At 42.4% G+C, this 144,179-nt stretch overlaps 1 protein-coding gene and 1 pseudogene across 2 annotated transcripts; one reads left to right on the top strand and one right to left on the bottom strand.

The window, feature by feature from the left end:
* Positions 1 to 14,691: 14,691 nt before the first annotated feature.
* On the bottom strand, positions 14,692 to 15,023 carry LOC309823812 (anaphase-promoting complex subunit 16-like; annotated as a pseudogene). The gene has a single exon. The product of its transcript is annotated as an anaphase-promoting complex subunit 16-like (transcript).
* Positions 15,024 to 30,629: 15,606 nt separating this feature from the next.
* On the top strand, positions 30,630 to 129,265 carry GLDC (glycine decarboxylase). Its single transcript, XM_082657590.1, has 25 exons — positions 30,630 to 31,058; positions 31,600 to 31,678; positions 50,377 to 50,512; positions 58,285 to 58,449; positions 63,031 to 63,108; positions 64,100 to 64,247; positions 64,941 to 65,137; positions 66,695 to 66,791; positions 72,334 to 72,439; positions 73,783 to 73,922; positions 74,527 to 74,607; positions 76,936 to 77,033; positions 77,544 to 77,628; positions 77,802 to 77,843; positions 78,823 to 78,965; positions 93,549 to 93,624; positions 99,499 to 99,624; positions 101,050 to 101,199; positions 111,403 to 111,515; positions 112,815 to 112,956; positions 115,360 to 115,471; positions 123,653 to 123,748; positions 126,749 to 126,921; positions 128,490 to 128,570; positions 129,107 to 129,265. Exons 1-25 carry the CDS (start codon positions 30,804 to 30,806, stop codon positions 129,248 to 129,250), a joined length of 3,063 nt encoding a protein of 1,020 aa, XP_082513716.1. The 5' UTR covers positions 30,630 to 30,803; the 3' UTR covers positions 129,251 to 129,265.
* The last annotated feature ends 14,914 nt before the right edge of the window (positions 129,266 to 144,179 follow it).

The raw sequence follows: 144,179 nt of genomic DNA, 5'->3' as shown, positions 1-144,179 counted from the left end.
AAACTATTACCAATGTACCTTAGTTTTTTAAAAAAGCTAACTAAACTGCACGTTTAGCATGTTGTTACTTTAAAAATTATATATATACATGTACATTTGTTTCAAATATGCATTTAAAACTTATGCTATACATAAAAATATTGGGAGGTTAAGTGATTGGACTTCAGAGATTATTGTTACCTTTTAATTTTGTTTCCTCTTCCCCTTTATAAAAAACTTTTCAACATTAAGCACAAGCTTACTAAAGATAGAAGCTTGTTAAAAATAACATTTCCATGATTTCTACAATGCAGATTTCTATGATTCTGTTATTTGGTTTCAGTTCTCATAAAGATATGGAGTACTTTGGGGAAGATTAGTATTTTATTATTTATTGATCATTTTCCCTGTATATCACTGTGAAGCAAGTTGATTTGTTCTTAGTACTTACTGTTTCTAACTTAGATATCTGAAAGTCTTGGTTCAGGTGTTAATGGTACAGTTTATTTCTAGGACATTAACATGCAGAGGGTTTTGTATTTCTTTAGTGCAGTGGTTCTTAAGCAAGGACACTGTAGAAATCTATGAGAATAGTAACCAGAGTTGGTGGCCTGTTGCTGGGATTTCCAAAAGTTTAGCAGGCACTGGGGTACAGATGAAAGGGCATAGAGTTGAAAATTGATAGACGTGGGTACAAAACCTAATTCTTCTCTCAACTAGCTTTGGAAAGGAAAACAAGTGAAACTGTCAGGGCCTCTATTTTCTTACCTTTAAAATGGGGATAGCATGGGCTTCCCTGGTGGCGCAGTGATTGAGAGTCCGCCTGCCGATGCAGGGGACACAGGTTCGTGCCCCGGTCTGGGAAGATCCCACATGCCGCGGAGCGGCTGGGCCGGTGAGCCATGGCCGCTGAGCCTGCGCGTCCGGAGCCTTGCTCCGCAACGGGAGAGGCCACAACAGTGAGAGGCCCGCATACCCAAAAAAAAAAAAAAAATTAAAATGGGAATAGCAGTATTAACTCAGAGGGTTACAGGGAGATCTGAATTAGAGTAACCCTATGTAAAGAGGCTGATGCATGAAAGGTCCTCAAATAAACAGTCTACAACAGAAACCACATGTACCGCAACGACTATTCACAGGGTAACCTAAATCTCTCATTTCTTTGATTTTGGTTGTAATCATATCACTTTGCTATGGGATCATTTCTGTTAGAATTTTAGGAAAATTTCCGGTTTCTCAGTTACTCTCTCATTACTGCCAAAAGCTCTGTTGTACTTTTGGTAACTAAAATTTCCCAAAACCTGGGATCCAATAACAGAACAGTGTTAAAATGGTCTTTGCTGAGAGGGAGGACAGGGTTACCTAGCTAGGACCGCACCTAACTTTTGAAGTGAACACTAGATGGCAGCATTCAAGTGGGATTTTATGCATCAGACCAAATGGGCTACTTTCCCCCTACTTGCCCCCACCCAAAAAAAGGAAAAAAACAAACAAAAAACCCCCACAAGCCCAGTGATCTTCCTGCTTGCCTTAGTTAGGGACAGTATTTGAGAATGTGGTTTGCCAGTAGCTAAACTATAAGAAGTACACTTGGGAGAGGGGAATAATAGTAAAAGGTTATTATAGTATTTACTTGTGCCAGGTGCTGTTCTAAGCACTTTTACTTATGGTAAAACAAAGAGTAAAATTAACAGACAAAACTCTAGCCTGCAAGCCCCTCCCCCCCCATTAAACTTCTTAGAAAAAGTAAACATGAAGTGATTTCCTCTTTCTCATAGTGGATGGGCAGGTAGGTTTTTTTCAATCTCTTCATTCTTTATCACTTTCATTCTTGCTTTCAACAAAATAAGTATTTCTCACAACGTTGTAAATCAGCTGTACTTCAATTTAAAAAAAACTATAGCTTAAAAAAATAAAATTAATTCAAAAAAATCTCAAAACAAGTATTTCTTAAGTATATACTATATTTAAGGTACTAAGTGTGTCAGTTTGTGGCAGAGATAGGAAGGTAAAATAATTCACATAAGATTAAGCCTCTAGCCTTTAAGGGCACTGCAAACTGAAGAGGAAAGAACACTGATACTGTAGAACAAGGTGGAGTGTGCAGCAAAGGAGCTGTGAGTCATTTTATATGGGGATAAGCATAGAGTGAGAAAGAGATTAATATTTATTGACAGCATACTAGATTCCAGGACCCTGCTAGGCACTTTTATATACAGTGTTTCAATTATGAACATTTATTTTCATTTATGTAAGTGGTTGTTAATATTTCCATTTCTGGCTGGGGACATTGAATCTTAAGCACGGTAAGTAACCTGCCCCCAGGGCACAGAGGAAGGGGTAAAATAAGGTATCTTGGATGAATAACACTTGCTGCTCTTTGTTTCAATTTAAAAAGAGAATACAGATGCATTTTTCAGGATATAAAATAATAGATGTACATTACAGGATGATAGAGTTTTGACCGGCCAAGTGGAGGTAAAAGAAGCTCTAGGCACAGAATGGACAAAGACAGAGGAGCCAAAGGATTTGGGGCTGGAATAGCAGATATTCAGTCTGATAATAATGTGTGTAAGCAGTGCTTATTTTATTTTATTATAAATTTATTTATTTACTTTCGGCTGTGTTGGGTCTTTGTTGCTGCATGCGGGCTTTCTCTAGTTGTTGCAGAACGCGGGCTCAATAGTTGTGGTGCACGGGCTTAGTTGCCCTGCAGCATGTGGGATCTTCCCAGACCAAGGCTCGAACCTGAACCCATGTCCCCTGCACTGGCAGGTGGATTCTTAACCACTGCGCCACCAGGGAAGTCCCAACAGTGCCTCTTTTTTTTAATAAGTTTATTTATTTATTTATTGCCTGCATTGGGTCTTCGTTGCCGTGCGCGGGCTTTCTCTAGTTACGGCGAGCGGGGGCTACTCTTCGTTTTGCTGCACGGGCTTCTCATTGTGGTGGCTTCTCTTGTTGCAGAGCACGGGCTCTAGGCGCACAGGCTTCAGTAGTTGTGGCTCGCGGGCTCAGTAGTTGTGGCCTGCGGGCTCTAGAGGTCAGGCTCAGCAGCTGTGGCACATGGGCTTAGTTGCTCCGCGGCATGTGGGATCCTCCGGTACCAGGGCTCGAACCCATGTCCCCTGCACTGGCAGGTGGATTCTTAACCACTGCACCTCCAGGGAAGCCCCAACAGTGCCTCTTCTAAAGGGGAAAAGAATCGAGTTTAGAAATCTGCCCCAGGATGGAAGTTACCTGTGAAGTAGGTCATTTAGGAGAGTCCTCCATTTGACCGAGCACCTCTGCTCTAGTTCAGCCCCTGTTGTATTTTCCCTGTTGCCTTCCACATTTTGATCTTATCCACAGAACTCAGATTGGTGAGGGACATCAAGTTCTGGTCCCCCACACCTGAATAGTTTTGATTTTTTCACTTCAGCACTCACTTTTTCATTCTAAAGCCACCTTTATGCTAAGCACTGGCCTGTAAGATGAATGTGCAGATGCCACTTATATTGGGTCCCTGCCTCAGGTCCTCCCCTCCAAACCCCTGTTAAATTGGCAGATCCTAGAGCATGGCAGGGGACATGTGGGCCACTCCCTTTATATTTTCTTGCACATTCAGAGTGGTTAAAGCACAGACTTCAGTCAGACACACCCACCTTTGATGAAACATGGTAGGAGAAAAGTGAGAATCCCAGCATTAGAACCCGGATTCTGAAGAAGGAAGTGCTCAGGTTGTCAGCAACACTGTGCTGAGGGCTTTCTCAGTCTCTGTGTGCTTCGGGAAATATGGGAGCCCACCCTCAGGCTGCTGAAGCCCCTAAAGGCACCTGGTCTCTGCCTCTGACTTGTCTGGAAGGTCTTCAGCCTTTGACTAATGCCTAACTCCTCCTGACCTTGGGCTTCCCTGACCCTTGAACAGTCTGCTTTCATGCTGGGTTGATTAACACAGAGGAGATAGAGGAAAGTGGGTGGTTAAAAGGAAGCCTGTATGCCCTGAATAAGGGAGTCATGAAGTAATTGGCAGTGAAAATGTTACAGGAGCAGGACCCTGCTGAGGAGTGAATGAAATCAGGCTGCACTGAAGTGGAAATGTTAATTAAAAAGGGAAGATATAATCTGTAGTGTGCAGGCTCCTGGCCATCCTTCAGGTCAGAGGCTAATACTCATGGTGTTTCTGCAGAGGGAAGACATTGGGGGAAGCGACCTTTGGAGACATGAGTTAGTACCTCTTAGGGTCTGCTTATTGCTCTCCAGAGCTGAGGGAGAGAGAATGCAGGCCATGCCCAGTTCTCCCCCAACCCGTCATCTGCCCTTGGGACCCATTTCGTATAACTGGAGTAGAATCCTAACCCTGGGGTGAGGACAGAGTCAGACACTAGGGATCTCCAAGGATTCTCAGCGAGACGTTGAGGAGTCAGAATGCCACAGTGGCATGGCCCACTCTGAAGCCATGTGAGGAGTTGTGGTATAGAAAGAAATATATTTGGTCTTTGTCCTCAGTTCCTGGCACAAAGCTCCTAAAGTCCTTGGAAGTTCAAGAGTGACAGGAGTGTCTTTTAAAAGTTATGCATACCAGAGTTGATGCTGACTTCAGGTGGAGTCCCTAGATAGCCTCAGGATAGGGCTAGTCACCAGAACAAGTGATTAGAGGGCTGAAAATGTCAACCCCACCCGCTGACCTCCGGGAAGGGAAGGCAGAGGGACACTATAGATTAAGCTGTATGAAAATTCTTGAACTACAGTATTTGATGAGCTTCTGTGTTGGTGAACGCACTCATGTGCAGGGAGGATGGTGCACCGCAGTTCGACAGGAACAGAAGCTCTTGTGCTCAGGGCCCTTCTGGACCTCGCCCTACGTACCTTTTCATCTGGGTGTTCATCTGTATCTTTTATAATATCCTTTATAATAAACTGGTAAACATAGGAAGTATTTCTCTTGAGTTCTGTGAGCCTCTCTAGCAAATTAATTGAACTCGAGGAGGTGGTCATGGGAACCTTCAACTTACAGCTGGTCATTCAGAAGCACAGGTGACAACCTGGACTTGCAAAAGGCATCTGAAGTGGGGGCAGTCTTGTAGAACTGAGCCCTTAACCTGTGGGATATGATGCTATCTTCACGTAGATAGTGTCAGACTTGAGTTAAATTGTAGGACGTTCAGTTGGTGTCCCCTGAGAACTGGAGATTTGCTTGATGGTATCGGAAAACACTCCAGGAGTCAATGCCCAAGGCTGAGCTTGTCACAGAGCTTTGGCAATGATTGACCTGGTTTTGGCCCCAAGTCCCTCTCACTTCATTCCCTGCTGTAGGCCTTGACCTACCCCAAACTCTAGAGTAATCCACTAATCTGGTCTCTAAACTGGGGAAATACATAGGAGGTTAGTTTTCTGCTTAGCCTGGGGTGGGGATGGGTGGGAATCCACCTGGACCTTATTTCCTTCAGAAAGGAAACTGTAACTGGGATTTTAGCTGGATTTTAGTAACCGGCACTCTATATCATTCAGTGACCGTGTCGCCCAAATTATCTTAAGTTCTAAGTAGATTTTCTATTCCCCCAGTGTCTCTAGGGCCTCACCGATTCCTTACAGTATTGGAGTTTAACCTCAAATTTAAGCGACTGGACCTTTCTTTGGAGTTACTGCTTGCTAGAACTTCTGCCTACTAATAGCATTAAAAAAAAAAAAAAAAATTTCTTGAGGCCAAGCTCTGGCTGCTGGTGGTGAAAGATCCTCTTCCCACCCCACAGTGGCTATTGCTAAACAGCTGAACCTCTCAGATTCCAATCTCCTGAAGGCTCCACACTCGCATTCTTATGCTTCCCCCTGAACTGTGAACTGACCCATGACCCTTCCCATCTAACAGGCTCTCCAAGTCCCTCCTCAGGAAGCATCACCACCACCACCACCAGCCAATCCCAGTCTGACAAATTAATTAGGGGTTATCATCTCCCCTCTACTCCTTTTTTTTTTTTTTTTTGAGGACTGTATTTGTATGTGCTCCAACTTCTCCAGATGCATGGATGAGCTGTTCATTTTCTGATACAGTGTCTCTATATCCATTGCATTTCCTTTCCAAAATGGGTAGAGGAGGTTCTATGTGCTATTTCAGAGGTCATTTTTTGTAGAGAGAATAGGATTTGAGGGGGTGGGGGGGAAACCCGACCTATGGTTTATTTGCCCTTTTCACAAGCTGGCCACCAAGTGAACTTTGGAATTGACTCTGTGATACCTGTTGGTGTAAAACTCTGACCAGAGAGTGCTGGATTACACCACTGAGGTCAGCACTGGCCAGGAAAACCCATGTAAATGTGTTATCCAGTGCCACAAGGGTCAACGTCAGCCTACTTTTAAAACTTTCTCTGTTCACTGTTTCCTCAAGCCACCATGGGATTTTCCTCCCTTTTATCACCAGACATCTCAAGCAGATGATTGGAATCTGCTGCATCCCTTCCCACATCACTCTCAACTTCAGCCCTGCATAGACAGGCTCTAGACCTGGGGTAATTGCCTCTCAGAGGTCACAGGGCTTTCCTCTGCAAACTCCAGTGAATCTTTTCCTGTTTCTCTTTCCCCTGACCTCCCTGGGGCACCTGGGCACGGTGCCCCCACCTTGTCTGACATTTTCTCCTCTCTGGTCTCCAAGACTCTAGGCCAACCCGTGTCTCCTCCCTCTTTCTCAACACTTTTCCTTGCTTCCTGCAGGGTCTTTGCTTTCTCTCCTCAAATATGGGTGACCCTCAAGGTTTGTTCTGATCACTTTTGTCAAACCCCTTCCCAGAGAGCTTACTTGGACATGACGTATATCCCCCCAACCTGACCTCCCCCTGGAAGTAGGTGGTTCTCAGGCCCAGATCCCTAGACCTGACCTCTGATCTTACATTATTACTGACCTGCTGTGTCCTTTTCCTGAGTACCCCTTCCCCCCAACATCAAACTCACCATTTTGGAGGCAAAGTCAACTTCCTACACCCTGAACTCGCTTTCCTCCTGGACAGCCCCGTTTCCATTATGTCTGCCAACATCCTCTCATTTCCTAGACTCAAAACTTGGGAGTGACCTTTTATTCTTTTTCTCTTGTCCCTTACCTATTCATAGGAAGGCTCTTCATTATATTTTAATAATATCAAGTACTATTTTTGTTTTAAAGTTTTAAAATATTTTCAGGAGTGCATTTTTCCATCATAATTCCCCTACATTAATATTAGGCTTAATTATATATATTTAATTTATTATGGGGTCAATGTCTCCTTTTTAAATGACTGGATTATTAGTATTTAAATATAACCATAGGTACTTCTTTGACTGTAAGAGTGTTCCAACTCACTTCTCCTGGCTTTTCTACAAACACAGAGGCTGGAAAAGCTGAGCCTTCCCAGTATACAGGAGTGGCCACGAGACCGGGTCTGACTAATAAGATTCAAGGAGAAGTCTGCTGACTCATCTATTAGGTAAGGCTTTAAATATATGACGAATCAATTTCTTAATCCAATTCCTATATTTTCTTTTTTTTTAAAGTTTAGATATAATTGACATATAACATATGAATTTTAGGTGTACAACATAATGATTTGGTATATGTATATACTGTGAAATGATCACCACAATAAATTTAGTTAACATCCATCACCACACATATTACAAATTTTTTTTCTTATGATGAGAACTTTTAAGATCTACTTTCTTAGAAATTTTCAAATATACAACACAATATTGTTGACAATCGTCACCATGCCTTACATTACATCCCTAAGACTTATTTGTCTTATAACTGGAAGTTTGTATCTTTTGACCACCTTTACCCATTTCTCCCACTCTCCTACCCCCACCTCTGGCAACCACCAATCTATTCTCTGTATCTATGAGTCCAGTTTTTTTAAGATTCTCCTTATCAGTGAGATCATATGATATTTGTCTTTCTCTGTTTGACTTATTTCACTTAGCATAATGCCCTCAGGGTCTATCCGTGTTGCTGCAAATGGAAGGATTTGCTTCTTTTTTTTATGGCTGAATAATATTCTATTGGATATGTACACCACATTTTCTTTATCCATTCATCTGTTGATGGACACTTAGGTTGTTTCACCTATATTTTCTTTTTTTAAAAATAAATTTATTTATTTTATTTATTTATTTTTGGCTGCATTGGGTCTTCGTTGCTGCGTGCGGGCTTTCTCTAGTTGCCGCAAGCAGGGGCTACTCTTTGTTAGGGCGTGCAGTCTTGTCACTGCGGTGGCTTCTCTTGTTGTGGAGCACAGTCTGTAGGCACGTGGGCTTCAGTAGTTGTGGCTCGTGGGCTCAGTAGTTGTGGCTCATGGGCCCTAGAGCTCTGGCTCGGTAGTTGTGGCGCACGGGCTTAGTTGCTCTGCGGGATGTGGGATCTTCCTGGACCAGGGCTTGAACCCATGTCCCCTGAATTGGCAGGTGGATTCTTAACCACTGTGCCACCAGGGAAGCCCTCACCTATATTTTCTTATTGAAGAAACAGAATAATTTCCCCCAGGGAGTTCTACACTTCAGCCATGTTCTCAGGGTGTTTTACATCCTCGTCTCTCTCTAAGGCCATAGAGACGACCTTACCACCTGCACATCCCCATGGATTCTGTAGGGGGGAAGTGATCAAGCAGAGTCCCACAGGCACAGAAAGCATGTTGGTGGTTACCAAAGTCTGGGGGGAGGTGGGAAGGAGAAGTAACTGCTTCATGGGTATGGATTCTCCTTTTGGAGTGATAAAAATGTTTTGGGTCTAGATGGTAGTGGGGTTTGTACACATTTTGAATGTACTAAATGCACTGAATTGTTCACTTTAAAATGGTTAATTTTATGTTATGTGAACTTTATCTCAATTAAAAAAAAAAAAAGAGTCCTACTAGCAGAAACATCATCCTGCCCTACCTGTTCTTCCCAGGAAGAGGAGGGATGGGGAATGGTGTAGCAGCAGCGTGTAGGTACATGAGTCACAAACTGATGAGAACCAAGAACTCTCCACCCTCTTTGTTGCTCCTCTCCCATGGTTTACTTAGGGGTATTGACTGTGAAATGGACTGGCCTCACATCAGACCCAAGAGACAAGGAAAGAAGTTCGCTGTAACTTAGGAAAAGCATGTCATAGAAAGATTTCCATTATTATAAAGGCAGACATAAAATACAATGAACAGGGTTTCCCTGGTGGCGCAGTGGTTGAGAGTCCGCCTGCCGATGCAGGGGACACGGGTTCGTGCCCCGGTCCGGGAAGATCCCACATGCCGTGGAGTGGCTAGGCCCGTGAGCCATGGCCGCTGAGCCTGCGCGTCCGGAGTCTGTGCTCCACAATGGGAGAGGCCACAATAGTGAGAGGCCCGCGTACGGCAAAAAAAAAAAAAAAAAAAAAAAAAATACAATAAATAAAGTTAGTTACTTGATACAAACATAAAAGTTCATTGTTATATAGCTATTTTTTATTATTAAAAATAAAGTTCCCAAATAATGTTCTGGCTTGTGTAATAATGAGAAAGAGGGATTCAGCAATTCATCCAGAAAAATCACCAATGGACACTTGCAGGACTTCAGGTGAGAGCTGAGTGGATTGTCTGTTTAAAGGAATTCACACTGAGTTGTTAATGAGGCTTGGCATGGCAGTAATTGCTTTTAAAGGAGAAACTCGTTTACAGAGATGTATCTCTAGTTGGTGTATAGTGGGAAGAGATATTTTTGGACAGGGGCCACTGGTGTTCCTCTGTTCTCTGCTTCCCCACCCCACCCTTAGTCAGCCAGGAAACAAAATTCAGGTACTTACCTTGCATCTAAATCCTTTGACAATTCTGCGTCTCTTGGAAAACAAAGCATCACCGGTGTGTGTGTGTGTGTCCCACAGAGCATCACCTGGGAGCCAGACCTTCTTGGCTCTCTTACTGGGAATCTAGAATATATTGAATATATGTCTTAATCCTGTCTTAAGTAAAAGAGCCTGTGGTTTCACAGCATAGCATTAAGCCTATTACCACAACGCCAGCATTTACAGTGCCAACATCTAGACCTTGTTTAGATGAGAAGAAATATGCCACTGTTATTTCAGCTTTTCTGTCCCTTGTGCCCTAATCTAATCCTAAATAATAAGGTCTCTGTACTGCAAAAGGCAGATATTTTGGGGTAGTGAATCCTTGAAGTAATGCAACTAATCCCTGCCAGTTTCCTTTGAAACAAGATATTAGATGCTAAACCCGGGTGTCATTTAGCTCTGGTTGCAGAGCGAATCCTGAACATGATGCAAATACATGATATTTGTAGATGTAAGCATCCTTAGGGCTTGAAGGATGTTTCCTGAATGCTGATCCTGTGCCAAGCTCTGTGCCAGGCATGTTTAAGATGCTGCTCTGCGTTTATTCTGCTTTATGATTTCTATGGATTTGAGAGAAAAAGTATAATGCAGTGGATGAGAGGAGGGAAAGAAACATTTTAAAGCATTTCCCCAGATGCTTCTCTCTAAGCCCCTCAAACCCAAGCAGCGTACTCCTTTTCTGTTTCTACGTGGATGCTCTCAGATTTATCTACCAGGTGACCATGATCTGGGCTCCTGTTCCTGTCTCTCCCTGCCCAGACCGACAAGGGCCCATTTTTGTGGGGATTACACGTCTTTCAAGAAGGTTTCCTTCTCCTAGTCACAAAGTGGTTGTGGACACAGAAGTGCTCAAAAGAGACAAATTTCTTTCTCCCCAGCCCTTTCCCATAGCCCAGTCATACAAAGCACTGCTGAATAAAATCACTTCTGCATTTCTTAGAATATATCACTCGTATTATAGAAATTTGTTTCATCAACTGCTCTACCTGAAATATCTCATTCACTTCTCACTGTAACTGTGTGAGCTGGTACTATTTGCATCTCTGCTTTATAGCTGAAGACTCTGGGGTTTAAATTCATCCCAGGTCACCAAACTAGTGAGCAGTGAAGGCAGGATTTGAATTTGGGCAACAAGACTTCAAAGCTTATGTATTTGACTACTAAACTATGTTGTCTCCATAGTGTAAGTGCTGAATTCCTGTTAATATAGACCCTTCAAGTCTAAGCACTACCATGGAATTTAGTTTGGAAGATACTAAAGGATCATGAAATACTGAGTTTTTTTTGTAAGAAGCATTTTTAGTGAGGGAGGTTTTTGGCACACAGTTTAAAGGGACCTTGCTTTCAGATATATCTGGGTCCAGGTTCTCAAATGATGTGATTTGAACTGGATATTTCTTTTTATTTGTCCATTTCTGTGTGATTAAACCACTTTTGGGGAGGTTGTTATATACATTGAATCTAATCCTATCTGATGTGCAACCCCAATTCTCAGAGCTCTGGGTGGATTCACTTAGCTTAGCTTGATAAGCTAACATGATAATGGAAACTAATGAATGTGGCCAGGGGGATTTACTACTCTTGTTTGCAAGGCCTGTCTCCCATGCCCATACCTGTGGCCCTGGAGTGGAGTCAGCCCATCCAAATACATGGCCTGACGATGTGGGGGAAACGCTTTCCCAAAGAAAACCATTGTGTTCTTACCAGAAGCAGGGAGAGTGGGTCAGGAAGGAACTTCAGCTACTCACTGCAGTAATTAAAGGATCTTTTCTATTTACAAGACTTGACATGCTAGTTTAATGATGAAGCAGCCTCCTCCAATAGAGAGGATCTTGGAGTTAGGACCAGAAGACTTATATTCTAGCCTTGTTTCTACTGAAACAAACTAACAGTCCATTCCTTGACCTCCGTAGCTTCTATATACCAAAGGACTTGAATAAATCATTTATGTAGGGCATCCCTGGTGGCGCAGTGGTTGAGAGTCCGCCTGCCGATGCAGGGAACACGGGTTCGTGCCCCGGTCCGGGAAGATCCCACATGCCGCGGAACGGCTGGGCCCGTGAGCCATGGCCGCTGAGCCAGCGCGTCTGGAGCGTGTGCACCGCAACGGGAGAGGCTACAACAGTGAGAGGCCCGCATACCAAAAAAAAAAAAAAAAAAAAAAATCATTTGTGTATATATCAACTTTTAAAGTTCTATACCATTTTGCCTACTCTTTCCCCCCACCCTCACTATGCTCCAGGCATGTCAGTCTTTTAGCTGCTTATTTATGGCTGTTCTTTCCTGTTTTTAAACCTTTGCCCATGTTGTTCTCTCTGCCTGGAAAATGCCTTTCCCTCTACTTGTCATCTGATTTGATATTCAGATATCACTTTAAATATCACTTCCTCAGCAAAACCTTCCATGAATTCTCTATCGAAATTAGGTTGCCCTTGTTATATCTCTTAGAGCACCTGTTTTTTCTCTTTAGATTAATTACCAGAATTTGTATAATATAATATAATATAATATAATAATTATTTTGAGTGCATACTAGGAGCCAGGCACTAGGCTAATTCTAAGCACTAGGGATACAACAGTGAAAAGGCAATTATTCTTGACCTCATGGAACTTATGGTCTAGTAAGGGAGAAAGTTGGAAAACAAATAAACATATAAGATCACGGCAAGTAAACATATAAATGTGATGAAGAACAGTAAAGCAAGAAGAATATAGAGTGACTTATTTTAGGGCCATTTCAGATTATGTGGCAAGGACAGGTCTCTTCAATGATGTGATATTTAAGCTGAATAAACTCAGGGGAAGAATATTCCAGGCAGAGAGAACAACAAGTGCAGAGCGAGAAAGCTGGAGCTGAAGGATCTGGGGGAGAGATGTGTATCTACAGATAGGAAAATGGCTAAATGAATTATATATTAGAATCTCAAGTAGCTATTAATATTACATATCTATTTACTTTTGTTCATTATTTTAACAGATACAAGGCCTTTTCCCGACCAGAGTATGCATCTCTGTATTCTTTTTTGTGTGTTTTTAGCTGTATTTTTTTTTTAATCTGGAATTTAGTTTGATATGAAGTGAAACTCTACCTTGAGCATTTTTCCAAATTCTTCTTCTTTTTTTATGTATTAAGTTTTTATATATACTAGGATATACCTTGAGATTTTGGTCCATTCATCTGACTGTTGTGTCTTAGGTTAGTGTTTCACTGCTTTTTTTTTTTTTTTTCTACTTTATTATTACAAGTTTCCAAAAAAAAAAGAAAAAGAAAAGAATTATATATATATGAATTATATATATCATTGCCTTGATTCAACAATCATTGCCATATTTTCTTTATGAGACTATCTTTTAAATTTCTTTACCACTTCAAAGTAAGTTGCAGACATCATAATCTCTCTTCCTAAATACTTCATACACACCTCCTAAGAACACTTCCTACACAACCATTATCACACCTAAGATAATTAACAAAAATTCCTTAATGCCATGTAATATCTAGTCTTGCTTTTTTATAGCTAGTGTTTTGAGCCAGTACTGAATCAGAATTCTTGTGTATATCACATTGTTGTAATTTTTAAAGTTCTATCCTCATTATTCTTTATGGTGAAAAAAAAAAAGTCCTAACAATTCTTCTTTTTTTTTTTTCCTGAGGCAAAATTTGCATACAATTTAATAAATGATTCTCCTAACTGTGCAGTGTGGACCCTGTGGTCCCATGAGGAGCAACAAAAGACACCTCTTAGCTTTGCAGGTTTTTCCTTTTCATGGTAAAAAACCTTCTCAGATATTGATGATAAATTCATATACTTCTAAAAAGACAAATATCCCTGAGAGAAAGCAAATCTTCCATTTGCTTGGGAGAAATGGTTTTTAGATTCCCTTCTTATAAAAAGTAATTTGCCCTCTTTCCCCTATCCCAAATCCCTGAGGCTTTGAAAGGATAAAGAAACCAGTTTGCAGCTCTTTCAAAGGATTTATTTGCTACAGAATTGCCTGAGCCCACCAACAAAATGAACTCAGGATTTCTGTGTTTAAAAGGATTTTGCTCACTGCTTTAGTTTTACCAGAACTTCAACATTCAAAAAGCAATTCTTTTTGCCAGAATTTGGCATGCCTACAGGAGGTTAGAAAAAGATAGAATCTATAGAATTAGATGTCTAAAAATAGAAAAAAAATCCCAAACATTAAAAAATTCCTAATTTGGACAGGTCCTGCGTTGAAATCACATTCATCTGCAAAAAGAACGGTTTTAGGTCAGAAATGCTGTATTTTATAACTCCAGATCTTGACCTTGGACTTGACTGGTGAGGTTCTAGGAACTGCATGAATTGACAGGAGGGATGCCATTCCGTTGGCCAATTCTGGCATGTGTCCTGGCTTGTGACGTTTTATAAATCTCTCTTAAACCCAAACCTCCTGGTTCTGTGATGCCAATTGCCTAAATCTGATTCTCAGTACTTTTAAATTTTATTTATTTATTTATTTATTTTTTTGTGGTACGCGGGCCTCTCACTGCTGTGGCCTCTCCCGCTGCGGAGCAACAGGCTCCGGACGCGCAGGCTCAGCGGCCATGGCTCACGGGCGCAGCCGCTACCGCGGCATGTGGGATCTTCCCGGACCGGGGCACGAACCCGTGTCCCCTGCATCGGCAGGCGGACTCTCAACCACTGCGCCACCAGGGAAGCCCTGATTCTCAGTACTTTTTCAAACAAATAAACAAAAAATTTCCCTGTAAGATCACACATTTAAGTATTTGTTGCTTGTGGATAGATACAGAGAAACCAAGTATGGATGTGAATTAACAATCCAGTGATGGAGCTGTGACTCTCTGGATGGCTATGTAAGCTGTAAGAAAAGTTCCTCACTGGACCTGCACTTGCTGTGCCCCAGAGGTGACCATCCAGGCAAGGTCAACCTGAAGAGGGGGTGAACCCCAGCAGCTGCTGGATGGGTTTAAATCGCCACTATCTGCCTCCAGTTCTTCTACCAGAACAGCTAGTTTTTCCATCCGAGCAACTTACTGATCATGTTTCACCTGTTTAAGCGTAGATGCCACTTGATAGCTGAAAACGGATTCACAGAGGAATCTCTCAGAGCCACCTTCTAACATCTCTCCAGCTCCTTTGGGGTAGGTGAAAAGGGCTTTCAGTGGGGGGGCAACGTCTGAGCCACTGAAACCAGATCCAGTGGCAGAACTTCCACTGACCCCACCGGCTGAGGAGGAGGATGAAGAGGCAGCCATTTCCTCTCTAGTAGATTTCTCACTTCACTCTGCGGCTTTGACAAGTTCCTCTACAGCCCCGCCCCCAAGGCCAACCGGAGTGGCTGCGTTTACTGCTGCGAGGGCTGCGGCCTGCTCCCTAACAATTCTTATTTATTATTGCAGATAAAATTTAGACCTATTGGTAAAGTGCCAAAAATTACTATTGGATTTTCATTAGACTTCAGTTAAACCTATATGTTATTTTGTGTAGAAGTGATCATTTTTACTATATTTAGGTTTTCCACACAGGATTGTCTTATGTCTCATTACTTTTTTTTCAATTGAAAAAATTTTTATTGGAGTATAGTTGTATGTCTCATTATTTATTGAAATATTATTCAATGTCTTAGTAAAGTTTTATGTTTTTATAATTTAAATCTTGAATATTTAGTGTTAAGATTATCCCTACTATTTTATCATTTGCTATTATGAATGCAATTTTTTTCTCATTGTATTTTCTAAGTGATCACTGCTAATGTAAAGGAAAAGGTATTGAAACTCTTATTAGATGCCACTTATTAGTTCAAATTACTTTCAACTGATTATTTTGATTTTTATAAGTACTGTAGTAGTTTACAAGTAATGAAATTTGACTCCTCCTATCCAAACCTTAATGAAGTTTCAAGCTTTAATACAAGGGCTGTGGTTTCCAAAATAATATTAAATAAACATGTTGATTGTGGGCTTCCTTGCTTATTTCTAGATTTGTTTGATAATCATTTGTGGTGTTGACTCTTTTGACTGAACTTATATGTTTAATAGGAATGCTCCATATATATCATATTTACACATCATCTAAAGCTGTGTTCAAGGCACAAAAGAGGACTAACTTGAATCAACATTAGATGTTTTCTTCTAGGCATAAGAATGTGGCGGTCTTTACTGAGTTGGGATAGTGACAAATGAAAACTGTATGTTCCTAAGGCACTCATGTCACTTAACTCCATGGTAAAGTTTGGCTACTTTCCTTCTTCTAGATTTCGGCTACTTTCCTTCTTCTAGATTTCTAAATATGTAAGATCTCAACATAAAGTCTCTCAGTCAGGAGCTGTTTGACATCAGGCAGTTCAAATCAACCATGCAGACAGGAATTGGAACCTGTGCAGAAACTATCGGCCACAAGGAATTACTCCCCCAAATCATGGTTGTAACGAAGTTTAGGTATGCTGGCTTAACTTGCAAGAGCGTATCCATCAGTGTTCAAGGAGGAAAACAAATCACTCTGGGCCTTTCAAGCAAAGAATCAAATGTTTACGTTGGGCTTTCCTGGTGGCGCAGTGGTTAAGAATCCGCCTGCCAATGCAGGGGACAGAGGTTCCAGCCCTGGTCTGGGAAGATCCCACATGCCGCAGAGCAACTAAGCCCATGTGCCACAACTACTGAGCCTGCGCTCTAGAGCCCACGAGCCACAACTACTGAGTCCAAGTGCCACAACTGTTGCAGCCCGCACACCTAGAGCCCATGCTCTGCAACAAGAGAAGCCACCGCAGTGAGAAACCTGTGCCCTGCAACGAAGAGTAGCCCCTGCTCGCCACTAGAGAAAGCCTGCATGCAGCAACAAAGACCCAACACAGCCAAAATAAATAAATAAATAAAATAAAATAAAATAGAATTTAAAAGAATCAGGTGTTTATAACACTGAAGAAGAAGAAGGAGACTTACCTGGTGGCACAGTGGTTAAGAATCTGCCTGCCAATGCAGGGGACACGGGTTCAATCCCTGGTTTGGGAAGATCCCACATGCCGCAGAGCAACTAAGCCTGTGCGCCACAACTACTGAAGCCTGCGTACCCTACAGCCTGTGCGCCACAACTGCTGAGTCCATGCAGCTCAACTACTGAAGCTCCCATGCTCTAGGGCCCGCGTGCTGCGACTACTGAAGCCCACGCACCTAGAGCCCGTGCTCTGCAAAGAGAAGCCACCACAGTGAGAAGACCGTGCACTGCAATGAAGAGTAGCACCCGCTCGCCACAACTAGAGAAAGCCCACGCACAGCAATGAAGACCCAATGCAGCCAAAAATAAATAAAATTAAAAATAAAAATTAATTGACTAATATTAAAAAAATAATGAATTGACTAAAGATTTAAAAAAAAAAGGAGAGGAAGTCAGGGGAACCTGCCACTGGCTTCCAGGTTTGCACTGTTGCTCTGGTCCTACAAGTCACTAAGTTGTGGCTGCCACACAGGTCAGGAAATCACAGGAACTAGCCACCAGCTGACATCGCTGCTTTGTTGCAGAGAGGCGAGTGACTAACAGTGGAATGCCTGTGCTCATTACAGCAATCCACATCTGCCTCATCCCACACACCTGCCCACTCCACCAGAGGAAGAAAGACATGGCTTCTACCTCTCTTCTGCCTTACAAATATTGCATGAGTGTATCTTGTGCTGCCTGTAAATGGCATCCTGGATCCTGTAGACAACAGGGTCTGAGAAATACAGTTCCAAGATTCCAGCATTTGTGATATAGAGAAGAGCTTAGAAGGGAGTGAGAATGCATCTTGGATTAAAAAAGAAAAGAAAAGAAAAGGGGCTTCCCTGGTGGCGCAGTGGTTGAGAGTCCGCCTGCCGATGCGGGGGACGCGGGTTCGTGCTGAGGTCCGGGAAGACCCCACATGCTGCGGGGCGGCTGGGCCCGTAAGCCATGGCCGCTGAGCCTGCACGTCCGGAACCTGTGCTTCGCAACGGGAGAGGCCACGGTGGTGAGAGGCCCGCGTACCGCAAAAAAAAAGAAAAAAAAGCAGTCTATCTCTTCGGCTTCTCAGCAGCCATACAGTGCTTTCTATCTATAGTTCAGCAAACAACAACAGCAAAAATTCCTTCTAATTTTATGCAACTACCCCTTATACAAAGAAAAGCATGCCCACCTTTTCTCGGAAGGGGACAACAAAAGTCTCATCAGCCACTATACTATTTCTGAGTGATATTTCTTATTTAGTCATAATCCTCCTTTGATAATCTGTACATACTGGACTAATTTGTAACATTAACTGCCACCAAATTCTTTATATAAAATAATACGGAAAGGGGAAAGGAAAAACATAGGTTGGTAAATAAAGTATATACATAACAAAGCATGGAAAAGCATACATAGGAACTTCACCTTGTTTCTGCAACTGGTCATCAGACTATAACATATTATAACCTCCTTCATCCACTACCTATATCCTGTTCTCTATTTCTGTGACCGTGGCTGGTCACAGTTCTCTACCAGTAGTGAGATGACCAAAATCTCCATTTCTGAAGGGTCTGAGCTCTTACTGGCCCTGTTTCTGTTGGGTTGTTATAGTTTTTTATTATATTTTAGCCACTGGACATGGAAGTACTAAGAGGTGCTTTAGAAAATACCCAGAATTCTGGGATTTCCCTCTTGGCGCAGTGGTTAAGAATCCGCCTGCCAAGGCAGGGGACACGGGTTCGAGCCCTGGTCTGGGAAGATCTCACATGCCACAGAGCAACTAAGCCCATGTACCACAACTACTGAGCCTGTGCTCTAGAGCCCGCAAGCTACAACTACTGAGCCCGCGAGCCACAGCTACTGAAGCCTGCACACCTAGAGCCTGTGCTCTGCAACAAGAGAAGCCACCGCAATGAGAAGCCCTTGCACCGCAATGAAGAGTAGCCCCCACTCACCACAACTAGAGAAAACCCGCGTGCAGCAACAAGGACCCAGCGTAGCCAAAAACAAACAAATAATAAATAAATAAATAAATTAATTAAAAAACCGAAAATACCCAGAATTCTAGATATATTCCTTATTCCTAATGTGAAGCAATAAACATATTTTCCATTTATAATTAGCATCAATTACCCCTTCTTTGCTTGTGGATTCAGTGGCATGAAGAGCCCCAAATGTCCAGGTGGCAGTCTTAACTTCTAGTTCAGTGGGATCATTGTTTTTATTTCTTGGAAAAACATTCCTTTTTTTAGAACTAAGTTATCTAAACCAACAGAGCCAATAACTCTGGAATGAGGATAATCCCATATTGTTAATCCCATATTGTTAAACCCATATTTAATTCTGTGGCCATTTTCAACATGAGCTCATTGAGCAAGCGCTGGAGTGGTTGGGGAATGATCCTGGCTCATATACAGAATCTGTTGTCTTGTCCACTTGATTATTGGAGGCCTTGTCTGCAGTTGGTGCTCTTTGGTGGATGTTTACATGGAATGCTAACATCTTCTCATTCTGTGCTATTCGGAGAGGTAGAACCACATGCATCTCTCCTTATCACTAATCCTCTGGTCTCGTTGTGCAACAAAAACCGTTATCCACAAACCATTAGCCCTTATCCCAGAGTCAGTGATATCTGTTTTTCTAGACATCTCTCTTTCCAAATGAACTGTTTCAAGTTCTGCCCATTTGGAGGATTTCTCTTCCCTGTGGTCCTTCAGGGCAATCCTTAAGTGGGATTATATCATAGTTCTGTAGTAATTTCTTTTGGCTTGTGTCAAATATCATGAAGATATCATGAAATATCATGCTTTAGCCCATCTTCCCCTGGATGATGGAATGGTTACCATTCCACTTGATGAAGGAGTGCTGCTGGGCATTCCCAGCTTTAAATATTGGTGTGTCAGATAACATCCAGTTCATGGTGGGCATAATAGATCATACCCTCAATGATCAGGCATGGCTTTGCTTCAAAGCCTATGGGTCTACTCCATGATTCTCCCATTAGTGCTTACCAGAGTCTCCATATAGCATCGTTATGTGCCACAGACAGACCACCACTGGATTTACTGGGTCATGAGTCCCAAGTATTAGACCAGCGTGTTTTTCCTTTTTCTTTGGCTCCACTCAAAACCGTCAACTTTATGGGTAAATGAGTTGGAGCAGTATAAGAAATGTGGCACATGCTGCCTCCAAAATCCAAAAAGGCCCACTTATCATCGTGCCTCTTTCTTAGTGATAGGGTGTTTAACATGCACAAAATTCTTTCACTTTGAAGTGGGTAGCCCAAGAGGACTAAGACCACTGGAGCCCTAGAAACTTAACTGAGGTAGTGGATTCCTGAATTTTCATGAGGTTTATCTCCCATTTTGTGGCATGTGTCTTCCAATGCATCAAGCAAACTTGCTACATGCTGCTCACCAGGTCCTTCAAACACTGTGTCCTGTGGAAGAGCAAGACAATCACAGTCCTAGTGGAGGGACTTCCCTGGTGATGCAGTGGTTAAGAATCCACCTGCCAACGCAGGGGACATGAGTTTGAGCCCTGGTCTGGGAAGATCCCACATGCAACGGAGCAACTAAGCCCGTGCGCCACAACTACTGAGCCTGCACTCTAGAGCTCTCGAGGTACAACTACGGAAGCCCATGCACCTAGAGCCCGTGCTCTGCAACAAGAGAAGCCATTGCAATGAGAAGCCCGCGCACTGCAATGAAGAGTAGCCCCCCCGAACGCCTCAACTAGAAAAAAGCCCACGCAGGGCAACCAAGACCCAATGCAGCCAAAAATAAATAAATAAAATAAATAAATTTATTTTTTAAAAAAAGTCCTAGCAGATTAGAACATGACACAAAGTTGAGGAGCTGACACAGCCCTGTGGGAAGACAGGCAGGTGTACTGCTTCTGCTGACAGATGAAGTAAAGTGCTTCTGGTGGTCTTTACTAATTGGTATAGGGAAAAAATAGTCTGCCCAGATTAATAGCAGTACACCAGTTGCAAGTGGCTATGTTAATCTGCTCCAGTAATCAGTAAAAGCAGATCCAATTGGAATCCCTACCTGAATACATTTTCATAATCCATTATCAAGCTCTAAAATCATGTCCTGCACAGATCAAGCAGAAGAGTTGAAAGAGATATGAATCAGACTTATGCTCCTGGAAAAAAATGGAGTTAGATGTACTTTTACTTATTTCTCCTCCTAATTATAACTAAAATCCTTGGTTGAAATACTTAAAGCACCTATCATAAGACTCTGAAAGGTTGGGGAAAAGAAGGTGGCCTGGCCAGGCCATTTGGGACTTGAAAACTGGCCCAGCAGTGAGTTTCATGAGATTTATATTTTGCCTCCTGTATATCCAGGCCTCAGTGCAAGGGAATCCTGCTCCCACTAGCCAAAGGAATGGGAAAACAGTGACTCTTCAGGACAAAACCCATACTACTCCAGGTAAACACCATGAAAAAAGCCACATGCATCCCCATTGTCACTATTTCTGGCCAAGCCTGTGGGATGGAGCCCTGTCAACATTGCCCAGCCTGCACCAACACAAGCAGACGCAGCTATCCCCTAACCTGGCGCTACAGAGACTGTGGGGGGGTGCATTCTTGACCATCGCTGCCCTACACTAAGTGAACAGCTGCAAAAAGGCAACGTGCTGCTCCTTCCCAACTAGTGACTGGGTGAGAATTAGACGAGAGAACTGGAAAGCAGGATTCTTTAAATCTGTGTATGAAGTCCTGCACATACCTTTGAGCAGACCATCCACGAGGTTGACCGTAATCAACACAGCAAACTGAACTATGTGTGGACTAGTGCCCAGGTTTCAGTTTGGCTTCTGGATCACACCCAAGTAGGGCAGACCAGAATAGCAATGCAAAGGCTTTGAAAATGAATTAACACTTGAAACATAGGCCACAAATGTGGGCCAGGACATGCATTTTGAACCTAAACAGTTTGACTGCCTTCTAAAATGTAAGACCTAAATAGGAACCAGAGACTCATAATATTCAAAATGTCCTGGATACAATGCAAAATTACTCATCATATCAAGAACAAGGAAAATCCTCAACATGAATGAGAGCTATAAAGAGGAACTAAATGGAAATTTTAGAACTGAAAAATACCAATGAATAAATAAATAATAAATCAATGGCTGGGCTTGACAGCAGAATGGAAAAGACAGAAGAAAGAATCAGTGGAGTTGAAGGTAGAGAAATAACAGTTACCCAGTCTGAACAACAGAGAGAAAACAGGGGGAAAAAAAAAAAAAACATGAGCAGAGCCTCAGGGACATAGGAGACTCTAACAAAAGATCTAACATTCATGTCATTGAAGTCTCAGAAGGAGAAGAGAAAAAGAGGGAAGGGCCACAGAAAGAAATAATGTCAGGAAATTTCCCAAATTTGGCAAAAAATACAAGCCTACATATTTAAGAAGCTTAGTACTATGGACTGAATTGTGCTCCCCATCCCCAAATTCATATGTTGAAGCCCTAACCCCAATATGATTATATTTGGGGAGAGGGCTTTTAGGAGGTAATTAAAGTTAAATGAAGTCATAAGGGTGGGTTCCTAATCCATTAGGATTGGTGGCCTTATAAGAAGAGGAAAAGCTTTCTCTCTTTTTTCTCTCTCTCTTTCTCGTTCTCCTTGTGCACACACCAAAGAAAGTCCAGGTAAGGACACAGCAGGAAGGGATCCATCTGCAATCCAGAAAGAGAGCCTTCACCAGAACTGAATTGGCTGGCACTTTGATCTTGGATTTTCCAGCCTCCAGAAATAAATTTCTGTTGTGTCTACCTCATTCATGGAATTTCAGTGTGGCAGCTCAAGCTGACTAAGACACTGAGAAAACCTCAAATAAGATAAACCTGAAGAAATCCATGCCAAGACACATCATAGTCAAACTTCTGAATACTAAAGACAAAGAAAAGTGCTGAAAGAAGCAAAAGAGAAATGACATTTTACCTATAGGGGGTAAAAGATTTGAATGATATGATTTCTCATCAGAAACCATGGAGGCCAGAAAGAAGTGGCACACATTTTTCAAGTGCTGAAAGAAAAGAACTGTTGACTCAGAATATTATATCTTGTGAAAATATCTTTCAGGAATGAAGGAGAAATCAAGTCATTCTCAGATGAAAGAAAACTGAGAATTAGATGCCAGCCTTTAAAAAAAAAAGACTGAAGGAAGTTCCCTAAACAAAAAGAAAATGATAAAAGAAGCATTCTTGGAACATTAGAAGGGAAGAAGAAACAATGGAAAGAACAAAAATATAGATAATGTCTTCTTGCTATGAATTCCCTCAATTTTTGTCTAAGAAAGTATCCTTCACTTTTTTTTTTTTTTTTTTTTTTTTGGCTGTGTTGCTGAGTGCAGGCTTTCTCTAGTTGTCGAGAGTGGGGGCTACTCTTCATTGTGGTGTGCGGGCTTCTCATTGTGATGGCTTCTCTTGTGCAGAGCATGGGCTCTAGGTGCGTGGGCTTCAGTAGTTGCAGCACGTGGGCTCAGTAGCTGTGGCGCATGGGCTTAGTTGCTCCATGGCATGTGGGATCTTCCCGAACCAGGGCTTGAACCCATGTCCCCTGCATTGGCAGGCAGATACTTAACCACTCACTGTGCCACCAGGGAAGTCCTATCCTTCACATTTTAAAAAAAGTTATTTATTTATTTTGTTTATTTATTTTTGGCTGCACTGGATCTTTGTTGCTGCATGCAGGCTTTCCCTAGTTGGCATCGAGCAGGGGCTACTCTTTGTTGTGGTGCGTGGGCTTCTCATTGTGGTGGCTTCTCTTGTTGCAGAGCACAGGCTCTAGGTGTGTGGGCTTCAGTAGTTGTGGTACATGGGCTTAGTTGCTCCGTGGCATGTGGGAGCTAAGTTCCCTGACCAGGGATTGAACCTGTGTCCCCTGCATTGGCTTTTTTAAAAAAAATTATTTTATTTATTTTTTATACAGCAAGTTCTTATTAGTTATCCATTTTATACATATTAATGTATACATGTCAATCCCAATCTCCCAATTCATCCCACCCCACCCCCACCCCCTGCCACTTTCCCCCCTTGGTGTCCTTACGTTTGTTCTCTACATCTGTGTCTCTATTTCTGCCCTGCAAACTGGTTCATCTGTACCATTTTGGCAGGTGGATTCTTAACCACTGCATCTCCAGGGAAGTCCCTATCCTTCACTTTTTTTAAAAAATAAATTTATTTATTTATTTATTTTTGGCTGTGTTGGGTCTTCGTTTCTGTGCGAGGGCTTTCTCTAGTTGCATTGAGCGGGGGCTACTCTTCATCGCATCGCGGTGCGTGAGCCTCTCACTATCGTGGCCTCTCTTGTTGCGGAGCACAGGCTCCAGACGCACAGGCTCAGTAGTTATGGCTCACGGGCCCATGTGAGCCCGCGGCATGTGGGATCCTCCCAGAGCAGGGCTCGAACCCGTGTCCCCTGCATTGGCAGGCAGACAACCACTGCGCCACCAGGGAAGTCCCTCTATCAGAACTTTTAACATGTTATTTTAACATAGTTACTTGAAATTTCTTGTAGAATCATTCCAACACCTGTATCATATGCATGTTTGGTTCTGATGATTTTTGTCTCTTCAAACTGTTTTTCTTGACTTTTTGCATGCCTTGTAATTTTTGTTGGAAGCCCAATGTGCTGTATTGGGTATTAGGAACTGAGGTAAATAGGGCTTTAATATGAGATCTATGTTAATTTGGCTAGAGCTGGGCTGTGTTTAATATTGCCTGTTTAGTTCTTTTTATTGTAGCCCTGTTTATGTGGTGGTATATTGTGGAGGAAAGGAAGTGTTTCCTAATGTTCTAATTAAATATTAGTGTTTTTGTGGGCCTATGTCTCGGACTATGAACTTCCAAGTGTTTCTCCAGTGATAAAGCTCCCTCACTCCCACCCCTGCCCCATACTTCTTTCCCTGGTTGCAGAGTTCCCAGTCTACTTCCTTGAAGCACTAAACGCTTGTGACTTTTTTTTTTCCCCATTATGTAAGACCAGAAGGCTGGAGGGGGATAGAGTGGAAGGAATTCCCTTCTCCAGCTGGGATAAAGCTCTGGTAAAGTCCTTTCCTTTGCAGAGTACGTCTTTGTCATAAAGAAGACTCTGGGCATATTTCACAGTGATTACTCATTCTCTTCCCCTACCAGTGCTATGAGGAGATATTTCTTGGATCTTCACCCTAACTATGGTACGGCTTCTGGGGGTAAAACCCAAGAAAGTGTGAGAGCCTCACTAAGACTGTAGTTCCCAGGAGTTTTAAATTAGTCTCTTTTAAATTAGTCCACACTCAGCATCCAGCAATTCATCATAATTACCATTATGTGTTCCTACCTGTTTCGGGCTCCAGTGGCTTCTGCTCTAGGTAATCAGATCTTGGCTGTAATTCTTTGTATGAGCCTGTCTCATCAGATTTCAAGGTGGCATTTTACCCTGCAATGTCAGTTTTCATATGTGTGCAAAAGTTATTGATTTTTCATTTGTTTACCTTTTTCTTGTAAGGACAGGAGTGATGACTTCCTTGCTCTTTTTTTTTTTTTTTTTGCGGTACGCGGGCCTCTCACCGATGTGGCCTCTCCCGTTGCAGAGCACAGACTCCGGATGCGCAGGCTCAGCGGCCATGGCTCATGGGCACAGCCGCTCCGCGGCATGTGGGATCCTCCCAGACCAGGGCACGAACCCGTGTCCCCTGCATCGGCAGGCTGACTCTCAGCCACTGCGCCACCAGGGAAGCCCGACTTCCTTGCTCTTTACATAGTGGAACTGAAACCAGAAATCCCAAATCTCCATTTATATTCTAATCTTCATAACACCCCACTGTGATTTGTGGACTAGAATTATTTGGTTTGGATCTGCAGAGTTTAGCATTATCTTAGGACAAGGTTCTAATAATCCACCCAAAGTCTGGATATTTTCTTTCATTGATATATTAGTCAGAGTTCTCTAGAGGAACAGAATCAATAGTATACATACACTCTCTCTTTCTCTCAATGTACACACACACACACACACACACACACCACACTAATATATATATATATATACATATATATATATATATATATATATATATATATATATATATATATATATATATATATATTAGTCTCTCTCTCTCTCTTTCTCTTTGGAATTGGTTCATGAAATTACAGAGGCTGGTGAGTCCAAAATCTGCACTAGCAGGCTTGCAGGCTGGAGGCTTAGAGAAGAGCCAGTGCTGCAGTTCAAGTCCAAAGGCTATTAGGGTACAACTAATGTTGCAGTTCAAGTTCAAAGGCTGTCTACTGCGTAATTCCCCCTTGCTCAGTGGAGATCCATCTTGTGTTCTAGTCAGGGCTTCAACTGATTAGTTTAGGCCCACCCACTTTATGGTGGGCAATCTGCCTTACTCAAAGTCAACTGATTTAAATCTTTAATCCAAAAGCATTCTCACAGAAACATCCAGAATAATGTTTGACCTCATATCTGGGCACTGTGGCCCAGGCAAAATTGATATATAAGATTAACCATCACACTTGGTAAATGACCACAGGTATCTTTGGGAGAGTTTAGGAGGAAGATTTATAGTATATACTTATAGCAGGGCCATAAGATCTTTTCTCAAGGATTCTTTCTTAAGATCCCCATCATCTAAGATGCTCTGGGTCTATGAAACCAGCTAAAGTAAGAGAACTAGTTGAGCAACTGGGTCTCTCCATTTGGGTGACATATCAAAGTTTGGTTCACCAGATTAAGTAAGATTTTCATGGGCTGCTCATTAATTAGTGAACACCAAAGATCCCTGTGGATCAAGCCTGATTACCTCTCTAACTCTGCTGTGCATTATAGCAACCTTACTCACTGTTCCCTGTTTTCTAGTGTTGCCACTGGCCTCTACCACTTTGGAACTCCATCATTACCATTGAAATCAGGGAGCCCATTTCAACAGTGGCATCTTCCACCATCATCTCACACATGCAGACATAAAGTACAGAGCTTTTCAAGAATAATGCTGATCCTCTTGAACCAGTGGATTTCTTTTGGTGAAGATATTGTCCTCTGTGTCTTACTGAGGAATACACTGAAAGGGTTGAAGAGTGTGTTGCACATGATGAATGCAACACTCTTATCTTACCAAGTCTTTGATTTTTTTTCTTTCTTTCTTTCTTTTTTTTTCTTTTTTGGTCAAATGGCTTGTGGGCTCTTAGTTCCCCGACTAGGGATTGAACCTGGGAACCCAGCAGTGAAAGCACGGAGTCCTAACCACTGGACTACCAGGGAATTCCCTCTCACCAAGTCTTTGGATCCTTTCTTCTCTATTAAACCAAGAAAGTTTACTATCTTAACCTAATTTAATGAAGGCCATTATTGAGTCTGATTTCAGTCAACCAACTCAGCAGACCCTTAGAGCCACTCCTGACTTATTGAGTTAATACACTAAATCCAGAATCTCTAGTGCTGCAAACACACCAATCGCTTCAATATTATATTCCTTCTTCCTTGGTTAGAACCCACTCCTACACAGGAATCCTCCAGTGCCAATGTACATTAGCAATGTCTTGCAATTATTTCCCTGTGTAAGCTTCTCCTCTGGTGTCAGACATCTTATTCACTTTCCTAGGGTATGCTGCAATCTGACTCTGGCTGTGGATCTAGAGGTAAAGAAGAATTGGCATACCTTTGCAAGATTAATTCTTTTTTTTGGCTGTGCTGTGTGGCATGCAGGATCTTAGTTCCTCGACCAGGGATCGAACCCATGCCCCCTGCATTGGGAGTGTGGAGTCTTAACCACTGGACCACCAGGGAAGTCCCTGAAAGTTTAATTTTTCAGTGAAGCCATTACAGGCTCTTCAAGCAAGGGATGGCCAGCATCTCAGAGAGGGGAGAAGGGACTGCTTCAAGTGGCAAGGGGAACTCAGTGGGATTTGAGGATTCAAGATAATTAAGGGCTTCCCTGGTGGCACAGTGGTTAAGAATCCGCCTGTCAATGCAGGGGACATGGGTTCGAGCCCTGGTTCGGGAAGATCCCACATGCCGCAGAGCAACTAAGCCCGTGCACCACAACTACTAAGCCTGTGCTCCAGAGCCCGTGTGCCACAACTACTGAAGCCCGCGTGCCTAGAGCCCATGCTCCGCAATAAGAGAAGCCACAACAATGAGAAGCCCACACACCGTAACGAAGAGTAGCCCCTGCTTGCCGCAACTAGAGAAAGCCCGCACCCAGCAAAAAAGACCCAACACAGCCAAAAATAAATAAATTTAAAAAAAAGCTAATTAAATTCAACCCAAACTACGAAGATGTCCCCATTCCAAATCTTAGGGTTTTTTTTTTTTTTTGGTTTTCTTATCATATCTCCCCCTTTTTTTTTTTGTTTTTTACATCTTTATTGGAGTATAATTGCTTTACAATGGTGTGTTAGTTTCTGCTCCATAACAAAGCGAATCAGCCATATATATACACATGTTCCCATATGTCTTCCCTCTTGTGTCTCCCTCCCTCCCACCCTCCCTATCCCACCCCTCCAGGCTTTCACAAAGCACCGAGCTGATCTCCCTGTGCTATGCGGCGGCTTCCCACTAGCTATCTACCTTACGTTTGGTAGGGTTTTAAATTAATCCCAAGCTTTCACATATGAGTCCTAATAAAGCTGTGGATTCAACTTGTATGATAATTTGACAATCAGCTGGATCAAACATTGGGTCTGACTTGTAAATACCTTCTCCCTGCAGCTACAGAAGTTATAGAGCATTGAAGCTCTCTAGTTCTTTGAGCTGTCATTTTATTCGGTAAACTCTCCTGGGCATTCAAAAGCCACTAGCACTCTCTATAGTCCTTGTAGGCATCATTCCCACCAGAAGGGTCTAACTTAGCAACTATTTGGTCTAGCAAAGACCTTTCTTCAATAAGCAATTTATTCCCCACTGATAATTTAAGTAACTCTTTCCATTTCATGCCTAAGACTATCATGATCTCATTCTCCACTAGTGATAATGTTATCACTGTCTTCAAACAGAATTGGGTCAGATAGCTAATCCATTTAAGCTTTAAGATTACTATCTTAAAGCTACTATTGGCCTCAGTTACAATCTTTGTTAAGGTTTATTTAGGAAAACAAACAAAACACTCAAAATATTTCAAGCATAGCTGGATTAAAGTGCCAGGAATAGGTGCATCTAAAACCAGTGGAAGGACTGGAAGAGCAAGAGACAGGGTAGATAGAATACCACCATCTTCAGGTCAACCACTGAAGCTCTAGTCCAGGACAGTGAGAAATTCCTGCTGCCTGCTAGGTTGGAAAGCCACAGGACATTTCCATTGATGGACACAGCTGCCTTGCTGTACCAACATGGATGGCTGGTAAAGAAGCGCTTCATGTCTGCTGCCACCCATGCATCTGTCTGCTGCTGTCAGAGAAATAAGAAAATGGTTTCCACTTTTATTCCATTTTCCAGTTCTCACACAAGAGTATCTTGTTGACAGAAGACTAATAACATTCAGAACTCTGGAGCCAATCTTGGAATTATAGTTCTCTTGCTTCCAGTTCCTGTGATACACAGAAAAAGAATAGTCAGGAATGGGGAATAAATGCACATTTCTCCCCCTCCCCCCATGGCCTCTAGCACTGAGGATATCTCCCAACTTTTATGAAGGCTGTAATTTCAATTCCAAATGGATGAAAAGCTGTTCAGAGACATTCCACCCAGCCATTCTAGCTCACCACTCACCCCCGCCTGCCATACAAACATTTTGCCTACTGCTTTTTTTTTTTTTTTTTTTTGCGGTACGTGGGCCTCTCACTGTTGTGGCCTCTCCCGTTGCGGAGCACAGGCTCCGGACGCGCAGGCTCAGCGGCCATGGCTCACGGGCCCAGCCGCTCCGCGGCATGTGGGATCTTCCCAGACCGGGGCACGAACCTGTGTTCCCTGCATCGGCAGGCGGACTCTCAACCACTGCGCCACCAGGGAAGCCCCCCTACTGCTTTTTATTTTATACTTTCTTGCCTCTCTGCCTAGTCTCTGTGCCTGTCAGCTACAGAACCCAGAGTGTGAAGAAAATGATTGAAGGAGGAAGCTTAGAGGAGGAGAAAGAGGACACCTTCTGTTTTTCCTAGTGTTAGTACACCTAATGGTCTGCTGATTTCTGTCCTTCTCTCTTCCTCATATTAGAATGACAGTGGGAATATTGAAAGTTCATTCTTGATAAAAATCTCAAGAGATAACTAGAGAGATTAGATTTCAAAAATATCCAGGTATAAATAATTTTCCAACTAAAATAACAGTGCAAAATGTATACCTTTGTATCTTTTGCATTTTTATACCACACGCCTGCGGGGGGGCGTGGGTGGGGGGAAGGAGGAGAGAGAGAGAGAGAGAGAGAGAGAGAGCTCAAGGCTAGTGTTATGGCAGTGCTTTCAATGCATAATCTCTTTTTAAATCCCATCCAGCGGTATGAGATGCGGAAACCTAAACTCAGAGATTGGGCAACTCGCTCATGATCCTACAACTATATAATAACTCTCATCTGTGCATATTGGTTTCCATGAGATATGACAGGAAAGATACCCTAAAATTAATGGAGACTATCCAACTCTTTGAGTCTGGCTTCTCTGTTGGAATCCTCTTCCATCTCAGCTGAATTCCCCAGGCACTACGCCCGTGGCCTCTGGCACGGAGCGCATGGAGCGCCCCCGCCCCGCGTCAACCAGAGATGGAGTAGGAGTAATTGAGAATGGAAGGCTCCGGGAGAGGAGCAGAGGGCCTGAGGAGGGGGTAGGGAAAGGGGGCGGGGGGCGGGGTCTACCCCGCCCCCGCCCTTCCGTTCACTCCCATTGGCCGAGCGTTTCCTGGCCGTATCCCACTGCCCACCCCCAGAACGACGCTTAAAGTGTGCGAAGCAGGTGCCTCGAGTGGAGTAACAACTTTGCGCGCGTGTCCGGGCTCAGCGCGGCACCCATTCATTGCTTCTGACCATCCATCCGTCCCTTCGGTCATCCAGCGGGGAGGGGCTCCAGCCACCCGGGGACAGCCGCTACCCAGGGGACCGCGACCAGAAGAGGAGCCGAAAGCGTAGCTGACCCTCGCCGGCCCGACCACCACCATGCAGACGTGCGCCAGGGCCTGGGGACTGCGTCTGGGTTGCAGAGTCGGGGGCGGCCGCCGCCTGGCTGGAGGCGCGGGGCCTCGTTGGGCGCCGTGCGGCCGTGACAGCAGTAGCGGCGGCGGGGATAGTGGCGGGGCTGGGGCCTCGCGCCTCCTCGAGCGCCTCCTGCCCAGACACGACGACTTTGCTAGGAGGCATATCGGCCCCGGGGACAAAGACCAGAGGGAGATGCTACAGGCCCTGGGGCTGGCGGTAAGGACCCCAACCCGGCCCTCAGAGGCCTCACCCTGCGCCGCCCGGGTTCTGCCCGTACGGCCTCCCGGCCCCCGCCAGGAGCTCTGCTTCGCTCCGCGTGGGACCCGCACCCTGGCCCGGGGCCCCTGGTGTGGGAGCGAGCACGCGCGCTCGGTCTGCGTGCCCCAGCCTGCTCCCACCAGGTTACTTTCTCCTCCACCCGCTCTTCGCGCCTCAAAACCGTATATTTTTCAACCTAAGTCGCCCTGCAGATGAGCTCTCACTTTGCAAGAGAAGGACCTTCTGATTTATCCGATTATCTCCGGTTGCTCACTGAAATCCAGCCCGAAGTGGCCGAATCACTACCCCGACTCATTATTAATTTTCTCCAGTGATTTTTGGTTTGTTCAAAGTTGTTCTTTTTAGAAAGAAACCCTAATTAGACAATTTAAATGAAGTTTCCCACAAGGCTTTGTAGATGCAAAATGCAGAGGTGACTTTTAACTGAGAAGCAATTTCCTCTGCCTTTAGTGTTCACGGACTTGCGTTTTAATTTTAGAGCATTGATGAACTGATCGAGAAGACCGTCCCCGCCAGCATCCGCTTGAAAAGACCCTTGAAAATGGATGACCCAGTCTGTAAGTGACCGGGAGATTCCGCTTGCTCTGGCCTATTTGTCTTCTATGGTCTTTGAAAGTCCAGCTGTGGGTTAGGATTGCTCAGGAGGGAGAATGTTTATGAAAATAAATCAGCGTTGGGTACCGCACGGGGCGGAAGAGGGTGGAATAATTCAGTTCTTTATCTCAGCGTGGAGACAGCAAACTTCCCAGGGGAAGGCAGTGCACAAACACGTGTAGAGGACTCCCAACTTTCCAGGCACCTGTCCCAGGCCATGGTTCTCCCATCCTTTGGCTTGAGAGGTGTCATCACTTCTCTGCAGATCAGGATACTCAGAAGGGAAAAGGAATTGCCTACAGTCATGCAAACAGGGGAGTGACAAAAATAGGAAACCCAGACATCTGGCCTCCTACCCCAAGGTTCTTTATACCACAGTAGCTTCAGATTGTTCTCTCTCACATCCAAATTTTACTATTTATACCTACTGAAAGGCAGCAGTACTTTTAAAGCTTGAATGATTTTTATAGAGAAACAGAAATAAGATTCATGCTTGATTAAGAAATCTTAGTTTAACCATAGACTCTCTTAGAATTTTATTATTTTTATTTATTTTTTATTTATTTTTAAAATTCAAACAAAGAGAATTTTATTTTATATTTAAAATATTTTTAATGGTCTGAAGATTATTTGACTTCCATGGGCTGAGCACGAATCCACAAAAAATTAAAGGCAAATAGGCAGAGCTGAAGAGCTTTTTTTTTTTTTTTCTTATCAACAGGAAAGAATTCTCATGGTTTTGAATCATAAAAATGCTATCTCTTACTTCTGGAGTCAAGTGAAGAGAAGACAATTGGTTTATTTTACGTTTTAGAACAGAAAGGATATGTGGAAGGCAAGCTTTATTTTGTTTTAAAGTATAGAACTTGAGGTATGAAGCAGGTCCAGCTCCAGCTGGCTGATGCTGTAACTCAGGGTGTGCTGAGGGCTGCTCCCTTTGTTAGTTTCAAATCTGAACCATTTCCCCTGACAGCAGGGACCTTGTTCATAGAAGAAAATATGCGCTTTTTGTCCAATTGAACTGACTGAGACTTGGGGATAGCTGGAAGCCTTATCTGCTTAAGGTTTAGGAAATCAGAATCCTGATTAATTGAATGTTTACAGTGAAGAGTTATATATTTTTGAAGCAAGCCATCGGTGAATATTTGAATAAGTAAAAGCCCTCCTGAGACTTTCAAAGTCAGGACATGTTAGGTCAGCCCTTTTACCATATACTCTAAAATAAAATGTTCCTGAAGAACATTAGCATCTAGGAACCATGTCAAAGCTATCTAGCCTTTTTTAGTTCAGGTGCTTGTTTCCAGCTGACTAATTTGAACCTTGGGGGATTCCATTTCTCCTCCTCTCCTCTTTAGAAGCAGACTTCTGATAAGTAATTTGCAATTTAAGTGTAAACTTTAAACCCAGCTTCTGTGAGACTTGGGGCCGGTTCCATCTGGTTAGTCTGAGGTGACTCAGAAAATATTGCACAGTCAGGAGTCCCCCGTTGCCCTGAAGTGGGCTGGCTCTCCAGCAAAGCTTGCTACTTGGAAGTGAGCTGGGGGCGGAAATGGGGGGGAGGGGGAGGGGGAGGTGGTCGTGGGCAGCACAGAAGGCATCAGTGTTTTCATCTGAGGTGTGCACACGTCATGGGTAATGAACGTGTTCCACGTGAGGAGAGCAAATTGGTACAGGTAACCTCTAGCAGAAGCATTTTCATTTAACAGTGGAGCAGCATTATCCAAACTTGGTTTCACGTGAATGCTGAATGCCTGTGTTCTACTGTAGTCAGAGGAATTCTAGACCAAATATTTGTTCACTGCATACAGAGAAAACTAATAGGAGCTAGTTAGATGAGTCTTAAATCCCTCATTGCTGAGGAAAAAGAAGATTGTGAGAGCTGTAGCAGCATGGAGATACTTGGGTTAGTGCTTATGCATAACTTTATAATCTCAAATCTTTATGTAGTGCTTACCATGTGCTGGGCACTTTTTAAAGTGTATTTCATGTATTAATTTAATCCTTATTACAACCCGGAGGGGTAACTACCATTCACAACTCTGTTTTAAAGATGAAGAAACCATGGCATACAGAGGGTAAGAATCCTGCTCAAGGTCACCACTGGTAAGCGGTGAAGGCAGAATTCACCCCACACAGACCAGCTGCTGTTCACACTCCAGCCGTCAGTCTACATTGTCTTCGTTGTGTCCTCTGCAAGGGGGTGGGTGTATAAAGTAGAAAACTCCTGTCCTGACTCTTCCAGAGCATCCAGTTTACGGGTATGCACAAGGCCAATCACACTGGAATCACTCTGCCCCTTGCCAGCTGCCCTAGTGGAAATGCAGCGGCAGGCTGAGAGCACAGGTGTGAGAACACTCAGGCCCGCTGCCAGGGCGAGGGAAGGGATGACAAAAGTTCAGGACTAGGGCTGGGTATCGAAGGGTGGGTAGTTATGCTCTGCTGGACAAGGCTGGGGGAGACTGCTGGAGCTAAAGGGACCAGCTTGTACAGGACAGAGTGGCCCGACAGAGTCAGGGAGGTACAGAGGGTCCAGCTGTCCCGCAGGATGCTCCCCCTCCCCTTGGACACTTCAGGAAGTGCCTTGAAAGAATACCTTGATCATTAGTTGGCTTCACAGTAAACCATACTTTAGAGAAACAAGCAAAGATATTCAGTTCAAAACCCTGTCAGATTCATCTAGTCAAGTGAATTCTCCATCCCTCACTGACATACACAAAGAACAAAAAAAAACTAGAAGGATATATGTCAGTGGGAACATTTGTTTCTCTGTATGGTGCCATTACGGATGATTTTAGATTTCTTTTTATTCCTTTGCTTTTTCTAGATTTTCTACAATAACTATGTATTTATTTTGTTATTAATACAAAATTTAAATACTTTATGAACCATGCCAATTGCTTTCGGCTATGATATGCCTCTCTGTATAGTATTTTCAGTGAAGCCATCTCAAGCGAACCAGACTGAACTAGCCTGTAAGTTCACAGAAGCAGGGTTTAAAGTTTACACAAAATTGCACATTGCTTATTGTGAGCATGCTTAGGAAGAGAGAGGAGACACTAAACCCTTTAATGTTCAAGTTATTCAACCAGAATTGACCGGCTGAGCTGTCAGAATGAGACTTTTGATGGTCTTGTGAGAACTTTGTATTCTAAGAGATATCGTTAGAGTGATTTTAATAAATGGTTAATGGAGGGCAGTGAGCAGAGGGAGGAGGTATTGTGTAACGCAGCTGCAGGTGGTGACTGTCACCCAGGTGGGGTTGGACACTCTTCCATTTTTTTTTTAAATTTTTGACAGCATTGGGTCTTCGTTGCTGCGTGCGGGCTTTCTCTAGTTGTGGTGAGTAGAGGCTGCTCTTCGTCGTGGTGCACGAGCTTCTCATGGCGGTGGCTTCTCTTGTTGAAGAGCACGGGCTCGGCGTGCGGACTTCAGCAGTTGCAGCACACGGGCTCAGTAGTTGGGGCACATGGGCCCTAGAACTCATGGGCTTCAGTAGTTGTGGTGTGTGGGCTCAGTAGTTGCAGTGCACAGGCTCAGTAGTTGCAGTGCGCAGGCTCAGTAGTTGTGGCTCGTGGGCTCTAGAGTGCAGGCTCAGTAGTTGTGGCACATGCTGTTAGCTGCTTTGCAACATATAGGATCTTCCCAGACCAGGTATTGAACCCGTGTCCCCTGCATTGGCAGGCAGATTGTTAACCACTGCGCCACCAGGGAAGTCCACGGGCACTCTTCTGAACTGACCCCAAGGACACCTACAGGGCAGTTGTTCCCCCTGGCTGTGGGCGTCAATTATCTTTCAGCTGGATTAAGTCTGTTGTGAGATGCAACCTGTAAACTCTTCAGTCTCTGACAAATCTCTCCTTTGGCCATTCCTAGCTCCTTCAGTTCCCAGCACATATGAATTATTATTTCATCTTTAGGATAATTCCAATGGATTTTCATTATACAACTGTGGAAATAAATAAAGACCAGCCAAATGAGAAAAGCAAAGGCTGTTTATTCTGAACTTGCTCTAGGAGTCAGCCTTCTGCTTTGCAGAGGAGTGGGAAGACCTCATAGTGAAATAAAGGAAAGGCTTCAGGTGTGCCCTGTTGGCCTGGGCAAGCGGTAGGTGGGCCAATTCAAGCAGGGCTTCCTATGTGATTGGTTAGGGCTGCTTGTTTGGCTTTGTCTGGTTGGTCCTAAATTGGAAGCAGGGACCGAGAGTAGGGAAGCTGTCGGTTATTAATCAAGTCCTGGCCCTTCTGGGCCAATTGTTACAGAAGTTATCATTCATTTTCCTCCATTGTCACTGAAGATAGCAAAAGATGGCTTTCTGCAAGTCTAATCTGTAGCAGGCTGAGTTCAGAGGTGGTTTATTGTAGGTAAGGGGGTTGGTTTCCTGAGTAGGTTGCTGCAGGTTGTGGGTGAAAGTTCTGTGGTCTGGCTATTCCTTATTTATATGTTTAGACTCTCACAGCAGTCTGTTGTCCTTTTATTTTTGTCATAAATTCTTGTTAGGCAGACCCCTGCTGTTCTGACTGATACCTTGGACAGTCAACATATTGTCTAAATTGTAAGTGTTTATGGCTATTTACTATAGGCGAGGAACTGTGAGGATAAATGTATGAAAAAACATAGTCACTATCCTCAAGGAGCTTACATCTTAACATAAATTGATTCAGAAAGTTAAAGTGTCCAAGATGTCATAAGAAACGTGAATAAAATGCTGTGAGTGTACAGAAGTGATGTGAAATTGGATAGAAAAACAGGGATTTCTGAAAACAATGTGAAAAGTTGAGGTATATCTTTTCCTGTTAGAAACAAAGACAAAATCTTTACATTGACTATGTTTTCTTTGTGTGTAAATATGTTATTATAAGAAGGGAAAAACACAAAAAGGCAGCTCCTTCATTGAGGAAAAGAAAATGGCAAAATGCAATGTGTGAAGCATAATTATGGAATTATTTGAGTATTGTTATAGTCTCATCCTGGATGGAATCTTAATAGAATAATTATGCTGTCAATGATTTGGGGGATTCTGGAGTGTTTTCCAACACCACCGAGCAATTTTCAGTTCTCAGGGGACACCAACTGGTTGTCCTACGATTTAACTCACTTCTGATACTGTCTACCTGCATATAGCATCAGACCTCACAGATTAAGTCCCCCCAAACTGCCCCCACTTCAGGTGCCAATCACAAGTTAGGGTTTTCACCTGGGCTTCTGACCAACAAGCTATAAATTGGACCCCCTCCTCTGGTTCAATTAATTTTCTAGAGCAGCTCACAGAACACTAACATTTCCTTACATTTACTAGTTTATTATAAAGGATATTATAAGAGATACAGGTGAACAGCCAAATGAAGAGGTACGTAGGGTAGGGTCTGGATGTGTCCCAAGCACAGGAGCTTTTGCCCCCATGGCACTGGGGTGGGCCACTTTCCCAGCACAGGGATGTATTAGCCAGCCCAGAAGCTCATCAAATCTGCTGTTTTTATAGAGCTTATCCTGCAACCCCTCCCCCCTTCCTTTTCCCTGAGGTCAATTGGTGGGCCTGAAAGTTCCAGCCCTCTAATCACTTGGTCTTTTTGCTGACCAGCCACATCCTGAGGCTATTTAGGAACCCCACCCTAATCACTTTATTAGCAGATACTCAGGTGTGCTCAAAAGGACTTGAGTATGAATAACACAAGATACTCTTGTCACTCAGGAAATACCAAAGACCAGAGATATTTCTTATTATACTACAGGGATATTTCAGAAAAATATGTGGTGATATATCCTGATAAAAGTGGAGAGGTGAAAATATTTATTTTAAAAGAGATGAATCCTAAAATAAATTGTGATCAGTTTTTTCCCCTTCCTTTTGAAACTAGAACACCAAGTGAGAAATCTCAGTCTTTGTAAAGTATCATTTTTAAGCATTAAGATATTTTGAACTATCAATCTAAATAAGGATGTAAACTGAAACAAGCTCAAATTACCAGAAATTTGAGTTTATTTGGGAATAGCAGAGAAATTGCAATTTAGGAGACATGTGCTGTAGAAGCTGCAAACAAGTTACTGAGGGTCTGGGGCAGGTTGTGTTTTGGGCAGGGAGCACAAAGAGAGAGACATCCAGCCAGAACCCAGCCAGTAAGTTCATTGGCTTGAGTATGGAGAGATTCTTGGTGGATGTTCATTGGTCTGGAGATAAGTCTCAGTCTTCTGTAAATCAGGCGTTTACAGGAAATCAGTCTCTCAGTTCTTAAGTTCTGTTCTTCTGAGGGAGCATGTGTGAGATTCTCCATTTCATATCCTTGGGTTCCTTTTTTTTTTTCTTAATAGTCCTTTTTCTGCTGATAGCACCTTATCTTCATTTGGCTGTATGAGTCTCATCCTTTACCTCTTCAACTTTTATGTTTCTGCTGTCTCAAATTGTTCCTTTTTTTTTTTTTTTTTTTTTTGTGGACGGGCCACGTGGCTTGTGGGATCTGAGTTCCCCGACCAGGGATTGAACCTGGGCCATAACAGTGGCCACTAGGGAACTCCCCTTGGGTTCCATTTTGGATTGAAATCCTTTCACAGGACTTGCTTATTTTTTGACATGCAAGGATACAAACATGCTGACATATGGTGATGAGGGGCCAAATAGGTCATGTGATCGGGACAAAGAACTTAAAATATAAAACAACTTTTTCCTCTTCATCTTGTTAAAGGATCATGGAATTCATCCAGCACCATCAAAGATTTTATGTAAATGGAATTCTTTAACAATATTTTTAAAAATTGGCAAAGTTACTGTATTAGTTATCTCTTGCTTTATAAGAAATTACTACAAAACTGTGGCTTAAAACAACAATGAACATTTATTATCCTCACAGTTTCCGTGGGTCAAGAATCCAGGAGCAACTAAGCTAGGTGGTTCTGGCTGAGTCACTCATGAGGTTGTGGTCTCACGTTGGTGGACGCTCAACTAGGGCTGGAGGAGCCACTTCCAAGGTGGCTCATAAACATGGCTGGCAAGTTGGTGCTGGCTGTTAGCGGGAGGCCCTGGTGCCTCCTCACATGGGTCTATCCACAGACTGCTTGAGTGTCCTCACAACATGGCAGCTGGATTCCTGCAGAGCCAGTGATTCAGGAGAGAAGGAAAGCCAGGCAGAGACTATTCTTTTTATGACCTAGTCTTGGAAGTTCTATAGTATCATTTATATCATATGCTGTTCATAAAAGTGAGTCACTAAGACTGGCCCAAATTCAAGGGAAGGGGAATTAGTTTACACCTTTTGAAGGGAGGAGTGTAAACAAGATTGCACGCAAAATTTTTTTTAATAGACGTTCCTTTCTAGAGCAGTTTTAGGTTCACAGCAACATTGAGCAGAAAGTACAGAGAATTCCCCTATACCTCTTGCCTCCACATATGCACAGCCTCCCTCGTTATCAACATCCCCCGCCAGAGGGGTACATTTGTTACCACTGATGAACCTACGTTGACACATCGTCATCACCCAGAGTCCGTAGTTTACATTAGGGTTCACTCTTGGTGTTGCACATTCTGTGGGTTTGAACAAGTGTATAATGACATGTATCCACCATTATAGTAGCATACAGGGTGTTTTCACTGCCCTAAAAATCTTCTGCATAGATATTTAAAAAACTACCACATTCATCTAAATTAGCATATACTTGCTATCATAAATTATAATGAATTTTATCTAACTTTTAAAAGTACTCAATGCTATCAAAATAAAATATACTGTGCTTTAAATATGGTATTACTCTTGAGGACTATTGAGGTACATAGGGCCATTTGCCCATAGACTAAATGCCCCAACCTACTCCCCTTTGTCACCATTGGGTTATAAGCCACTATCACCAAATCTATGTCTATAGCCTCCTCCATCTACTTTAATTCCTTGAGAGACTTCAATGGAAAATACAATACTGCTTTAGGCACTGAGGATGCAAGAATCAGGAAGTAAAGGGTGATAAAGATATGGTCCCTGAATGTAGGTTAAAACTGATAGGGAGATAGATACTGAATAGCTCCTTAGGTCTGCAAATAGATGAATGGTTTAGCTGAGGTTATGGCATGAGCAGAGGCTTGGAAGTGTGGACATGCCTCAAATAACCTAACATGGTTATTTGAGGTTGGTGAGTAGACCATGTGTGTAGAATATTGAGCTGCAGAGAGGTATGGAAAGCAAGGTATGGAGGGCCCAAAGCCATGATAAAGGATTTGTTTTCCTCTACATAGTGGGCAGACATTAACAGTTATTACAGAGGGAAGTGACATATTCAAACTGTGTTTTGCAGAGTGCCTCTGAGACAGAGGCAAGGAGACCAGCTGGGAGATTGTTGGAGATTTTATTTATTTTTTTTATTTTGGGCTGCCTTGGGTCTTCGTTGCTGCGCGAAGTGTTTCTCTAGTTGCGGTGAGCGGGGGCTACTCTTTGTTGTGGAGCACAGGCTCTAGGCACGCATGCTTCAGTAGTTGTGGCTTGCGGGCTCAGTAGTTGTGGTTCACAGGCTCTAGAGCGCAGGCTCAGTAGTTGTGGCGCACGGGCTTAGTTGCTCCGCGGCGTGTGGGATCTTCCTGGACCAGGACTCGAACCCATGTCCCCTGCATTGGCAGGTGGATTCTTAACCACTGTGCCACCAGGGAAGCCCTGTTGGAGATTTTAGAGGTGAGATTTTAAATGTGTCTACCAGGAAGCAGTTACCAAGATGATATTAGATATGTAAGAGTGGGAGCATGAGAAGGCAGGGGAGTCTTTAGACTGTGATGCAGGTCCACTGACCCTGGTGGAGGCGGAGAAGGATGGAAGAATTGGGTAAGAAGAATCACAGACTGCAGCACAGATCTAAAAAGTTTTGGTCAGACTGAGCAGAGTCCTTGAACCAAAGTCACCCATCAGAGGAGTCCCACATCTTACAGGAATGGGTCTGCATTAGTTCTCCTGTTGGGCTTAGTATCAATAATTGCCTGGGAGCAGCCTGTGGGAAGTATGGTTTTGGTACAAACATGGTGGTCGGTCCAGCGGGGCAGCAGGTAGGACTGTCAGTCAGTTTCTAGGCTGAGTGTCTTGGGGTGATGGAGATGTCATTAACAGAGAGCAAACGGGGAGAAGAGGAGGGTCCTAGAGGAAGACGAGATCATGGGTGTTGTTTGAGCAGAACTGAATTTGAGGTACTCAGGAACATGCATTTGAAAAAGCTGAATCAGTAGTTGGAAATAACGAGTCTAGAGCTCAAGAGAGAGATTAGGGATGGAGTTGCAGATTTAGTGAGTCTTCTGAATGAATTAATGAGAATGAGTGAGATTTCCTATGGATGAAGTATTGGGAAGAAAGTGGAAACCAGGATATTGGGAAATAGAGCATGGAAAAAGACACAGGCAGAGCAGCCTGAGATGAAGTAATCCAAGAGGCCAGAGGTTACATTTTAAGTCAGGGGTTTGTGGACCTCAATATCATATTCTGGACCTTTCTTAGGCATAAGAGAGAAAAAAGTACACATGATTACATAAGGACACTCTGAGGTGGGAGGAGTTTAGGGGCTGCCTGTCTGATGATCTAAGTGAGAGGCAGGAAGGGTGAGACAGAGCATTAGAAAAGTGAGAAAGTGATCATCTGGGTAGTGAGGGGCCTAGATCACCCTGCATGGAAGACCTGCTGAGATTTAATGGCTTGAATCTGTAAGGTTTGCTAGGATCCCCTCACCCAGCATCATTTAGTGACCTGGGAGCAGGAACAGAGGAATGGGGTGCCTGAGTTTAGCTTAGTTTGAGGATTGGTAAAGTCAAGTGGCCAAGGACTTCAAGTCCACACAGGCTGGCTGGGGTGGGAGACAGGTGAGGCAGTCCCATCCGTCCACATTGGGATGGGAGCTCAGTGAGCACCTTATGGGAATGGGCGTGGGGGGCCTGACCTGCTCGGGAGCCTGAAGGGGGGGGCCCACAACGAGGTTGTGCGCTGCTTTCAGGAGGGTGAGTGTTCTGGCTTCTATTCCTTATGTCCTCTTTTCACCCCACCAAATGGCACTGTGCTTTGCTTTTAGAAATCTCTGTTATATGATGTGTGAAGAACTTTGATCTCGTTTTGACTGCTCAGGTTTGTTTTACTTGTTAAACCTGAAGTATTTTAATAAAAATGCAAACTGGGAATTTTAGTAAGGATTCTCAATGTCCATATCATCCAATGTACTAACTGATTAAACAATAAGGAAACAAAAGTTTGGAAAATATGAAATTATTGTAGGCACTGTATTATTTCACAGAACTTGCTTAATAGCTGCAAGTTTCCCTTTAGAAATGTTTCTCTGAAGTTCATGCCTTTAGGGATGTGAGAACCGTTTGCACATTGATTTGTCATTGTGGATTCTGTGCTAGGTGAGTTATTGTGAATATTGAGCTAACAACTATATGTGGGAGTTTAGGTGAATTTTCATTCACTTGTATTTTCTGAGCACCTAGTATGTACCTAGCAACCACTATGCCTCTGTCCACAAAGAGATTATAATTTAGTTGGTGAGATTCTGGGCTGGATTACAAATTTCTCCATATGCCTGTATTCCTTTGATCTATAAAAATTCTCTCTTTCCTGCAAACATCTTAAATTGTTTAAGTTGGACTCAATACATATTTGTCCCTTCTTGTTCTTGCTCTGCTGGCCGTGACAAGCTACTCACAGGGCAGCAAAGAGGAAAAACAAACACTCCAGGACTTCCACTCTGATTCTCATTTCAAATTGACCATTTGGCCTGCTTACGTAGGTCAACTGGTGTTCCAGGTAAATATTATGAATTGTAATGTTTCTCTGTACACTTCTTTTGTAAATGTTTATAGATGGAATGAAAAGGGGCGGCTGACGAGGTCTCCCACAGAAAGTAGTGTGACCCAAGTCCCAGAAGTAAATAACAGACATGTCCCCACTACCCCACCATGGGATGCTCTTCTGGTTTTCCTACAGCTGCTATAAAGATCCTGAACCTGTATATCTCTTGGGTGAGCAGGCAGAGCTCTAGGGACTGCTCACTCCTGTGGAGACGAGGGACCATGGAGCCATCAGAAACACGGGTTGGACGTGCCTTGGCCCCTCTCGGCTGGAAGTGCCTGGCCAGGGGTTCTAATTCCCAAGACTCATGAGGGGCTGGGTGAGCTGGGGTATTAATTGGCTGATCAAGAAGATGGGAAAGAGCCTGGCAGGCTTAGGGTTGGGGGGCCAGAGCCCCAGGTCAGGCCTGTGTGGTGCTGCCCAGACCACATCCTGTCGCATGGGGTGGGCGCCCCTCTGCCAGTCTTGAAGCGTTTTCAATTCAAAGAGTTTCCATGTCATTATTCTGCATTAACGAGCTTATAGATTGGTTTGCCTTCCTGGACTGAACAAATTCTATAATTCAGCAGACTGTGGTTGTGAAACCCTCCTTTGCTAGGGAAAGAAACTGGGCAAATAAGAGGGAGTAGGGTTTAATGGGCTGGGTAAGTGGGGTTAAGCCATGCTTAAGCCCACTTATTTACGGGGGAGGGAGAGAGGTGCTGCAAATGATTAGGTGAAGTTAGAAAAAGGCTACACATTAGGATGGAGTTTGTAGGCAAATTCTGGCTTCCACTCAGGAAATCAGAAAATCCTGATATATGCTATCATCCATGGTTTGTTTATCTTGAGACCCCGGACCCCACCCCCCCATGGTTCCTGAGCAGCTTTGGCAAGAAAAATGCTAAAGCAGCCTCTGTCCTCACATTCTAGCCCCAGCTCTTCCCTTCAGCCTCTGGCAGAAAAAGCCCTTTCTGGGAAATTCAGATATGAGTTTCTTGGTTTCCAGTCCTGATGATTTCCTTAGAGTCCTTTTCTGAGAATCTTGCAAAGCACGTGAAGGGCAGGGAGTGGGAGGGAGGCTCTGTTGCTGGTTGAATGGCTGCTCCATGCTGTGCGTTGCTGGGCTGCCTGGAAAATGCTCTGTGGACAGCCAGCCACTGTGGGGACAGCAGATGTCTGCACCCATGTATTTCACAAGCAGGATTTTGTTCTGGGTGTAACATTTTAACTCAATTTAAATTTTTTGAATAAATGACAGTCGTATTATCCAAAATTCAAGAGCATGAAAAGATATACAGGGTAAGCAAGACCCCTTCTCACTTATCAGTTTCTTAAGAATCATCCCAGAGATATTCTGTTAATATACAACATATCCATAGATATTTATTTTTTAATATAAATGGTAGAATAATATATACTCTGTAGAAACTTAGGCATAATATTTTTAGATTGTCAGAAAAGCAAAAGCAAAGCGTGGATACATTTTTCCATATAATTGTGGCAAAAAAAAATTGTGTGTTTGGGAATGGGTTAAAGGTGGGGAACTGTGTGTGTGTGTGTGTGTGTGTGTGTGTGTGTGTGTGTGTGTGTGTGTGTGTGTGTGTGTGTGTGTGTGTGTGTGTGTTGGCGTGTAGCAGGTATCTTGACCCATATAGCCTGCCTGTTTATTCTAATGACATTCTCCTAGTTCTTGTTCAAGTTCACATGTATGGGAAATTAAAACCTAGGCCTAGAAATTTAACAGCTAAATCAGCTTATTCCTACCAGAAAGTATATTTGGGGAAGTGGTTGGTACAAAATTCTCCTTGATGTTTTAGGTGCAAGTGACAAGGGAGTTACTATTGGAAAGGCTCTTATATGGAATTATGTAAGGAGGAAGCATTCATTCTGAATTCTGAGAAGCAGGAACATTGTGAGACCCACCTGTAGTTTCTTAGGGAATGGTGCCCAGGTCACTGAACTCTGTTCTTGGTACATTAGGACCAGGGCGTTATGCAACGTGCTGAGGTAGAGGAATAAACAAGGTCAGAAGCAGGTATTTATTCCACAAGAAAAGAACTTAACTGCTTAGATCGCTAAAGGACTATGGAATTTCATGGCTGGGAGGGCACAGTAATGCAAGGTCTGGCTGCTCTTTGAGGCTGTAGGCAGACCTCTGGAGAATGACAGTTTGTCTCCAAGTGTTTTGTTTTTATTTATTTATTTTTTTAATTGAAGTATAGTTGATTTGCAATGTTGTGTTAGTTTCTGGTTTACAGCAAAGTGATTCAGAGATATATATATATATATATATAGTTTTTCATATTTTATATATATGTATATCTATCTATCTATCTATATATATAGTTCTTTATATTCTTTTCCATTATGGTTTCTTACAGGATATTGAATATAGTTCCCTGTGCTATACAGTAGGACCTTGTTGTTTATCCATCCAAGTGTTTTTTAATGGACATTCCCTTTCTCATTCTGTCTCATTTCCTCCCTGGTTTGTTTCATTGTCCTTCATATTCAGGAAGATAGTTACTGGAATTGGGCCTGTTAACAGGAAGAAGCTGTTTTTGTCCAGTTGGAAGGACAAGAGTGAGGAATGTGCACTGCTGTGGGGCTCACTCTGGGGGGAAGCTGATCATTTTCCTCTCTCCTCTTTGTTCACACAGCTTTCCTGGGACTGTGCTGCCCAGGGTTTGGATGACACAATTGCCTTTTTAAAATGCTTCTTTTACTACGTAGGTGGAAAAGACTGCCACTTTGGACTTAAGGATCCCACCCTGTTTCTCTAGAAAGGCATTCTTTTCCAAGGGGGAGAGGAATCTAACTCTATTGTGAAGTACAGTGGTGGATATTGCATGGTTAGGATTTGGGCTTTTATTTAGACCAATCATGCCCCAAAACTTGGTCTTAGAGACTGCTTCTGCTATGCTCCATTTCAGAGAGGTTCAGCGGCAGACCTCTGATTGTGGACTTTTCCCTCTTCTCCCCTTTTCTCCATGTCCATTGGATCTTGGCATTATTTAACATAGTAACTCAAACTCTGGGTTCCTAAATGTACTAGGTTGGCTCTTCTGCTGATTGGACCAAAGTCAGATTTCATTAGTAGGTATGAGAAATGGTGACCAGTGAACAAACATTAGAAATAATCCAGACACTCATTAAGTTGTGTTTTTGGGGAGTGTTTTTTATTAAATGTGACTGGTAAAGCCTGAGGTCTAGATTTTTTTAAATTTATTTATCTTTATTGACATATAGTTGGTTTACGATGCATCAGGTATAAAGTGATTCAGTTATATACATATAACTGAATTATTTTCCATTATAGGTTATTAGAAGACACTGAATATAGTTCCTTGTGCTATATAGTAGGTCCTTGTTGTTTATCTGTTTTATATATAGTAGTGTGTATCTGTTAATCCCAAATTCCTGATTTATCCCCCCTTCCTCTTTCCCTTTTGGTAACTATAAGTTTGTTTTCTGTGTCTGTGAGTCTATTTCTGTTCTGTAAAGAAGTTCATTTGTATCATTTTTTAGATTCCACATATAACTGATATCATGTGGTATTTGTCTTTCTCTTTGACTTCACTTAGTATGATAATCTCTAGGTGAGGTCTTGATTTTATCACAGTAAGAAGCAGTTTAACTCTCTGTTCTTCAAGTCACAGACTGTCTTGACTTGTAGGTTGTCATGATGAGCAATGGATGAGTGAATGGTAAAGGTTTCTCAGACCATTATAACTTCCAGAAGCATGACCAAGTACCTACCCTACTCTTGATGGCTCATGAGTGTCCTTTAGCTTGGTGTACAGAGGACTACTCATTCTATTAACTCACTTTGTTCCCAATAGAATGTAAAATTGGTTGTCAAGACCAGGCTATGATGAGGGCCAATCAGGGAATACAGTTGTCCCTCAGTATCCAGGAGGGATTGGCTTCAGGCGCCCCCTTACCCCCACCCTCCACCATACCAAAATCCTTGGATGCTCAAGTCTCTTATATAAAATGGTGCAGCATTTGCATATAACCTACGCACAACCTCCCCATATACTTTAAATCATCCCTAGCTTACTTATAATACCTAATGCAATGTAAATGCCATGTACATAGTTTTAATACAAGGTAAATTCTATGTAAATAGTTGTAAATACGATGTAAATGATATGTAAATAGTTGCCAACACGGGCAAATTCAAGTTTTGCTTTTTGGAACTTTCTGAAAATTTTTTTTCCGAATATTTTTGATTCTTGGTTGAAATCCACAAATTTGGAAGCTGTGGGTCCTGGAGGGCCTGCTGTATTTGTATTAGCTCTATCTGGGTAGGGGCAGAGCCCACAGGTGCTTGGAAAATTTGGTCCCATAGGGACTAGAGTATATCTGTTATAGGATTATTTGGTTGCACCGGGTCTTAGTAGCAGCAGGCAAGCTCCTTATATGTGGTGTGCGAACTCTTAGTTGTGGCATGCATGGGGGATCTAGTTCCCTGAGCAGGGATCGAACCCCGGCCCCCTGCATTGGGAGCATGGAGTCTTAACCACTGCACCACCAGGGAAATCTCCTCTGTTACAGGATTAAAAACTCAAGTTTGAACATTTTTATGCTTCTGGGACTTATCTATAATTAATTTTTTTGCTCTTCTTTTATGCTAATTGGCCTTTAAATTTTTTCAAGTGTTTTATCCAAGTGTGTAGGACATTGGCAACTATGAGGGATGATGATATGTATTGATATATGGACACCCTGAACTGATGTGGGATGTGGCAGTGGGTTCCTGGCTAGTCTGCAGTGGTGAAGGCATATGGACAGGATAGGCTGCAGAATGGATGAGAAGGGAACTGGGCTCTAACTGAAGCTCTTTCACTGGGCACACGAACTTGTACTAACATCCTCAGCCCTGCTGGGAGGTATGAGAGAATGGGTTTTCTCGCAAAAGGAAGAATCAGGTTCCTGCACCATTCTAGTTGAGAGTTTAGGGTCTCCAGATAAATATTAACATCTCTCGTAGCAGCCACTGCTGTTTTATATAATTGTTTAGGTACCTGGGGTTAGGACTTAAACATATCTCTTTAGAGGATACAGTTTAACCCTTTAACCCATAACACTCCCTGAACCATCTCCCTCCTGGACTATTGTGCTGGCCTCTTACCATATCCCCTTGTTTCCAGAGTCTCCTCTCTGACCTATCCACACTACCAATAGAATTATCTTTCTGTAATGTAGAAAAAAAATCATATTACTCAATACTGTATGACTCTCAAAGGTTAAACTCTTAATTTGACAAAGTCCTTCAAAGACTGTTCTCATTTGAGAGCTGGACCTTTTGTCCTCATGGCATAATATGGAACAGGGACCTGTCCCTCTTGCACAGGATCTTAATTGAAGCTGGCCTTGCTGAATTGGGTGCGGGCCAGGCACTGCTAATTTCCCCTCCTACTGGGCTTCTTAATCACTCTGCCCTAAGAAGACTTTGGGAAGTGATTGGATTTCTTGCATGATTGTTCCTAAGGATGCTGTACTTGCGTATCTCCTCAGATATTGTTTTATTGTACTTTCACCTATAGTTCCTAAATCTGTGGAAGAAGGCAAGATTGTCCATCATAAGGCAGTAGGGTTGTATTTACTCATGAAACCGATACTTGTAAACTGATACTTACTCCCCTCTTTTGTTAGCCTAGTCTGGCAAAATGACACATCTCTTGTGAATTTATTTACTGTGAAAGCAAGTGGGGTGGGAGGGTAGGATGGAAGGTGACAGTGTTTTCAATGAAGATAAAGAAGGATTAATGAGAATAACAGTCACAGAGTTCAGTAGAATTAAAACATCGTGAAGCATCTTCCTAGCCAGTTTGCCATTTTAGAGATTGCTGTACCTAGATTTGTAACAATAAAATCAATCAATTCCAAGATTTAGTGACTGAGTCCCTAATTTTTTTTTTTGGCTATGTCGGGTCTTTGTTGAGGTACGTGGGATCTTTTATTGTGGCACGCAGGCTTCTCTCTAGTTGTGGCATGCGGGTTTTCTGTCTCTAGTTGTGGTGCACGGGCTCTGTAGTTGTGGTGCGCAGGGTCCAGGACGCGCGGGCTCAGTAGTTGTGGCACGCAGGCTTACTTGCCCCGTGGCATGTGGGATCTTAGTCCCCCAACCAGGAATTGAACCTGCATCCCCTGCATTGGAAGGTGGATTCTTTACCACTGGACCACCAGGGAAGTCCCTGAGTCTGTAAGATCTTAAAGGGGGCAGACATTTGCCTCAGTAGTTAAATCTCAGTTAAATTTTAGTAGCATGATCTAACTATATGCAGAGGAGCAGAGAAAGAACCAGGTAAGGTCATTTGTATCTAGAAAGTATCTTGCAGTATAAGTAGCAGATTGAAATCTGGCACATTCAGGAAAGTGTGGAAGCTGGAGTTAGGCTGGGTAGCTAATTTAAAATCGTGTAGCCTTAGGTGAGTGGTTCTCTTCAAGCCTTAGTTTCCAAAGCGATGTGGAAAGCATTTGGTACAATTCCTGGCAAAGAGTAAGTGCTCAAAATGTCAGATGCTGTTATTACGTGCATGACCCCAAATAGGGTCTCATCTGCATCCAAGGACTTTTATAATTCCTCCTTAATTACCTAGTTCCCTAATGAAAATGCTGGTTAAGACTTTCCTGGTGGTCCAGTGGTGAAGAATCCACCTTCCAGTGTAGGGGACGCAGGTTCGATCCCTGGTCAGGGAACTAAGATCCCACATGCCGCAGGGCAGCTAAGCCCGGGCACCACAACTATTGAGCTCACGCGCCTCAATGAGAGAGCCTGTGTGCCGCAAACAACATAGCCCACGCGCCCTGGAGCCCGCACGCCACAACTAGAGAGAAGCCTGAGTGCCACAACTAGAGAAAGCCCATGCGCCACAACAAAGAGCCTGTGCACTGTAACGAAAGATCCCGCATGCCTCATGCCTCAACGAAAATACCATGTGCTGCAACTAAGACCCTGACGCAGCCAAAAAAACAAAAAGTGGGAAAAAATAAGGAAAATAAATAAATATTAAAAAAACCCTGCATGTGGATCTTTTATTATAACTGATATTTTCTTGGTTGGGTGAAGGGCCTTTTATAAGTAGCCCTTTCAACGACACACAGGAAAAAGTGTCAGAATTAGCACGGCAATTTTAGAGAAAAATGTAGGTCATGTGTTATTTAAGACATACCAACTATTGGTATAAGGCAATTTAAAAGGGAAAACAGGGCTTCCCTGGTGGCGCAGTGGTTGAGAATCCGCCTGCCAATGTAGGGGACACGGGTTCGAGCCCTGGTCCGGGAAGATCCCACATGCCGTGGAGCAACTAAGCCCATGAGCCACAACTACTGAAGCCTGCGCGCCTAGAGCCCGTGTTCCGCAACAAGAGAAACCACCACACTAAGAAGCCCGTGCGCTGCAACGAAGAGAAGCCCCCGCTTGCTGCAACTAGAGAAAGCCCATGTGCAGCAACAAAGACCCAACGTGGCCAAAAATAAATAAAATAAATTAACCTCCCCCCCAAAAAAATGAATAAAAGGAAAAATATTTTACCAGGAGCAGAATTTTTATTTGGTGTAGATAAAACATGTGAAGGGAACAGAAGAAAACTGGAATGAGGCAGGTGTCAATACTGGGAAATTCTGACAAAGCCAAAAAAAGAAGAGCCAAAAAAAATTATGAGGAACCAACCTTGAGGAGTAACTGAGTGCTGTTTGGGGATCTTTCAGGTTCCTGCATCTAGTACTTAGTGTTGCTGAGAGGATGATTCTTATATTTCCCATATAGCTGTTCTCCTCATGTCAATATTCAAACAAAACTAGGGCTTAAAACTATAACTAGAGTTCTCTTTTGAGACATTTTCTCTCTGTAACATTTCTCTCTTTCCCACAATCAGGTGAAAATGAAATCCTTGCATCTCTGCATGCCATTTCCAGCAAGAACCAGATCTGGAGATCATATATTGGCATGGGATATTATAACTGCTCAGTGCCACAGACAATTTTGCGGAACTTACTGGAGAACTCAGGATGGTAATGTATTTCTTGATGAAAAACAGGAGTGCTGTGATTTGATTTGCATGACTCTTTCTGTGTCCCCACCCCCCAAAGCCTCAGCACTTGCCCACTGACACCCATACTCTAGTGCTATCCCTAACCTGCAGGAACCTACCTGGCTTTCTCTGGCTTGGGAGATTTCCTTACTCAAATGTAGAGGACTTAGAAGCTTCTTTCTACTTTTATTCCCATAAAATAATCTAGAGCTCAAAATTGTGGGTGCTGGGCATCTCTTCCTCTTGCTGACTCCGTGTTTGTTCTCAGTGAGCGTTTTTGAGCAAGATATCAAACCTGCAGGTGGGCAGATTCAGGGCTTTATTCTTTGGAGACACTAGGATTTTAGGCTGTCTGAGATTACTCAGTGAGTCAAAATCTTGGTCCATTGTCTTCTCTCGGGATTTTAGGAGCTACAGTTAACTATACCCCCCTCCTCTGCTCCCTGCCCCAAACCAATATTCTGGGTTTATGACCAACTGAAAAAAGAAGACATTGTATCAGGTAGATGGAGATGAAAATGTTAGCTTTATTACTTAGCACTTTGTAGAGAAAGAGAACATGTGTATTCTGTGAACAGGCTCTTCTAGAAACAATCAAAGACAAGGCTGAGCTGTTGATGTTACTTGTTCTGCCGCCACCTCACCTATCAGATAACTCTCGTTCCTAGTCCTCTAGGGGGTGGGGTAGGGGGTGTTCTTGTCCCTGCCCACTCTGACTGCCACAGGTTGTGCAAAATGAAAATGTTTCTCCTGCACTTGAGGAAAACTTCCATGCGATCTTGCTTTTCCATTCCTGTTTGCTGTATGATAGAAGGAAACAGAGGTTCATGTCCTAGTACACACTAAACAATAAAACACCTTGGGTACTTCTTAACGGGCAAAGACCATGGCTTCAAAGGTGCCTGAGAGCAGATCAGAGCACCTGCTTCTTCTGCCCACTGGAAAATATTGTCTGATGATGGAGGAGGAAAGATGGGGACCCCTGGGCCTTTCTTTCTCTGTTTTTGGATCAGTGCCATTGTATACACCAGCATCTTTGAATTGAAACTTTATTTCAACTGATAACCTTATCTCCAAAGGAATGTGTGCACTTACCATCTCTAGCGTAGAAACAAACCAAGCCTGGGAAGGCTTTGATACTTCCTGGGTGATTTTTTTTTTTTTTTTAAGTTGGTTGGTGTACGAGGTAAATTTAATTTTTAGTAGGACCATTATTATGCAAGGACAGAGTAAGTGATTGCCTCAGCAATTCAAAGGTATTTATAGCAAGATGCAGAGACTATCTTTTAGGTTAGCATATAGAAAAAAAATCAACTTTAGTAAAGGGAATGTGGACCCCCCATGGGAAAGCACGGAATTGCCTCCTTTGAAATACTAAGTACGTGCTCCACAGCAATATACCTTAAACATTTGCTGAACACTTCACATCTGTTTTAAAAATAGGTGTTATTTAATAAAATTCTGTCAGAGTTAATTTGAATCAAGTGACCAAAATTCTTATTTCAGTATAATTGCCTCATATAAGAAGCTGTCCACCTGCCATCCTATGACAGACTATTGAGACATCTGTTAGTCCATTTTTTTCCTCAAAAACAGAAGTAAGGGCCTTCCCTGGTGGCGCAGTGGTTGAGTCCGCCTGCCGATGCAGATGCAGGGGACACGGGTTCATGCCCCGGTCCGGGAAGATCCCACATGCCGCGGAGCGGCTGGGCCTGTGAGCCATAGCCGCTGGGCCTGCGCGTCCGGAGCCTGTGCTCCGCAACGGGAGAGGCCACGGCAGTGAGAGGCCCGCGTACCGCAAAAACAAACAAACAAAAAAAACCAGAAGTAAGTGCCTGCCTGAGAAGACTCAAAGCTACCCCCCAAATTTACTGTTTGTTCTAGTCAACTCCTGAAGATGGGGTCCGTGTCTCCCAGCTTCTGTGGTTGGGTAGGAGCCTAACTTCTATGAGCACCAGTTAGCAAACCCAGATGGGTTTCATGTGGACGGCCCCCTTCCTGTTTTTGTAAATTTTCATTTCCCAGACTCTACTGAGTCCCTGCTCATTCCCCTCCCGACTCCCTCATTCTCCCTTTAAAACATCTAGTCACCTCTAAAACACACACACACACACACACACACACACACACAGAGAAATATGAACCCCCTCTAAGATTACAAACTTTGACAATTTTGACATTTTAGAGAGTAAACCTGATACCCTACGTAATTTTAAACTTCGCACAAAGTGTTCTTAGTACTAGGAATTGAGGTACTGTTTTGACTACTTACCATATGTGAACTTACACTCTGAACTTACACTCTGTTTGAACTTACACTCAAACATAGCGGTTTCTGTGTGTTTAAGTCTTGTGAGTGAATATGTGTTGGGCCGTCAGCACAGCGGGCCTTCATCTGGTGCCTAAAGCCCAGACCTGTAGGTCTGAGGACCAAGGCATATGTGTGGCTTAGGGCATAGGTTAGACTATGTGGGAAGCACAGCGCTTTTGCATCTTCTGTCTGCTTTTGCATAAGTGCAAAGGTAGTCCTGGTTGATGAGGGTGTTTGTCCTAGATGCAGTGATTCACGTCCCATCATTATAGAAGCCGGATCTGTTGGCCTAATCACTGTTGCATTGCTTTTGGTTTCAATATGCTCCATTTCTTTATTAATAGGAGAACAGGAATGAACTGTCAAAGAAGTAGTTTTTCTGCTTTGGGTGTGTGTGAGTTTGTGTGTGTGTGAACGCGTGTGAAGGTATTTGTATTGCTGAGGGCTTCTTTTCCCCTGGGGTATTGGTAAAAGTTTGGATGGTAAACTCCAAGTTTGATTTGAAAAGCAAATGGCCTGTCTCCTCCTTCTTACAAAACAAGCCTCCCAAGTACATGAATGGGCTGCAGCATTCCAGCCATCTGAATACTGGCCAGCTGTCTTCGCTCTTGGTGGCCGCACAGAATATTCACCATATTGCTTCCTGGCTGTGAGTGGATATGTTCATTTACTTTAGGATCCGCCAGGGTTTTGAGAGGGAGACAGTGTTGTTCTTTGCTTTTCAGTTCTGGTTTTGGGGTGCATTTTAAGTTTTGTTCCTTTGCATTCTCCGAAAGCTGATCTGAAACAGAGGGTGGTACTGGCCCTTGCCAGCCCTGATAGGGAGGGCTGTGCACATGAGCTTGGGTAGACTTCACATTATCACCCTTCTGAATGGTTGCCATAGAGATGGAACCAACAAATTCCGGTGACGTGAGGTGAAAATCAATGGGTAACATAGCCTCCAGAGAATACAAACATTTGGGCTCTTACAAGAAGATTTACATTAGGCCTAGAATATATTTTGTAGGGTCTACTTTTTGAAATTTTTGATTGCTGATAATATCAGTTAACTAATATCAAAACACTTACATTTCCCTTGTGACTATTTCTGTTTTGTGTAATGTTGGCACTGGGATTAAATGAGAGAATCTCATGAATGTTTGTCTTCCTGCAACTCCCCCACGCCTTTTTTGGTTAAAATCGGTAGAGAATACTGATTATTTTGGAATAAATGTTAATGCCATGTTGAATATATCATGCATCCTTTTTGAGCGGAACAGAATGCCTTCTTGGATATGCAGTTACTTTTTGGTTTTTAATATTAAAATATATCTAGAAACAGAAATCAATTGAGTTAAATATCAGTTGGAACATAGAAGTTGTAGATTACAGACATTTTCTTGATCGCTGTTTTGCCTGGGGCAACTAAACCCTTTTATGCAGGATGGCAGGCCCTGTGCTAGCATTTTTCTCCTGAAACAAGGGTTTATTTAGTATCTCCAGGCTTGAGACTCACCAATCCATGTCCATTAATAGATGATTTTTAAGACCATTTATGTCTGTTTATTAGTGTAAAAAAAAAAAGTGTGGATTATAAAAGAAGTTTACAAGTAAAAGAAGTAGGATCATGTATTTGTCATCTTTGTAGGAAAAGTTTTAAAGCTCTCTCCTTTTAGCAGTGCTAATTAGCATCAGCCTAAGCTTGGACTTTGAGCAAGGAGAGAAAGGCTGAACAAGGGAGGGGGAATATTAAATCCCAAAGTCTGTGAGCAAAGGAATAGCATGGTCTCAGGTATGAAGGACTGTGTTTGGGAGCTTTGGGGCTTTTTCTTGCAGGTAACTGGGGAACCATCCCCATTTGAGCAGGAAAGTCAAACACATACATTTGCACCAGAAATATTAGATAATTTCCTATTTTAAGCACTGTGCTAGGCTAGTAAGGCATCAAAGGGGTGGATGTAGGATGTCGGAAGGAAGACTAATGGCAACTGGTCATCATTTGGGCCTAAAAAAATCTGGACTTTTTACCTTGAGAATTGGCATGATAGTGGTAACTTTGAAGGAATTTAAGAAAAGAAACTACCTTGTTTGGTGATCTGGTTGGAGGAAGGATAGGGAGTGTGATGCTGACATGGGATGTGATGAATTTCCAGAAAGAAATTGTTTCCAAGTAGAAATATCTAATAATATCTGAATAGAAGTATGAATAAATCCTTTGGGAGAAGTCTATGAGTGTTTAAAAAAAATCTTCTAAGACCGGAACAGAGGATAAAAACTTTTCAAAACAACCAGCATTTGGGAAGGACTTAACCATTTCCAAAATGCTTTATGTATGTTAATTGGACTTGAGTGTTAAGATAATATCTGATATGGGTGATGTTATCTCCATTGATGGCCAAGAGAAATTGTCAGGGAGAGGTTTAGTGACTTGTCCCAGTTCACAGGTAATAAATTATAGAATTTAGGTTGACACCCAGAGCTTCTTAATACTTAGCATTGGTGAAGATACAGGGAAACCTGTGAATCACTGTATTACTTAAAGGAATACAGAATGGTGTGAACTGTCTAGAGAAAAACATGGCATATGTACCGAAAGATTTGAAATTGATTACTGTACACCTTATGATTTGAAATTCCATATTTAGGGATTTATCCTAAGGAAATAATACAAAGATAAGGATGTTCACTGTTATGCTATTTCTAATATTTAAAAACCAAAATTAATGTTCAATTTGAGGGGACTTGTTAAATTATGATAAATGATTTAATAACATAAAACAATCAAATGCATATTTCTGAATAATATTTAAAGTTATTAGAAATTGTCCATGGAATAATGTTAACAAAAAAAATCGAGACACAACTTTATACAGAGTACCATCTTACTTTGAAGTATAAGTATGATTGTGATGTCAAAAAGAGACTGAAATTAATTAACCTGATTGTGGTGGTCATTTCACAAAGTATACATATATCAAAACATCATGTTGTACACTTTTAATATACACAGTTTTGTGAATCATACTTCAGTAAAGCTAGAGAAAAAAAAGAATGTATATAGAAAAGTCACAAATTAACAAGAAAAGGGGCAAACAACACAACAGAAAAATGAGCAGAAAAAGAAAAATAAAAAAGACTGAAAAGAAATGTACCTAAATGTTAACTATTGTTATCCTGGATTTCTGGGATTATGGGTGATTTTATTTTCTCAGTAGTTATCTCAATTTTCCAACTTTTTGCAAAGAGCATGCATCATATAATCAGCAAAAAAAGGTTGTAAACATGTTCCTGACACACAGAAGATGGTTAATAAATGGTAGCCAATGTCTTTAAAATTTAGAACATATAATAAAAAGAAAGTAAAAATTATGGTTAATCTTGCCACCCAGAGAAAATCACTGTTTACATTTTGGTTCACGTTTTTACAAATAGGATTGTAGTATTTTACATTTTACTTTTTAAATTAATGTATCATGAGCATCTTCTATGTCAGAAAATATTTTTACATATCATTTTCACAATCCATAGTATTATATGCATATTGTCTAATTTATTTAATCATTTTCCTTTTAATAGAGAGTTTGTTGCACATTTTTCAACATTCTGTTCAGTACTGTGATGAATTCTTTGGATGGGCTAGCTGATACATATGCATGCTTGTTTGCATATGTGTGTGTATAAGTCTGTGTGTCTGTCCGTATGCCAAATAATGATTGTGAGTAAAATGAAAAGTTCATGTTAGCCAGGCTATCTAAGCATATGTCTTTGTGGTGGCAGACTATGCTGTGTATGAAGATCTTATCTGATCTGAGGTCACAGTGGCCCCTTGCCTGTGCCTTTTGTGTGCCATTTCTGCTTAGATTCCCTTTCTACTTAGTCTACATTATGTATTGTGTGCTTCATTTATTCCAGTTCACCACTCGCTTAGAATTTGGCTAACTGATTTACAGTTGCTAAGCCAGGCTGTTCAAGGAATTAATTGAAGCAAAAACATACTCTGCTGTACACACACACACACACACACACACACACACACACACACACACACACAACTATACCAATGAAAGTTTCAGGGAAATTATTTCAAAAGTCTTGACATTGTACTGCTTGGTAAGGCAATCTCCCCCATTCTATTCCCCCTCAAAGGTAAGAAGACATTGATTTCAAAGCCTTCAGAAAAGAAAAAAGAAAATAAAAGGTAGAAATATCCTGAATGTGATTACCAGATCAGGAGAGGAAGGAAAAGGGGTTGAAAAAAATTTTTTTTCCTAACACTCTTCAGGCTTGGAAGAACGAAAACAATAGGGATATGAAACAGCGTTACTCTCGTGTGGGAGCATAGACCCCAATCTGACACACTTTGGTAGTACAGTAATGGATTCTTGGTGAAAAGATAGCAGCTCTTTCCAAGTCCTCAGCCACCCTCTCTCCTCTTATTTTCTTTTCTTTAAAATATTTATCACTCTGAAATGATCTTATGTATTTTTTATCTCTTTTTTCCCCACTACAATATATTTTCCTTGAGATCAGGGACTGGTACCCATCTTGCTTATGATGTGCCACCAGAACTAATCATAGTTTTTGGCACTTAGTAGACATGCAGTAAATATTTGTAGGATGAATGAATGAATGAAGGGATGAAAAAGTGATGAAGTCACTAAGTGGATTAACTCTCATACCTAAAGACACATTTTTGGCTAATAACTGGAGGATTTTAAGGTTAGCATTCATGTCTATGCTGCCTTCTAACCATTAGTATTCTTGAATTTTGATAGGTATGGAGTTTACTTCCATAGACTTTTAATAAGTGGATAGTGACAATTCTTTTTTTTTTTTTTGGCTATGCCACGTGTCTTGTGGGATCCTAGTTCCCTGACCAGGGATTGAACCCGGGCCCTTGGCAGTGAAAGTGCGGAATCCCAACCACTGGACCGCCGGGGAATTCCCAACACTTCTTAAATAGACCTCTATTAATTTTTTAGGAGCACATAGAACTCCTGGTCAGTGTAAACAAAGCTCCTCTCCCCCAAAACCAAAAGTTTCGAGTATTAGGTATTAGATTCTTGGATACTTTTCTATTGTGAACCATGGTTGCGGTGAGCTTTTTTCTTTTTTTTTATTCTGTTTATAATACCATAGACAGTCTCAAGTGGATTTTAAGAGCCAACTTACAATACAGCATACTTATGATAAGATCATTAAAATAGAAATGTAAGATTAAGTAATTTAGAGGGATAGAAAAGTAAGTACTGATTATCCCCAAAGGATAATATTGTTACTATGATTTAATGCTGAGTTTCCTTACAAAAGACAAAAAGGAAGCTTATTGTTGTATTATATGATTCTCAAGAGAGGCAAACTTAATTTTCAGATACTGAATTCTAAAATGAAGGTATTTCATGAGCTTTTTCTGAATAGTGGATTCACAGTTTGGACATAGTGTTTTGGGTCCCTTACAGGATCACCCAGTATACTCCGTACCAGCCAGAGGTATCTCAGGGGAGACTGGAGAGTTTACTCAATTACCAGACCATGGTGTGTGACATCACAGGCATGGACATGGCTAATGCATCCCTGCTGGATGAGGCCACCGCGGCTGCAGAGGCAATGCAGCTCTGCCACAGGTGAGAGGCCCAGCATGAGATTCCCTCAGGGGGAGGGACATCTTCCAGTCTCACAACTGCTGTGCAGGTGGGGGTTTCCCTGCTCTGGTCAGTGCCCAGTGACTTTGTCCCTCTTTCCCTCTCTCTCTCTCTTTCTCTTCCCCGCCCCCTCTTTCTGTGTATCACACACACACACATTTGTGTCTATGAGATATGTTGTATCAGTATCATTATACCAGTTAGTTGAGGTAACAAACAGATGTGAAATATAGTGCATTTAAAAAGCCACTGCTGTTTATTGTTTAACATTATGTAAGAAAGACGTTTTGCTCTTCACATACATGATGTTAAGTTCAGGAATGTTACAGCAACTCCGAGATAGTATCAAGGACCAATGCCCCTCTCTCTTTACCATCGTTAGTACGAGGCTTTCATCCTGTGGACTGAAGAAAAGCATATAACCTAAAAGTTGCAAGTTAAGTTTTATTTGGGGATCTTACTAAGGATGAGAGCCCCGGAGACAGTCTCTCACACAGCTCTGAGGAACTGCTCTGAAGAGGTCAGGGAGGAGCCAGAACATGTAGGAGGTTTTTGCTGGGAAAAAACCATGCAGTTGAACATTAAAAGATTACTGCTAATCACAAAGAACAGACATCTCAGGTTAATGTTAGTGCTTTTCAATATACGGGAAGATGCAAGAGTTTGGGCTCATTGAAATTATTCCTTAGAAATGCATCTTAACTATCTTGGGCCAGTCTCCAAAGCAAATAATACTTCCTGTTTTTTTCCATCCTGAGTTCCTCTCAGGGTGCACCATCAGTGGGCAGCTGCAGTGGCTAATGGCTTGATCCTTGTAGAACTGGGATGGCGGGCAACATTTTTTGTTTACTGCAATGGCAGACAACAGTCCCGTCCACAGCCCTCCTGGTCACAAGATGACTGCTGGAGCTCTAGCCATGACGCCTGCATTCAGGAAGAAGTAAAAGGTACTTCTAGCGAAATAAGCTCTCTTTAAATAGTGTTTTGGAAGCCTCCACTCAACAATTTACTTATGCTTCATTGACCACCCCTACCTACAAGTGACCTGTGGAAATGCAGTTTTTTTCAGATGGGCACATTGCTGCCTCCTACATATTGGGGTTCTGTTACTATGGGTGACAGGGAGAATGGATATTGGGTAGGAACTAGCAATCTGCAATGTAATATGTAAATAAGCATCACCCTGTTTTATGAAGAATATTCTTCTCAGGTTGTATTTAATGTTTTATAGCTTTTCTTTTTCTATTTAACAATATTTTGTGAACATTTCCCCATTTCTTTAGTCAGCTTTCTAAACTGTGGCTTTTATTGGCTACATAGCAATATTCATTTGCATGGAAGTACCATAATTTATGTAACCTCACCTCTATTGTTATACATTGTTTATTCCCATTTTTCACTGTTATTAATGGTATTTTTGTGCATCTGTAGGATAGATCTTTGTCAGAAGTTCTGATTATTTCCTGAGGATGCATTTCTAGAAGTAGAATTGCTGGGTCATGGTTAACTTTGGTTAGTATTTAGTTGATAATCATTCTTCAGCTCCTCACCTTCTTTTGTTCATTGCCTCGAGAATACATTTGAGTTTACCTTCCCTCCAGGTAGAATTCTCATGTAGATGGTCATCTGGTAGGGAAATCTGCCCACATTGATGATGTGTCTGTCTGAGGTTTTGGGGGGCTGGCCCTAGTCGACTGACTGGGTTGACTGCAGTGGCTAATGGTTTGATCCTTGTGGAACTGGTGGGTAACATTCTTTGTTTACACTCTGAATGCCCATGTAAGTCTCTTTCTTGGCTTCCACAGACTTGAGGGGTGGTTAAATGGATTCTGGTACCAATTCCAGTCAGGGAGGAGGGTTCCTCTCACACCTGAAAACAAATGAACAAACATCTGCTGGTGTCCAACAACCCCCTCCAGCTCAGGGTGCCATTCTCAAGTACAGGTTGTTACCTGTATTCAATCGACTGGAATTTTCATGACCCCCTCCTCAGAGCAGCGCACAGAACTCAGAGAAACATTTTACTTACTAGAACCAGTTTATTATCAAGGAACAGCCAGGCAGAAGGGATGCATAGGGCTGGGTATGTTGAAAGGGTCAGAGCTTCCATGCTCCCTCAGAGATCCCCATTCTTCCCAAATCTCATGTTCACCAGTCCAGAAGCTCTCCAAATCCTACCCTTTGGGTTTTTTATGGAGGCTTCACTACATAGACACGAGTGATTAAATCTTGGCCATTGGCAATTGATTCAGCCTCCAGCCCCTCTTCCTTCCCTGGAGCTCAGGGTGTAGAACTGAAAGTTCCAACCCTCTAATCACACGGTTGGCTCCTTTAGCAACCAGCCCTCATTCCTCTGTGGGATGCAAAAGTCACCTCATTAACATTACAAATGACACCTTGATCACTTTTCACACTTAGAAAATTCCAGTGGTTTTTGGGAGCTGTGAGCCAGGAACTGTGGACAAAGACCAAATATATATGAGAAATATATCTTGGTCATCTGAATGACCAAATATTTACTTCCTATAAATCACAGTGTTGCAGTTGTGAACCTCGAACTCACTGGGCAGATATGGAGACCTCTAAGTTCCAGGCCCTTCTGCTTCCCAAGCAGTCCCTGGGGTAGGTTCAGGCTCTTCTTCCTGTTATCGTAGGGACAGCAAGGGGGTGGGGGGAGAATGCCGTTCCTAGTCTAAGCTTTTCACTTCTTTTCACCTTCTCTCTTCCTCATCCACCTTCTCGCTGCTCTCCCATCCCCCACCTCCGTCCCCTTTTTCTGAGTAAAAGCTTTCATCTCACGCGCAGGCTCAGCGGCCATGGCTCACGGGCCTAGCCACTCCACGGCATGTGGGATCTTCCCGGGCCGGGGCACGAACCCGTGTCACCCCTGTCCCCTGCATCGGCAGGCGGACTCTCAACCACTGCGCCACCAGGGAAGCCCAGAAGCTGAGACCTTTGTAGTTGATGGGTCAGGGGTTCTCTCCTGAGCTTAATAGAGTCACTGGGCAACGCACGCTCTGCAAGTGCTGGATTTGCTTCCTCTCTCTTAATTCTCATACCTTCCATCCTGCATTTAATTTTACCCTTGAGAAGCAACCTTGTGTTTCTTATCTTTAGGAAATGTTTTCTTCAATAGCAGTGTTTTTGTTTCCATCCGAGGTCATTTAGGCTTAGATAGCTCTTCTCTCCAGAGTTATTTAGATATAGACTTTGAAAGGCTTTGTGTATTGGACAGTTAATTTTGTATCTCCCAACTCTACCTACTCTATTGAATTTATGCTTATTATAAGAATAATACCTGTTCATAGTGGAAAATTTCAAATAGTAGAGAAGGATATAATGACAAGTAAACCTTGCTGTTTCTCAGTCGCATTCCATTGAGAAACTTGCTGTTAACTGGTCGTGTGGATCTTCCTTTTTATACAATATACTTGTATCCTCCACTCATTTCTTTTTACCCAGATGCGCTTGTGATACACAAAATGTTCTGCATCCCCATCAGTTTTGTTTCCTGAAACTATGGACTGTTAGAGAACTTCCTGAATTTGGGTCTTAGACCCAACGCAGTTCCTTCCATAGCTGTGTGGCACCTGCACGTATCACAACCTATCTGAGTTGTTCTCTGCTTCCTTTGAATGAGGACACTCGGTTTAGATAATCTCTAAATGCTCCTTTGGCAATAAACTTCTCAGATGATTTTATCTAGAAGACTTAGTTTTTTGTTCCTACTCGCACCTAATCACTACCCTTTTCTTTCTTTTTCCTCATAGTATATATATATATATATATTTAACATCTTTATTGGAGTATAATTGCTTTACAATGGTGTGTTAGTTTCTGCTTTATAACAAAGTGAATCAGTTATACATATACATATGTTCCCATATCTCTTCCCTCTTGCGTGTCCCTCCCACCCTCCCTATCCCACCCCTCTAGGTGGTCACAAAGCACCGAGCTGATCTCCCTGTGCTGTGCTGCTGCTTCCCACTAGCTATCTGTTTTCCGTTTGATAGTGTATATATGTCCATGCCTCTCTCTCACTTTGTCACAGCTCACCCTTCCCCCTCCCCATATCCTCAAGTCCGTTTTCTAGTAGGTCTGTGTCTTTATTCCCATCTTGCCCCTAGGTTCTTCATGACCTTTTTTTCCCCTTAGATTCCATATATATATGTTAGCATACGGTATTTGTTTTTCTCTTTCTGACTTACTTTACTCTGTATGACAGACTCTAGGTCCATCCACCTCACTACAAATAACTCAATTTCGTTTCTTTTTATGGCTGAGTAATATTCCATTGTATATATGTGCCACATCTTCTTTACCTCATAGCATATTTTTAAAAATTTAAACCAGTTTAAGATTGATTTTGCTAAATGGGGTTAGAATGGGAATTGGATTTCAGTGAAATTCTAATCAGGAAATGTCACTGTTAGTTATTAATGACTCATTATTTTTTATCCTATGCTCAGACTTTCCTTAAGTACCATCTTTGCTTTGCATTCTTAGACGATACTCTGATTTCTTTAATGTTCATGTTCGAATTGGGATTTTTCTTTTCAACAGATACAACAAGAGGAGGAAGTTTTTTGTTGACCCTCGTTGCCACTCACAGACAATAGCTGTCGTCCAGACTCGAGCCAAGTAATTAATTTTATTTGTATTTTGAACTCAGGGATAATATTATGCTCATCTCTGCTGTTTCTTCCTCTAATTTCCAAACTGACTGGAGTTGAACCTGGTTTAAGCTGGGGTTATTGAATTTTACTTTCCCTCCCACTTTCTTCCCATGACCTCACTGGTGAGTAAGATGTGTCAGAATTCAGGAAAAAATACACAGTGGATTTGGTCACCTTTGCTTTATATTTTACAAAAAGAACACATTGTTTTGTGTTCTTTTTTACAAAAAAGAAAATTAATATTAAAATAGTTTCAACAGTGTTTTGAAAAGTTTGAAAAGCACAGGGTAAAAATGGAACTCTCACACAACTGTTCTGATTTTGTATATATTCCTGCAAACATGGCCCATAGGGAATCCACATAATACCTAGTTTAGTATGATGTAGCTGAAAGCAGATTATATTTTTTAAGTGCTGTAATCAGATAAAACAGACACAGCACAACTACCGCATGTGGGTGTGTTTATTTACTTTCTCCTTGTAAAAGCCTTTCCCCCAATCCCATACCACCATTCCTTCAGAAGTGGTTTTCTGACATATGATAGGAATTAGATAGTTTCAGGAACCTAAGGAAGGTCTTCTTCCCTGTCTTACTGAGGTTTTCCACTCACCTAAGACCTATCCAAGGTCAAAGTGGCAATGGCTGTGTAGTTGCAGGTAGTGGTTGTTTAGCCCTAGGAAGGTATGTTTCTGCTCTTGTCGCAGGCACAGGTTCTGACAGGAAAGTGGGAGGGGAGGTGCTAACAGTGGCTGCAGGTGGGTTGGTGTGAAGCACAGTTACCACTGAAGGGCTGGGTGTGGGATGGGGGTGTGTGCGTGTTGGGATAGGGTAGGGGGTGGGGGCACTGAGGAAGGACACAGAATACGCATGCTCTAACGTGGAAAAGAAACTGTAGATGATTTGACTTTCCCTGTAAACCAAAAGCATGGTGGTTCTTTGTCTTCTGTCTTTTCAGGTATGCCGGAGTCCTCATTGAGCTGAAGTTACCCCATGAAATGGACTTCAGTGGAAAAGATGTCAGTGGAGCGCTGTTCCAGTACCCAGACACCGAGGGGAAGGTGGAAGACTTCACGGAGCTCGTGGAGAGAGCCCATCAGGCTGGGGTAGGCAAACCTCTCCTTGTGGGGGGTCCATGGAGGTGTGTCTCAATTTTGAATTATTATTGTTACTCTTTTTAGCATGATTTTTTAAAAAAGTTTGTTTAATTTCTTTTTGGCTGCGTTGGGGCTTCGTTGCTGCGCGCGGGCTTTCTCTAGTTGCGGTGAGCGGGAGCTACTCTTCGTTGCGGTGCAAGGGCTTCTCGTTGCGGTGGCTTCTCTTGTGCGGAGCACAGGCTCTAGGCATGCAGGCTTCAGTAGTTGTGGCTCGCCGGCTCTAGAGCACAGGCTCAGTAGTTGTGGTACACAGGCTTAGCTGCTCTGAGGCATATGGGATCTTCCTGGACCAGGGCTGAACCCATGTCCCCTGCATTGGCAGGTGGATTCTTAACCACTGCACCACCAGAGAAGCCCTATTATTGTTTCTCTTTTTGGTATGTTTTAATTTCCACACCTTTATCACTTGGTAAGGTAAAACTGCCTCCTTCCAACCTCCTTTTTTCAAGTTTGTTTTCTTCACTGGTTCCTGGCACATAGTAGGCACTCAGTAAATATTTTAAATGAATGAATGAGTAAATAAATTTCACAGGATACGGAACCAACTCTGCCAGTCTGCCTATAATGGAGATAATTTGCTATCCTTCCACTGGTCTCAGGGAAGGTCACAACCTTGTCCATTTTCTCTTGTTTCCTTTCTAGAGCTTGGCCTGCTGTGCTACTGACCTTCTAGCTCTGTGTATCCTGAGGCCTCCCGGAGAATTTGGGGTGGACGTTGCCCTGGGCAGCTCACAGAGATTTGGGGTGCCTCTGGGCTATGGCGGACCACATGCAGCCTTTTTTGCTGTCAGAGAAAGTTTGGTGAGGATGATGCCTGGAAGAATGGTGGGGGTAACAAGGTAAAGCAGCTCATGTTTCTTCCCTTTTATTGTGGTTATGGGTTTTCCTGCTCCTTCTCTTGATCACAAAAGTTGTTGATTTCTCTTTGAATTTAACTGGGCCATTTTGGGTCGAATTTAACTGGGCCATTTTGGGTCGATTAAGGAAATGTAAACATAGAGTCAGAAGAGAGAATGTATTTGGGGTATGAATGTTTGGGGTATCAATGCCCTACCTACTCCCCAACCCCATCCCAACACACACACACACACACACACACACACACACGCACACACACACACACACACATCCCATTATCCCATACACACACACACACCCCCCCCATTATCCCATACCTGGCCTTTCTCAAATGCCATGTACCTCTTCTCGAATGCCATGAATTTGTGCATATTTGGAAAAGTATGTTTACAATTTATAGCATATTTGTATTGAAGTCATAGAAATGAATTTTAGATTGATGAAAGTCTTGAGAGACCAAATATTTTAAGTGTGTTTTATATCTAACTAGTTTCTTTCTCAAAAGTATTAACATGCCACATGGCTATGTAAAGACAAGTGCAATAAGAGATTACCATGCACACATTGGGTGTGACCTACACTTTATTTCCTAGAGGCCTGCCCTTTGGCCATTTGAGTAATTTCCAAATGTACTTCCTTGAGTGCTTCTCATTGATGAAAATCCTCGGGTTGAGAATTGAGATGAATGCCGTGATTATTACTGTGGAACTTTAGCATATTGTTTTTGACCTTTCATAAAGCTGGGCTATTAATGTAAGTGAAGAGTCTGAATTAGTGAATGATGTGCCAGTGATGAGAAGTTCTGAAATACTTACACTTTGTCACATGATGGCAAAAGGCACTTTGCTTTTTAATGTAAAAAATAATAGTTTCTTTAAGTATTCTTACATTACATTTTCTTTCAATGATGTCTCTTCAACAGATGAGATGTGACAGAGGGTTTTCTAATTTAAAAGAGTTTCATATATCAGTTATCATCTTCTGATTTTTGTATTGAACTTCTTACCTTTCTGGAAAGTGGACCTGAGAGTTTGATGAAATAAAGGCTAAGACTGCTGAATCTTTGTGGTTATCTAGATTTTTAATTGTATTAAGAAAGGAGAAATTTTATTAGAGACAAGAGTTAGGTTGTTAACATCCTTTGTTTATAGCCATATAGTTGCTTTAGATTTCTAGTATAGAAATTCTGTTTCCTTTGTCGGGTATTTCCCTTTTCTCTGAGTCTGCCAAGAAGCTCAGAGTGAAGTTTAATCCTCAATCACCATCATTTTATTAGGCTGGGTGATTCCTGGAAAATTTTCTTTTAAAGTTCCCAGCTTATTGTATATATCTCAGTGCCTCAAATCCTCAAAGTACAAACTGAAAATTAACAGTCCCCTTTAGAAGAAGATGGTTTGGAAATTGTTTCTTTATGGCCTTGCACCTAAGTAACTTTGCTGAATTCACTTAAAGGTGGGAAGGAAAGAAGCAGTTCTGTTTATGGCAACTCCTGGTGCTATGATGATCTGTACTAACCGGATGTTTTATTCTTGGTCCAGAGATGCCAGTGGAAAAGAAGTGTATCGTCTTGCTCTTCAAACCAGGGAGCAACACATCCGGAGAGACAAGGCTACCAGCAACATCTGTACAGCTCAGGTAGATCACATACCTGACCTGCTCACTGAATGTCTTACAGTCTACAGCAATGAGCTACTTGTTCATTTACTGAGTTGTTGCTTCATTCATCCACGGAGCAGTGTGCACACCAAAAATGTCAAGATCTTGTTGGTAGAGAAGCCTTGTGGTCTTGTCAGAACGCCAATACAATGTATTTTAGTGTGGTTCCATGTATGCACACCCTTCACCTGTTAGGGTCTCTGGCATTCTTGGCCACAGGGCAGGTCCATTATGGGTGGTGACTGGGGCACCTCCTCTTAGAGCTGAGATGGAGGCCCTCCAGGTTAGTGTGAGGAAGGCAAGGTGAAGGTGCTTGAGGTGACTGTACTGAGGGGATAGTCCAGATTGGCCAGCCGGTGGTGGCCATGGGATACTCTTACTGGGAACTCATGAGAGACATTTCTGAAATGTATGGGACAAAAGAGGAGGAGTTACCTGAATGTTGCCCAATGTCTCAGGTTAGAGGGAGCAGTGTTTTCTGACATCCAGCCAGTTCCTAGGATCAGGTGGAGGACCACTCCTGAGCATATAATGCATTCTCGGTTCTCTTCCATTCGGGGTCAGGGAAAGGGAGAGATCTCACAGATACCCCAGTAGGCAGTGCAGTGTTCTTCCTCTCAGAGCATTGGCTCACAGCACCACCGCCAGCTTTTAGAAAGCCTCTCCAGGGAGGGAGTAGATGATAAGGTCTGCTTATAGTTTGCTCCATATCCATTGGTGGTTGAAATAGTTTCCTCAGTTGGTTTTCCTGTATTATTCTTTTTGTCTCAGGGAGGCGGCTGCTTTTCAGGGAAGAGCTCCTCTAGTATTGCAGGAAGAAGCCAGTTGTCACAAGCTTGTCCTCTGTTGACAGCAAATTGATCTTTATGTGATGCCTTTACTTTCTGTAGTTTACCCTTCATTTGTTGAATTCCCTGCTTACATATCTTCCCTTCCTCTGCTGCTTTCTGCTCATGTTCTTCCAGAACATGTCTTTCTGATCGTAAGTGCACTAAGGGCTTTCTGCTTCAAGGTTTGAATTAATTTTCCAGGTTAACTTGGGCATTCTACAATGAGCAAAAGTTACATTCCTACTTCTTTTTTCCTTCCAGTTCATGGATAGCTGATATTTCATTATTTAACTTGGATCATAAGAGGTCTCTGTTTTTCAGCAATGAATAAAATGATGTTTGCCCTAGAGATAGTCATACCCTGTCTTCTCTGATTTTCATTTTCTTATTCTGGAGATTTTCTAACTCTCCATCGTCTATTTCATCTCACGTGTTTCTTCTCATAACTGGTTGCATGAAACAATTGCTTGTGACGCCAGTGTCATTTTCTTTGTAGGCCTATAATTATTCTCTTTTGTTCGGAGATGACTGATATTTTTTAAGCTGTTCCTTGAGCACTCTGTGTCATTACTCCAGCCTTCTTCTTGTAGCACCTCTTCCATGTTCTTCTCAAGGCTGCCCCATTCCTCTTGAGTGTTGTAGGGTCCACACTTGACTTCTCTTAGTTTTGCATCACTGATGGTGCAGAAATTTTTTTTTTTTTTTTTTTTTTTTTTTTTTTTTTTGCGTTATGCAGGCCTCTCACTGTTGTGGCCTTTCCCGTTGTGGAGCACAGGCTCCGGATGCGCAGGCTCAGTGGCCATGGCTCATGGGCCCAGCTGCTTCACGGAATGGGGGATCCTCCTGGACCCGGGCACGAACCCGCGTCCCCTGCATCGGCAGGCAGACTCTCAACCACTGCGCCACCAGGGAAGCCCCGAGAACTTTTTTTTTTTTTTAATCTCTGAAAACGCATTACTGAATTCTTTAAAAAAAATCTTTCTGTAAACTTGTGACATTTCTACAGGTGTCTGAATTTGCATCATATCTTCTTCTTTATATTCTCTTATTTCTCAACTTCCACCACAGGCTTTCATTAGCTTTTTCTGAAGTCCAGGGGTATTGATGTATAATTTACATTTCATTAGCTCTCTTATTGAGATTTAACTCTACATATAATTCACCCATTTAAAGTACACCGTTCAATGGTTGATAGTATTTTCACAAAGTTGGGTAACCATCACCAGCATTTCATTTCTGGATATTTTTATCACCCCTAAAAGAAACTTGTTCCCATTAAGCAGTCAGTTCCTATCCTTCTCGCCTCCCTTCAGCCCCTGGTGACCACTTATCTCCTTTCTGTCTCTATGGATCTGCCTATTCTGGATATTTCATATAAATGAGATCATACAATATGTGGCCTTTTGTGCCTGGTTTCTTTCATTTGAGATAATGTTTTCAAGGTTCATCCACGTTGTAGAATTGGGAAGGAAAAAAAATTTTTTTCGTCTAACCTTCTAGGTTCTTCTAGCTGGTCTAAGAATTAAATTGATATGAGACAGATTAACATGAGAAAATGACATTTTATACATACATACAGGATCCCCACATATATGAGAGGCTCAGAGACCCCACATACATGAGAGGTTAAAGGACAGAAAAGTAAATAAGGTTATACATGTCATCCTGGGCTAAGGAATAGGATAGGGGCCAGGTGCTTCCAAGCATGGGAGGGCCATTCACTGGATGATAAGAAGAAGAACAAGATGTCTGGTAATTAGTTGTTTGTTCTGCCATATAGATGGGGCCACTTAGATAAAATTTATCTTCGGTAATAACTCCTTTTCTGGGAAAAATCCTCAATTTAAATTCTTCTGGGCAGTTAAGGGAGGAGCAGTAGTTTCTCTTGAGCCCAGAAGGTCTCCATTGCCTGAACTCAAAATAATCCACGTGCTAAAGTGGCAGATCTTAGGGAGGCCTGTTTGGAACCCCTACAGTATCAGGAATCAATACTTCATTCTTTTTTACGGCTGAAGAATACCCCATTGTATGGATATATCATATTTTGTTAATCCATTCATCAATTGATGGGCATTTAGGTTGCTTCCACTTTGGGGTACTTTGAATAAGGCTGCTATGCACATTTGTGTATAAGTTTTTGTGGGGACATATATTTTCAGTTCTCTTGGGTATATTCCTAGAAATAGAATTTCTGGGTCATTGGTAACTCTATGTTGAACTATTTGAGGAACTTCCAGACTCTTTTCTGAAGTGGCTGCACCATTTTACATTCCCTCCACCAATATATGAGGGTTGTAATTTCTCTACATTTTCACCTGTACTTGTTACTGTTCCTCTTTTTGGTTATAGCTGTCCTAGTGGGTGTGAAGTGATCTCTCACTGTGGAATTGATTTGCAATTACCTAATAACTAATGATTTTGAGCATCCTTTCATGATTCACTTTTTTTAAAAAATAAATTTATTTTATTTATTTATTTTTGGCTGCGTTGGGTCTTCATTGCTGCACGTGGGCTTTCTCTAGTTGGGGCGAGCAGGGGCTACTCTTTGTTGCGGCACATGGGCTTTTCATTGTGGTGGCTTCTCGTTGCGGAGCACGGGCTCTAGGTGCGTGGGCTTCAGTAGTTGTGGCACGTGGGCTCAGTAGTTGTGGCTTGCGGGCTCTAGAGCATGGGCTCAGTAGTTGTGGTGCACGGGCTTGTGGGATCTTGCTGGACCAGGGCTCAAACTCGTGTCCCCTGCATTGGCAGGCGGATTCTTAGCCACTGCGCCACTAGGGAAGTCCCCATGACTCACTTTTGATTACTTTAAGTATCCTAATTATGTTGTTTGTCAGATTATCAAAGAAATTTGAATCTTCTTGGTCTCTCTGTTTCTCTGAACTTCCTTTGATACTCTAATGCCTTACCAGGATTTCTAAAAGTGACTTCGTACTTTTCATTAATTTGTTGGTCAGTTGGTTGATACAGTCTCCTGTTTGTAGAAAGAATGATCTCTAGTTTAAAAAGTGACATGAATCAACCTCCACAAAGCTTCTGTGATGGGAGGCTTCCAGAGCATTCTGTGAACATCAGGCCTGAGTTTTTATTCCCAGGCAGCATAGCCATGAGCCATGATACACTATATTATGGATGTTTTACTTCAGACATGCCCTCTCCGTAGCTATAATGTGTTGTGGTTCTTCCGTATTTATTTCTAATTGTTATACAGAGTCCACAAGAGTGTCTGTACCCTCTCTGGCACTTGGTCCAAGAAAGTCTACTGCAGTGTTCTCTGATGTCTTCTTCTCCTTATTTTCTTTATTGACTCTGATTTCACTTTCTGGCATTTTTGCAGTGATCCCAGAGAGATTCCTTCTAACAGCCTCACAGAGGAAATGTGTACCTAACAAAATAGATCTGATATTGAACATCATCCAACTTTAAAGCACTGTATTTCTTATCTGAGTAGTGTTTCTGTTCTGTAATGTGCCCCTTTCCACCTTGGGATGATTGAACATGAAGGTGGACCTTGAACTGCTGACCTAGTACATTAGGACAAAAGTCACTTTAGTGGGACTGGAAACTCATAGAAACCATGGTGCTGGACCAATGAGATGGGAGGGGCTGTGGGAGAATTGAATGGACTAAGCAGGTGATGAGGAGGCTGAGATTAGAGTTTGGGTCAGTTACCTAGGGTGATATTGCATGGTTAGAAGGCTGCTGGTTGGTAGGATATAGGGTGGAAAAGCAGGTGAGGGATAGGGCGAGAGAGAGGAGAGACAGGAGGTGGCCCTCCATGATTTTCCCCCACATTGGCCCTCATTTTGGTTTCTGACCCTTGCCATCCTTTTTTTATCCTCCTCCCTGACCCAAGATGCCATGACAGTGGTCCCTTCCTTGCTCCCTATGCTGGATTCCATCCCTGAGTCTCTGAGAGATTCTAGTGCCATTCTTTCCTATTCTCTGTCACACTAGGATACACACTTCCCTGTAAATATTTTTGTGAAACTTCAATCAACGGTCAGGAGAGATATCTTTACTTGAGAAAGTGACCTTACTGTCAGCAGGGAATAAGCCAGTAGGTTTTGGTTTTCCCTTCCTAATATATCTCCTGCCAACTCATTTTGGTTTTATTCCCCTGCGTCCTGCATTTTCATCTTTGGTGGTCCTTTGCATAGATTCACCATTCACCTCTTGGTTGGCTGAAATTCAGTTTCTAGTGTTTTATTTAAGGCTTCAAGAGAATTATACTCCCTGACTTCTTGTGTGTTTGAAAATTTTTCTTGCTTTTATCCTTGAAGAACTGTATTATTGAGCATAAAATTCTTAGATCTCACCGTTTTCCCCTGAGGTCTTTGTTGTTCCACTATCTTCCAACATTAAGTATTGCATCTCCATGTCTGATGACAGCCTGATCTTCCCCTTTATGGTATGATTATGTTGCATGGATGGAGCGCCTTACTAATGGTCACATTCAAAGGTTTAGTATAGTGACGCTAGGGTGTCTTGGATGCTGTATTTACCCCTCAGATGGTTGGGCAGGTTATAAATGTTCTCCAGCTATCATAGAGAAGGCAGGGAGTCTGATCATTTTGCTTTGTACCTGCTTTTAGTTTTGGCATCTCAAGTCAGAACAACAGTCCCTCCCACTAATCATCTTCCTGATATCACATTGTTGAACATGATTCTTTAAAAGCTCTTTGTCGTTTTAGGCTCTCTTGGCGAATATGGCTGCAATGTTTGCAATCTACCATGGGTCCCACGGGCTGGAACATATTGCTAGGAGGGTACATAATGCCACTTTGATTTTGTCTGAAGGTGAGTCAGTTTTCTGTTTTAAAACTTTTGGTTATAACAAGACCGATACATGTGAGTAAATAAAATTGAAAACTCACTGCATGTCTAATACTACATGCAAAATTAAAAGTCAAATAAAAACCTAGGGATAATATTTTCAACATCTATGACAGACTGAGTGTTAATATATTTAATATAGTGAGCTCTTCCTCAGTCCCCGCACCCCATACACAAGAAGAATGAACACCCTGAGAGAAAACTGGACAAAGGACATTAAATGTAATTTTAAAAGAAAGTATACAAATGAACATATATAATTTCAACCTCACTATTAATCAAAGAAATGTAAATTGAAAGAAAAAAATAGTGTTTCTCTCATTACATTGGCAGAGATTAAAAAGAATCCTGATACTGGTATGACTTTTATGAAGGCACTTAAACAATCTGTGTCAAAAGCTTTTAAAATGCGCCTACAATTTGATACAGAAATTCTAGGAATATATCTAAAGGAAATAATCAGATAATGATGTAAAGGGTGTGCATTGAAACATTATTTACAATAGCACAATCTTGGAAACAGCCTAAACGTCCAATAATAAGTAATTAGTTAAATTATGGTACATAATTTAAGTTTGAATATTATATAGCCATTAAAAATAATGATAGGGGTTTTGATCTGTAGAAAAGCAAAATCTTCATGCTACATTAAATTTTTTAAAAAAGGGTAAAGAAGTATATGTACGTGATATATTACACACACACACACACACACACACACACACATATACACACACACACCCTTCTAGAGGAATCTATAGCAAGGAGTAACCACTAGTTATTTCTGGATGGTGATTATGGTGATTTTTTTCTCCATTTTTATATGTATTTCACAACTTTCTGTAGCATAATAATAAACAATTTACCTTTTTTAAAAAAAAAATTTATTTATCTTTGGCTGTGTTGGGTCTTTGTTGCTGCACGCGGGCTTTCTCTAGTTGCGGCGAGCAGGGGCTACTCTTTGCTGTGATGCACAGGCTTCTCATCGCGGTTGCTTTTCTTGTTGTGGAGCACGGGCTCTAGGTGCATGGGCTTCAGCAGTTGTGGCTCGCAGACTCTAGAGTGCAGGCTCAGTAGTTGTGGTGCAGGGGCTTAGTTGCCCCGTGGCATGTGGGATCATCCCGGACCAGGGCTTGAACCTGTATCTCCTGCATTGGCAGGTGGATTCTTAACCACTGTACCACCAGGGAAGTCCTACTTTTTTTAAAAAAAGCACCGACCAAAACACTGGGTACGCTTCTGTGAAGCGTCAGTGGCAGAGGGTCTGGTTTCTACATAGAGACCGGTGGCTATCCTATCTTGTCTAGGTCTCAAGAGAGCAGGACACCAACTCCAGCACGACTTGTTCTTTGACACTTTGAAGATTCAGTGTGGCTGCTCAGTGAAGGAGGTCTTGGGCAGGGCTGCTCAGCGGCAAATAAATATTCGGCTGTTTGAGGATCACACAGTAAGTCAGACTTTCAGTTTTGTTTGTTTGTTTGTTTGTTGTACAAATTCTATAAATTTTTATGACTTTTCTCATTAAAATTTCTCTTTATTTAAAAAAAATCAGTATTGGACCTTTGGGCACAACTTCTTTGTAAACAATTTTCATTTTCAGTTTGGAACATTGTGGCCTTTTAAATGATAATCCAGTGTCAGCTTTCCTTAAGATGTTGTGTTTTCATATATGGGACTCTTAGGCACATATTTTGCTCATAATACTCCTTCGTTCACAATATGACTGTTCAAGGTAAAGGCTACGATAAGTGATATGATAAGGTAAGTTAAGGGAAGAAAAAAGTGAGCATATCTAGTACCAAAAGGAGTGCCCTGCAGCCATTGGACTCTTTTAGAGTCCAGAAGTGGCTGTAAAACGCTCAATCTTTTGACGTTTGGGACTGGTCTAGCCTACTTTGCCCAAGGGCCAACTTGGACATAATGATAGCCTGTTATTTTAGAACAACTGAGAGTTTTGTCCAGCACTTTCTCCCCTTTGACCTCTCTTCGAGTTTCTGCACTGATCTTGGCATTTTGAGCTGATGTTTCCCCTTTCATTTTCGTTTCTATAGCTTGGTATTTCTCTTGATGAAACAGTCAATGAAAAAGATCTGGATGACTTGCTGTGGATCTTCGGCTGTGAGTCATCTGCAGTAAGTAAATCAAAATTCACATTCCTCATAATGACTATTTGAGGAAGTGTCACAGATGGCTTTGCCTCTTATGGGCCTGAGTGTGAGTGTGAGGGGGCGCAGGAATGACATTAGGTGGCCTACGTTAAAATTATGCCACCGATTGTCCCTTGCTACTGTGACTGCTGATAGAGGTCACTGCCGTGGGCCCTAGCCAGGACTGAGCTGCAAGGCTAGTTGGAAGGATTGTTAATGGTGTTTAACTGAAACTATTCCTAATACAAAGATTCATGGCATAGGCATTTTGGTTATGTTGATTCTGGCAAAACTGACCTAATATGTGCCAGGTCTTATGCTGTGCCCTGAGGCTAGTGGTAAATCAGACATATTTCCCGCCCTTTTGGAGCTTATAGTCTAATGAGGATCCAAACAGGCACAAGACTGCAATCCAGATGATGTCCTATGATGGGCACTGTCCAAAGATGCTCTCTGAGCACAGAGTGGAGGGGGCTTCTCACCAACACTTGGAAGAAACTGTCCTAAGCTGAGACCTGAGAGATGAGTAGGAGCTATCCAGACACAGTTGAGAAGAAGGAGGATGGGGCCAGAGGTGTTCCAGACACTGGGAAAAGCAGCCACAAAGGCTAGGAGGAGAGAGGTTATATGAGAACTAGAAACAGTTCAGTGAGACTGAGTTGGTTTCTAAAATGATGAAATAGCAGGGACATGTGAGCAGGAGAGTCTGTGGGATGGAAGAGAGACGTCAGCTACCTAGACCTGTGGCAAGGTGTTCATCAGAGCACTCTACAAGGCCTGGAGCATAGGAGCCACTTAATAAATATCTGTTAAATGAATCAATGAAAGGAGACAGAAATAGGCTCCAGAGTGTTGATCAGGGCTGTCCTGGTTGTCTGGGTCCTCTTTGAGAGATGACTTCAGTATCAGATAACAAATGTAAATCGTCAAAAAAGTATTATACTGTTCTCTTTTAATCTTTAATTAATAAACAAGACTGAACAATATCTTCCCTCTAGAACTCTGCAGTAAATTTAATCACAGATATTTGTTCCATGCATTTGAAGAATATTTACAGAGCAACCACTGAGGGCTCTCATACTACCGGCCTGGAGCAGAATGAGGAGCAAGCCATGTATTTCATTATATATTCTGGATATTAAATGCTTATCAGATATATGATTTACAAATATTTCCCCCAATTCTGTGGGTTATCTGTTAATTCTCTTGATAGTGTCCCTTTTTTTTAATTAAAAAATTTTTTTTGATAGTGTTCCTTAATGCACAAAAGTGCACTGTATTTTTTCTTGTGTTGCTCATGCTTTTGGTGTCATATTTAAGACACCATTGCCAAATCCAAGGTCATGCAGATTTGCCCCTATACTTTCTTCTAAGAGTTTTAGCTTGTAAATTTAGGTCCTTAATCCATTTTTTTTTTTAAAAATAAATTTATTTATTTATTTGTTTTTGACTGCGTTGGGTCTTCATTGCTGCACGCGGGCTTTCTCAAGTTGCAGCGAGCAGGGGCTACTCTTCGTTGCGGTGCGCGGGCTTCTCATTGTGATGGCTTCTCTTGTTGTGGAGCAGAGGCTCTAGGCGCGAGGGCTTCCATAGTTGTGGCACATGGGCTCAGTAGTTGTGGCACACGGGCTTAGTTGCTCCATGGCATGTGGGATCTTCCCGGACGAGGGCTCGAACCCATGTCCCCTGCATTGGCAGGCGGATTCTTAACCACTGCACCACCAAGGAAGCCCCCTTAATCCATTTTGAATTAGTTTCTGTATATTCTATAAGATAAGGATCCAACTTCATTCTTTTGCATGTGTATATCAAGTTTTCTCAGCACCATTGTTGAAGAGACTGTCCTTTCTCCCACTGAATGGTCTTGGCACTTGTAGTTTATTAGAATTGTTCTCCAAGATAAAAGAGCAATGTCAAGTGAGAATCTTTACTTGAGTGTTATCATGGTCGTCACTTTTTAGATAGCCCTTTAAAATAGTTTACTGGAACTTGCTTCATTATTCAAGGAACATGCAGGGGATTTCAACTCTTTTTTCTTTGGCAGTAAAAATTGTTCACTTTTCTTTGCTCACTGTGGCTAAGTTCCACAGAACTTAAAAACAGTGTTTTGGAGAATTGCCACAATGCGTGAGCCCTGACATCTGTCACTGCACTGTGCCAGATATCCCTGGGGTGGATGGTCAGGGAGGTGGGAGGTTGGATGGTAGGGAATTTCTGGTGCTCTGTCAGAATACACGCTGAATGGAAAGCCTTCTTCACATGTGGTTCCAGGCATGCTTCCTGCCCTTCAGTTTCTGTGGTCTCTCCATGCAGGAGCTGGTTGCTGAAAGCATGGGTGAGGAACAGAGAGGTATTCTAGGGACTGCCTTCAAGAGAACTAGTCCATTCCTCACACATCAGGTGTTCAACAGGTTTGTGTAGTTTGTGTGACTTCTGCATTGTGTGCTGTGGCTTGGGAGCACGGTAGAGAGTGGCTTCTAGTATGGCATTCTGACTATGACATGGCCTGGTTTATTGTGGCTCAGCCTGACCCACTACTAAATCCCAATTCTAACCCGGGCGAAGCACACCTTATTTCCTGGTGGCTGTGCTCCCTTGACACTATAACCCCTAATTCTACTCTCAAGAAGATGAGAGTTTCGATGCATAGTCGCCAGGCTGAAGATCATACCCAGGAACTCAACATCCTCTTCTTTCCAACTCTTCCTCTCAGGCCCACAGGTGGCTTCTTGTCCTAGGGCATCCTCTGAGCTTCATGGGGGGTACACGCCCTTCCCTCTGATGCTTTGTTGGCATGTTGTCCATGGCCTAATTTGATCTGTATGTTGAAGGTAGATCTCAGTGTGTCGTACCTCTTTGAAGGATGTGTATGGGCTCTTACCTAACTATATTGGCCTAAACCATGTGTTTTATGTTCACAGCTATCACTCAGAAACAAATATTGTCCGATATATGAAGAGATTGGAAAACAAAGACATTTCCCTTGTTCATAGCATGATTCCGCTGGTAATTATGGCCTTTATTTCCACTTCCCACCCCACCCTGAACCCACCTCTTTGGGTCACATCTAATAGGCTGCAAGAGGGATGAATGGGTGACCATTCGGGGAGATGGGAGGGCCGATCAGACAGACCATAGAATGTCACTAACGTAATACGCTTTGGCTGTGCTTCTTCAAGGGGTCCTGTACCATGAAGCTCAACAGTTCATCTGAACTCACAGTAAGTAGGTCACTTTTGTTAAAAGGGAACTTAGCAGAGGCAGTGTCTTGGCTTATACATAAGCAGATAACTAGAGAAAGCTGCTCCTGGGACCGTGGTTTAACAACTGCTTTAGTAATCCTTTACCTTGCTCTTCAACAGCCTTGGCAGAAACCCTAACTTTATCACAACCTGATCATTTAAATTTATGGGTGACATTATTTTTAAATATTAAAATCATTAAACATATAGTGTTTGTGTCTTCCTATCTTCCCCAACTCCCCCCCCCCACCCTTTTAAACCTGCCACGTTGAAAGCTTTTATCAGTTTGTAGTTGTTAAGCTCAGATAGAATTAAGAACCGTAAGCCTTCTTTCTAGAAATCCTTCCCCAGTGCCAGAAAGATAGAGATTTGAGGTTTTAATTTGTTTCTTGTATCAACAGAAGATTTGTGTCCCCTGCTATGGTGTTTGGTAAGTATCTCTACTAGGCTAGGATGTTTCTTTTTTTTCCATAGGATTAGTCTGATATGACAAATCACATCAGGCAAAGAAAATCATTTTATATCCTAATAGGAGGATTTTCCCCGTTTGCTTTTATGTTGGTGTTTTGTTCTGCTTCATGAAGAAAGAATGATATATGTGCTATGTAAGAGTTTGAAGAAACCATACCTGAAACAACTCATTGGGTTTCATGGATATAAATCTATTCAGGGGCCTTTTTGTTCCTGAAAAAATAGGAAATGGTTATACTTTTGTATAAGTTCCCTTTCTGGGCCTCTGTGACCCACTTGTAAGATGAAGACAGTAATAGTACTTACCCCATAAGATTGTGGTAAGAGTTAAATGAATGAATGTAAAGTGCTTAGAACAGTGCCTGGCACATAGTAAGCACTCTTTGTGTTAGCTGTTGCTATCATCATCATCATTATCAAAGTTAGTCTTGTTATTACTATTACAATATGTACATATGTGTATGTTTCCTCCCTTCTTGCTCTTCAGCCTATCACATGGAAAGAATTTGCAAACATACACCCCTTTGTGCCTCTGGACCAAGCTCAAGGGTACCAGCAGCTTTTTCGAGAACTCGAGAAGGATTTGTGTGAACTCACGGGCTATGACCGAATCTCTTTCCAGCCTAACAGGTAAGCGGATTTCTTCTTCTGTCTTTTCAGTCATCTCTTGTAGTATAATACCCACTGGGATGGATGACTAGAAGGTCCAAAGTGGCCTCATTCACATAACTGGGAAGGTAGTGATGGCTGTTGTCTGGGAGCTCAGTTAAGGGTGTTGACCTGGGCCTTGGTTCTTCCCCATGTGGACCTCTCCAGTGGTTGCTTGAGCTCCCTCACAGAATTGGGTCTGGGTTCAAAGTGGAGTGTTCCAAGATGGAAGGACGTGGACGCTGTAAACTTCTTAAGGCTCAGCCTCTGGAGTTACACAACATCACTTCCAGAGCATTCTATCTGTCACAGCAAATTTCAGGGCCAGCCCAGATTGAACGTGGGAAGGGGACAACACGTGGGTGTGAATGTCGAGAGTCCTGGTTCATTGCAGACCATCTTTGGAAGCTAGTTACTACATCCGTCTTATAGTGTAAGAATCAGAATCGAGCACACGTGTTAACTCCTTATAAGCAGTAATGCCTCAATCTAGTAAGGCCAGGAGAGTCCGGATCCTAGTTTGTTCTGTCACTAACTTTGAAAGTTCCCTTCCTCTTTTCTGTCCTCGGTCTCTGTCTGTAAAGTAAAAACATTTGAGCAACAGTGATTTTCAAAAGCAAAGGGCTCTTGCGGCATCTCCTGGGTACTAGTTAAAAAAATATAAATTCCTGGGCCCCACTTTAGAAGTACTGATCTCCAGGGGTTGGGACTAAAAGTCTTTGTTTTTAAGAAGCAACCAAGTGATTCTGATGTAGTGTAGTCAACCTGGATCCACTGGATTTGTGATTGTTCTGTCTTCATGAGAATAGATAGACAGACAGACAGACATGTCATCAACACGTGAATTAACATCTGGGGATACCTTCAGAGGAGGAGTCTGGTATCTGCCCCGAGGTTCTCTACCTCCCACTGCTCAGTGTGGTTCTCCACCAGCAGTCTCAGCATTGGCAGCACTTAGAAGCTTGATAGAAATGCCAGATTTCTATTTCAAGATACAAAAATCAAAGGATTTTAAAAACTGAGACATTTATTGTCTCATTTTCTGAGACAGAAAGTAATCAGATCTTAATCAGTTACTATCAAGCCCTCCCTCCTGTTTGGAAACATAGGTAACACAGCAGAGCCATACACTTTGTGAAAACAATATACCCCATACAATACAAACCCTTTAGGAAGAGGGCATGTGACAGATGAAAGGACACAGAGCTTTTTTAATATTAGTCTCTCAAACTCTCATTTCATAAATAGGGAGGAATTGACGTTTATGAAAGTCAGGCTGTAGTATACCTTCATTAAAATGTCATCATGCAGCTTTGCTTTTTTTTTTTTTTTAATTAAGGGAGGAACCTGAGTAAATTAACCTGAGGCAATACCTTAATTAAGTGTTGACAATGAAGAAACTGCCCTCTAGTGATGGAATATGGTCACATCTTCTGTATTGTACTGGAGAGCAATTTTTCAAGACCATTTTAAAGTCATTAGCTCTTTTTTTTTTTTTTTTTAAAGTCATTAGCTCTTGCAGTAAATTGAGGTCCCAGGCAGGGTCTCCAGAAGACTGACTGAAGGATGAGGAAGCTCTCCTTCCCGTAAAGCAGTGGTTCCCAGGCCTGGAAATTCGACTCACATGGTGAGTCTATAAGAAATCCTGATGTCCAGATCACAATCCCAGATAGAATAATAATCTCTATGGGGAAAGACTAGGGTGAGGGAAGGATGCAGGCATGGGTATATCTTTAAAGCTCCCCAGGTAATTCCAGCTTGTAGCCAAGGTTGAAAACCATCATCTTAGAAGTTTCTCTGTTCTCCTCAGTTTACCTAATGCTCTTTCTCTGTCTTACTCTCCTCATTTGTATGATTGTCAGCAAGACTCCATTCTCTATCCCAGTCGTGGAGGAGGGAAAGAAATCTTTATCATTTTGTAGCTCCTGGCAGTGATGCCTTCCACAGCTGCAGAGATTCCCAGATATACCACCCATTTCCAAGAGCTGACTTGAGTGTTACAGAGGCTGTGTTGAGGCTTAGTAGAGGGATATTTCTGGTCCTGAGCAGAGGCTGCTATGACAGATAGGGAAATACCTTACTCTTTGTTGGGAAAATACAGGGGCTATGCTTCCAGTGAGTAAGGAAATTTGATGTCTAATTTGGGAAAAGAGGAAGGGATGCACCACATATTCTATGTGAGTGACTTTAGTTTTAGCTCTTCATAACCTCCATCTTGGTTTATTTGTGGTAATCTTTTTCTCCATAGGTGGATTATAAATCCCAGGTCTTATAATTCTATATTCCAGGTCTCAGAGTCAGTCTACTACAGGGCTAACTACTTCCTGGTTAATTAGTCATGATTTACTGCTGGCTAGTGTCCACTGAAATCTCAGGGACCAATGTAGGCTTTATAGTTATTGGAAGAAGAAACACAAGTTTTCTTGACTACTCTGCACAGAAAAAGAATTTAGTGTACCATGTCAGCCACTGAAGTTATACTCATAAAATAGAGGGTGTAGGGCTTCCCTGGTGGCACAGTGGTTGAGAGTCCGCCTGCCGATGCAGGGGACACGGGTTCGTGCCCCGGTCCGGGAAGATCCCACATGCCGCAGAGCGGCTGCGCCCGTGAGCCATGGCCGCTGAGCCTGCGTGTCTGGAGCCTATTGCTCCGCAACGGGAGAGGCCACAACAGTGAGAGGCCTGCGTACCGCAAAAAAAAAAAAAAAAAAAAAAAAAAAAATAGAGGGTGTAGTAACCTCTTTTATCAAGGGACCATTTCCTGGTGTTTTTATTTATACCTGATGAGTTGGCATTGGTCAGTGTGTCTATAGAGTTCTAGAGTCCAGTCACCAAAACTTTGGAATCTAAATATATTTCCCTTCCTTTTTTGTTACTGCATGGTATTTTAAAAGATAACTATGGCATAATTTTTAGGAAGTAGCATTAGTAATATTTTATAACTTAATTTTTTATTGTGGTAAAATATACATAATATAAAATTTACTATTTTAACCATTTTTAACTGTCCAGTTCAATGGCATTCATTACATTCACATCATTGTACAACCATCAAATCTGTCTAGCTCCAGAACTTTTTTATCTTCCCAAATCGAAGCTCTGTACCCATTAAACAATATTTCCTCATTTACCCCCCTTACCCCAGCCCCTGGCAACTGTGATTCTACTTTCTGTCACTATTAACTTGACCACTCTACGTACAGCACATAAATGGAATCATACAATATTTGTCCTTTTGTGTCTGGCTTATTTCACTTAGCATAATGTTTTCAGGGTTCATCCATGTTGTGACATGGCAGCATTTCCCTCCTTTCAAAATATTCCATTGTATGTATGTACCACATTTTGTTTATCTGTTCTTCCATCAGTGGACATTTGGGTTGTTTCAACCTTTTGGTTGTAAGGAATAATGCTGCTATGAGTGTTGGTGTACAAATACCTGTTTGAGTCCCTGCCTTCAGTTCTTTTTGTTGTATAGCCAGACATGAAATTGTTGGATATATGGTAATTCTGTTTAATTTTTTTTTTTTTAATTAATTTATTTATTTTTGGCTGTGTTGGGTCTTCGTTGCTGCTTGCGGGCTTTCTCTAGTTGTGGCGAGCCGGGGCCACTCCTCGCTGTGGTGTGCGGGCCTCTCATTGCAGTGGCCTCTCTTGCTGCAGAGCACGAGCTCCAGGCATGTGGGCTTCAGTAGTTGTGGCGCACAGGCTTAGTTGCTCCGCGGCATGTGGGATCCTCCCGGACCAGGGCTTGAACCCACGTCCCCTGCATTGTCAGGCGGACTCTCAACCACTGTGCCACCAGGGAAGCCCTCTGTTTAATTTTTTAAGGAACTGCCATACTGTTTGACAGATCTATGCAGAGGCATAGATGGAAAGAGAATCAAAGGATGGACACCCAAATAGTTATCTCAAGGTGGTAGAATTTCAAGTGACTTTTACTTTTTTGTCCATATGCTATTTTAGTTTATAAAAACATTTTTTAACCACGATATATGTTATTTTAATACAATCCAAAAATAAGTTACTTTTATTGTGGGGAACATGCATATTATGAAACAATGAAATTCTTGATAAGATACTTAGATTCATTTCCACCCTGACTCTCCTGATCTCGGGGTTTGGCCATCAGCTGATAGCATAGTGAAGTTGGCTTTGAACTTGCCTTGGAGTTGAGGCAAACTACTGGTCTTCCTTTGTAGCAAAGCTGTACTCAAAGTGAGGAAGGTTTGCAACAAAGGGCAAAAGAGCCAAACTCTGTAGAATAGAGTAATATTTAACATCAAGTGGACTCGAAATACAACTCTCTGGTTCTAAAATGCCTAAGTAGGAAAACTGCAATTTTCGGGCATAAACCTGAGTGTTTCTGCCTGTTTTCCTGATGGCTCCGCCTCGTCTGTGCTGCTGGGCCCTCACATAATGTCTTCCAGTCCAGAGCAGTTCTATGTTATGCCCACAGAAGGTTTTTATTCTTTCTCTCTTTCTCTAATAGTTCCTGCCTAGATAGAGACTGCCACAGGGGCTTTGTCTTCAGTACACTTTTTTCTGAGGGGAAATCAGCATCTCAGAGGAGAGGTTAGCTAGCACCCAGGATGTATGAGGCCTCCAGAGCTCTGTCATGTGGCTTCCTCCCTAGTTGTGATGTAGGTTTCTCTCCTATACAGCAAGAAAGGGAACACTACCTTATTGATTTGAGATTTAATTGAGGGATGGCTGATAAATATGGATGATAAAGGATTTTGTAACCAAAAACTGTGGCGTGAAATCTTTGGTTCATATAGCCAAGCCTTCACTTGGTCTATTTCCTGGAACAGTTAGATCCCAAAGTTGTTTAAAGGACTTGAAACAAAAATGTCAAGAAACTTGTCCCCATTTCTCTTATTTGCTCAATCTATAAACCCGGAGAGCATTTCCAGCTCAGTGGAGAACATAGCCAGATAATATTTAATTACCTTTCCATTTCCTACTGTGCCCAGCGTAGCTTGCTTCGGCTTGCTCCCCGTATCACCGTGACACTCTTAAAATCATTCAGCAGCACACAAATACACTCTAGGAATTGCTAGGTTAAAATTATGATGTAATGTTTAAAGCAGACAGAAACAGCCATTAACACCTTCCACGGTTATCTAAAATGAAAGACAAGCTGGAATTATTATTAGCTCACTTGGCTTATAAAAGTGAGGAAGTTGTTTTTGTCTTTAAAAACTGCAAACTGTGATCTTGAGTGCAGATAGAGCTAGCGGTTGCTTTCCCAGAATCTCCTCCTGGTAAGGTTCTTAAATGAGGTGTGAACAGGGCGCAATCAATGACTCTTAAACTTTATTGTGCATGAGAATCACCTGTAGGGCTTGTGAAATTGCTAAGCCCCACTGCCAGAGTTTTTGATTTAATGAGACTGGATTGAGGCCTGAGAATTTGTATTTCTAATATAATCCTGGGGGATGAGGTTGTGCTGGTTTGGCTACCACACTATGAAAACCACGGGCTGCAGGGGTTCTCAGTCCTGGCTGCATATTAGAATTCCTGGGGAGCCTTTGAGGTATGCCATGCCCTCCCCACTGGGCAAACTAGCTACGTCGGAATCTCCTCCAGTGGCAGTACCCAGGTATCACAGAGTTTTTAAAAAGCTCCTCAGGTGATTCTAATGTGCATCACTGGGTTGCAAAGTGTGTTGACCTGGAGGAACACCAAAGAGGGAGGTTTAGTTAGATGACTAATATCTTCCAGTGGAGTGAACTTTAAAACTGGCCTTTGCAGGCCAAGTCATGACTGTCATGTGCAGATCACATTGTTTACAACAAAGAGAGTCAAACCCCTGATATTGGCCATGTCCCTCCCCTTCTTTCCTGAGCTCGTGGTTAGTGTCACTGAGTAGACTTAACTCATTGATAACTTCTGATTCGCTTTCCTACTGGGCCTAGTGCAGCTTCAGAGCCCTCCCCTACAGAGAGCTCTGAGAAACCAGATATTAGAGACCCTCTCTGATGAGTGACTGATTTCCCAAGGAGACCCTCAGAGTGCCAGGAAGAGAAAGAAGGCTGAAGGATGAAAAGAGCCACTTTTGGGGAAATATAAAGCAATGAGAAGGATCTCCCCTTCCCCAACTTTCTTGACTCTCAAGAGTATATTTGGATTTTTGCAGTTTGTAAGGCTTTGGAGAAGTGGTTCTCACGTTGGGCTGTACCCACAGAATTTCTGATTCAGTACTCCTGGGGTGCAAGCCAAGCATTCATATTTCTAACAAGTCCCGGGGTGATGCTGATATTTGGGGGTTTTGAGTTTGAAAACCATTGCTTTAAGGTGCTCTTGAGATATCAGAAAGGTTAGAGTGGCTGGATCCATCTAGATGTTTTTTGCCCAGAATTCAAAGGTTAAGCATAGAATTTAGCTTATGTCAAGTTAGATACAGGTTGGTAAGAACATGTTGAGGGGGTGTTATTTTAAGCTACTAGAAGCAGAGATCTAGGTAGTGTTTGGAATATTTGAGTTATGCAACGAAGAGTTTGATTGAATTTGAATTGCTTCCAAGATATGGAAGCATATCGTGTTTATCCTGTCTGTAAGATAGGAGTCAGCACTAATTCTACCTTGTTTTCTTGAGAGTGGTCCTCTGAGGTTGCCATGCACTGATTCAGGTCATTTTTGACACACTGGCTGCTTTGTTGATCATTTTACTATGATTAGTTTTACCATAATGTCAGTTTCTTAGCTAACATTTCACTTGGATCATTTTTGTTCCTAACCACTCGTTGGTGGTATTTTTAAAGTAAAGAAGGGTTTGGATGAGGACAGTTTGGCATTAGAATGTCCAACATCAAAACATTATATATCACAAGAAATTATTAATAGTGCTTCTTTCTGGGGAGTAAGACTAGGAAGAATTTGGGGGGAGTTGCTTTCTTTCTTTTTTTTTTTTTTTACTGTAAGTTTCATCCCTTCTGCATTGATGGAATTAAAAAAAGAATCAGACAAACATATTACTTTTATAATACAAAATTTAAATTCATCTGTAAATTAGGTGGCATATCCCAATGAGATGAGAGTAAGATCCAGAGGGGCTCAGGATAAAATTGTTTGAAAAGGGATAGCAAATCAAGGAAGGCTTTGATATTAGGGGCAAGAGAAACTCCAGGATGGCCCCATCTCTTTGTTAGACCTGCCTAGGAATGAGTGACTTTAAAATGTTGTGTTGTAGGAGAAATTTAGTAATCCCCTCCTGCCCCATGACACCATCATTAAGTAAAGGTTCTTAGGTGCAACAACAGAAGATGGGTTGGCCTAATTTAGGCAGAAAAGCAATTTACAGGGTGAAGATATTGGGTGCTTCCAAGAATTGATGGAAAAGCTGGAGAATGGGGCTTCAAAAGTGAGCAAGACCCAAGGGAAGTTGGCAGCAGAGAACAAATCAAGGTCACTCCAGGGGAAGCCTCACCACCACCACTGTGGCTGCCCTTTTCCTAGGGTCACTCCCTCCAGATTCATGAAGTCCCAGGCTGGAGTATCCAACAGGTTGAGACTGGGTTACATGTCTAGCACCGAGGTGTTCATGGGTAGTGATTGGGAATATCTGGTCCCTTTCTGCTTCCATACGGGGTTTTAGGACCCTGCCTTTCCCTAGACTCAGACAAAAGGGGAAATTCCCCTTTTAAGGGGACTGAAAGGCTGAGCATTTCTACATATACACCCACGAAAAGAGCAACAATGAGAACCTGCAAATCTCCAACATCCTAATGTAACTCTTCCTTTCAATTTCTAAGCATATTCACATGATCATCACAGCACCATTTTCTAATGGAATTGCCTTTGTTTACTGTTTGTTATGTAGTTTGTTTGTTACTGTTTTTACTGTTTATATGTAGTTTGCAGATATTTTCTCCCAATCTGTAGCGTGTCTTTTCATCTTCTTAACAGGGTTTTTTGCAGAGCAAAAGTTTTTAACTATGATGAAGTTCAATTTATCCATTTTTCCTTTTATGAATTGTGCTTTTGATTTCAAGTCAGAGAACTCTTTGACTAGCTCTAAATTTCAAAGGTTTTCTTCTGTTTAATCCTAAAAGTTTTATCGTTTTATATTTTACATTTAAGTCCATGATTTATTTTGAGATAGTTTTTGTATAAGATATGAGACTTAGGTTGACCTTTGGAAGTCTAATTGTTCCAGTATTATTTGTTGAAAAGGCTGTCTTTCCTCTATTGAATTACTTTTGCAATTTTGTCAAAAATCAGTTGGGTTTATATATGTGAATTTATTTCTGTTTCTATATTCTATTCCATTGATCTACAAGTATATCCTTCCACTAATAATACACTATTTATTACAGTAACTATGTAATAGGTCTTGGCATCAGACTGATTCTTCTTACTTTTTTCTTTTTCAAAATGAAGCTATTTCAGTTACTTTGCCTTTATGTATAAATTTTAGAATAATCTTATGTCTACAAAAATCTTGGTTTTATTTGATAATGATGCATATTTTAGCTCCTAAACATTATAGTTTTGGGACTTCCCTGGTGGTGCAGTGGTCAAGACTCCACGTTCCCAATGCAGGGGGCCCGGGTTCGAACCCTGGTCAGGGAACTAGATCCCACATGCATGCCGCAACCAAGAGTTCACATGCCGCAACTAAGGAGCTGGTGGGGGTGCAACTAAGGAGCCCGTGGGGGTGCAACTAAGGAGCCCGTGAGCCACAACTAAGGAGCCTGCCTGCTGCAACTGAGACCCAGTGCAACCAAAATAAATAATTTTTTTTTAAGTTATAGTTTTTACAACAGGCTAGATGTTAGATATTATAGGTGGTTGAAGGGAAACAATTCACTTCGTATTTAAATTTACAGTTTATCACTCAAAAAAACCTTTTCATGAAAAATGTCTTTTTTTTTTTTTTTTTTTGCGGTGCGTGGGCCTCTCACCGTTGTGGCCTCTCCCGCTGCGGAGCAGAGGCTCCGGATGCGCAGGCTCAGCGGCCATGGCTCACGGGCCTAGCCGCTCCGCGGCATGTGGGATCCTCCCGGACCGGGGCACGAACCCGTGTCCCTTGCATCGGCAGGTGGACTCTCAACCACTGCACCACCAGGGAAGCCCGAAAAATGTCTTTTTAAATGTAATAATTTAAAAAATATATTATAGGAAACTTCTTAAGAAGTTCAGATATTATTAGAAATAAAATAGGCCCACTGACTTGTAGACAGCTTAAAAGAAAACTCCTCCTAAACTGCACACTAAATGTGGCCATTAGTGTGTGAACTACAATGGTGTGTTAACAACTACTGAATGATTTTCAGAAGAATATCTAGAGAAAATTAAAACAAGAATAGATTTGGTAAATCTCGATACTTGATAGTTCAAAAAAATTGTATAAATCTTAAATTATCAGCACCCAAAATTTTAAATGCCGGCAGATTCTTAACCACTGTGCCACTAGGGAAGTCCCTAGGGCACATTTTTAACACCTTTTGACTTGTATAAATAAAACATCCTACTGTTTTCTCAGTTCAATTTATAGTATAATTCAACAGGGCTTTTGGTGACTGCTGGGGTTCACACTAAGTCATGAATTGTAGCGTATTCTGCAGTCACGCAAATGGGTTCTCTGTTACTTTTTTGTAAGTGTATATATTGTGCAGAAATCTTTCTCTTAAAAACAGCAGCTACAATAATTCATCTTCAAATATTCCCAAGCAGCCAGCTTCTGAGGCATTTCTTATGGTGTATATAAAGTCAGCCACTGTATTCTTTAGGTGGAACAAAGAGGTTATTTCATGACTGGTTGAGGATGACTTCTGCAATCAGTGACAAAGGTACTCAGTAACTGACCAAAATGCCTTCTTTATAGGATGCAATTCACTTATAATCTTATGCTTAAATTTTATGCTTAAAAAGTGCTGTGCTTTCCACCTGTGACTATTGGCGTTGCATATCATTCTGCAAAATCATCTGGAGGAGCAGGCCATCCATGTTCCTGCTTCATCATAGGTAGACATATCTGCAGTTATATTTCTAAAATCTAGTGGAAGTTTCCAAGTGTCCCTTAGGATATCTGCAGTTATATTTCTAAAATCTAGTGGAAGTTTCCAAGTGTCCCTTAGGATTTATTTTGTGTGATAGTCCAATAAAAATTTGTTCCAAAGATCTCAAAGTTTAACCTTTCCAGATAGAACTAAATTGTAATATTTCTTAATCTTAACCTTTGCTCAGTGCTCTTAGCAAAGGTAAAGATAAAATGATAAAAATCTTTGAGGTTTATTTTGTCCTTCTTGCTCTAATCTTAGCAAAAGAGCTGAACTATCACTCTAGCTCTGTCATGCCATCTTCAAATTCCACCCCCCCTTTAATTAATTTTTTTGCCAAATTTACATTGAATAGCTGCCCTGAAATCCCACACTTACGATGATACACTGACACTAATAGGGTCTAGGTTTAAATCATTACAAAACTGTTGAATCCCATCAACTCCAATTTATTTTCACCTCGCGGACCTTTGCACTTGCTATACAGTTGTTCTAGCTTCGTCTAGTCTACTGGATTTCTCGTGGATTCTTTGTAGAATGAGTCTGGGTTTTGGAAGAAGTTGCTAGTTCTCACTCATTCAGTGTTAAACAGTACAATATGTCACAGTTTTTTCACCAGCCTGAGTAAATGCCATGACTGGGGGCCTTGTTTTTCTCAGACAGTTTAAACTTATGCCTACCTGGCACTTCTAAATGGGTCTGAGGCTCCCCATTCACTGGCATCACTGTGGCTGGCTCTGCAGGTCCAGGCCACTAGCCACTTCATTTTAAATAGATGTCAGAAGACCACTATCCTAGCTGCCCCTCCGCAGGTAGTACTTTTCTGATGGGTTCTCAGTCTGGGTTATGCATATAAGCAGTTACTTTTCATAATACTTTTCCACCAACAGGTGGCACTAATAATTCCCCTTATTTCCATAGTACCCCAGGAATAAGACTTGTGTGGCATTTAGAACATATCTTTTGTACTTTTTTGAGTTGAAACATGGCTGATTTTTAAGAGTATCTAAGGCAGAAAACACCCAGCATTCCTGATCAAGTCTTTAGCATGTTGCCTTTCTCCTGGATTACTGGCTTCTAGCTCCAGTCTCTTCTTTCACTCCTAGTCTAAACACCTTGGTTGGTCTTCCAACAAAACAAGATGAGTAGAAGTCATGAGAAAAACACAGAGAGAAATACAAAATCCATATGCTGAAGTCCCTTTCCATCGGAGAAAGGATGACATTAATGTTGATTGTCTGGACTGGAGAAGAACTCAATTTTGAACAAATTGACTAAATATTTCTTGCAGAGTTACTCCATGCATAGTACTATTCTATATATTCCCTGTGAATGTATAGAACTCTAATACCTAAGATCCTATTCTCAAAGCCTATACCCTAATTGAGATAAAATAGGCACACGAAGTACATGTGAAATCTGTAATAATTTTCAGTGTACAGTGTATGAATAGGATGGTATTTTCAGAAGAACGAGTAGAGTAAAATACTACGCGAGTTTGGAGGAGGTAAAGAATAATTCAGTCAGTCAGTCAGTCAGTCAATCAGTATTTATTGAACACCCCCTATGTCAGTGTTCTTGGCATAGAGAATACAATGTTGATAAAGACAGATAAGATTTCTGCCTTCAGGGAAGGCCTCTCTGAGGAGGTGACACTTGAGCTGAGGCCTAAATACTGAGAAGAAGATAGATATTTGAAGAACTAGAGGAGGAGCTTTCCAAGCAGAAGGAACATTTAGTGAAAAGCCCCAAGGCAGACATTGGCTTGATGTGTTTCAGGGAAGGAAGAAGTCTTGGGTGGCTGGAGGATAGTGAACAAGGAGAGGATGGCAGAAGACATGGGTGTAGAGGTGGGTGGAAGTCGCAGATCATGTGGGGGATTTGTAGGCCATGGTGAAGAACTGGATTTGTGACTTTGGGGAAGGCTTTATGGAAGAGGCAGAACTTGAGTTGGGACAGTTGAAGAATGGTGGATTTGGCTTGTTGGAGGGAAAGGAGAGGGTGATAGAGGTTGAGGTTGTGGAAGTGCTCATTCAAATGCTGTGGTAGCCCATCCTCTGCCCATCCTGTGTCACAGAGTGATGAGGGTTGCTGCCTGAAGATGGTGATGATGATGATGATGACGTCGATGATAGTGATGACAGTTGCCAGCACTTAATGAGTGTTTACCTAGTGCCAGGCACTGTGAAAAGCCCTTTACCATGGATCATCTCATGTCTTATATCTGCCCTTCGAGTTGGGTGCAATTATTATGCACATTTCAGAGATGAGAACACAGAGAGGCTAAGTAAATAGTGGTGTAAGTGGTTTGCTAAAACGTGGCATATTCATTTTCCTGTTCTCAAAATAAAGAACATCAAATGAGCTAGAACTTGTTTTTCAGAAGCCAGGAAAACAGAAGCCGAGTATTTGCCTCCCTGCCTGGAAGAGAGAGGAGAGGCAAAGCTCACTCAGTGTGGGTGATGAGGAAATGGGTGCCCCAGGTCTTATGGGGACAGGCCTACTACATGGAGCTAAACCTCCTAGTTCTGTCAGTCAGACAAGGGTTCTGTGAAGGAAAGCCAGCATTTGCTCCCATGATTCTCAATCCTTTGGGAAGCACAGAGTGCTCAGAGGAGCCTCACTGCTTACAAGTGAAGCACGAGGCCCCTTAAGACGGGCCAACTTGTATCAATGTCTCCGGCTGTCACTGTTGGCCGGTTGGGCATGTAATATTCTGACTCAGTTTCTTCATGTGCAAAATGAGGACAATGGTACCTACCTTATGGGGGGTATTAGGAGGATTAAGATGATGTAAAATGCTTGGTGGTGACAACAACGTTTCCCATTTACCTGTGTTTACTCCGTGCACAGCCTGGTAAAGAGGAAGTGCTTAATTAATGGAGCAGTTTATACTTATTATTATTATTCCCTAACTCATCTAGTCTCTTCTGTTGCTCTGTGACACCCACACTGGGGAAATCACCACTTTCCTTCCTTTCCTCCAGCCAGGCTCTACTCCCTGCACACCCAGATGTTTCCCTGTTCTCTGTCCTTTTCTCCTGCCGAGCCCTAAATCGTCAATTCGGCCGTCTCCTGACACCAAACCATCAATGCCCCTATGCTAGTTTGCAGATATTTCAAATTCAACTGGTTCCATCCCAGTGTTCTCTCAAAAAATGTTTTCCAATGCTCAAAATTTTAGCTTTTAGTTTAGAAATTAAACAGTTTATCTAATTTATTCTCAAGCCTTGTGGTTTTTTAGAGTATGATCTCAATATTACGGAGTGACCAGAAGCGATGAATGCCAAAACCACTGCACCTTCCACAGAGTCAAAAGATGGTGTAATTTTGTGAAATGGAGGAAATATGCATTTTGAATGGGATTAAAAAAACCTATTACTCACTTCCTTTCCTTCCTGCAGAGAGTACTGAGAACATTAAGTAACAGTTTATGACTGACTCAGCATCCCTCCCTGGAATGTTAGTCATTAAGTGTTCTCTAAAAGTAGTGTCTTCAAGGACTGCTGAGATGGGGATGGCCAGCCTCTAGCAGCCATGAGCATTAGGGCTTGGGAAAGCCAACCCTGAGGCTGTCAGGACTGGTGCCACACTCCAAGTGTACAGTTCCTTTGGGGTAATCTGATCATTGACTGAACATTTGGTGATGTTAAGAAATTATTGTTCATTGTTTTAGATGTAATAATTAGTTATCTTTTGTATTTATTTATTCATTCATTCATTTATTTATTTATGCATGCATGCCTGCATGCATGCACACTGCGCCATGCAACATGTGGGATCTTAGTTCCCCAACCAGGATCAAACCCGTGCCCAGTGCAGTGGAAACGTGGAGTCTTAACCACTGGACCACCAGGGAAGTCCCTACAGTTATCTTTTAAAAATAATTCTTATCTTTGTGGGTTTTTTTTTTTTTTTTTTTTTTTTTTTTTGCGGTACGTGGGCCTCTCACTGTTGTGGCCTCTCCCGTTGCGGAGCACAAGCTCCGGACGTGCAGGCTCAGTGGCCATGCCTCACGGGCCCAACCGCTCCGTGGCATGTGGGATCTTCCCGGACCGGGGCACGAACCTGTGTCCCCTGCATCGGCAGGCGGACTCTCAACCACTGCGCCACCAGGGAAGCCCAAAAATAATTCTTATCTTTGAAAGATACATATTGAAGATTGAATTGATGAAATTATATGATGCTTGAATTCTGCTTCAAAATAATCTAGTTCAGACTGAGGGATATAGGTGGAAACAAGATTGACCATAATCTGATCATTTTTAAATCTGAATGATAGGTATAATGTGATGGTTCCTTATATTCTTCTCTCTACTTTTCTATAATTTTGGAATTTTCCATAATAAAAATAATTTTTTTAGGTGCATGGGTAAGCTTTAGTGCACAGACCAGGTACTGTTCTGGTTGTTCAAGACTTTAGGCCCATGCAGGGGTCCTAGGTGAGCTTTTAGTGTCACATGTTGGTGAACACACAGCCTGTGCCTGATGAATATTGAATGAGTAAATGAAAGCAGAAAGGCATAAAGCTCTGACCCTTTTCTTCCTGTCTTTGCAGCGGAGCCCAGGGGGAATACGCTGGGCTGGCCACTATCCGAGCCTACTTAGACGGGAAAGGAGAGAGACACAGAACAGTGAGTGTGGACCGTTTGCTCACCGTCGGGGAGTGGGGGGAGGGCAGCAGGTTCAGCTTTAGGGTCCCTTTCATTCTGTGGGACACTCCCTCCAAGTCTTCTTGGAAGAAGCTGGGGAAACATAAAATCAAGAAACAAATGTCTATGAACTGGCTATTACGATCCTTGCCTCCAAGACGTTTCACTGGACCATTTTGAGGGAAAACATTTGGAGATAAAAGGCTTTCTCTCAAAGCCAGTCTGTAAAAGTCAGCCAGTTGGCTGTGGACCTGCTCCCCGCAGGGAGCAAAGGGAGGAAGGGGCAGGAATGTTGCCATTCCAAGCCTCCCTCCTTGGCTCAGCCCTGGACAGAGGGCAGAGACTGAGCTTTCATTCTTCTGTAACTCCTACTGTGCCTGAGCACAGTTCTTGTCATATGTATGCTCAGAAAATATTTATTGAATAAATAAATTCCCTATTAAGTGATTCTCAGCTCTAAGCAACAAAAGAAAACATGGGACATGGAGCAGAGTTCACGGTTCTGCTTCTTTGTTTGCTTTGGGTGAGAGTCTAGTCTCTAGGGTCCAAACTGCTTTTGGGGGGCCTGTGTGTGGCCAGCAGGTGCTAATGGGCTCACCAGGCCTTCACTAATCCCCAAAGGCAGTGCCTTTAGCAGATGACCTAACAACACAGGCTTCAGATTGTGGCTGAAGGTCTGTGTTCCTGGGACCTTCATTTTGGTGATGGCCACGCTAAACTTGAACTGCATGAGCTGTGGAGGTGGTGTTAGAGGGAGCAGTGGGTAGGAGCCAGGAGCAGGTCGAAGCGTCTGCCCAGCCCAGGAGAGTTAGAGGAAAAGGTGCTGGGGTGGTCTGGCTGCCCACATAAGTGGGGTGCAGTGGGTGGTAGTCCAATCTTAGTCCATTCCTGGTTTTATTAAAGCTGGAAGATTGTTTATGGCCAGTTGCCTGGATTTTGCAGTGAAGAATTTAAATACTATTTCACTTCCCTTTCACAAAAGAGGAGAAAAAAAATTTTCTCCCACCTTCCCTTGCTTATCCATCCTGATTACACAGGTGTGTTTTCCCAGGCCTTCGTCCTGGTTGGGGAATAGAATTGATTTGCAAAGACCTTTCGGAAAACAGGACATTTATTACTTGAATAAGTTATTGAAGACTGGCCACATGCAAGGTACTGTGTGTGCCAGTCCAGAGAGAGATCAAGCGATAAATCAGACAGATACAGTCCCTGATATTTCAACTTTTTTTTTTCCCCTTGGGTGTTGAATTCTTTAACTTTCTAAGAAGGGTTAGTTTGGAATTACAATTGTTCTTTGGACCTCAGAATCTCAGCACTGTCATAGAGTCAGAAAGGAAACACTGGGACTCCAGTGAGAGGATGCCAGATGACTGACATTTAAAGTTGCTTTCTCTATTTTTCCTCCGTGGCTTCCATGTACTCAGTAGGCCCTGGAACTTCCCATTGTTATGTTCTTTAACCATGAGGTGTCTGGGACTCCTGGGGAGGGAGCCATTCATCCTGTGTAACCATCTTCATGTCGCTCCTGCTTTATGGAGAGGCCGCCGAGATCTACACTGTGGTGCTTGTGGAAGGCCAGTGAGCAGCTAGCGAGAAAAGGCCAGCTAAACCTCGGGTCTGTCCACTCTGTGATACTTCCCATCCCTCCTGGGTTCCCTGCTCTTTAGTCTGACACCCGGAGCTATCTGTGAATGTCTAGGAGTTGGGGACCAAACCAGAAAGGTCAAGGAAAAAGGATGAGAGACGTTTTGATTGGGCCTGGGCAGAGTTCTTCTGTGACTCATGGATTCTTTTTAGCTCCTTTTCCTTCTTTGTTTTTTCCAGTCCTCCCTTCTCTCTCAGTCCCCTTGTGTGTGACTTTTCTTCTGGCACCACTGTTCACACTAGCATCACTGAAATGTTGGGAGAGGTTATTCCACTGAAGGACAGAGAGGAGTGGATGCTGCATTTTGGGGGGTGGGTGAGGGGAGGCAGGGAGGGCTACCCAGTCACTGAGCTTGTAGAAATACAGAACTCTTAAGTTTGGAAATGTTGGCATCCTTTCTAGATTAAAGATTTTAAGTAAACCTGACTTTTTTAGTTAGAGAAAAAGAAAATGACTTATTATTCAAATAATCAGGGAGGACTTTTCAGCATCAGAGATGTCTAAGACAGCTGTTTCCATACAACAGACTCTAATGGAATCTAGTAAAATATATCCTTTTGAAAAAAGAATGTGGGGAAATCATGTGCTACAGAACCTCCCAGGTTCCTGATGATTCTCTTATTTCAAGCTGTTTTGGAAGTTATTTTCACATTTACTCTTAGGTTAAATTTCAGAGGTTCCTAAAATGCAATGGCCAAGTTCTTGATTTACCAGTTTAACTTGAGAGAATACAAATTATTTAACAAACACTTATCTAGAAATTACCCTGTGCCAGGCACTGTCCTAAACACTTTATGATTATTAACTCAATTTGCCTGTCAAATACTAACTCAGGTTTGTGGATCAGAGGCTGAATTTCCTATACAAAGGGAAAACGCTGACCAAAGAACTCCCCAAAAAACAAAAAAAACCCACCGCCAAAAAACACCCCCCAAACCTGTATGTGTTTTTCTTTTCTCAGCTGCCTGAGGCAAAGGAGTGGCCTTTTGTTTTTCGATTTTACCTGTGGTAAGAAATTGATTTCCCTTGCAAAGTAGCCCTCCTCCTTAATCTGTCACTCATTCAGCAAGTCTTTTTTTTTTTAATAGATTTATTTTATTTATTTATTCATTTGTTTTTTGGCTGCGTTGGTTCTTCCGTTGCTGTGTGCTGGCTTTCTCTGGTTGTCGCGAGTGGGGGCTACTTTTCGTTGCAGTGAGTGGCTTCTCATTGCGGTGGCTTGTTGCGGAGCACAGGCTCTAGGTGCGCAGGCTTCAGTAGTTGTGGTACACGGGCTTCAGTAGTTGTGGCTCGTGGGCTTAGTTGCTCCGCGGCATGTGGGATCTTACCAGAGCAGGGCTTGAACCCGTGTTCCCTGCATTGGCAGATGGATTCTTAACCACTGCACCACCAGGGAAGCCCCCAGCAAGAGTTTGAGGATGAGCTATGTTGGGTCTGTACCAGGTGCATTGGGGGGTTAGAAAAACACAGCATCCACCTAAACACTAACCAAAGAGGGTTAGTGTTGATAAAATATCAAATCTGGGTCCTGTTATTTCCAAGTCCTTTGCAACACCACAATTTTTAAAGTGAGGATCCACATAGAAAATCAGAAACATCTAACAGCAAGAAATTCCTGACAAAACCACTGAGACCTTTTCTTTCCGCTAATCCTTATATCAGGATGTGTATTAGTTTTCCATGGCTACTGTGACAAATTACTACAAATTTAGTGGCTTAGAACAACACAGGTTTATTTTCTTATAGTTATGGAGGCTAGAAGTCTGAAATTGGTTTCACTTGGCTAAAGTCAGTGTGTTGGCAGGGCTCGTTCCTTCTGGAGGATCCAGGAGAGAATCTGTTTCTTTGCCTTTCCTAGTTTCTGGAGGCCTCCTACATTCCTTGACTCATGGCCCCTTCCTGCCATCACTCCAACCCCTTGTTCAGTTATCACATCTTCTACCTCCTCTGTAGTCAAAGCTTCCCCTGGTTCCTTATGATGAGAACACTTGTGAATGCATTTAGGGTCCAACCTATAATCCAGATTTCAAGATCCCATCTCGAGATCCTCAATTTCTCACCTCAAGATCCTTAATTTAATCACACCAGCAAAATCCCTTTTGCCAAATAAAGTCACATTCGTAGACTCTGGGATTAGAATGTGGACACATTTGGATGCTATTCAGTGTATCGCAAGATGAGTGACATTTTTAGCTTGGATGTTTTTGTTGCCTCGTAACTTCTCTGGTATGAATTCTTCATTGAGGCCTTTAACAAATATTTTATATTCACTTTTAAATATTCACCTTTCCCTTCCTTGATCAGTGTTCTGCCCAGAAGGTATCCTTTTATCCAAAGATCCTTTGGTAGAATAAAAATATCTCGTGAGAAAGGAAAAATAACTCCAGCTTTGGTCCTAAGAAATTAAAGAATTTAATACAAAAGGGAAACAGTTAAACAAGAAAAAGGATTTGAGGACAACACAGCATAATCAGCATGAGACCAGTAACCATTCAAAAGAGGCACTAACTCCCTGTCTGCAGAAGAACAGCAAAGTAATTTCATGTTTGCCTCTGTTTGTAGTTCTCTTTGGATCACATGCATTTTGCTTAAGTAGATGGCTTTGCTGTTTTTGAGGAAACGGCTGTAAGCTAAATTTCCCCTTCATAAGCCCATTTTTATGATGCCCATCCATTTCTCTTCAAGGGGTGTCAGTATTGGTTCTGGGATTAAAAAAAATGAAAAACAGGATGGTTTTCAGGGTTAGTATTGCTTCTTCTTGTTGCTTTCTGTTGGAGGAAACTCCATGAGGCCCTTTCCTGTAGTGGGGCACCATCAGGTCATACAGAGCACCTGTGTTCACATGATTTGGGGGCAGGAAATGAAAATGATTTAAATTTGGGAATTTTTTTTTTTTTTTTTTTTTTGCGGTACGCGGGCCTCTCACTGTTGTGGCCTCTCCCATTGTGGAGCACAGGCTCCGGACGCACAGGCTCAGTGGCCATGGCTCATGGGCCCAGCCACACTGCAGCACGTGGGATCCTCCCAGACCGGGGCACGAACCCGTGTCCCCTGCATCGGCAGGCGGACTCTCAACCGCTGCACCACCAGGGAAGCCCTAAATCTGGGAATTTTAACGTTGTGCGTGCCTACCATCCGCCTTCCATAAGAATTCAGCACATCTTTAAGCTCTGGCTTAGGTTCTAGCTCTTGAAATACTTTCTCTCTTTTTTTTTTGAAATACTTTCTCTTGATCTCTTCAACTTGAAGTGGCACCCCGTTATTCTGAGTTCCTTTGGTACCTGTGGGCTCTAGACATTTTTTTTAAAGAATTTTTATTTCCCCAATTATACTGACAACGACAAGATGCTTTGGAAAGAGAGGAACGGCTTCCTCAGATAAGGGAGGAGGAAATGTTTCCACTGGCCGAGGAGACTAGGTTGAGGTGATGTAGTCCCTGTTTAAAGGGTCCTTTTATTTATTTATTTATTTTTATATTTTAATCTGACCACACCACCCAGCATGTGGGATCTTAGTTCCCCAACCAGGGATCGAACCCGCGTCCCCTGCATTGTAAGCGCGGAGTCTTAGCCACTGGACCTCCAGGGAAGTCCTTCTAGACATTTATTTATATGGATGCCAGCCTTGTCAGTGAATGCAGTGTGTGAGCACAGGGCAGGGGCTGATCGGCATTTGTGCTTAGTTATGATTCTCATGGCAACTAACAATTCATTGCACAGAGTAAGCATCCAATAATGAAGTAGTCATTGGTGTGTTGGCACTGGGAGGCCTTGGAATATGTCGACTATTACTTCTTCTGGTCTCAGTAGAGCCAAGCAGAGCACTGGAGCTGTGATGTGTGCATTTGAGTCCTAGAGTTTAACTTCCAATCTCATGTTCTTGTAAGGTGCTTTCTATATATTATAGCTGAGACAAGGTTAGAATAAGTCTAGGCCTGTTTTTGGTGTTGCTGGGATAAGGGAGGAGAGTATTAATATTCTGAAAGTCTTTAGGGAACAGTATTTGGGGATTCAGTGTAAACTCCTGTTGGACATTGTTTTGCAGTACAGTACTAATGAAATAGTAGTAAACTTTAAGGCACTACTGGTCAATTTAAATAGAGCATGTGGCACCTACTGAATTTATGCTCCAAGTATTTTGTAGGACTTTTCTGTCATTATGAATAGCCTGGTGATTTTTCTCTCCTTCCTTCCTTTCATTCCATTCCTAAGGTTTGCCTCATTCCAAAATCCGCACATGGAACCAATCCTGCAAGTGCACACATGGCAGGCATGAAGATTCAGCCTGTGGAGGTGGATAAATACGGGAATATCGATGCAGCTCACCTCAAGGCTATGGTACTCATCTTCCACTTAACAGATGGGGAGGTCTGGGTTGGAAAGAAGATGTGGGGATCAGGGATGGTTTATCTTCTTTTGCATTCTAATTAAAAGACTGCAGTTCCTCCTCTGAATGAGTCTAGGGGGAATGGCATAAAATCAGACAACCTAGCCGACTCTATAAGAAAAATAAAAGCAAGAGTCACATTTCTGGTCCAGAGTAAAGCTGACCACAGTCTATTTTACCTCTTCCTTCTCTAACAGGGAGAAAGTCCTTTACGCTGAAACCCCCTCATCTAATGTGTGCATGTGTAAGAAACTGAATTATTCATGGTGGTAGTAAGGATACTCCTTGCAGGATCTACCTGCCTCCTTCTGCCCAACCTTCCCCTCCTTCCCCCATTAACAGTCACACTGGCAGTCACTGGTATTCTCAATCTTTGTGTTGGGAATTAAAACATAAATGTAGATTTTGCAGATGCTTGTGATGGGCCCAGCCGTTACCTGCTGAATTTCAGGCAATATTCCATCTTCCTTCTTCCAGCACCAATCCCCACTCCCAACCTCCCAACCTCCAGGAAGAGGTTGCCTAGCAACTGTATCTGCTTTCCACTGGTGGACTGGAGGCTGCATCTTAAGAGGGAAGGAAATCACTTGAATAGCAATGTGATTTTGTCGGGGTTATTAGGTATGGAGACTGAGAACTTCATGTAACTACCTCAAAGGGAAGATGAAAACACACAACGCTGCTCACCTCTCGTACCCACCCTCCTGCTTCCATAGCTCCATAAAGTTTTTACTGATAAATATTCTGGGTCAGTAGGTATAATTATTAAGGCTCTCCAAAATAGGATATGACCTTAAATTTTTGTTTTTTCATTTCCACATGAGCCTGTTCACTGACTTGCTGGTCAAAAAAACAGGAACATGCCTTTTATATATGCTTGCCTTCTGTCAAAAGGAAAAACGGTGGAGTTTTTTTTTTAATCAGAGCAGAACACTCCTAGTGGGAATTCTAATTTCAGTAGAATGGGAGGGAAAGGGGATAAGGGTGGATATGGCAAGATGAGCAGAGAGAGATTAACTGTGAGAATCAACTTGTCTGGAACCGAAAAGATCTGAAATAATTATTGAGATGATTTGAACCAAAGGAAAACCACTTTAGAGAGTTGAGCCCAAAATACCCAAAAATCTTCTGAACAGTTTTTTGGTTTTGACAATGGAGACCTGTCCTGAAGGGATCTTGTTATTTCTTTGGAATGATTTACAAAGGGGGTAATGGCTGTGGATCTTCTATTAGCGTCATCCTACATTGAGACAGTTCCAGAAATGAAAAGAACAAGTCTTCGTCTTTCTTAATCCTTTAAAATAAAAAGCGAGGGATTGGCTAAGAAAGAAACATTCCCTCTCATTGTCTCCCTCTGCCCTTTTTTAATCTTTCAGGTAGATAAACACAAGGAGAACCTGGCAGCAATCATGATTACGTACCCATCCACCAATGGAGTGTTTGAAGAGAACATCGGAGATGTGTGTGACCTGATCCATCAACACGGAGGACAGGTCTACCTGGACGGAGCAAATATGAATGCTCAGGTGGGCAGTGTGAGAGGGCTCCCTGAGAAAATGGTTAAGTACAAAAAAAAAAAAAATTCATTTTCTTTGATTTCTTGCCAGTTGTCTTAAAACATGACACTGAATTCAGAACAAAGACTGACTTTTTCTATATTGCCAAATCAAACAAAGTATGTACCACAATTTCACTGAGATTACAGACCCTAAGGAGGTCACGGGCGATGCTGAGGAGGAGGTAAAAAGGTTGAAGGGAAGCAGGGAGTGAGCTGAATGTCCTTAGCTTGTCACAGGGTGTTATCCCTCTGGGGGTACTAAAGGCAATGAGGTCACCTGACTCCCTTCCTGAGGGAATTTAGACCCAAGTTTTGGCCACTGGTGGCTGTTGGTCTCCCATGGCCTTGGACTAGCTTCAGCTTCATCAGTGTGAAACAGCTGAATAGCTCTGTCCCCGAAGGGCTGATCCTGACTTCTTGGCAGGGCTGCGGGGGTGTGGTGGTGGTCTGTGTGATGTGTACCTTTGAGGAAATGCGTTAGGGAGACTGGAGGACAGGGACTTGTCATCTTTTTAAGAGTCTTCTCAGCTTCCTCCTCTCCTTTTTTTTAAAAAATAAATTTATTTATTTATTTTGGACTGCATTGGGTCTTCGTTGCTGCGCACTGGCTTTCTCTAGTTGCGGCGAGCGGGGGCTACTCTTTGTTGCTGTGCACGGGCTTCTCATTGCAGTGGCTTCTCTTTGTTGCGGAGTACGGGCTCTAGGCGCACGGGCTTCAGTAGTTGTGGCTTGTGGGCTCTAGAGCGCAGGCTTAGTAGTTGTAGTGCACAGGCTTAGTTGCTCTGTGGCATGTGGAATCTTCCCAGACAAGGGCTGGAACCCGTATCCCCTGCATTGGCAGGTGGATTCTTAACCACTGCGCCACCAGGGAAGTCCCTTCCTTTAAAAAAAAAGTTTTTTTAACCATTTCAGACTCTCTGCTTTTCTTTGCTCCTGTCTGATTTCTTTTGAGTAGTCCAGGGATTCTATTGCTTCAATAGCATAAATGGATTCTTTATCTTTGACCACATTCACAATTAGTCCAAATGCCAAAGTGGCAGGAACACCCATTGAATGTTGTGGCCGGTACCAGGATGGTCCAGGAAAGCTGTCAGCCTCCCTTTCTCTCCCTCGGCTCAGTATTCTCTCCAACAGCCTTCCAGCCCTTTATAGCCACGTGCCCTAAGGGGCCCTTTGGTAAAGTGCATGATACCCAAAGCAGGGGTGCTAGAAATTGCCTGTTTCAATAGCAGGGAGGTACTATCCTTTCTTGCGCTAGGGATACTTCCTCTTCTCCCTCTTGGGGTGAATACTTAGGAATTGACTGTATATTCAAATCTGTATTTTAAAATCTAAATTAGGCTAAAAAGTCAGTTGCTGTTTCCATAGAAACCACAAGCCACGCTGCCTGTGGGATGCCAGGTTTTGGTTGCAGTATTTTTTTTTTTTAACATCTTTATTGGAGTATAATTGCTTTACAATGTTGTGTTAGTTTCTGCTGTATAACAAAGTGAATCAGCTATATATATACATCTATCCCCATATCCCCCCCCACCTCTTGTGTCTCCCTCCCCGCTCCCTATACCACCCGTCTAGGTGGTCACAGAGCACAGAGCTGACCTCCCTGTGCTATGCAGCTGCTTCCCACTAGCTATCTGTTTTACATTTGGAAGTGTATATATGTCAATACTACTCTCTCACTTTGTCCCAGCTTACCCTTCCCCTTCCCCGTGTCCTCAAGTTCATTCTCTAAGTCTGCATCTTTATTCCTGTCCTGCCCCTAGGTTCATCAGAACCATGTTTTTGTTTGTTTTTTTTTAAGATTCCATATAAATGTGTTAGCACACGGTATTTGTTTTTCTCTTTCTGACTTACTTCACACGGTATGACAGACTCTAGGTCCATGCACCTCACTACAAATAGTTGAATTTCGTTTCTTTTTATGGCTGAGTAATATTCCGTTGTATATATGTGCCACATCTTCTTTATTCATTCATCTGTTGATGGACACTTAGGTTGTTTCCATGTCCTGGCTATTGTAAATAGTGCTGCAATGAACGTTGTGGTACATGTCTCTTTTTTTTTTTTTTTTTTGTGGTACGCGGGCCTCTTACTGCTATGGCCTCTCCCGTTGCGGAGCACAGGCTCCAGACGCGCAGGCCCAGTGGCCATGGCTCACGGGCCCAGCCGCTCCACGGCATGTGGGATCCTCCTGGACCGGGGCACGAACCCGTGTCCCCTGCATCGGCAGGCGGACTCTCAACCACTGCGCCACCAGGGAAGCCCCATACCTCTTTTTGAATTATGGTTTTCTCAGGGTATATGCCCAGTAGTGGGATTGCTGGGTCATATGGTGGTTCTATTTGTAGTTTTTTAAGGAACCTCCATACTGTTCTCCATAGTGGCTGTATCAATTTACATTCCCACCAACAGTGCAAGAGGGTTCCCTTTTCTCTACACCCTCTCCAGCATTTATTGTTTGTAGATTTTTTGATGATGGCCATTCTGACTGGTGTGAGGTGATACCTCATTGTAGTTTTGATTTGCATTTCTCTAATAGTTAGTGATGTTGAGCATCCTTTCATGTGTTTGTTGGCAATCTGTATATCTTCTTTGGAGAAATGTCTGTTTAGGTCTTCTGCCCATTTTTGGATTGGGTTGTTTGTTTTTTTTGACATTGAGCTGCATGAGCTGCTTGTATACTTTGGAGATTAATCCTTTGTCCGTTGCTTTGTTTACAAATATTTTCTCCCATTCTGAGGGCTGTCTTTTCGTCTTGTTTATGATTTCCTTTGCTGTGCAAAAGCTTTTAAGTTTTATTGGGTCCCATTTGTTTATTTTTGTGTTTATTTCCATTTCACTAGGAGGTGGGTCAAAAAGGATGTTGCTGTGATTGATGTCATAGAGTGTTCTGCCTATGTTTTCCCCTAAGAGTTTTATAGTGTCTGGCCTTAAATTTAGGTCTTTAATCCATTTTGAGTTTATTTTTGTATACAGTGTTAGGGAGTGTTCTAATATCATTCTTTTACATGTAGCTATCCAGTTTTCCCAGCACCACTTATTGAAGAGACTGTCTTTCCTCCATTGTATATTCTTGCCTCCTTTATCAAAGATAAGGTGATCATATGTGTGTGGGTTTATCTCTGGGCTTTCTATCCTGTTCCATTGATCTATATTTCTGGTTTTGTGCCAGTACTATACTGTCTTGATGACTGTAGCTTTATAATATAGTCTGAAGTCAGGGAGCCTGATTCCTCCAGCCCCGTTTTTCCTTCTCAAGATTGCTTTGGCTCTTCGGGGTCTTTTGTGTTTCCATACAAATTGTGAAATTTTTTGTTCTAGTTCTGTGGAAAATGCCAGTGGTAGTTTGATAGGGATTACATTGAATCTGTAGATTGCTTTGGGTAGTATAGTCATTTTCACAATGTTGATTCTTCCAATCAAGAACATGGTATATCTCTCCATCTCTTTCTATGTCTTTAATTTTTTTCATCAGTGTCTTATAATTTTCTGCATATAGGTCTTTTGTCTCCTTAGGTAGGTTTATTCCTAGGCATTTTATTGTTTTCGTTGCAATGGTAAATGGGAGTGTTTCCTTAATTTCTCTTTCAGAATTTTCATCATTAGTGTATAGGAATGCAAGAGATTTCTGTGCATTAATTTTGTATCCTGCTACTTTACCAAATTCATTGATTAGCTCTAGTAGTTTTCTGATAGCATCTTTAGGATTCTCTATGTATAGTGTCATGTCATCTGCAAAGAGTGACAGTTTTTCTTTTCCGATTTGGATTCCTTTTATTTCTTTTTTTTGTTTTCATTGTAACAAATTCAATAAATTTTTTTTTTTAACATATGTTCCCATATCTCTTCCCTCTTGAGTCTCCCTCCCTCCCACCCTCCCTATCCCACCCCTCCAGGCGGTCACAAAGCACCGAGCTAATCTCCCTGTGCTATGCGGTTGCTTCCCACTAGCTATCTACCTTACATTTGGTAGTGTATATATGTCCATGCCTCTCTCTCGCTTTGTCCCAGCTTACCCTTCCCCCTCCCCATATCCTCAAGTCCATTCTCTAGTAAGTCTGTGTCTTTATTCCTGTCTTACCCCTAGGTTCTTATGACATTTTTTTTTCTTAAATTCCATATATATGTGTTAGCATACACTATCTGTCTTTCTCTTTCTGACTTACTTCACTCTGTATGACAGACTCTAGGTCCATCCACCTCATTACAAATAGCTCAATTTCGTTTCTTTTTATGGCTTAGTAATATTCCATTGTATATATGTGCCACATCTTCTTTATCCATTCATCCAATGATGGACACTTAGGTTATTTCCATCTCCGGGCTATTGTACATAGAGCTGCAATGAACATTTTGGTACATGACTCTTCTTGAATTATGGTTTTCTCAGGGTATATGCCCAGTAGTGGGATTGCTGGGTTATATGGGAGTTCTACTTGTAGTTTTTTAAGGAAACTCCATACTGTTCTCCATAGTGGCTGTACTAATTCACATTCCCACCAGCAGTGCAAGAGTGTTCCCTTTTCTCCACACCCTCTCCAGCATTTATTGTTTCTAGATTTTTTGATGATGGCCATTCTGACTGGTGTGAAATGATATTTCATCGCAGTTTTGATTTGCATTTCTCTAATGATTAATGATGTTGGGCATTCTTTCATGTGTTTGTTGGCAGTCTGTATATCTTCTTTGGAGAAATGTCTATTTAGGTCTTCTGCCCATTTTTGGATTGGGTTGTTTGTTTTTTTGTTATTGAGCTGCATGAGCTGCTTATAAATTTTGGAAATTAATCCTTTGTCAGTTGCTTCATTTGCAAATATTTTCTCCCGTTCTGAGGGTTGTCTTTTGGTCTTGTTTATGGTTTCCTTTGCTGTGCAAAAGCCTTGAAGTTTCATTAGGTCCCATTTGTTTATTTTTGTTTTTATTTCCATTTCTGTAGGAGGTGGGTCGAAAAGGATCTTGCTGTGATTTATATCATAGAGTGTTCTGCCTATGTTTTCCTCTAAGAGTTTGAGAGTTTCTGGCCTTACATTTAGGTCTTTAATCCATTTTGAGCTTATTTTTGTGTATGGTGTTAGGGAGTGATCTAATCTCATACTTTTACATGTACCTGTCCAGTTTTCTGAGCACCACTTATTGAAGAGGCTGTCCTTTCTCCACTATACATTCCTGCCTCCTTTATCAAAGATAAGGTGACCTTATGTGCGTGGGTGTATCTCTGGGCTTTCTATCCTGTTCCATTGATCTATCTTTCTGTTTTTGTGCCAGTACCATACTGTCTTGATTACTGTAGCTTTGTCATATAGTCTGAAGTCAGGAAGCCTGATTCCTCCAGCTCCGTTTTTCATTCTCAAGATTGCTTTGGCTATTCGGGGTCTTTTGCGTTTCCATACAAATTGTGAAATTTTTGTTCTAGTTCTGTGAAAAATGCCAGTGGTAGTTTGATAGCGATTGCATTGAATCTAGATTGCTTTGGGTAGTATAGTCATTTTCACAGTGTTGATTATTCCAACCCAAGAACATGGTATATCTCTCCATCTATTTGTATCATCTTTAATTTTTTTCATCAGTGTCTTATAATTTTCTGCATACAGGTCTTTTGTTTCCTTAGGTAGGTTTATTCCTAGATATTTTATTCTTTTTGTTGCAATGGTAAATGGGAGTGTTTTCTTGATTTCACTTTCAGATTTTTCATCATTAGTGTATAAGAATGCCATAGATTTCTGTGCATTAATTTTGTATCCTGCTACTTTACCAAATTCATTGATTAGCTCTAGTAGTTTTCTGGTAGCATCTTTAGGATTCTCTATGTATACTATCATGTCATCTGCAAACAGTGACAGCTTTACTTCTTCTTTTCCAATTTGGATTCCTTTTATTTCCTTTTCTTCTCTGATTGCTGTGGCTAAAACTTCCAAAACTATGTTGAATAAGAGTGGTGAGAGTGGGCAACCTTGTCTTGTTCCTGATCTTAGTGGAAATGCGTTCAATTTTTCACCATTGAGGACGATGTTGGCTGTGGGTTTGTCATATATGGCCTTTATTATGTTGAGGAAAGTTCCCTCTATGCCTACTTTCTGCAGGGTTTTTATCATAAATGGGTGTTGAATTTTGTCGAAAGCTTTCTCTGCATTTACTGAGATAATCATATGGTTTTTCTCCTTCAATTTGTTAATATGGTTTATCATATTGATTGATTTGTGTATATTGAAGAATCCTTGCATTCCTGGAATAAACCCCACTTGATCATGGTGTATGATCCTTTTCATGTGCTGTTGGATTCTGTTTGCTAGTATTTTGTTGAGGATGTTTGCATCTATGTTCATCAGTGATATTGGCCTGTAGTCTTCTTTTTTTGTGACATCCTTGTCTGGTTTTGGTATCAAGGTGATGGTGGCCTTGTAGAATGAGTTTGGGAGTGTTTTCCGTCTGCTATATTTTGGAAGAGTTTGAGAAGGATAGGTGTTAGCTCTTCTCTAAATGTTTGATAGAATTCGCCTGTGAAGCCATCTGTTCCTGGGCTCTTGTTTGTTGCAAGATTTTTAATCACAGTTTCAGTTTCAGTGCTTGTGATTGGTCTGTTCATAATTTCTATTTCTTCCTGATTCAGTCTTGGCAATTGTGCATTTCTAAGAATTTGTCCATTCCTTCCAGGTTGTCCATTTTATTGGCATAGAGTTGCTTGTAGTAATCTCTCATGATCTTTTGTATTTCTGCAGTGTCAGTTTTTACTTCTGCTTTTTCATTTCTAATTCTATTGATTTGAGTCTTCTCCTTTTTTTTCTTGATGAGACTGGCTAATGGTTTATCAATTTTGTTTATCTTCTCAAAGAATCAGCTTTTAGTTTTATTGATCTTTGCTATCATTTCCTTCATTTCTTTTTCATTAATTTCTTATCTGATTTTTATGATTTCTTTCCTTCTGCTAACTTTGGGGTTTTCTTGTTCTTTATCTAATTGCTTTAGGTGCAAGGTTAGGTTGTTTATTTGAGATGTTTTCTGTTTCTTAAGGTAGGATTGTATTGCTATAAACTTCCCTCTTAGAACTGCTTTTGCTGCATCCCATAGGTTTTGGGGCATCATGTCTCCATTGTCATTTGTTTCTAGGTATGTTTTTATTTCCTGTTTGATTTCTTCAGTGATCACTTCGTTATTAAGTAGTGTATTGTTTAGCCTCCATGTGTTTGTATTTTTTACAGATCTTTTCCTGTAATTGATATCTAGTCTCATAGCGTTGTGGTCAGAGAAGATACTTGATACAGTTTCAATTTTCTTAAATTTACTACGGCTTGATTTGTGACCGAAGATATGATCTATCCTGGAGAATGTTCCATGAGCACTTGAGAAAAATGTGTATTCTGTTGTTTTTGGATGGAATGTCCTATAAATATCAATTAAGTCCATCTGGTTTAACGTAACATTTAAAGCTTGTGTTTCCTTATTTATTTTCATTTTGGATTATCTGTCCATTGGTGAAAGTGGGGTGTTAAAGTCCCCTACTGTGAGCGTGTTACTGTCAATTTCCCCTTTTATGGCTGTTAGTATTTGCCTTATGTATTGAGGTGCTCCTATGTTGGGTGCATAAATATTTACAATTGTTATATCTTCTTCTTGGATCAATCCCTTGATCAGTATGTAGTGTCCTTCTATGTCTCTTCTAATAGTTTTTATTTTCAAGTCTATTTTGTCTGATATGAGAATTGCTACTCTAGCTTTGTTTTGATTTCCATTTGCATGGAATATCTTTTTCCATCCCCTCACTTTCAGTCTGTATGTGTCCCTAGGTCTGAAGTGGGTCTCTTGTAGACAGCATATATACAGGTCTTGTTTTTGTATCCATTCAGCCAGTCTATGTCTTTTGGTTGGATTATTAAACCATTTATATTTAAGGTAATTATCGATATGTATGTTCCTATTACCATTTTCTTAATTGTGTTGGGTTTGTTATTGTAGGTATTTTTCTTCTCCTGTGTTTCCTGCCTAGAGAAGTTCCTTTAGCATTTGTTGTAAAGCTGGTTTGGTGGTGCTGAATTCTCTTAGCTTTTGCTTGTCTGTAAAAGTTTTAATTTCTCTGTCGAATCTGAATGAGATCCTTGCTAGGTAGAGTAATGTTGGTTTTAGGTTTTTCCCTTTCATCAGTTTAAATATGTCCTGCCACTCCCTTCTGGCTTGCAGATTTCTGCTGAAAGATCAGCTGTTAACCTTATGGGGATTCCCTTGTATGTTTTTTTTTTAATTTTCCCTTGCTGCTTGTAATGTTTTTTCTTTGTATTTAATTTTTGACAGTTTGATTAATATGTGTCTTGGTGTGTTTCTCCTTGTATTTTTCCTGTATGGGACTCTGTGCTTCCTGGCCTTGATTGACTATTTCCTTTTCCATGTTAGGGAAGTTTTCAACTATAATCTCTTCAGTTATTTTCTCAGTCCCTTTCTTTTTCTCTTTTTCTGGGACTCCTATAATTCGAATGTTGGTGTGTTTAATGTTGTCCCAGAGGTCTGTGAGACTGTCCTGAATTCTTTTCATTCTTTTTCTTTATTCTGCTCTGCAGTAGTTATTTCCACTATTTTATCTTCCAGGTCATTCCTCCGTTCTTCTGCCTCAGTTATTCTGCTATTGATGCCTTCTAGAGAATTTTTAATTTCATTTAGTGTGTTGTTCATCATTGTTTGTTTGCTCTTTAGTTCTTCTGGGTCCTTGTTAAACGGTTCTTGTATTTTCTCCATTCTGTTTCCAAGATTTTGAATCCCCTGTACTATCATTCCTCTGAATTCTTTTTCAGGTAGACTGCCTATTTCCTCTTCATTTGTTTGTTCTGGTGGGTTTTTACCTTGCTCCTTTATCTGCATATTTCTCTGTTTTCTCATTTTGCTTAACTTACTGTGTTTGGGTCTCCTTTTCGCAGGCTGCAGGTTCATATTTCCCATTGTTTTTGGTGTCTGCCCCCAGTGGGTGAGGTTGGTTCAGTGGCTGGTGTAGGCTTCCTGGTGGAGGGGACTTGTGCCTGTGTTCTGGTGGGTGGGGCTGGATCTTTTCTTTCTGGTGGGCAGGGCCACGTCCGGTAATGTGTCTTGGGGTGTCTGTGAACTTAGTATGATTTTAGGCAGCCTCTTTGCTAATGGGTGGCTTGTGTTCCTGTCTTGCTAGTTCATTGGCATGGGGCATCCAGCACTGGAGCTTGCTGGCTGTTGGGTGGAGCTGGGTCTTAGCACTGAGATGGAGATCTCTGGGAGAGCTGTCGCTGATTGATATTACGTGGGACTGGGAGGTCTCTGGTGTACCAGTGTCCTGAGCTCAGCTTTCCCACCTCAGAGGCTCAGGCCTAACACCAGGCCGGAGCACCAAGACCTTGTCAGCCACACCGCAGGTAGGAGACAGCTAAATATGCAAGTATCTCAGTGGCTTCTTAAATGATGGGAAGATGTGATGCATGAAGGACACCAGCTCAAGTCTCACAGCTTAGTTCTGTGATCTTGGACCAGGCAGTTAACTTGTGTGTGCCTCAGACTTCCTTTTGTGCAGCACCTCCTCGCCCCAGAGGCCCAGTCAGGTGCGAGGGAAGGGCTGTCGCTCACAGGCTGTGCTGGGAGGAAGCCCGGGAGGCTGGTGCAGGACTGTCAGAGCAATCATATGCCTGGCACGGTATTAGATGCTCAAGATACGGGAGTGAACGAGAGAGATGATATACTTTGGCCTCCTGAAGTTTATATCCAGTTGTATTTATACAGAGCAGGGCATATAATTTCCTTGTCTCAATTCTCTCGTCTGTGGAGGGAGAAGAGACAGGCACTGCATCCCACTCACTGTGTTCTTGGGGAAAGCGCTCCGCCTCCTTGGCCTTGGGAGGGCCTCGCACCAGCATGTGTAGGGCGAGGGTGGGGTACCTAGTGCCCAGAGGCCTGCCTCCTTGCGGCATTTGGGAGGTAAAGGGGGGCCACTTTACCTCCCAACGGGAAACTCAGCGCCCCTGTCCGCAGCCGAAGGACCGGCAGTTTAAAGGCCACGGGCACACGGAAGGCGAAGGATGCTGGCGGGGGCGGCCTGATTGCGGTATTAAGTATGTTTCTGTGAACAGCTCCATCTGCCTTTCCTCTCAGGGGGAGCAGCATGGCCGCCTCTCCGGAACACCCCTTCGAGCTGTTGACTTTTGCTTTTGGTTCTTTCCCTTTGTGGTAGGTGGGAATCTGTCGTCCTGGAGACGTTGGGTCTGATGTCTCACACCTAAATCTTCACAAGACCTTCTGCATTCCCCATGGCGGAGGTGGCCCTGGCATGGGGCCCATCGGAGTGTGAGTTCTGGGCCCTGGTTGCAGGATGGCTTTGGAGACTGAGAATCAAAGATGGGTCTCAAACTTTCTGTTCTTCTCATCGAGGTCTTCAAGTGTCAGGATACCTTCACATGTGGCGTGCCTATAAGGGCTGGGTGAGGAGCAGTGAAAGGGGTGCTTTTAGGGTTTGTCTAAGGAGAAACAGACTTAGATTTTGTTAACCACAGTGTGTGACCACACTCAGCTCCCAGTCACGCATAGACAGAGCAGGATTATTAACAGAGTGATGACGAGGGAGCTTTACGGAGCATTATGGCTGAGAACCGGCATATGAGCACCTAGAAGTGCCTCTCAGACTTTAATTTAGACTTCTAAGCAGCTTTTCTTTGTTTCTTCTTAAAATCAGCTGATGGTTACACCTGAGGATCTAACACATAACATGGTGACTATAGTTGAGAACACTATTGTATAATTGAAATTTGCTAAGAGAGTAGAACTTAAACGCCCCTCCCCCGCAAAAAAGGGAATTGGGTGTAAGATGTTGAACACTTTGCAGCCTGAATTCTTATTACATCTGAGATAAGTAAGAAGGAAACAGACCTTATTACTAGAAATAATTGGATGCAGTCAGAACAAGACTAAAGCAGTATCTCGAAGCAGTTGATAACTTTACACCGTGAAGCCAAATCATCTCATGAAAATGGTGCTGAGCCGCCATTTCCTGAGCATCTTCATTTTTCCAGAACTGTGCCAAAGGGGGTCAGTCTTCAGGAATGCTGCGAGCCTGGCCCCCTGCTTTCTTCTTCTTTCCTTTTTGATTACTATTATTTATAGTAAGTGAAGGAGGCCCAGTGCCTCAGCTGTGGGGGAGGCAGGGTGGCTGACGTTCACATGCTGGCCTCTGATGTGTTACCCCATGGGGCTTCTTCTCAGCAGCGTCTTTCTATATCCCTTAGATGCCTTGGGAAAGAGTGTGGGAGCCGGGGCTGGGGGGAGAGGGTGTGTAGGGCTGGGATGTCACCACATTCTTGTGAGCCCATGGCCCTGCATACTATTCCAGGCTGCTTGTCTCTGCCAGATTCGCCGCCACGGTTCTTGGGTGAGCTGCTGGGATGCTGATGGCTGCTGAGCCATGCCTCCAGCAGAGGAGGAAGGAAGGAACACTTCCTGAACATCTGCCCCTTAGCAGGTGCCGGGTCCCTCCCATGTCAGAGTTCCTCTGCTAGGAACAGAGCTTCCTGAGAGGGCCCAGCACCTGCCTGTTTGGTTAGACTGGATCTTTTTACAGCTTCTAAATTTGTATTAAAAAAAACAATACAGGAAGAAGCATCTTGTCCCTTTTCTGCCTAATCATCCCATCATTTCGGTAAAGCCAAGCGAAGATGCCCGGCCTTTGGGTACCGTCAGCGCGGCCCCATGGGGCTCCAGTTCCATCTTGCCCATTTCGTGGGCTTATATTAAGGTGAGGCCTATGGATGTGTGTTAGAGGGGTGGGGGTGTGTGATGTGTGGGTGGGGAACTGAGACTGCAGACTTGAAAATTGCTGACTTGAGTGGAGAAACCTTCCGAAAGAGATCAGCTAAAACTCATTTTGTCTCTTCTTCATCAGGCTGTTTTCCTTTGGGTTCTCATAGTGGGTTTAACACCAGAGGAACTGACACGCCAGATATATTTTTCCAGACGGAGTTAAGTACCATGAGTCATATGGATGTTCTGGCCACGTCATTTGGTTTCCTGTAGGATTTGTATGGCCCCTCGCAAGTGAAAAACAGTGCACATACTAATTATTACACTTGGTTGAGATCCTGGGATAAATTTTAGGAATACATCTCATTTCGCTTTATATTTCTTGGGAGCCTGGAGGATAAGATGAAAATAGCAGAAATTTGCTTATGTGGTGGTTTCCCAAAGCTCTTTGCCCTTTAGGGCCTGTGGAACTATACTCTCGGGGGTAATTAGACTTTGTCGGAGAACAGGCTTCCTTCCTTTGTGTTTTTCCAAGAAACACTATGGCCGGAGTTTATTTTATACAGCTCTTGTTCAAACTGTCCTGCCTACCTCCTGGGCTGAGAAGACCGTGCATTGGATAGGAGCACTTCTTCAGCCGCTAATTAGAGCAGCCTTCCCCAACTGGCTCCCCTCCTTAGAGGAAGGGAGGCTTCTGGTGAAATAAACCCCTAACTCAGCTATGCAAATAACACCAGATGACTCTTTGGGCTGGTTGTTATTCTTGAACAGTGTCGCATTTATGATTCTTAATGAAAACTTTCTGGGAAGCTGGAACAACAATTCTGTACCCCAGAGACTAAAACCTGCTTTTTGAAATGATACTCGAGTTAGTTTGCAAGTAGTAAAAACAAAAACAATCATCATAAAGGTCTGCTTCTTTGCAAACAGAATCTAATTTACAGCCTCCTTTTGGTCTCTACAAACCTGAGTTATTTGTTATGGAATGTTATTTGGGCTGGAGATGAATCACGTATAGAAAATAAATGCCCCAAGGCTGGTTTGGCCATATGCCAGGAACACCAGAGAGAGCCTCAGTTTAAAAATGAAATAAATAAAGTAGGGTTTAAGCCACCCCTCTGACCTTGGGCCCTTTCTTTATTTCAGGCTGTTGTTACTTATCACCTGGACTCTAGAATTATCTTCTCTCCCTGCTGCAGTCCCTCTTGGAGCCTCCCTACAGGACTGCTAGATTCCCGCCAGGGCTCTCCATCCTCTCCTCGCTTCCCTTTGCCTCTGCTGCTGGATCTCCCTAGCCTAGCCTGCACAGAATCCTTAGGGGATTCTTCCAAAATGCACTTGCCTAGGGCCCATCCCAGAGAGAATCAAATTCAGCATATGCAGCTTAGGGCTTGGGCCGTCAAGCTGCTCAGAGACTCTGATGCCCAGGCCGAGAGGCAGTGGCTGGCTGAACCAAGTCCAGGTCCTTCCCAGCAAGGGTTTGAGGCTTGTGAGAGGTAGTCACAGCCTACCCGGCTCTACAGCACCTCCCAAGCTGCAGCCATGTGCCTTCCATTCCCTACCTTTGTTTCTGCCATTCTTCTCACTTGGAGTGTCGTCCCCTTTCTGTCTATCCAAATTCTACCCATTTTCAAGTTTCCACTCAAGTTCTAACTCTTACCCTAGGAACCCTTCTTTGACCAAAATGTGTCCTCTCCTTACTTTGGACTTCGGCGTCCCTGCCCTTTTACTTGGTGCTTTCTCATTTGCTTTACATTAGTTATGTATTAATATACATCAAGCCTCCATCATATGAGGTGTTCTGGGAAGAAAGTAGTGAGTAAAAATTGGTGCAGTCCTGGTTTTAAGCTCTTTGCTGCTAATGGCATTCACCCCATATAATCACAGGGACTTATGAACCACCAGAAAAGAATAAGATTGAACCTGGCAGTTGTTAAACATAAAGCCCTCAAATATGGACAATTGGAAGACAAACCATACAAAATGGATTCAGTGGGGATTTTGGCCAAGATCCCATGAGATTCCTGGCAATTATCAAGGCATCTCAAATTCACAATGAACAACCAAACAAAACCTCCCCCAAATGCATGTAACCTAAAAACAATTCTTTTTCTTCGGTAGATAACACAATAGTCAGCAGTTAGTTTTGCCCTGTTCTAAGCTTTGTAACTACAATAAGAAGCATAAAATTACTGTTCAAAGGAGAAAACCAAAAATTATTTCAGGCTTAGAGAGGATTGACAGATATCCTTGTTAGGATATTTCACTCATCTGCAATCCAGAGAGCGGTGGTAGGCTGATTTCCTTTGTGAGTGGGATTTATCTGGGGATACCTTTGGTTAGTGTCCATTGGGTTTCCCTGTTCTGTGGTTGATGGCTCTTTTTCCCTCTGTTGCAGATGATGGGAGGCAAGGGCCTTAAACAGGCCACAGAAATTGCTATATTAAATGCCAACTACATGGCCAAGAGATTAGAAAAACACTACAGAGTCCTTTTCCGGGGTGCAAGAGGCAAGTATGAACTTTAGTCTGTATTCACCTTGGTTTTCTTCCTTGGCCAAACGAAGTTTGACCTAGTGGATGAGGCTTTCAGAAGAGGGTGGGGAACTTCTGTTTCTTAGCACAGACCAGAGAAAAGCCTAGAGTTATTGGAAAGCTCTTCAGTTTAGTAAACAGGATATCACTATTTGCGAGGCTCTGCCATGCACTTAGTCTCTGAAGCGCAGGCCAACACGGAGCCCACACCACTGAGAGACGTATACATAAATACCACGCACTCATTACCTCCTCCAGTTCCATGGGAATGAGTGGAGTAATTCAGACTGGGCAGAGGCAGGGCAGAACAGTTGGGAGAGCCTTCTGGGAGGAGCCATTTGAGATAAGCCTGAAAGGAAGAGTAGCAGAACCCCAGTAAACAGAGATACAGGAGCAAGCCGGAGAGAAAGGAGTTGTCTGGGTGGCGGGAGTGTTGGGTGGGTTGAAGGATGGGATAGCAGGAAAGGGAGCAGATGAAGATGAGGCTGGAGAGGTAGCATGGGGCTTTGAAGGCCTTGGAAGGCTCTGGACTCTACAGTTGGGCCAGAAGGGTTTTTGAGCAGGGTAATGACAGGATTAAGAGGATGTTAATATCATTAAGACAGTAGGAGGAGATGAACATGCTGTTAGAAGTAGAATCAGGGGAGTTAGTTACTAATTAGTTGAGAGTGAAGAAATGTTAGGTAAGCCTCCCTCTTAGAGGGAGTAAGAGATGGAGGAACAAGCTCTCCCTGGAAGTGATGGGAGAGGCTGGAGCAGGTAGACTTGCAGAGATGTGGCTCTGGGCACAGGATCTGAGAGCAGGCTCTTGGAATTGGTGGGACCCAAGGAAACAGTGTTGAGAAGCCAGAGCAAAACCCCTGAAGCAGATGGCTACGTGGAGTGGGTGCGGAAAAGTGGCATCTGGTGAGGGGGGCTCTGTGCCGAGGCAGCTTTAGATGCCCCCCTTCCCAACCCCCAGCATTTGTCATGGCGCCTGTCCTTCCTGCCTCTGCGCTGGCCCCACCTCCTCCCTGAGGCTGCCCTTTCCTTTCCCGGTGGCGAGAACTGCTCCTCTTGGCTCCCTCCTCCGCGGAGGATTCTCCCACTCCGTTTATCATCTGGCTGTCTCCTGCAGACCTTGAGCTCCTGCCCGGCGGAGGCTGTGGCTGCCTCGGTCCCTGGCATCGTGTCAGCACAACATGCACAGTCAGCACATGTGGGTGGTCTTACGTGACATGGAGGGACAGGCTGAAGAGCAGGTGGCTTAAAAAGACTCAGGTCTCATGAGTCTTAAAAAGCACCATTACCTTTCACAATTAGGAAGCCTTTGGTCACCTTCGAAAGCAGTTAGGGCCCAACAGTGCGGTAGATGCTAGATGGAAATGGGCTGAGAAGTAGGCTGAGGTTGGGAGAAGGGAGAAGCTTTCATGGTTTGGGGGGTTTGGTGGTGAAGGGGGACAGGAGCTGCTTCAATAGGATGCAGCTTTTTTTTTTTTTTTTTTTGCGGTACGCGGGCCTCTCACTGTTGTGGCCTCTCCCGTTGCGGAGCACAGGCTCTGGATGCAGGCTCAGCGGCCATGGCTCACGGGCCCAGCTGCTCCACGGCATGTGGGATCTTCCCAGACCGGGGCACAAACCTGCGTCCCCTGCATTGGCAGGCGGACTCTCAACCACTGCACCACCAGGGAAGCCCAGCTTTGTTTTTAAATAAGAGAACAAGATGATTTTAAGCTGCCAGGGAAAAGGCTGTGAAGAGGGGAGAGTGAAGCTACAACAGAGGGAATAATAGGAGGGGGAGTCAAGTCACCCTGGAGGTGATGGGAGGGTGGCACTAAGAGTCAGGTGGACAGGCGGCGCATGGGCTGTGGGCACAGAATCTGAGACCAGGGAGCCACGGGTCTTGAGCTTGGGGCAGAGAGAGCAGAGAGCCGTCAGTAACCAGTGCCCAGACCCAGGGCCACGGGTACGAGGCCCCTCTTTGGCTCTTAGTGTCTCCAGCCCAGGGAAGCGTGCATCTCCACCTGTGATCTTTAATTTAAAGGCTCATCTTGCTTTGTAAATATGTATCCAAAAGGGTGGTTCTGGAGTTTGAAAATAGAAAAGAACTAAATAATCGGGAGCTCTGGTTAACAATGCTCCCCAGAGAGTAGGAAAGAAAGTTGTGGGCAATATGTCTCTAAGCAACACAATGAAATGCTTTTGTTGGGTATGAAAGAAGCTACAAGAGCTACTAATTAATTCAAATATAGCTCCTGTGCTGTGAGATGCATCCTGCTTATGTATTGGCCTTCAGGATTAGCATCAGTATTGGTTTTGTCTGATTATATAAGTCATGTACATATGCTCAACATAGAACATTTGGACAATAAAAAAGTTTGAGGAGGAAAATGTAAGTGATCCATGGTTCCATCAAGCAGACATAACCACTGAATATTTTGCTGTATTCCTTCCCACCTTACTTTTAGACAATTGAGATCATATTATAAACACAGTGTGTATCCTGTTTTTTAACTTTATTTAATATTGCGATTATTTCCCTCGTCATTAAAGGGGCTTTGAAAGTTGCTACATCGATTCTATCATATATACCATGATTTAAGTAATTGTAGGGGTCTCCCTCGCCGCCCGCCTCCTGCCCACCATGTTATTTGCTTTTGTAACAGTGCTGCAATGAACATCTTTTACCTAGAGTTTTTTTTTAAACGTCCTTGACTATTTCCGCAGGTTAGAGTTGTAGAAGAGAAGTTATCTCAGAGGATCTGAATGCATTTAAGCTCTTGAAATGTATGGCCTTGTTTCCCCTCAGAGACAATAGCAATTGATTTCATTCTAAGAGCATACGAGTGACCATCGCACTAGAGCCCAGTGAGCACCAAGTGCCAGGCTGGGAAAGCAACACAAACCAAACCCCAAATGTCTTTGCCAATTTGATGGGTGAAAATCATCTTTTTGCTTTAATTTACAAGGTTTAGGGTTTTTTTCTTCTAATTGTTATTTTTTATTTAATACTTCCTTAGGATTAAGTTTATTTAACAACTTCATTGAGATAGGATTCACATACCATACACATCACCCACTGAATTTCAGTGGTTTTTAGTGTGCTCACAGAGTTGTGCGATGCAAGCCTGAGTTCTTTAGAGCAAGAACGAATGTGGTGTGGACCGCATGGGGATGCATGGCACTCCAGGAGGGGAAAGTGAATGAGCACCTGTGGCTCAGGTGCCTGCCCTGTGCTTGGCATCACGTGACTGGTTCGGGCAGAGACTGTCCCAGGAGATTCGCAACACAGAAAGATGGATGAAATTTCCATTTGTTTCCATTTTATCCAAGAATTAAATAATGAATTGTATTTCTCATCCCAAGCAGAAAGAGATTGGTGATTACAGACTTTCTTACCCAATCCCAAAGTTCATGAAACCAAAAATTGTCTCGTGTTTGGTCTGGTAAACACATTCATTATACAATCGGAGGCTTAGTATTTTAGGGCCTAAAAAAGAATGATCGCCGTACCTCCTGAGAGCCCAAAATAGAAATGTTCTTAATAAACACATTGTATTCCAAAATGTCTAATGGCAATATTAGAAGACGTTACTCATCTTAATCATATTTACCAGCTCTAAATAAGACTGGAATCACGGACGACTGTGAGGCAATAATTTTAATGAACTCCAGGCTTCCCTTTATGAACCATTTCTTTGAGAGATTTGAAAATACCAGTGAAACTTGTTGAGGCTTAGGGTTTTGTGAAACAAGGAAGTGATAGCCAAGAATTGGGATAGGGAAGCAGCAGTAGTATCTATTCTGCTAGGATAAGGAAAGGAATTACCTCAGGTAGGGTGAGGCATTTTTAAAGGAGGAACTGAAAAAATTCACAGGTGTCTGCTCTCGTGGGAGGCTAGGCTCACTGTTTGACCCAAGTAGAGTTCCCGTCAGTGGATAGGCCATTTTGTTAGTAGCCCAGTGTTTTATTTATGTTTTAATTTCTTAAATGCTTATCTCTTTTTGACCTTAGGCAAACCTAACTCTGCCTGGAAATTCCTGTCCCTGAGAGGTTTCCCGGTGGCCTTTATGGGCAGGTGGACATGGGCCTTAGAGGCTGGACCCTCACATCCCTGGCTGGGAAGTGACCTCCTGAGGCTAGAGGGGGGTGGCCCACCTACTTGACCTCATTCCCAGGGAAACAGGAGTCTTGATGCTGTTAGTTGTGGTCCCTGGGTTGCAAATGAAAAGCTTGACCGAGTGTTGATTGCCCACCCAAGCTTTCTAATTAGCTAGTGAGTTCCATTCATTTCTAGGCACTCACTCTGAGGATGCAGGATAAGAAGGTTTCAGTGCCTGCTCTCAAGGAGGGTTTTGGGAAGCCTTATCTTTCTGTAGCACTTTCCCATGTCATCTTCAGCCTTGTAAGATAATTAACACATGAGGGGTTGAGAGGGGGGATGTTCCAAGCTTAGAGCCAAGCCGCTTGCTTTCTTTTTTTTTTTTTTAATTGGGGTATAGTTGCTTTACAAATCTGTGTTAGTTTCTTCTGTACAGCAAAGTGAATCAGCAATACGTATATATATATCCCCTCTTTTTTGGATTTCCTTCCCATTTAGGTCAGCACAGAGCATAGAGTTCCCTGTGCTATACAAAGTTCTCATTAGTTATCAATTTTACACTTAGCAGTGTATATATGTCAATCTCAATCTCCCAATTCATCCCCCCGCTTACTCCTTAGTATCCATACGTTTGTTCTCTACGTCTGTGTCTCTATTTCTGCTTTGTAAATAAGATTGTCTATACCAATTTTTTTCAGATTCCACATATATGTGTTAATATATGATATCTGACTTCACTCTGTATGACAGTCTGTAGGTCCATCCATGTTTCTATAAATGACCCAATTTCGATCCTTTTTATGGCTGAGTAATATTCCATTGTATATACATACCACATCTTCCTTTTTACTTTTTTTTTTTTTTTTTTGGCGGTACGCGGGCCTCTCACTGCTATGGCCTCTCCCGCTGCAGAGCACAGGCTCCGGACGTGCAGGCTCAGCGGCCATGGCTCACAGGCCCAGCCGCTCCACGGCATGTGGGATCTTCCCGGACCGGGGCACGAACCCGTGTCCCCTGCATCAGCAGGCGGACTCTCAACCACTGCGCCACCAGGGAAGCCCCACATCTTTAACCATACGTCTGTTGATGGACATTTAGATTGCTTCCATGTCCTGGCTATTGTAAATAGTGCTGCAATGAACATTGGGGTACATATATCTTTTTGAATTAATTTTTAATCTTTTCCAGATGTATACCCAGGAGTGGAATTGCTAGATGATAGTTCTATTTTTAGTTTTTAAGGAACCTCCATACTGTTCTCCATAGTGGCTGTATCAATTTACCTTCCCACCAACAATGCACGAGGGTTCCCTTTTCTCCACACCCTCTCCAGCATTTATTGTTTGTGGATGATGGCCATTCTGACTGGTGTGAGGTGATACCTCATTGTAGTTTTGACTTGCATTTCTCTAATAATTAGTGATGTTGAGCATCTTTTCAAATGTTTGTTGACCATCTGTATATTTTCTTTGGAGAAATGTCTGTTTAGGTCTTCTGCCCATTTTCTGATTGCGTTGTTTTTTTTTGATATTGAGCTGCATGAGCTGTTTGTATATTTTGGAGATTAATCCTTTGTCAGTTGCTTCATTTGCAAATATTTTCTCCCATTCTGAGGGTTGTCTTTTCGTCTTGTTTATGGTTTCCTTTGCTGTGTAAAAGCTTTTAAGTTTCATGAGGTCCCACTTGTTTATTTTTGGTTTTATTTCCATTTCTCTAGGAGGTGGGTCAAAAAAGATCTTGCTGTGATTTATGTCATAGAGTGTTCTGCCTATGTTTTCCTCTAAGCTTTTTATAGTGTCTGGCCTTACATTTAGGTCTTTAATCCATTTTGAGTTTATTTTTGTGTATGGTGTTAGGGAGTGTTCTAATTTCATTCTCTTACATGTAGCTGTCCAGTTTTCCCAGCACCACTTATTGAAGAGGCCGTCTGTGCTCCACTGTATATTCTGGCCTCCTTTGTCATAGATTAGGTAACCACAGGTGTGTGGCTTATCTCTGGGCTTTCTATCCTGTACCACTGATCTATATTTCTGTTGTTGTGCCAGTACCATACTGTCTAGAGCCAAGCCACTTTTATTTTGCTCTTCCATCATCCCCCCGACCCCTCTTCTTTCCTTGCTCCTTCAACTTACCCTTTCAGACTCTCAGCTATAGTCATGGTTAGGCCCAGAGGAAACACATACTCACTGAAAATTAAAACTTGCACTGATCAGTTTATACAATTTCTACTTCAGATTACTCTGACTCACCATATGCCATATATTTTCTCCTTAAAAACTGCAAACAAAGATGAACATCTTGGGATCTGGCCTCCAAGAACAACCAAGTTTAAATTTCACCCCTTTTCAGCCTGAAGTAGAGAGAGAGAGGAGAGAGAGAGATGCCGAAATCCCACTACAGTTTCCATTTGAACGTATTAGAATATGGACTTAGAAAATAACATCTGAACCTCATTTTGAAAATGGAGCTCTTCCCAAACCACTTGGCTGTGGCGGGGCCTCTGCAGATGAAGTCTTGCTTTAGCAGCACTGGGCTGGGCTTGGCTTGATGCGGCCTTTCAGCTATTACTGAACCTCTGCTTGAAAGACTGTGCTGTCTGCCCGCCAGCAAGAGAGACTCCTCCCCACCGTGTGTCCATCTCCTCCTCTCCTCCTGATGGCTGAGTGTTCTTCAGAGCAGTGAGCTCCATTAGCCGCCTTCTTCGAGTCATTGTCATGGTACTGGGATGGCTGCCAGAGCCTCAGAAAAGAAAGGTCGAAGCTTGAGGTTGGGCTCCCCAAATGGGGTAGTGTCATAGGGCATTTAGCATTCCTGAAATTAATAGTTGATGAGGATTTAAATAATGTCATGATTTTCCCCCTGAACATTCCAGCTGGTCATTCCTTTTAGGCACTTTTTTTTTTGGTCTAAGTTTATCTACCTCTGAATACACCTTTCTAGTTTTGAACCACACTCCTCACAATTGAATCCTCATCACGGTTAGAAAGCTTGTTTTAAAAATATGCAGTGACAGTATATTCAAAGTCTCATACTTTTGTTTTCAAACAAAGCCAATCCCTTCATATGTATTCATCACACAAGAAACAGAGCAGTTCACAAACTAGATCTTCAGGGGCTGTTAATGACTGGAGCTTTTCTTCTCAGGCTTGAGGAGTTATGTCAGCTCCAAGTATCTGTAAGTAGATTCACTGTTTGCTGAGGGTCAGGGTAGGGGGTTAAGAAGGAGTACGTTATTTTCACCTGAGTAGATACTTTCCTTGAAGGAAATTCATCAGTTGTGTGGGCCATGGAATTTGGGAAGCTCCTGGGAATGTTGTTCTATTTAAGAAAATGCTGACTTACTCCGTGGTTTATTCTAGATGTTGGATGGGTGGTCAACAAGTCATGCTGGGGAGATGGCAGCCTGAGGCTAGAGAGGCAATTGGTTTACAAATTAGAACAAAGTGAACTGACCCCCACAAGACTTCGGCCCCATCAGCTCCTTGCCACTTGTGGTGTGCTGTTTGACAGCCCTTATTTCTAATTCTCAGCCTGAAGCCTGAAAGCAAAACCTCAAAAGCCCCTTTGAAGAATCAAATAAAATTCTGTGTCTTATGGATATTTGTTTAGTATGTATTTACACACACACACAGAAGGAACCGTTATTTGATGTTGGGAGCAATGTTGTTGAAAAGGGTGTCAATGTACCTTTAACTCTAGAAATATTTTATATAAAAGGATCAGGCCCAGGATGACATGTTTAACTGTCGCAAGTAGATTTTAGGTCCTTTGAGTAGAAATGGTCTCATCCCCTGGGATCTCAACAAGTCTTCCAGCTACTGTTCCACCTCCCACCAGCCTCCTGGCTCATGGGTGTGTTGAGCACTGAGGATGGGACATATTGGCCCAACATGTTAACAATTTTTATATGTAATAAGAGCAGATGAAATCTTTGTTGTCAACTATAAACTTACCAAATGCCCATGGTTTCTTGGTCCTCAATGATATGCATTAAAAAGCTGGTTTATTTGTTCATTTGCTTGGGTAAAACAACAAGCTGATGTTAATCTTGAGCTAAAATAATCTTCCTCAACAGGTTATGTGGCTCATGAGTTTATTTTGGATACAAGACCCTTCAAAAAGTCTGCAAATATTGAGGCCGTCGATGTGGCCAAGAGGCTTCAGGATTATGGTGAGTGGTCTCCCGGGAGTGACCCCTTGTAGGGGAACTTGGGTTTTTGACATTCATGTAGCTGCCCATGTTGGCTATGGACCACAGACTGACTGTGCAGGTACCATAGTAAACTGATCCACAGGCTAAATGGGGATCTGGGGGCTGTGGACAGAGAAAAAACTTTGCCCATGACTCCATCGGTACCATCCTTCAAAAGATATTAAATCACGCATCTTGAATCCATCAGCAGCTAGGTAAAGAAGACTTTATAGTTAACAAAGTTAAAAATCCCAGAGAAAATGATTGCTGCTCTCTGCCCATGTTTCTGGTAAATCCTTCCACCTATCCTACTCCTGGTAAACAGAGAGGTCCATGAAAGTGAAGGAAGTGAAGCAGGCATCCTGTAGGAGTGTTAGAAAGATGAGTGGCATTTGAGTTTTATAGCCACCTCAGTCGTGGCATAGCTGTTTCAGCTGCTCATAGAGATGAAGGAATAGGTGCACCTTGTTTTCCCAGAGATGATGTGATTTTTCTGTGAAGTCTTTTATCTGTGTGTTCTTAGTGGATGTTCACTCAGCACAGCCGTTATTAGAATACATTTTCTTAGTGACATTATTAATAACATCACAGAACCTTCAATTCTCAGCAAGGCTAAGTTGGGGAAAACTTTGCCTTTTGATGGATGTGGAGTCCTATCTGAATTTTAAGATGATTTGAATGACTTCTTTTAATAAGGAATGTAAAATCTTTAATAATTTAATAGTTTTACTATCGTATCATAACGGGAGTCCCACGTGTGTGACTCATTTCTCTCGTGAATGATCTTATTATGTAGAGTTACACTGATAATAAATGGGAAAACCAGAGAGTTTTCATTAATGAAATTAGCCATTACCTCAAAATCTCCTGTTGGCTGCTCCTATGACCTGACTTAACTTCTCAGGCAATGGCTGAGTGATGGCTGATTCAGGTTAAGACTTCCCTTCTGTGATGTGTGGTCTGTATCCCACATCTGACTGCAGCAGCATTTGCAGGGAGCGAGGTGGGGGATGGAGGTAGGAGGGAAGTGGTATTTGAAGTCACTGCCCAGTATTTCCAAGTTCTGCTCTATCTACAACCTTGATATTTTGATGTTTGATAGAGTGATGGCTATGCTTGCCCTAAGCCCAGAACTGTCCAGGTGCCTGGCACATAGGAGGCACTCAGAACAATTGTGCTTAATAAGTGAGAGAATGAATGAATGGCTAAGTAAAAAAAACAACAGTGAAAATGACAACACAGATTCTGGGTCTAAATCACCTACTGAATCAGAATTACTGATTACACTAGGGGTGAGGCCTAGTAATCTGTGTTTACAAGCACTTGGATGAGTCCTATCAGGTGAGTTGTGGGTGGGGCATGCTGCCATATGGCAGAGATTTCTAAACTTAACCTGATTCTGATATGAGTTTTTAAAGGCTCATACCTTGGATTTCCTGAATCAGGGTTAAAATCCAGGAATCCGTGTTTCCATGACAACTCAGATGGTTCCAGATATGGGAACCACTACAGCAGAAAATACTGGGCTGAATTTGCTCACACATGGAATTGAGGTCAGACTTAATGGGTAATGAGATCAGCTTGTTGTTTAAAAAAGAAATCCCTTTCTGATTTGGGTGACACAGTTGTAGGCATTTGTCAAAATTCATTGAATTGTACACTTAAGATCTGTGTATTTTGCAATAAGTAAACTATCACAAAAATATGGGGACAGATACTGAATTCAGATATTGAATTCTAGCTAATAATATGCATGCTGAAGTGTTTAAGGGGGAAGTGTACTGATGACTGCAACATGCTTGGAAATGCATCAAAACTAAGGTGGATGCCTTAGATATGTGATAGGAATAGATGACTAGATAGATATGTGATAAAGCAAACAGAGCATCATTGTAGATTCTAGGTAGAAGGTATATGGGTGTTCACTCTACAGTCCTTTCAACTTATTGGTATATTTGAACAATTTTATAATGAAATGTTGAGAAGACAATCCCTTAAAGAATGCAGGCATGACTCTATAAAGCACTCCACGTAATGATGCACACCAGAATTGGGAACCATTGCCCTCCAGGGCCAACTTAGTTGACAGAAATATCAACCTGGGAGCTGTTCACCTTTTAAAGTTTCATAGGAAAAAGTATAAGAATTGGGAAAAAGTTTTTGGCTTTTGTCCAGGAAACCTCTCTCTTGACCATGTGTCTTGTCGATTGATCTTAACCTGTGAAAGCTTTTGGAAACATAGAAATACCTTCAGCCTGTATTCAGTGTAAAGGTGAAGACTTTCTACATCCTGGGCAGGCCTCAGTTTCCTCATCTGTAAAATAGGGACAGTAACACTCACCCCAGGCTTCTTAATGCTTGTTACCTCATTATTTAACTTTTGGTAGGCTACAATATTTTAATTTCTCTTAACCTAAAGTATTACATGAACATTATAAAAGGATTCTAAAACACAAAGTGAAATAAAAACCCTAGTCTCATTTTCTGGCAATAACCCTGTTAGAATTTTAGTATTTATTCTTCAAAGCAGCTTCCCTCATAAAATATACATACATACATACATATATAAAGTATGTGTATATATACATATACACACATATATAAATGTGTATATATATAAATACTTTGCCATTTTTAAAATAGAAATGAGACAATATCATTAGGTAGCTTGCCTTTTTCACTTAAGTTGGGTAAACATTCAAAAATATTAACTAATATACATTTAAATACTAAGAATGGTTGCATATTTATTGTATGGAAGCCCAGTAAAATTTGCCTAACCAATCCTCTATTGTTGGATGTTAGGTTATTTCCTAAGCTTTTCTTCCATAAATAGTGCTAAAATGAATCCCTAGATATATACGGTAGCAAATTTATCAGATTATTTTCCTTGGGATAAACTATAAGATGGGGAGGGTCTCTTCTTCCCAATTGGGGAGGTCAAAGTTAGTGACACAAGTTCCCCCATCTCTTTTGCAGGATTTCATGCCCCTACCATGTCCTGGCCAGTGGCAGGCACTCTCATGATTGAGCCCACTGAGTCGGAAGACAAGGCAGAGCTGGATAGGTTCTGCGATGCCATGATCAGCATTCGGCAGGAAATCGCCGACATTGAGGAGGGCCGCATCGACCCTAGGGTCAATCCACTGAAGGTACGTAGGCACTGGTACTTTATCTAAAATATCCCAGAGAGTAGAAAACAGTGTCTGGATGGTGTGCCGGCAACCTCTGAAGTCTTACTGGAAGATGATATTCTTGCCTAGAATAATGCCATTCTTCTGAGCAGACCATACGTTCATTACCTGGAAGTTTAAATCTTCTTGAATCAACACAACAGTGGTTACTCAAGTATAATGTGGTTATTTTTTTTTTTTTAAGAGTTTTTTGATGTGGACCATTTTTAAAGTCTTTATTGAATTTGTTACAATATTGCTTGTTTTATGTTTCCGTTTTTTGGCCACGAGTCATGTGGGATCTTAGCTCCCTGACCAGGGATGGAACCCGCAACACCTGCATTGGAAGGCAGTCTTAACCGCTGGACCGCCAGGGAAACCCCGAATGTGGTTATTTCTGATGTTTTAACTTTATGTATGCGTTTGGTGGTTGCGGGAGCTATTTACCCCACAAGGACCCAGTTGGCTTCCAAAGGAGGGAGCAGAGGCTGAAGGACCCTATATAGTTGGAGAAGTCTTATCATTCTGTGTCTCTGTTTGATGTACTCTACTGAGATTATTTACCTTATAAACTCTGGATAAATATATTCTTTTATTGGAGTAGTTATCTCTTAGAACAACAAGATTGGTACTTGGCCTGAATGTTTTACCATGTTTATGGCCTACACTGGAAAAAAAATTGTTAGGCATTACTTCGCCTCTTCCAAAATATGTTCCTTTTATATCTGGTCAGAGCTCTAAGTTCTGCATTAGGTCCAGACATTATTAAGCTGAGGGATCATGAATTGAGAATACCTCGAAGGCTGTGGTTCTGTTGTTATGGCTTCAAGCCAGAGGAGTATGAGATGTTCAGGGGAGCTCAGAAAGTTCCAGAGCTGCCCAGCTGAAGGTGGAGTGCTGGGGCCAGTGGCTGGCGGGAGAAGGCCAGCACCGTGCTCAGTGTGAGTTTGACAGGGTAGTGGAGGAATATAGGATTTGCTCTCATTATTATTTCTCTTTTCTCTGGATTCTTTCAGGGTTTAGGCCGTTTTTTAAAAAATAGCAATAGACATCTAAAGAATACAATACTGAGATACAAAAGCAAGTGGAGGATAATACTCACAGGATGATATAAGGTTTAAAAGTGTACCAAACTAGGCTCTATGCAGTTTATTAATATATGCAGTAATAGTATAAAAACACGATGAGAATTGTGACAACCAAATTCAAGGTAGTGGTTATCGCTGGGGAGGAGGGCCAGCAATAAGATGGAAAGGGGATATGCAGGCAGCTTCAACTGTATCTGTAATGTTTCTTGTTTTAAAAGGTTAAGAAATATGACAAAAATGTTGATTTATGTTGGGTGCTTATTTTATTACTGTAACTTTCTGATATTTGAAATATTTCACAGTAAAAATTTCCCTACCAAAATCTCCTTCCCCCCAAACTGAAACAAAACCACCACCCTCCGTCCATGGGCTTCCATCACCTCACTGGTTAATGTGATGTGCAGAAGGAAAAGGCAGTGTTCTGCTCTGACCCCTCTCCCGTCCATGTCTCTGTCTCAGATGTCTCCACACTCGTTGACCTGCGTCACATCCTCCCACTGGGATCGGCCGTATTCCAGAGAGGTGGCAGCATTCCCACTTGTAAGTTCTCCTCTGAAACTGGATGTGCCAGCTGGTCCACGTTCATGGGTGTATGAGAGGCCATCACCTGCTCTGAAGGGCTCCCACTCTTGCTGTCTCCTCACCATAGTGACCACATGTAGTCAGAACAGTGCAGAACCCAGGAATTGGCTTTCAGAGCGCTGAGGTCAGAGTCAGAATGCCAACCAGGGGCCTGGGAATCCTCAGGGTGCACAGTGCAGGAAGACCAAACGGGAGTCCCTGTCAAGTGGATCGATGTTTTCTACCATCATCCAACAGAGAGATGGCCCCAAATGCAGTCTTTCTCCCCTTTGATTCTTAGGTGAAGGTGCTCTGTGGTATGCTCGGCAGAGCAGGGACAGGGGGATTCGGATGGACAGTAATGAAGGAGTTTGGATTTTAGCTTTTTATACTTTTTGAGTACTTGTTGGGCTAATGGTACCTCAGGCCGTAGGAATATCATTGCAGTTTCCTCTTCCCCACCAAGAGAAACCTCTCAGAATATCCCGAAGATTTCCATCTTTTGTCCCTTGCAGCCCTTCGTGAAACCAGAAAACAAATTCTGGCCAACCATTGCCCGGATTGATGACATCTATGGAGATCAGCACCTGGTTTGTACCTGCCCACCCATGGATGTTTACGAGTCCCCATTTTCTGAACAGAAGAGGGCCTCTTCTTAATCTTCTCTCCCTAAGTTCAAGTGACTGATTTAATGGCTTTGGCGTGCCTGATAAAGAAATGTTTCACTTTCCACCACAGACTCAAGTAGGGGTTTTATATACTGTGTATATTTTTGTAATCTCTCTCAAGGTAAATGTAAATACAATTAGCATAGTGAGTGGAAGCTCATTGTTGGAAGATTGATTTGCTTTGGTGCCTCTGCTTTCACATGTAGCAGTTGATGTTCAGGTTGCCTTGATTGGGACCACTTAGTTTTTTGCATAGAAAATTTGGGGTGTGCTAGTAACTTTAACTCCAATGTAGCAAGTTTGCAGTATAGAGACTATACTGAAGATCCGATAGACATATTTTTATTCCAAATAAGTCCTTGTGGACTGTGCCATCTGTGGGAAATCCCAGGGCGAATGTTTACATTTTGTATACACTGAAGAAATCTTTTTCCTCCTACTAATTTGCCTAATCTGTAATAGTATTTCTGAGTGTTCTCCTTTTTCCATGTGTGTAGTTTTTTAAAAATCTGCAATTAATAATATTCTAATAAAAGCATTGCAATTTGAAGAATGCCTTCTTGGTCCACTTTCCAATGTTAACTCCCATGTACCCTAGTTTCAGAGGAGTTTGAAGGGTAATGAGAATACTCAACCCAGTAGAACCGTTACATTATTAGTTGTGTCTTTGGCTAAAGAAACAGTTTGTATGTCTCAGTCAGCAGTGAATGCCACTTTAGCCCTTTCTGCTAGAATTGTGTTTGGCTGCATATAACTGAAAAACAACCACAGCATTTTAATTAAACAGCAGCTCATTTTTTCTCATTTAACAGTAAGTCCAGAGATAAGAAGCCGAGGGGTAGTCTTCAGTTTTCCTGTTCTGCCTCCTTTGCATACAGTCTTCATCCTCACGGTCCTAAGATGGCTACTGCATACCCGGGCATCACATACCCATTCTAGGCAGGAAAAAGGAGGAAAAACAAAAGGCAGATTCCATCCAAGTCAGGTGCTTTTGAAATGCTTTCCCAGAGGTTCCACCCAGTAACTTCTGCTTACTTTTAACTGGCCAGGCTTGGTTCAAATTGTCACTCCTAGCTGCAAGGGAGTATGAGAAGGTCTTTTACCTGGGCATGTTACTGCCCCAAAGAAAACCAGAAGTTTGTTAATTGAAGAAAAGGAAAAGAATGAGTTTCAGGTAGGCAATTAGCACGCCTGCCACAAATAACTTTTCCCTAGAAATAGCAAATGCTTCATATGTTCCTCCCCAAAAGTTATTGAGCATCTGCTCTAACCCTGACTACTTGGTTCCTTGTTTGTTACTCAACCAACCATCATTCAAGCTATTATGATAGTGACCAGAACGAAAGGTCTGCGTGCTCTATTGAATGCTCTGCAAGCGGTCTACTCATTCTCACACTTAAAAGTTTGTAGAACTGTTCATTTCAGCCTAACTAAGCAGTAGCGAAGTGATGGGATCCATGGTTCCTTTTTTACATAATAATTAAATGATTAATATCTGTTGAGTACTTCTCAGGTACTATTCTAAGTGTTTATTATTTCATTGGAGCCTCACAACATTCCACTTTTACACGAGGGGGAAGGTATGGAAGGATGCCCAAGGTCACACAGCTGATGAGAAAGAACAGCCAGAATCTGAACCCAGGCTGAACAACTCCAGTTCCTACCGGTGTAAACTGGGTACCACACTGCCATGGTCACCACACACCTGGAGACTCTGCCCTTCCTGAGCTGGAAACCAGGCTCTCAACACAGACTGACCATCAGGGAATGGAGTAGCCCCTTCTGAGGAAGCACAAGCATGTGTAAACAAACCATCAGAGTGAACAGCAATTCTTTTCTTTCTTATCAGACTGTAAAGTGTTAGTGGTCCAGTACCCAAGTTGTCTCCACAGCTGGTCATTCACTGCTTGCCTTGGAATATGTTAGGGGCAAAAGCAGGTGATTAAGAGAGTTGAAGTAAACTGTCTTCACTATTAAGTCACTCATGCGTTCACCTGAGGCTTGTGCCATCTTTCCCTGCTCCGGGTCTTTGCCCGTGTAGTATCGTCCACCTGGAGCACTTGTCCCTGTCACCTTTGCTTTGCTGGCTCCCGTTTGTTCTTCATGTTCCAGCATCTCTTCAGGAGGTCTTCTGCACGTCTCCATGAAATGGGATCTCTCTTTTTCTAGCTTGGCACTCAGTTTGTTATCCTACACTCTTTGCACAGTTAGTAATTATTCTGTTTACTTGATTTTTGTCTACCTCATTAGACTAAGTTTTCTGAGAGCAGGGACCATATCTCATTCATCATTGGATTCCCAGTGCTGAGCTGGGGTCTTCCACATTGTATGTGTTCAACAAACAAATATAAATTGAATGAATGAAGGAATAATCCTTGATCTCAAAGAGGGACACTGCCATGGAAACCAGTATTCCCAGTGCATGCTGTGAGGGTTCTATTAAAGCTAAGTACAAAATGCCAGGCCTGGGAGACACGCCTCTGGACAGGCTTTGTATAGTTCCCCCTCACCCCCACCTTGTGATAAAATTTACCATTTTAACCATTTTAAATTATTCAATTCAGGGGCATTAAGTACCTACAAAATGTTATGGAGAATATACCTTTTGAGCACTTTTGAAGATGAGGAGTCTGATGTAGACACACACATACATCCTGTGAATCGGGCATCCCCTTGGCCTTCTCACAGCCCTGGGACAGGCCACAGGCCACTCCTGGAACAACCCTCGCCTTGTAGCTGTGTGTCATAGAGGGGAAGGGCCCCAGCTCAGTCTGAAAACGCCATGAAGGATTTCCCTGGTGGTGCAGTGGTTAAGAATCCACCTGCCAATGCAGGGGGCACGGGTTTGAGCCCTGGTCCGGTAAGATCCCACATGCCGCGGAGCAAGTAAGACTGTGCGCCACAACTACTGAGCCTGTGCTCTAGAGCCCGCGAGCCACAACTACTGAAGCCTGCGAGCCACAACTACTGAGCCCACACACCTAGAACCCGTGCGGCGCAACAAGAGAAGCCGGCGCAACAAGAGAAGCCACCGCACTGGGAAGCCTGCGCACCGCAACGAAGAGTAGCCCCCGCTCGCTGCAACTAGAGAAAGCCCACGCGCAGCAATGAAGACCCGACGCAGCCAAAAATAAATAAATAATAATAATTAAAAAAAAAATCATGAACCCTCTAGACATATAGGGAACGTGTTTTCCAATGACCAAACTGGTGCCTTTCATGCAAATAAAGGAGGCAGGTGCCAGTTTTGGGTGCAAGAAGCCATCTGGGACAAGCAGTTTGGAAGTTGAGATGTTAGCACTTTGAGAGGTTTGCAGGGCTCTGGGACATAACATTTGGCTCAGACATCAGCCAGGGTTAGGGATGTTACCTAGGGCAGTGGTTTTCAAACCTTAGTGTGTCTAGATCACCAGAAGGGCTTATAGACAACAGAATGCTGAGCCCTGATGCATTTCTGATTCAGTACCTCTGGGGCAGGGCCAGAGAATTTGCATTTCTAACAAGTCCCAGGTTTTGTTGCCTCTCAGCTTTCTTTGTTCACATTTCAGAGACATTTCCAGAACTCTAAGCCTTTAAGGGATGGGTCTGGGGAGGCAGGTAGGGGTGAGGAAGAGGCTGGACTTAGTCAACCTTGCATCTTTTATGCAAATCTTACCATTTTGAGAGGAAAATCCCTCTATGACCGGAGCAGACTGTCCTAGAGCCGATGCCACCTGTGCTTCCGCCTGTCTGGCCTGCTAGGCTCGCTCCTGCCATTTGGAAAACAAATCAGCTTTATTATCAATAAGAAGCCAATTGGAGACTGTGGTTTTAGATCTCTAGCTGGAAGGGCTTGCTTCTCCATTTTTACCCCCATGCTTCAGCAATCTGAGCCCGGGGACACCCCACTCAAGAAAAAAGCTTGAGTCTGTAGAGCAGATACGCTAATCCAGAATTGCCGCCCTGTGCTGATCCCAGGTGAAGGGAGGAGATAAAAAGGGGGGGGGGGCTTCCCCAGTGCTAGTGGAGTAACGTGGTGATCATCGTCAATCACCTCCTCTGTGGAGAGCAGTAAGAGGTAAGCCAGGAGGCAGGAGTGTTCCATCAGCTGAGGTCATTCCAGAATGTCCAGAAGACAAGAATCCAGGAAGCAGGAGTTGGTACCCAACACAGAGCATACTACTCTCATAAGTCTGTTTATTTTCCTGCTGGGTGTAGTGCAGGATAGCAACCAGAGTACTTGCTTTGTAGTCAGACTGCCTGGGGTGGTATCCCAGCTCCCCTATATGTACCTGTATGGCCTCAGAGAAGATAATTAGCATCTCTGAGCCTCAGTCGCCTTATCTGTAAGATGACATTACCACTCCTAGGTGAGAGTGAATTCGATATATTGTTTGGAACCTGGCACAAAGTAAGTGCTCCTTAGTGTTAGCTCCTGTTATTATCCTCATCTTCACATAGGATCTAATGTCCTATTCTATACATCCTGCACTCCCTGTACCAGCACAGGAGTCCTGACTCCAGTTTGACTTACCTTGCATTCAGATCCATCTTCTTTCCCTTTCCATTCCTAAGGGCCCTTTTCCTCTGGACCACCAGAGAAAGTGGGAGGAACATGAGCTGTGACTTCATACGGATCTGGATTAAATTCTCAGATATACCAACTGTTTTGAGACAACAGGCAAATTCACTTATCCTTCCTGCACTTCAGTTACTTAAGGTATAAAATAGCAATAATAAAAGTACTTACTTCAGTCAGCCTTGTTGTAAGGATTAAACAAGATAGAGTGAGCACTTGGCATAGTGTCTGGTACCTAGAAATCACTAACTTATTCAGCAAACTGACTGAGCCATTATGTACCAGGCACCATTCTAAATGACAGAGATACAAGATGAACAAGAAAGTTAAGTCCTCTTTCATGGGACATCAATTCTAGATGGACAAACACATCAAGACTTCACAGTATTAAATGTTCTTTAGAAAACAAAAACCAATATGGCCTGTGGGTGGGTGGTGTTTGGGAATCCTTTATATTAGGTGACCAGGGAATGATTCTCTTACAAGGTGACTTTCAGGCTAAAATCTGAACAAAAAGAAGCCAGCCATGACTAGATGTGGAGAAGGGGCGAAGGGGGTGTTCAGGAAGAGGAAGAAGCATATTCGAAGGCCTTAGTATCTGTATTCTCCATCTTATTTATTTAGCATTTGGTTATTTTCAATCTCATATGTAAAGGGTTTTAAGAATCCCTGGGAAATAGGGAAGAAAGAAGATGAGGAATAAACGCTGGGGTCAAAGAAAGGTGTCCGAATCTTTCTGGAGTCAAGAAGGGGGAGGAGGGGTTTGAGCCTAGAGTCGAGATCATAGGGAATGAAAATAGGGTCCAGAGAGGAAAAAAGGGACCCCAGCACAGGATGGAGGGCTTTGAGGGAAAAGGAGAAAAGGTATTGGGGAGGGGAAGCGGTCCTTGGGTCAGGAAGGGAGGGCAGGATTTGTAATTGGGGAAGGAGGGAGGGAAGAGAACTGAAAGTGGGGAAAAGATGCAGGTTAGGAACAGCAAGGAAATGGGGGAGGCGGTGGTAGGGGTCTGTGGTAGGATGGGGAGAAGGATCCAGATGTGGAAGAGGAAGGAACATCATTACCTCAGTGACACGGCAGATGAAAGAAATATTGGGGGGAAAGAAAAGCCAGATGGGGGGGTAGGGGAGGTGGGAGAAAGTTCTCCAGGGGGAGAAGGAAGAGAAGGGAGTCAAGAGCATGAACAATTGGCCGAATTAAGGAGGCAGGAGAGAACTCCCTCAAATTAGGAAGAGGAGAGAAATCAAGAGAATGGGGAAGGGGGATGGTTAAAAAGTTGACTTGAGAGCACAGGGTCTGACAAAAGGAGAGGGTGGAGGGCAGGAGGAAGCCCAAGCTTGGGAGGGAGGGAGGCCAGCAGTAAGCAGAAGGTGGAGGAAGAGGAGAGAAGCAGTGTTGTGTGGAGGGTGGGTGGCGAGTGGACCAAGAGACCTAGGGTCCAAGTTCCCTGGATGAGAAAGAGGCTGGGAGGGGGGGCACCAGACATAGCGGAGTGGGAAGGTCTCTCAATACAGGGGTAGAGGGAGGACCCCATGATTAGGAGGGAAATGTGTGTGGGAGGGAAGGACGCTGAGAGAAGAGGAAGGACAAGGAAGTCTTTCTTAGAAACCAACTAGGCGGCAAGAGTTCTGAACTGAGGGAACCATACAGGATCCAAACCTGAGGCCAGAGGTAAGGAAGTAAGAGGCAGGGGGGTGACTACCTCGGGGTTAGGATGTCTGTGAAGTTGAAAACTGAGTCCAGAGAGCAGCAAAGCCCTGAGGACAGGGCTGGTGGAAACCTCCCAGGAAGGGAGCCTGAGGGGCTGGAGGACCCGCCTGCTTATTACTGGCCACAGAAGCAGGCAGGGACCCTGCTGTGTATGACTAACCAAGATGTGTGGTCTGTGCGGGTGAGTGTATATGTTCTTTTTCCTCTTTCTTGCTTCTCCTGTTCATATGTAATTCTTATCGCTTGCTTCATTGACTACTTGATCTCCCCCTTCCCCCCTCCCCTAGCCCTCCCTGTTCCGGGGGGCCTCCCAGCTGTAGCTTTACCTTGCCAACTAACTTCCCAGCCTTCGTACACATTGTCCATCTGGAGCTTTTCCCATGTCTTCTCCCCACCTCTCATATATATAACTTCCTCAGGATGGGGAACAAGTCCCTGATATTAAAGAAGCTACAATCTCTGCTGTCAGATCACCCATCCCGAAGTTTGTTTTGGAACATGTAGTCTATCTAGGGGAGGGGGCAGTCTCTGGTGCCTGGAACTGGGAAGGGTTACTGGATACCTTTTCCGTAAAAGCAGTGCTGCTCAATTAGGGTTTAAGAGGCTTTTGCAGGCTAACCTGGAAATCTACCTCTTTCCTCTGTATCATTGTTCCTACAGGAAATATTTGTACAAATTCATATAAGAGATTTCATTTTCAACCTACATTAAGTCATAGATTATGGCCATCATTCTTCGACAAATTAAGTTCTGAAATGCAGGTTGGAGATTGCCTGTAATTTCTCCTGAATTCAAGAGAATCAATGGACAGTGGAAGGTTGAAAAAAATCAACTACAAATTATTATTATTATTATTTTGTGGTATGCGGGCCTCTCACTGTTGTGGCCTCTCCCGTCGCGGAGCACAGGCTCCAGACGCGCAGGCTCAGCGGCCATGGCTCACGGGCCCAGCCGCTCCGCAGCATGTGGGATCTTCCCGGACCGGGGCACGAACCCGCGTCCGCTGCATTGGCAGGTGGACTCTCAACCACTGCGCCACCAGGGAAGCCCCAAATTATCTTTTTTAAATGGACCTCCATGACTCTCTGGGGGTCTGGATCTCTTATAGAGGTCTAGGTTTTCAGAACCAACGCAAGAGAATTTTAGTGTGATTTTGATCTGTCTATTGCCCTGTAAAAGCACTAGTAAAAGCGTTTGTAGAGTTTGGGGTATGACATTTTCAATTTCCTACAAAAGCACTTCTGAAGATCATTTGAAAAAAATACAACAAAAAACTTGGTGAGATTCACAAGATTTAAGTGCTTTAAGTAACAGCCGAAGTTATAAATTCCCAGAAACAGGGTGGAATCCAACAGCACCAGGAGTAATATCAGTCATCCTAAAAAAATGCAGAATTTCCCCCAACAGTGCTGCCACTGGGAACTTGATCCAAAATTGCTACTCACTGCAGTAGGAAGCAGCCAAAGTACAATTAGATTACAAACAGATTCTTTCTTAAAAGTCTGGCATAAAGAATGGAAAAAGATAACTTGCTTGCATTCAAGACATTTTATCCAACATGAACTGCATAGGAATATTAAAGTTCCCCAAAATAGAAGAACTAGATGTTTTTATTGGTTAAGAGAAGCAGCTTCAATGCATTCCAAAAGACAATGAAGAAAATACTTTCCATGGAAGGAGACAGTTGGGTAGGCTGTTACATAAACTTGCAAATAGCAAAGGAGTGAGTATAGTGTGTGGTGCCAGCCATGTTGGCTGGGGGTGGGGTGGGGGGAGTCGGGGGGTAGAGAGCAGAGTCAGCACTATTTCTGCATTTTGTCAGAAAGACAGCCTTTAGCCTGGGACAGCATCTGCCATTCACACCAGTGCTGTCAGTCTGAGGTCTAATGCTCCTGAGCAAGAGGCAGTTTGGGGACGAGAGGCTGAAAGGAGCCAGTTAAGCAGGCTCAGTATCATCCTTAAGCAACTTCATTATTTCCCAGAAACTGGTTGCATTTAGGAATGAAGCCCATGGTTTTTACGGTATGCAAACGAGAAGAGTCTCTAAAAAGAAATAGGTGCCATGCAACAACCACTCAGACATTTTCAGATGAAATTCAGTCAGGTTACACACCGGTTCTCTTTAAAATCGTGTCCAAACCTGGTTTTCAAAGAGCAAAAGGATGTAATACGAAAATACTGGAGTAAATAATCAAACAACATAGTGAAGCAGAAAAAGTAGTGGAAAGTAACACAGCCTTGAGCTTAAATTCTAAATCTGCTCCTGACTACCGTTTGTGACTTAGGATGAGTAACTCTCTTATCTCCAGTAAAATGGAGATGATGGCATTTACCTCACAGGGTGTGCGAGTAGTAAGCTGGTATGAAACATACCAACGGTACTCAATTCTTTTTGGACACAGAATGAACATATACGGGAACTGTTGCTATCCCTGCTCCAAAGACATAGATATGCCAGTGAAATACTTCTCTTCCCCCCATTAAAAAACACACATAGGTTCTCAAGGAAGAAAAGGAAATCTCCACTTGGCAGAAATGAAGAGGGAACCCAAAGGACCTGACACTACGAGGCCCATGGAGGCGGCTGGACTGGATATGTGTCTTAGGAATTGGGATTCCAAAGATGCCAGGGAAGAGATGTTAGGAATCGAGGCTGCAGTTATAATGTATAGTAAGAAGCAGGAATGGGGTATGCTTAGAATTGGGAAAGTTCTGTTCCAATACCAGGACTGAAAAACTGGTATTTCTAGCTCAGGGTCACAGCAGGAAAACAAACTTTCCCTCCCAGGCCACGGGTGGAAACAAAGTCACTAACAAGAATCTTTGCTACATGTGAATGCAGAAGCCAAATTCGTACTAGTTGCATCGTGAAAGAGTCCCATTCAACAAAATTAACAACTGGTTCAGTTAAAAAGTGGGCTAGACTCAAAGAGAAAATTCAGTGAATTGGAAGATATAAGGAAATCACTTAGACCATAGCACAGAGTGGGTAAAGAGATGAAAGATGTAACAGATACTAAGGTATGGAGGGTAGACTGCTGCAAACTTCTAGGAGGTTAAGAAGGAGATAGAAAAAAATGGAACAATTATTTTTAAAAGAAAAATTTTAAATTCCAGAACTGCATTTTCAATTTAAAGGAGTACAATGAATCCCAAAGCAAAGCAAACAGCAATTAATCCACACCTAGATAGATTTTAGTGAAACTCCAAAGTCATTGGGGGGGAAAAACATATATCCTTCAAAGAAATAATCAAAATGACATCCAACTTTTTTCAGCAATAAAAGATGCCAGAACACAATGGAATACCTACAGAATGCTACAGAAAGAATAACTAGCAACCTAGAATTCTAAACCCAGCCAATTTATCTTTCTAAAATCAGTGGGGAAAAAAACATTTTCAGACCCACAAAGACTGAGAAAATTTACTGTTTGTAGACTTTCACTGAAAAGTCTACTGTAAAAAAACATCTTGAAGTATTCAACAAGAAACAGTGAGTAAACAGACAAAACCTGTCAAGTAAAACAGCAAGTCATATTTAAAATAACGAGTTTTAAAAAATAAGTTATAATGAATAGTAAACATTAATAGGTCAGAAAAGGTAATCTGAAGGGAAACAAAAATATATTTGTTTTATTCAGAAAACAACTGAGCTACTGACCATTTTATAAATACCAATCATATCAATATGCTCTAAAGTGTAGTAAGTTGAAAGATTAAGGATGATCACAAAATGATAGAAACATTACCTTTCAGTCCAGTGTGTGTGTGCGGCAGGGGTGGGGCGGCGAGGATCAAATCCTCTTCAATTATGAGAATATGGAGGAAAAGTAAGAATTACTCCTGCCTCCTCCGTAACAATAAACAAACTGCAATGATAGGAATAAACATTCCAGTAAAACACACATAAAGAGACTAAGTTTACCTATTAAAAGAGAAGACTATCTTAAAGCATAAAGTCCAATGAAATAAAATTCGCAGATTTTAACATTTGAAATACTATATTTTGTTTATGAATACCTAAGTATAAACAGAAAAGGCAACACTGAACTCATAATTTCTTGGGAGGGGGAGGGGAATGGGCAGGGTGACTGATGAAAGTATGTCTGCTTTGTTTATAGTATTTTATCCATTTTTGAAAGGCTACTTGGAGGACTCTGAGTACCACACAAGATGGAGTAAATACATTTCATCTCATTCCTGCTACTAAATATAACCAAAAACCCTGGACAAAATATATAAAGCAACTATCAAAAGGCTCTGAAAGGTGGAAAAAAGGTGGTAGCCTGGGTAGGCACTTTGGAACTTGAGGAATGACCTGGAAGTTTCCTGGGTTTTTTCTTTTGCCACCTTTTTACTTTCCTGGTTTGGGTGCAAGAAAAACCTAAAACCTGAAAACATCAATGGGTACAGATGAAGAAAACAAAAAGCCTGCTCTCATAAGCCAAAGGATGGGAAAAGGGTGACCTGTATGAAAAAATCCATTTGATTATACCTGCCCCATTCCAAGTGAACACCCATCCCCATACTCACTAGATGTGGCCAAGACTGTGGGGAGGAGCCCTGTGGACCATCCCTGCCCTGTACTGAGTGACCAGCTGCAAAGAGGCAGCATCTTAACCATCCCAACTAGAGGTTGAGGGAGGATTACAGAGAGAAAGAAGCTGGAGAAAGGGTTCCTTTAAATCTATTAATGAAGTCTTGGGCAGACCCTCAAGCAGACCATGCATGAAACTGACCATAATCAACATGGCAAAGTGAACTATGGGTGGACTACTGCTGAGGTTTCAGATTGGTTTCTGGGTAGCATCCAAGTGGAGGTGAACCAGAATAGCAACGCAGAGGCTTTGAAAATTGACACTGAACCACAAAAGTGGGCCTGAACCCCGCTGAACCTAAACAGTTGGCCTTATAAAATAGAAGATTTAAATAGGAATAAGATTCTCATATTACTCAAAATGTCCAGGATCCAGTACAAAATTACTCATCATATAAACTTGAGTAAGAGATATGTGGAAGACCCAAACAAATTTTAGAACTGAAACATACAATAACCAAAATAGAAAAAACTTACCCGATGGGCTCAGAAGCAGAATATAGATGGCAGAGGAAATTATCAGTGGACCTGCAGATCACTAAGAATTAATCTAATCTGAACAATAGAGACTATAAAGTGAGTAAAAATGAACAGAATCTCAGAGACTTGTGGGACAACAACAAAACGAACATTCATGGCATTAAAGTTCTGAAGGAGAGAAGAAAAAGTACAGGGCTGAAATCACATTTGAAGAAAAAATGGCTGCAAAGTTTCCAAATTTGACAAAAGATATAATCTAGACTCAAGAAGCTGAATGAACCCAAAACAAGACAGATCTAAAGAAACTCATGCTTAGTCACATCATAATTGAAAATTAAAGACAAAAAAAAATCTTGAAAGAGGCTAGAGAAAAACACCACATTACCCATAGGGGAAGAACAATGTGAATAACAGTTGTTTTTTTTAATTTTTAGTTATTTTTGGCTGCACTGGATCTTCATTGCTGAGTGCAGGCTTTCTCTAGTTGCGGTGAGCGGGGGCTACTCTTCGTTGTGGTGTGCGGGCTTCTCATTGAGGTGGCTTCTCTTGTTGCAGAGCATGGGCTCTAGGCACATGGGCTTCCATAGTTGTGGAATGCAGGCTCAGTAGTTGTGGCGCACGGGCTTAGCTGCTCTGCGGCATGTGGGATCTTCCCGGACCAAGGCTTGAACCGCTCTCTCCTGCATTGGCAGGCGGATTCTTAACCACTGCGCCACCAGGGAAGCCCAATAGGATACTTCTTAACAGAAAGCATGGAGGCTCAAGCCTTAACCAGGGGAGAATCCAGTTCCATACTCACCTCCTCTGGCTTCAGGATCTTACTGGCTGTTGGGTGGAGACATCAGTTTCTTGCCACATGAGCCTCTCTTGAGCAAGAGAGGGTGCCCAAGTGGAAGCCACAGTATCTAACTTTGGAAGTGACATCTCATCACTTCTATTCACTACATTACATGAGTTGAATAAAAGCATTCCAGCCCACACTCACAGAGAGTAGATTACAACAGGGCATGAAGCCCAGGAGGTAGCGATCACTGGGGACCATCTTGGAGGTTGCCTACCATGCCACCAACCAATTTATCAATAGCTTTTTCAATCAATTTGGATAGTAAAGAATTCAGTTTTAAAACAGCAGACGTTCTAGTGCCAAAGTATTAAAAAGATCAATTAAATTCAATTTCACGTCTACTGGTAGGCTGAGGAATTTAGGAATGCTATCGGTCAGGAAAGGCTGGGTCATGTATTAGCGACTCAAAAACCTTATGCTCTTAAAATTTACTTCACACTCACGTTGCATGTACATCACAAGTTGGCTGGGGACCCCACTCTGATAGAAAAGCTCTATTTAGATGCTACTGGTCTCCATGGAAGGGGAAAGAAAACTCTGGAGGGCAATGAAATGCTCTGCTCGGAAGTGACACATAGCATTTGATACAACTAACTGACCAGCTGGTCACGTGGCCCTGGCCAAGCACAAGGAGGTTGGGATGTATAATCCTAACACGTGCACTTGAGCCAGAAATACCTGGTGAAAAGTAAAAATGACTACTACAGTCGTTCTGGTCACTAAATTTTCAACCCACTCTTGTCTCCTACAGAGACTACACGCCCCCTCTGTCCAGAATGGTTATAATGAAAGAACAAAATGAAGTGTTAGTGAGATTGTGGCAACCTGAACTCTCATACACTGCTGGCAGTGCAAAACGGTACAAACTGCTTTAGAAATAGGTCTTCATTCTTCCTGAATAAATATTAATGAAATTGATGGGTTGTATGTTAAGCACGTAATTAATTTTATAAGAAATGTCAAACTATTTTCGAAAGACAAAGGTTTGCAGCAGCTTGCCTTATAATAGCGAAATCCTGGAAACAACCTATACATCAGGAGGTGCATAGACAGATTGCAGGATACTCATATAATGGATTACTCAGCAATACATTCAAATTCTGGCAGTGTCCATTCTGTTTTGTCTGTTGCATTTTGTTTTCACAGTCATGTTTATTTCAAAGAATTTTAATCTCAAATTACTCTTTGCACAGCAGCTTGTTCTTACTCTATCAATACTATGCAATTTCATACTTGAGGATATAGTCGTAAAACTCTTATTCTTTCATTCATTTTTTTCAATACATCATTTGGTCGGCCTGCTTGGTCCCTCTAGCTGGCTCTTGATTCCTTGTGTCCAGTGACTGGTGTTTAATCTTTTTTTTTTTTCCTGTGTAGCGTCTGATTAACCCAGGTTACTAAATGTCAGTTCTTTCAGAGATTTAAAGGTCTGGTGTGGGGACTAGTCAGCGGACAAGTAAGGATAACTCTTCTTACTGTGAGCTGTTGCTGAGTGGGCCACCAAGTTATTTCCTCAAATTAAGACAGACAAATCAGACAGGTAGGCAGTAATGAGCTCTATCTTCAGGGTGTCCTGAAGAAGAACGGGGAAAGGTTTCGTCCCTGGTGCGCAAAGAGAAATAGACAGTGGGCAAGTCAGAGCAGATCCCCAGCTCTTATAAGTAGGATCTATACTGAGATCCAAAGCTTTAAGCTTTATATAGACAGGGCCCCTTTATGTTAGCCAAACTGTCACAGCAGGGTTGTAAGACAGCTAAGGGTGTTTTTGATTGCCAGCTGCCAAAAGATTACCTAATACCCTTAAACATACTAGCATGCACATATTTGTTGAATGAACCATATTATTTAGAAGTGAGTTCTAAAACTAGAGGATCTGCCTACTCTAACTAGAAAAAAGAAAACTCCTACCCTTATGAAAGTGGCTGAGTGCTCAGCAATCAGTATAACTTACTAAATGTAATAGAATCCAGTAAAACCCTCAGCTTTCAAACTTATGCCCAAGAGACAAGAAGACATTATGTACCACCCTCCTGAAGGATGACCACACCACTTATGAGGAAGTCTTGCCGCCGCCCCCCCCCCACCCAATTCAAGCCTGAATTTGGTCAGTCTTGAATTCTAACTACCAATTTATAGAAAATAAAGAGAAACAGGTTAAACTATACCACATGGTTATAATTGGCAAAATCTATTCTGTTTGAAAGGCTCCAGAACATTTCAAAATGCAAACTGTAAAAGGCAAAGGGAAAAAAAAAGATTAAGGGGATATACACAGATTAAAGATACTTACGAGATAGCAATTAGTAACAATGTAAAGTCCTTATTTGGATCCTGATTCAAACAAACTTAAATATCCATGTATGACATTTGAAACAATGGAAATTCGAACAAATATTTACTAGATTTGATGATGTAATTAGTTAAAAAATTGTTTTACACGTGTGACAACATATTGTGACAACATTATGCTTTCTGGAAGTCTGTATCTTCTAGATACAAACTGAAATATTTATGTAAAAAAAACTTGAAGTCTTTAGAAAAAAGTTTAAGAGTAATATAAAATTGTTTAGCTTTGGGACATTCTTGACACTTCCGAACATGTTAAGCTGTAATCACCTTTTTTTTCATAATCTATCATTTTATAGCAAAGTTAAAACAACATATAGCATAAATGTGGGAATTCCTTATTTCCGTAAAAAGTGGTAGAACAAATTCAAGTAACTGAAACTGGAA

The sequence above is a fragment of the Grampus griseus genome (genome assembly GCF_964374135.1).
Source record: "Grampus griseus genome assembly, chromosome: 6".
NCBI lineage: Eukaryota > Metazoa > Chordata > Mammalia > Artiodactyla > Delphinidae > Grampus > Grampus griseus.
The sequence above is the reverse complement of the archived record's forward strand: the minus strand, read 5'-3'. Positions and strand labels throughout refer to the sequence as shown.

Coding starts and splice junctions, on each gene's coding strand:
- GLDC (XM_082657590.1), top strand. CDS start 30,804: ATGCAGACGTGCGCCAGGGCCTGGGGACTGCGTCTGGGTTGCAGAGTC. Junction 123,749..126,748: donor CAAGAGGCTTCAGGATTATG/GTGAGTGGTCTC, acceptor TCTCTTTTGCAG/GATTTCATGCCCCTACCATG. Junction 128,571..129,106: donor AGGTGGCAGCATTCCCACTT/GTAAGTTCTCCT, acceptor TGTCCCTTGCAG/CCCTTCGTGAAACCAGAAAA.